We start from the raw sequence: 144,179 nt of genomic DNA on the forward strand, positions 1-144,179 counted from the left end.
ACTTTACAGACTCCTCATTGCGCAAGCACCCCAGCACATTGCTTCAGAGATTAAACACCTTTCAATGCATCATAATCGAAACACGTGGTCGCTTTTATTTGGTATCCTAAATGTGCTCACTCACAAAACTAAACCATTTGCACACTTCTTGTCTGTTGCCGCTCTCCGCCTCTGGAACAAACTGCTCCTTAATTTGCGCAAAATTCAATCCCCTGCTGCTTTTAAGAAGAATTTGAAGCATTTCCTACTATCATCCTCATAACGCTCCACACAAAATTCATCTACAAGGTCAATCTCCCCCCCCCCCCCCCCTGTCAAATAGCAAAGTTAGTTCAAAAATGGCTCTGAGCACTATGGGACTTAACTTCTGAGGTCATCAGTCCCCTAGAACTTAGAACTATTTAAACCTAACTAACCTAAGGACATCACACACATCCACGCCCGAGGAAGGATTCGAAGCTGCGACCGTGGCGGTCGCGCGGTTCCAGACTGTAGCGCCTAGAACCACTCGGCCACTCCGGCCGGCAGCAAAGTTGGTGTATCCTATCTTATTCTTTTCTCTTCTTCCTCTTCTTCTATCTCCATTATCCACGCAATCTCCTTTTCCCTTAAATTTCCTTCACTGTGTCTCATCACGTTCCTATTCTTCCCCTCCCTTCAACATGTTCCCCTCATACCCACTGGTGCTACCACTCCCATCTAAAACCTGTCTTTGTCGTAATGTCTAATTATTGAAGTACTTATCATCTACGAATATCAACTGTATGTGTATGTATTTTTCCAACTGTACCATTGCAATTGTTTATTTCACGCCTCACAAGCCAGGTGCTTGATGTGGACAATTATCTGGACGATGTCATCGTCGGTGGCTCGTCGGCGGTGGAACTCGCGGACAAACTTGATCGGTTCTTTCTGGTTTTTTCCTAGGCCAACCTGCGTTGCTGGTAGGCAAAGTATGACTTTTTTGCGTTGGAGGTCAGTTATCTCGGGTTCACGATTGATGACCGCGGCTTCCACGCCTCTAAGTAGTACATCAAGTTGATTCAAAACCGGCCTCCTCCCACGAACGTGAAGCAACGGCAATCTGTCTTCGGTCAAATCAACTATTAACGGCGTTTTATAACCCCCGTCGCCGAGATTTCAGCACCAATAACCAAGTTATTGCGCAAGGGCGTCTGTTGGGTTTGGGATACGGCGTGTGAGCAGGCTTTCACACATCTCAAGTCAGCTCTCTCCTGCCCTCATTGTCCGGCCGCCTACGATCCTTCCCTGCCCCTTATCGTTGCCGCCGATGCCTTGGACTATGGCCTGGGTACGGTCCTCTCGCAAGTGGTCGACGGCGTTGAAAGGCCGGTAGCTTTTGCATCCAAAAAATTGACCGATGCTCAAACCAAATATAGTCAAATTAAAAAAAAAAAAGCTTTGGCACTGATTTTCACCCTGACTAAATTCCACGTCGGTGTGCAGACCGACCACAAACCTTTGGTTTCTTTGTTATCCCTGGGTACTGCAGTGCCCACCCAGACAGCGCGCCGCCTCCAGCGTTGTGCGCTCTTCCTAGCGACATTCGACTTTGATATTCTCTATCGCACCTCCGAACGCCACACAAACGCTGATTTTATGTCCCAGCTACCTGCAAGGGAGGACCATGAGTTTGAAGCCTCTCCCTTCGTTTCTTTCCATGTTGACCCAGACGTGGACGCAGCTCTGGAGGCGCTCCTGTTGGATGCCAGTGCGGTGTATTTGGCCACCACTCAGAATCTGACACTGAAAGCTCTCTGGTACCAAATCGCTTCGGGTTTGCCGACCATGCCACCGTAGCGTCAGCGATACAGAGGTCCAACATTTTTAGGATCTTTGGCACAGGCTCTTTTCCCGCAGTAGTGTCGTCCTTTTGCATAGTGATTCCTACTTTCGCCGGGTGGTCATACCGTATGCGTTGCACCGCCGTGTCCTCGGCCTCCAACACAATGACCATTGGGACATCATCCTCACCAAACAGCTGGCCTACCGACACGTTTATTGGTGTGGTTTGGATAAAGATATTGCCTCCCTCGTGTCAGCCTGCACCACATGTCAGGCAGCACCCCTGTGCCTGTATTTTATGTTGCCAGATGCAGCTTCTTCGTGGGAACAGCCCATTTGGGTTTTGCAAGGCCGTTTCATGGTTCCCAGTGACTCATACTGATCGACTCCAGGTCAGGTTACCCTTATCTCTCCAACATGATGAACACCACTTCTGCTGAGACTATCGAAATTCTTTGGAGCCTTTTTGCTTCAAGGACTCCCCAAAACGATTGTTACAGATACTGGTCCACAGTTTACTTCCATCGAGTTTAAGCAATTCTGTACTGCCAATGGAATTTCCCTCATTTAGACTGCCAGTTTTCACCCTTCATCAGAAGGCTGGGCATACCATTTTGTGCAGACATTCAAGACCCAGCTCAATAAACTGTTGCGCCATCACCTGCTGGAGGAGGCCATGCTTCTTTTTTTGGATACACACTGCGCCCACCCTCATGCTGGTAAAAGTCCAGCCGAGATATTTCACAGTCGACCATTCTGTGCTCCCTTATCTGTGCCAGTTGCCGAAGCTTCTCACCCTACTGCCCACATGCTGGCACACTCCTTCCGCATCGGGCAGGAGTACTGGGCTAGGATCTTCTCTCATCCACAGGCGCGCCGGGCCCCTACGGTCATCACCAAGCTCTGCAGCTGGGTGATGGCGTCTCTCCAGTGGGCCGACGGTTCCACCACCTGCCGGCGCCTTAACCAGCTCCGCCTCCATCTCGTGGACCATGATGCCCCAGGGAACTGCCAGTTCTGACTGTCTGGGCGTGCTTATAAAGCTGGGTCCACTCTGCCTCCACCTCAGCCATTGTCTCCGCCACCAGCTGCCAGTGCTTTGTTGCCGCCTCCCACCCTTTGTGGCCACGAACCCATGGACGACGATCAGGACGCCCTTGCTCCTATGGACGTTTCTGGTGCTGTGCATTTTTCTTCCCAGGGGAAGAAATATCTTAGCAGCCCATTATTTAGAGGGCCCGCACAACCGACATGCACGACTGGTTGCCGACCTCCTTGCAGGAGCGCAGAGAGAAACATCGCCGGTGGATATAAACAATAACATGCTTTCCAAATAAACGTGGAACTACTTCGCCAGACAACATGTGACAGTGTTCCACCAATTGGAACTCATATGACGCATGTAGCACTCCACCGACCCAGCTTTATAAAGACGCCTGGACAGTCAGAACGGCATGGCTGCAGAGCAGCATACTAAGCTGCTGCCAGCCCGCCCCCTTCGGGGGAATCGAAATTCAATAAAGGGAAAAAAATCAGAACGGCAGTGTTTACCTACCACTAGGAACAGCCCCGGCCAGTACTTACCCTGGCCCTAGGATTGTATACACTAGCCGTAGCATTATAGTAGCACGTTGTGTTTTATAATTGGTAGAGTAGATTTTGGTCAGTATTTTCTTCCGTTGTCTTCTTTCCTTATCTGGTTTACCACCACAGGAGTCGTGAGGATATTCTTGTTCTTGCGTTTAAAACTTAGTGTATGCCGAGAAGGCGTTTTTCTTTAATTATAATAAACTGTGTTCAAATTGACTGTTAGTTCTTTTCTTCTGACTGCAGGACACTACATATCTTATTATCAATACTATCTACCATGCATGCATTACACAGTCCTCAGGCCAGCTACAAAAGCAGCCTTTCCGCTGGTGGAGCACGGTCGTGGCTCCGCAACCAGGAGCAGGCGGGTAGTTCAACATATGCTCAAGTGCCCACCAACTGCAGAGAATCTCAAAGCCTTACGGGTATGGAGGTCGAAGTGTCATCAAATCATTAGGGGGAGGAATGAAAGGTCGTAGCAACAGTTACTGGACATTAAAAACGTATCACTAGAACTTTACATGTATAGAAGAGTTAAGCCAGAGTTAGAGGAGTGGTCCATCCAGGTACTGCTTCTCGATGCTGCAGTGCTACAGAATGGCCGTTGAGACAGCTGTGACGTCAGAATCAACAATGATGAAGAATCAAACAGCTCCTTTTCCATGTGGGATATGGATTCTGTATAATGAATGTTCCGTGACACATCACTCCATGACGACCTGGGTCATTACTGGATTTTACTGCAACTTAATAGGTAATAAGCAGCGATATTCTCCTCTGAATTTTTGCGTAATCTGAGTGGCAAGACAGTTTCCTGAGGCGTTAAGGGAACCAATTTTCTGCCACTCTTAAAACCTGACATGGACCGTGAATGCCCAAATAGTTATCATATTGTTGACTTCACCAACTGCATAGACGGGACCTTGGAGTGGACGATCATCTGTCTAATCATCTGGATCTTAAAATCCAGAGAGCTACTTAGTCACTTCAAAAAAGATTTGGGAAGTGTCATTCCACCTTTGATAACCTGGTCCTCCTGGAAGCTATTGTACAACAGGCTCTCCTACGCAGGCGTTACCTATTAGGTACATTTTTTGATTATAATTATTGGGAAGGATTTAATAATGCTGTGTGGTTGCTTGAAAACAGTGTCTGGTTTTCTCAGAATTTATTTAATAACTGCCATGAGGCGTTACAAGTATAACCCTACATCCGAAGGTCTATGTGTTGTAACGTTTCATTCGTAAGGCTTTAACTTCATCTAACGTTGTACATCTTTGTACCTAGTCGGATGAGTAATGGTCCCATAAATTTCATGTTGTATTAAAAACCAAAATACACTGAAGCGCCGAAGAAACTAGTCTGGGTATGCATATTCAAATACAGAGATATGCTAACAGGCCGAATACGGCCCTGCTGTCGGCCTGTATAAGACAACAAGTGTTTGCACAGTTGTTAGATCGGTTACCGCTGCTCCAATGGCAGGTATCTGAATTTAAATGAGTTTGAAAGTGGTGTTATAGTCGGCGCCCATGCAATGGGACACAGCGTCTCCGAGATAGCGATAAAGTGGAGAATTTCCCGTATGACCATTCCACGGGTGTAGCCTAAATATCACGAATGGCTCTGAGCACTATGGGACTTAACATCTGAGGTCATCAATCCCCTAGAACTTAGAACTACTTAAACCTAACTAACCTAAGGACATCACACACATCCATGCCTGAGGCAGGATTCGAACCTGCGACCGTAGCGGTCGCGCGGTTCCAGACTGTAGCGCCTAGAACCGCTCGGCCACGCCGGCCTGCTAAATATCACGAATCCGGTAAAACATCAAATCTTCCTTATAGCTGCGGCCTGAAAAAGAGCCTGCCAGAAAAGACCAACGACGACTGAAGAGAATCGTCCAAGGTGACAGAAGTACAACCCTTCCACAAATTGCTGCAGATTTGAATGCTGGGCCATCAACAAGTGTAAGCGTTCCAATCATTCAACACAACATCATAGAAATGGGCTTTCGGAACCGAACACCCACTCGCGTACCCTTGATGACTGCACGGCACAAGGCTTTACTTCTCACTTGGGCCCGTCAACACCGACATTGGACCGTTGTTGACTGGAAACATGTTGCCTGGTCGGACGAGTCTCGTTTCAAATTGTATCGAGTTGATGGACATATACGGCTATAGAGACAACCTCATTAATTCATGGACCCTGCATATCAGCAGGGGACTGTTGAAGCTGGTAGATGCACTGTAATGGTGAGTGGCGTGTGCAGTTGGAGTGATATGGGACCTGTCATACGCCTAGATACGACTCTGACAGGTGGCTCGTACGTAAGCATCCTATCTGATCATCTGCATCCATTCATGTCCATTGTGGATTCCGAAGGACTTAGCAGTTCCAGGAATATGACACCGCACACGTCCAAAATTGCTACAGAGTGGTTCCAGGAACTCTCTTCTAAGTGTAATCACTTCCGCTGGCCACCAAACTCCCCATACATAAACGTTATTGAGCATATCTGGGATGCCTTGCAACGTGCTGTTCAGAAGAGATCTCAGCCCCCTCGTACTCTTACGGATTTATCGGCAGCCCTGCAGGATTCATGGTGTCACTTCCCTCCAGCACTACTTCAGGCATTAGTCGAGTCCATGCCACGTTGTGTTGCAGCACTTCTGAGTGCTCGCAGGTCCCTACGCGGTGTAAGGTACGTGTACCAGTATCTTTGGCTGTACAGTGTATATTTCTACGCTAATTTACGTAAGCAATTTGCACTGTAACAGACTTCACTTGGTCATAAATTGTCAATTTCGCATGTATATACAAACAATAACCGTTGTAAAGATTTTATACGCTGGTTTTATGATAACATTCCACTTAAATTTTTATAAGTAAGATAAGATTATTGCCCGTGTCTGGGCAAGCAATTTTTAAATATTTTACGTATTGACTCGCACTTTCGACAATTGTTTCTTTGAAAATTTAAATGTAATACTCACATTTGCCAGGAAGGTGTGGAGCGCTCTTTAAACGCGTGCATCGGCAGGGTTAAGCCACTTCGTGTGTCCAAGCCATCCTTCCAGCAGAGACGGTGGCGCTGGCCTTTCCCCTTATATGGTATTTTAACAGTTAGGGTAGAACCGTGCAACTAATGGAGCTACTTGTTATTCTGCATATTAGTAATGACAGTGTTTGACATCTACATTGAGTCTCATATATCATTATCTAAAATGGTACGTATTTCCGTATCAATAAGCGGTTTTCTTGGATATTGTTTGATTATATATGTCTCTTAAAGGAAATATGCTTTCCTGCAAAATTTGTAACATAACATCTTTACTTTTGTCTGTTTATAATAGGTCACCATATGATGGGTTAAACTCGAAATGTGTCATGACAGTCATTAAACAGATTCAGAGAAAACCAAAAACTGATTTCAAGCAACCACAGCCTTTTTAAATTCTTTCCAGTAACTACATTCATAATGGTTGCATGCCTCTACAAGAACTTTCAGTCTGATTAACAATAAGTTTTGGTATTCCATTTGAGAACATTTTTTAGTATTGCCGAGTTTTATGGTACTATTTGGAGGCATAATAATCGTGGTAAGCTCCAGGAATGGTCCTTTCCAGGACGTCTTCCTGTCTAAATACGATATTTGTTTTCTCCACGATATTTTAGGTGTCAAGTAGGTTCCGTCCTCTCTTACCGCTTTGGAGAGGAGAATGGAGTCCCTCAAGATGTTGCTTTGTAGCTGATTAAACAATTCCTGTTTACAGGATAACGTGGCAGCATGAAGTCCTGAATTTGTAGATGACGTCTCAGTCTATTGTTCCTCCTCCAACCTTACAACATGAAAAACAACAACCTATCAGTCGCAACTGCCAATGAAAGATGGGAGGAATGAGCAGAGAAGAAATGTTTCAAACTTGTAACTGAAAAATTTGAGTGTGCCCTTTTCCATCGCTCACGTTCTTTTTGTAACTTACGTAAACTAAGGATGAGGAGCCATGTTTCTAATTTTAGGCATCTTATTTGACTTTACTCGTAACTGTACCTATAGGACCAGGAAGTTGGTGCCTAAAATGATTAAATATTTTAAAATGTATTAGACATAGAACACGTTGAACGGACGAAATTCGTCTACTACCGTTTCGGGTAACCTTTGTGCGATCACATGGGAACCGCACTTTATTTTAGCTAACGACAACACGAGTGTGGAAGTGCTATTAAAGTAGATTATTTTGTTGAGTGTCCAGCCCCAGGTTTTAAGTTGAAGGCTCTAGAGTGTTTTGCAGAGTGGCTGGCAAATCCTCTTTTATTCCAGTCTTCAGTTGGCATACTTTAGTGCAGTACACTATTTGCATAATTTCAATGAATTTCTCATTTTTTATGGTGGATTTTAGTACTGAGGAAAACCACGAGTTTAGTATTCCAGGGTACACGTACTGAACTGATGAGCCATGACATTAACAGCACTGTCCACTGCCCACTGACTCAACGCCGCCACATGGTGTTGCGGGTGCGTAAAGCCCTAAGCAAAGTATGTAAGTAGAGAATTACTCAGTCGACGATATGGGCCGCAACTGGAGAAATCCACTGACATAAACGACACTGAAAAAGGGCAGATTTTTGAGGTCCGGTGCCTGAAAACGAGCATCTCGGAAATGAAGACGATAGTCAAATGGTTCAAATGGCTCTGAGCACTATGGGACTCTACTGCTGTGGACATTATTCCCCTAGAACTTAGAACTACTTAAACCTAACTAACCTAAGGACATCACACACACCCATGCCCGAGGCAGGATTCGAACCTGCGACCGCAGCAGCAGCGCGGCTCCGGACTGGAGCGCCTAGAACCGCACGGCCACCGCGGCCGGCAAGACGATTGTCAACTGTTCGCGTGCGACTGCTGTAAGCATCTGTGGGAAGTGTTTGAAAAACGGTGAAATCTTGAGCAGGTGACAAGTTGTTGACTTCCACCCTCATCACTGGGCAGGGAGGTCCGACTGGCCCACCTTATTAATTTGGGTAGTAGCCCGTATTTCTGTCGACAAAGTAAAGTGATAGAGCAAACACAAGTGTTACGGAGCACATCATTCACTACACACTGTTGAATATGTGGCACCGTAGCGAACGACACCTTCCTGTTGACCAAAAGCCGTCGTCAGTTACGACTGCAGTTGTTGCGGCATCAATGATATTGGCCCGGGGATCAGTGCAAACATGTTGTACGGTTGGGTGAACGACATTTCTTTTTACGTCAGGTCGAGGCTCGTGTCCGGATACGCCTTCATCGAGGCGAACGGCTGCTCGAAACATGCGCCATGCCACGGTTGCAGACCATCTTGAGGTGTATTGTGATATGGATGACACATCTCTTTGCTTTCGTGAGATATGTAGAAGAAATGGAAGGCGCTGTGATGGCTATGTACTACGTTAACATTACTGCTCTGCATCCCTACATGCTTGATGCACCTTCTAACAGGACAAATGTCCTTGACATGAGGTCTGAATGGGAGGTAATTTGCGGTAATTGCTTGATGAGTGAGACGTTGCGTGGTGTCACATACACCTGGAAAAGGGACTTGACGAATGAAGTCACGCATAATTGCTGCTGTGTTTCCTTCCAAAAGCTATTAAGGTGGTGGTCACAGTAATTGGGCTCATAATTGTGCGTATGTGTATACGTGTGTGCGTGTGTGTGTACACTAAAACAGAAAGTAAAATGATCTCTGAACACCTAAAAAGTTATAGAAGACGACATTCTAGTATATTTGTGGCAGGACGTTCCACTCGAAACACAAGCAAAACAATCAGAGTAAAGTTATAGTGGTTTCAGCATTATATAACAGTTTTTAAAAACGTCGTCTGCTCTTTAAAATCTGTTCTAGGTTATTATTTTAAGCCGTTGTGTGTACGTTACAGAAACCGGCTAGCATACTCGAATTAGTTACTGCGTACTTACTGCTGTGTTATTAGCGAACCGTTTCTAAATACGAGGGCTATTCGGAAAGTGAGGAACGATCGATTGTGAAATGTAAACCACTGTGAAAATCCAACAACGCTTTTGACAGACGTTTTGGGCAGTGTCTCTAGTATGCCCATCGATGGCATCAAGGTCCTCTTTTCAGTTGTGAGGGCACTGTGAGCGAGTAAAGGTACCCTTGAACAACAATGTTTCCCGCCAAGCATGAGGAGCCGCTGAGAGGCTGCGCTTCAATGTACGCAGCCCACCTAACACAACTGCAACACACTTCCTTCTTCATGGCAATTCGCAGTCCCACTCTGCAGGGGAAGTGAAGATGCTCCTGCAGCCTTTTCGATGAAAAGTGTTCGATCACACACAACACAGCCCTAATTGGCTTGTCTTCCGTATCTCTGTTCACATGAAACGCTGGATACGAAGACAACACCTGGGCGCAGGCTACGAGCTATAAACCAGCATAGAGAATTATTAGAAAGCACAGGCGGCTGCCTTCTATAACGATGCTCTTTGAAATTTGGCATAACGCTCCGACAAATGTCTAAGTCGGAGCGGCAACTATGTAGAGAAGTACCTGGAAGTTGTAGCTAAGTGTGCAAAGAAAACAGTTTTGATTTTCACTGTGGTTTCCATTACACGACCGAACGTTCCTTACTTTCCGAACAACCCTCGAACATATCGTACAAGGCACCCTTCAGTCGGTGGCCAACAATAATTTCAGCCTTTGTTAGTCACTTCCTTTACTAATCGATTCGCGTAGACTCCTAATTTTAACCAATAAATGGTGTACGTAGACACGACGCTTTTCAAGCAAAATCTGAGATAATCTCTGACTCCTCATCACTTTGTCTATTAGCAGAGACGTATAATTATCGTCACAGACGCTACAGCTTTATGTATCAAAATATACCACCGATATTTTTCGTTTTTAAGATAAAATAAATTGTCTGCTAGTTAGAAAAGTAAGTTCTATTATTCTTCATGTAAGAAGTAATTAGGGCACATAAAAATTTTCCGCTGAACTACCCTCTTACTCGCCGTTTGAGCGTCTGTCTGGATTCGGTAATCATAGTTTTACGGGCAGCAATCTAGACCTTCATCTAATCTGGCATCCTAACGTAGCCAACATGAATTTCCTATGTTGATTTTATAAATGGCTGAAAACTAGGGGAAACTACAGGCCGTTACCACGCTCCCAGCCCCCTCCCACTAAGATACCCGGACGGGGACTACTCAGCACTCAGGCGGATGAAGTTACACGACAAAACAAAACTATCAGTCTACGAATCGAAGCTTGGAATAATGGGTTCCCTAATAGGGTAGGTGGGATAGATAGAGACTTTACGAGGGCTACTAAGAAGGTGATGTCAGACCGATCGCGAAATGGAAATCACAGTGGAAATGCGGTGAAGGTTTGCATATATGTGGGGGACAGTGTCTCTAGCAGGCCCGTCGATCGTGTCTCGTCACTCTTTTCAGTTCTAAGCACGTAGTGAGTACGTAAAGATTCCTAGCAGATAGTGTCTCTCGCATAGTACGACTGTCTGTGAGAGATTTCGCCTGATTTCATGCAGTCCACACAACGTAATTGTCATGCATTTCCTTCTTCATGACAATTCTCCGCCGCATATTGCAGGTGCAGTGAGGACGCTGTTGCATTGTTTCAGATGGGAAGTGTTTCATCACCTACGAAACAGTCCGGACGCGGGTACCTATGATTTCCATCTCTTCTCACACGAACCGCTGGTTATGGGAACAACATTTTGGTACAGACAACAAGCTGCAGATCGCTACAGAGAATTGGCCGAAGGCATAGGCGGCTGCCTTCTATGATGAGGGTATTGGACAGTTAGTAAAATACTACGATAGATGTCTTAGTCGGAGAGGCGACTATGCAGAGAAGTAGCTGGACGGGGTAGATAATTGTTGAAAATAAAACATTTTTGGTTTTGTCTGTGGTTTACATTTCCCGATCGTTCGGTCCTTACTTTCCAGACAGCCCTCGCAGGGAGAATAGGACTTCTGGTCAGGTCAAAATAAGGTTACAAATACAAATCAAACAGGGGTAATAGAGGAGTACGTCTATTAACAAATAAGAAAACAGGATTACAGATGAACTTTTATCGACACGATAGTGAACACATTATCGCAGCCACGACAGACACGAAACCCACAGCCATCGATGATGAATGAATGACGACATTAAAAATATTATTCATATAGTTAACTGAGACGAAAATTTATTTGTGATGGGGAACAGGATATCAATTATAGGCGAAGGAACACAAGGAAAAACAGTCGAAGAATATAGATTGGGAGAAAGGAGTGAAAGAGGAAGCCGAATCGTATAATTCTGCTTAGGCCATAACTTAATCAGCACTAATACTTTTTATGGAAGTCATGAGAGCAGGACGCATGCTTGGAAAATTCTTGGAGTCAGTAGAAGTTTCATATTGACTATATAATTGTACGACAGATTTGTAAATCAAATCTTAAACTGCAAAATAGTTACAGAGGCAGACGTGGACACAATCCACACGTTAGTGAATATGAACTTTACTTCTTTTATTCTTATTTCATCCTAATCACCTCATATGGAGGAGGATGGTCTTTCAGGGGTACAAAATTCCGCTCTTAAGCCAAGAATAGTTTCAAACATATAACAAATGCGAAGAAACATTAGAACTGTCTATCTTTTGTAAAAAAGAATCAGCAGTGGGGAGCTAGAAAACGAAAATATGTACATATTAAAAATAAATTGCAGAATGGTCAAAGTATTCTAAGAAAAATCCGTGAGGCACTGCACTTTCACTTTAAATGTGAAGGACCAGCACTGGGAGAGAAGTTTTTCGGGAGCAGAATACGTTCCATAAGGTTGCGGAGTGTGGATAGAAGATGGGGATCTATTGCGTAAGGAAACTATGGAGTTGAAGTTAGTTGTTGGAGTGTTGGAGTCGGTAGTGGGAAGACAGAAGGTGGGAGAGATAGTGGGTGACGAGGAGTTTTGTGTGTGGATATGGTAGTCGTAAAAAGAGGGAAGGGATTGGGATTTATGGGGAGGGAAATGCAGAGAGGATAGGTGGGGAAAGAGTTATATTTGATTCAAAAGATGAATATCGGAGCGGATCTCATTGTCTGGGAGAGAAGAACTGTACTTTAAAATCAGCTTGTATAACGTAACGTGCAGCACTCTAGCTTGCAAGACAGAAAAGTGAACCAAGCTCGGATCTAATCCACGCTACAAATTAACAACCGTACTAGATGCGCTGGTCAACCTGACGGTGGTTGTTACGCTGTTTATTATGCTCGTTTAGGCCAATGTTGGGCTAGCCCCAACTTTCTCTTAAGCAAATACGACATTCAGTACTGTCACACACAGAACAAAGTTTACACAATCAACAGACAGGTGGAGCACATGACTTGCATCCCTGACAACTATTTCGACAAGAAGGACCGCCGGTCCCAAAGTTAAACAAAACAAGTATAGTAGACTTGAGTACAGGGGTCCCCGTACTAGACAGCATTAACGCTAAATGAAAGATGAGAAATACGAGATGCAAATTAAAACGAAAAGAAAACTACGAATGCGTAGTCTTGAGAGATGAAATAGCGAAGGCAGCTGAGGATGCAGTATGCAAAAAGAGAAAGTGCAGTAGATATCATTGGATAACACATGAATAATTGAATGTAACTGCCGAAAGAAGAAAATATAATTCAGCAAACGAAGCAGGTAAAGGAGAGATATGAGACGGACAAGAAGAGTAAAATGGCAAAGTAGAAACGGCTAGATGAGAAATGCATGGACGTAGAAGCTTGCAGAATTAGGAGAAAGGTACACGCTGCCTATATGAAAATTAAAATGATATTTGGACCAATGAGAATATGAAGATGTAAGGTGTCAAGTCACCTGAAATCTAAGAAGGGAAAGCTAAAAGGTGGGATATATAGACTGGCTACACAAGAGAAACGAACTTTTAGGCAGTTTTATGGTATGAAAGGGGAGTCAGATTATGATAAGTTGTGAGATATAATACAGTGAGAATTATTCATAGCGCACAGAAAGAGCTAAGCAGATGCAAGGCCGAAGGAGCATGTGACTGAGTTTTCGACTTCACATGATAGATACAAGAGAGAGGCAAAATACTATCAGATTCCAAGAAGAATGTAATAACGCTAGTTTCAAAGAAGGTAGTTGCTGACAGGTGTGAATATTGCCGAACTGTCAGTTTAGTAAGTCATGTCTGCAAAACTCTTAGTACGAATTACATACAGAAGAATGGAAGAACTGGTAGCAACCGACCTCGAGGAAGATCGGGTTCGACACCTGAGAAATACAGAAACACGAGAGGCTGTACCACCCCTATGCCTTACCGTAGGTGATAGGTTAAAGAAAGGTAAACCTACATTTATAGCAAGTGTAGATTTAGAAAAAAACTTGTAACAATATTGATTCTTTGCTGTTTTCCCCAATACAGGGAACTACATGTTTTTTACGATTGGTACAGAAACAGAATCGCACTAATGAGAGTCGCAGGACATGAAAGAGAAGTCGCAGCTGAGACGGGAGTGAGACAGTATTGTAGCCTATCCGCCATGTTATTTCAAAATGGCTCAAATGAGTCTAAGCACTATGGGACGTGACTTCTGAGGTCATCATTCCCCTAGATCTTAGAACTAATTAAACCTAACTAGCCTAAGGACATCACACACATCCATGCCCGAGGCAGGATTCGAACCTGCGACCGTAGCAGTCGCGCGATTCCAGGCTGTAGCGCCTAGTATCGCTCGGCCATCCCGGCCGGCCCATGTTATTTAATTTGAACAATGAGCAAGCCGTATATTAGATCAAGAAGAAATTTGGAGTGGGAATTAAAGTTCAAGGAGAATAAACAAGAAAACTGAGGTGAAATTTGTAATTCTATCAGAGGAAGCAAGGGACTTGGAAGAGCATTTAAATAGAATGAGTAGTGTCTTCGAAAGACATTATACGCGTGAGATGAACAACAACAAAAGTAAACCGAGAGTAATGAAATGGGATCGAATTAAGTCAGGTGATGAGTAGGATTGTGAACTGAGACACCAAAAGTAGTGGAGTTTTAAAATTTAAACGGCAAAATAACAGACGATGGCTGAAGATGAGGGAATACAAAATGCAGACTGTCTACAGCAAGAAAATTATTTCTGAAGAAGAGGAATCTGATAACATCTAATATCAATTTAAGTGTTCTGAAGTGTATCCTGAAGGTGTTCGTCCGGAGAGTAGCTTTTTATGGAAATGAAACGTGGAAAATTAGCAGTTCAGATAAGACAAGAACAGAAAATTTGGAAATGTGGTGCTACAGTAGAATGCTGAAGATTAGATGGGTGGATCGAGTAACTAATGTGCAAGTACTGAATCGACTTCGAGAAGACAGAATGCACGGCACAACTTGACTAATACGATATGTCCTATCAATCGATCCCTCCTGAGGCATGAAGATACCGTCAGTTTGGTAATGAAGGGAAGTGCGCGGGGTAAAACTTGTGTAGGGAGACCATGGGATGAAAACAGTAACCTGTTTAAATGGAGGTAGACTGCAGAAGTTACTCAGTGATGAAAGCGCTTGAACAAGATAGAGTAGCATGGAGAGCTGCATCAAACCTATCCTCGGACTGCAAATCGTGAAAAACTACAAACAAAGCCACACACGTTTCACGAAAACTTCCAGTACAGGCACTAAGGACTTTGCCGTCGTACGTCCAATTCCAAATCTTCATCATTATCACCATCAATACTTGCAGTGAGGTAACCTTGTAAGTGATTCATTGGGAATCGGGTTTTCCAGCTGCCTTGGTATGTTATCTACCTTACTTTACTATGTGTTGACACAAAATGCTTCACTGAATAATTTAGAGTCCAGTGACTGAGTCACCCTGCATTTTCGCTCCCTATATATGTCGGAACGAGGTTATTAACAAGCACTCTGGTAGTGCCACCCACAGGGCATTATTTATACACTATTTTTCATCCGCATGTATTGCAGATACAGATTACCATAACAACATTAACAGAGCTCCAATAATACTATTCATTATTCCGGCATCGATGTATGATGCATTTGCTTGACAAATGCAAAGCAACCCCCGTCGCCCGTCCCCCTTCGACTGTATGCGGAACCCTCCTTCTTCATCAATAAAAATGATTGCTAACTCTTCCGTATCTAACAATCGCGATGAATTTTAATTTCGTTTATACCTTCTCCGAAACAACACGTAAAGTATTACTATTAAAAGTATTTTATCGTCCCTAAATATTAATCACAGAAGTGATTCATGTTAACGAATTACTCCAAAGAAATTGAATATCTTGTAGAAGAACACATGATTTGTGGTTTCGACAATGGTATTAAATGTATTAGACCGTGAAATTCCATGGCTACGGGTCTGTAAGAATTCACTCATTTCGTATGAAAGTTCTACGGACGTAGATACTAAATATTTCAGATAAATATTTTTCATGAATGTATTACATTTACCAGGACATTCTATCAGAGTGAAAGAACAAGTTCCCATTACCTGTCAGTCCAAGACAGAAACAGAAGATAGAAGAAGACTTGAGGTTTAATGTCCCGTTGACGTCGATATCATTAAAGACAGTGACTTCTTAGTTGCATATTAATTTCATATGGAATCAACTGTGGTCTCTTTCAGAATAATAGCATTATTAGCCTCAAACAATTCACGGGAACCACGTCATTTTATTGCATTTGCATTTTGCGCCGTGATACGGTTTATTACCAATAGTTGGAAATGGCTCAATACAGATTTTCTGAGAGTCTAGTGACCTACCGTTAGACTATACGTGCAGTCATAGTCTCCCTTCCATGTTGTTGTCGTTGTTGGTGTTGTTGTGGTATTCAGTCCAAAGACTGGTTTCATGTAGCTCTCCTTGCTACTACATCTTGTGCAAACCTGTTCTACTCTGAACAATTACTGCAACCAACATCCTTCTACACTCCTGGAAATTGAAATAAGAACACCGTGAATTCATTGTCCCAGGAAGGGGAAACTTTATTGACACATTCCTGGGGTCAGATACATCACATGATCACACTCACAGAACCACAGGCACATAGACACAGGCAACAGAGCATGCACAATTGCGGCACTAGTACAGTGTATATCCACCTTTCGCAGCAATGCAGGCTGCTATTCTCACATGGAGACGATCGTAGAGATGCTGGATGTAGTCCTGTGGAACGGCTTGCCATGCCATTTCCACCTGGCGCCTCAGTTGGACCAGCGTTCGTGCTGGATGTGCAGACCGCGTGAGACGACGCTTCATCCAGTCCCAAACGTGCTCAATGGGGGACAGATCCGGAGATCTTGTTGGCCAGGGTAGTTGACTTACACCTTCTAGAGCACGTTGGGTGGCACGGGATACATGCGGACGTGCATTGTCCTGTTGGAACAGCAAGTTCCCTTGCCGGTCTAGGAATGGTAGAACGATGGGTTCGATGACGGTTTGGATGTACCGTGCACTATTCAGTGTCCCCTCGACGATCACCAGTGGTGTACGGCCAGTGTAGGAGATCGCTCCCCACACGATGATGCCGGGTGTTGGCCCTGTGTGCCTCGGTCGTATGCAGTCCTGATTGTGGCGCTCACCTGCACGGCGCCAAACACGCATACGACCATCATTGGCACCAAGGCAGAAGCAACTCTCATCGCTGAAGACGACACGTCTCCATTCGTCCCTCCATTCATGCCTGTCGCGACACCACTGGAGGCGGGCTGCACGATGTTAGGGCGTGAGCGGAAGACGGCCTAACGGTGTGCGGGACCGTAGCCCAGCTTCATGGAGACGGTTGCGAATGGTCCTCGCCGATACCCCAGGAGCAACAGTGTCCCTAATTTGCTGGGAAGTGGCGGTGTGGTCCCCTACGGCACTGCGTAGGATCCTACGGTCTTGGCGTGCATCCGTGCGTCGCTGCGGTCCGGTCCCAGGTCGACGGGCACGTGCACCTTCCGCCGACCACTGGCGACAACATCGATGTACTGTGGAGACCTCACGCCCCACGTGTTGAGCAATTCGGCGGTACGTCCACCCGGCCTCCCGCATGCCCACTATACGCCCTCGCTCAAAGTCCGTCAACTGCACATACGGTTCACGTCCACGCTGTCGCGGCATGCTACCAGTGTCAAAGACTGCGATGGATCTCCGTATGCCACGGCAAACTGGCTGACACTGACGGCGGCGGTGCACAAATGCTGCGCAGCTAGCGTCATTCGACGGCCAACTCCACGGTTCCTGGTGTGTCCGCTGTGCCGTGCGTGTGATCATTGCTTGTACAGCCCTCTCGCAGTGTCCGGAGCAAGTATGGTGGGTCTGACACACCGGTGTCAATGTGTTCTTTTTTCCATTTCCAGGAGTGTAAATCTTCTAACTGTATTTACCTCTGGATTTCCCTCTGCAATATTGTCCCCTCGTCTTTCCACATACGCACACACACTCTCGTCCTGTACTAAACTGGCGATCCCTTGATATACCAGAATATGTCCTATCAACCGATCCGTTCTTTTAGTGCCGCTCGGGGTAGCCCCGCGGTCTGGGTGCCTTGTCATGGTTCTCACGGCTCCCTCTGTCGGAGGTTCGAGTCCTCCCTCTGGTATGGGTGTGTGTGTTGTCCTTAACGTAAGTTACTTTAAGTTATATTAAGTACTGTGGGAGATTAGGGATCGATGACCTCAGCAGTTTGGTCCCATAGAACTTACCACAAATTTCCAAAATTTCCTTCTTCTAGTCAGGTTGTGCCACAAACTTCTTTTCTTCCCAGTTTTTTCCTGTGCCTCCTCATTAGTTGTGTGATCTATCCATATAATCTTCATCATTCCTCCGCAGCACCACATTCCAAAAATTTCTATTCTCTTCTTGTCTAAACTGTTTATCGTCCATGTTTCGTTTACGTACATGACTACACTTTATACAAATATTTTCAGAAAAATTTTTTTTGACACATAAATATGTTAACACACTTCTCTTCTTCAGAAATGTTTTTCTGACCATGCCAGTCTACGTTTTATATCCTCTCTACTTCGGCCATCGTCAGTTATTTTGCTGCCCAAATAGCAAAACTCATCTACTACTTTAAATATCTTATTTTCTTATCTAATTCTTTCAGTATCGCCTGTTTTAGTTCGACTACATTCCATTATCCTATCCCTGTTTTGCTTTTTTTGATGTTCATTATATATCCTCATTTCAAGACCCTGTCCATTCAGCTAAACTGCTCTTCCAAGTCTTTTGCTGTCTCTGAGAGAATTACGATGAGATCGGAAAACCTAAGAGCTTTTATTTCTTCTGCCTGGACTTCTATTCCTACTACAGCTGTTTATTTGGTTTGCTTTACTGCCTTCTCAATGGTCAGATTGAATAACATCAAGGATAGACTACAACCATGTCTCACTCTCTTCTCAACCACTGCTTCACTTTCATGACCCTCGACTCTTATAACTGCCATCTGGTTCCTGTGTAAGTTGTAAATAGCCGTTCGCTCCTTGTATTTTGAATCTGCTACCTTCATAATTTCAAAGAGAGTGTTCCATTCAACATTGTCAAAATCTTTCTGCGAGTCTACGAATGCTATAAATGTAGGTTTGGCTTTATTTAACCTATCTTGTAAACAAAATCGTGGTGTACACGTTGTCCCGCGGCTTCTTACATTTCTCTGGAATCGAACCTGATGTTCCTCGAAGTCGGCTTCTACAATTTTTCCGTGTTCTTTAAGGAATTCGTGTTAGTATTTTGCAACCATGACTTATTAAACTAATAGTTCGGTAATATTAGCAACTATCAGTACCTGCTTTCTTTTGAGTGGAAATTATTATATTTTTCTTGAGGGTATATGGCCGGTCACATTTATCTTTCACGCTAGATGGAGGAGTTTTGTCATGGCTGACACTCCCGAGTATATCAGTATTTCTGATGGAATATCGTATACTCTCAGGGCGTTCTTATGACTTATGTACCTGAAAGCTCTGTCAAATTCTTCTTGCAGTATCGTATCTCCCATCTCATCTTCATCTACGTCCTCTTCCACTTCTATAATATTGCCCTCAAGTACATCTCTCTTTTTATAGACCCTCTACATACTCCTTCACTTTTCAGCTTTCCCTTATTTGTTCAGGACTGGTTTTACATCTGAGCTCTTGATATTATGAAAGCTGCTGCTCTTTTCTCTAATAGTCTCTTCTGTTTTCCTGTAGGCTGCATCTAATTTTCCCCTTGTGATGTATGCTTCTAAATCCTTACATTTATCCACTTAGCCATTTTGCACCTCCTGTCAATGACGGATTTTAGAACTTTGTATTACCTTTCACCTGCTTCATTTACTGCATTTTTACATTTTCTCCTTTCATCAATTAAAGCCAATTGTTCCAGTGTTATCCAGCGATTTCTGCTAGGCCTTGTGTTTTTATCTCTTTGTTCCTCTGCTGCCTTCGCTATTTCATTTCTCAAGCCCACCCATTCGTCTTCTACTACATTCCTTTCCCCTGTTCTTGTCAATTGTTGTCTAATGCTCCGTCTGAAATCTCTGATTCCGCCAACTTATCCAGGTCCCATTTCCTTAATTTCGTTTTTTTTTTGTGTTTTTGTTTTGTTTTTTCTTTCTTTCTCTTTTTTCTGCTGTTTCTTCAGCTTCAATCTACAGTTCATAACCAGTAAATTGTAGTCAGAGTCCTCCATATCCGCCCCTGGAAATTTCTTACACATTAAAATCCGGTTCCTAAACCTCTGTCTTCCTATTACATAACCAATCAGAAATCTTCTGATGTTCTATTGTTTCATGATTCTTAAAGCCATGATTAGCGATGATGAAAGTACGTTCTGTGCAAAACTCTATGAGGCTGCTTCCTCTTTCATTTCTTTCCCCCAATCCATATTCATCTACTGTACTTCATTCTCTTCCTTTTCCTACGCCGGCCGGAGTGGCCGAGCGGTTCTAGGCACTACAGTCTGGAACCGCGCGACCGCTACGGTCGCAGGTTCGAATCCTGCCTCGGGCATGGATGTGTGTGATTTCCTTAGGTTAGTTAGGTTTAAGTAGTTCTAAGTTCTAGGGGACTGATGACCTCAGAAGTTGAGTCCCATAGTGCTCAGAGCCATTTGAACCATTTGAACCTTTTCCTACTAGGGAATTTAAGTCCGCATTACTATTAAATTTTCGTCTCCATTAACTACCTGAATAATTTCTTTTATTTCGTCACACATTTCTTGAATCTCTTCATCATCTGCGGAGCTAGTTGGCATATAAACTTGTACTACGGTCATTGGTGTGGGCTAAATGTCTGTCTTAGCTGCAATAGTGCGTTCACCATGCTGTTCATGGTACCTTACCCTCATTCCCATGTTCTTATTTGTTAGTAAACCTACTCCTGCATTATCCCTTTTTGATTTTGTAGTTATAATCCTGTATTTGCCTCACCAGAAGTCCTATGCCTCCTACCATCAAACTTCAATAATTCCCACGATATCTAACTTTAACCGATCCACTTCCCTTTTTAACTTTTTTTTTACCTACCAGCCTGATTAAGGGATCTAACATTCCACGATCCAATCCGAAGAATCGCTGTCTTCTTTCTCCTTACGACGAAACCCTCCTGAACAGTTCCCGCCAGGAGATCCGAATGGGGAACTGTTTCACGCCTGAAATATTATACCCAAAAGGATGCCATTATATTTTAACCACACAGTACAGCTGCATGTCTTGATGAAAAATTAAGGCTGTACTTTCCCCTTACTTTAAGCTGTTCGCAGTACAAGCACAGCAAGCAGTTTTAATTGATGTTACCAGGCCAGATCAGTCAATCATCCAGACTGTTTCCCCTACAACTACCGAAACGATGGCTTTCTCTCTTCAGGAACCAGACGTTTGTCTGACCTCTCAACAGAAACAGATACCCCCCCGTTGTGGTTATACCTCCGGTACGGATATCTGTATCACTGAGGTACCTAAGCCTCCTCACCAACGGCAACGTCCATGGTCCATGGAGGGGCTTTCTTCCATATACACATCAGTTCATCAGTCTGTGTGTCCTTTGTGAGATCCGACACGGAAGCTGCTGTTAGCCCGAATTTCATACTTTGTTTGCCCTGTAATATCTCTCTTGCGGTGGTTGTTTTTCCGTTGAACGAAACAGTACCAGCTCCATTCGCAACAGAAAACTCAAAACATTACATTTTAACGATCTGCGACTCTGTACCTCAGGTTAAGTAAGATACGAAGGAAGACACTAGACTCTTTCTCCTTTCTACACTACAAAAAGAATGTTTCTCGTCCCCTCATTTCTTTCATTACTCAATGAACCGTACATATACACCCCTGGAAATGGAAATAAGAACACCGTGAATTCATTATCCCAGGAAGGGGAAACTTTATTGACACATTCCTGGGGTCAGATACATCACATGATCACACTGACAGGACCACAGGCACACAGACACAGGCAACAGAGCATGCACAATGTCGGCACTAGTACAGTGTATATCCACCTTTCGCAGCAATGCAGGCTGCTATTCTCCCATGGAGACGATCGTAGAGATGCTGGATGTAGTCCTGTGGAACGGCTTGCCATGCCATTTCCACCTGGCGCCTCAGTTGGACCAGCGTTCGTGCTGGACGTGCAGACCGCGTGAGACGACGCTTCATCCAGTCCCAAACATGCTCAATGGAGGACAGATCCGGAGATCTTGCTGGCCAGGGTAGTTGACTTACACCTTCTAGAGCACGTTGGGTGGCACGGGATACATGCGGACGTGCATTGTCCTGTTGGAACAGCAAGTACCCTTGCCGGTCTAGGAATGGTAGAACGATGGGTCCGATGACGGTTTGGATGTACCGTGCACTATTCAGTGTCCCCTCGACGATCACCAGTGGTGTACGGCCAGTGTAGGAGATCGCTCCCCACACCATGATGCCGGGTGTTGGCCCGGTGTGCCTCGGTCGTATGCAGTCCTGATTGTGGCGCTCACCTGCACGGCGCTAAACACGTATACGACCATCATTGGCACCAAGGCAGAAGCGACTCTCATCGCTGAAGACGACACGTCTCCATTCGTCCCTCCATTCACGCCTGTCGCGACACCACTGGAGGCGGGCTGCACGATGTTGGGGCGTGAGCGGAAGACGGCCTAACGGTGTGCGGGACCGTAGCCCAGCTTCATGGAGACGGTTGCGAATGGTCCTCGCCGATACCCCAGGAGCAACTGTGTCCCTAATTTGCTGGGAAGTGGCGGTGCGGTCCCCTACGGCACTGCGTAGGATCCTACGGTCTTGGCGTGCATCTGTGCGTCGCTGCGGTCCGGTCCCAGGTAGACGGGCACGTGCACCTTCCGCCGACCACTGGCGACAACATCGATGTACTGTGGAGACCTCACGCCCCACGTGTTGAGCAATTCGGCGGTAAGTCCACCCGGCCTCCCGCATGCCCACTATACGCCCACACTCAAAGTCCGTCAACTGCACATACGGTTCACGTCCACGCTGTCGCGGCATGCTACCAGTGTTAAAGACTGCGGTGGAGCTCCGTATGCCACGGCAAACTGGCTGACACTGACGGCGGCGGTGCACAAATGCTGCGCAGCTAGCGCCATTCGACGGCCAACACCGCGGTTCCTGGTGTGTCCGCTGTGCCGTGCGTGTGATCATTGTTTGTACAGCCCTCTCGCAGTGTCTGGAGCAAGTATGGTGGGTCTGACACACCGGTGTCAATGTGTTCTTTTTTCCATTTCCAGGAGTGTATTTTTCACGCTTCGCTGGCATTTACAGTTTCAGGAATGTTATTTCCTCTCGGAATGTTCTAGTTAATTGCAAATATATTACTTCAAAATTTATCTTAGTTTGCCTCAATAAAACATTTAAAAACAATTTTCATACAAATTATACAGGCCCATCTACCGATCAATACTGAGTTTTATACCCTCGTGCATATCAAAAAACAAAGTAAAGAATACCTCGTTAGCCTATTCTCCTACAATTTATCTGCATATTTGGCATCAGAGATATAAAATGTTCATAACTCTAAAATTTGTTGTAGGCACATCTTGGCTTTGTCATCAAATGGACAGCTGATAATAAGCTGTCCAATGCTACATAAACGTTTTGTTTGAAGCATTAGATAAAAAAAGCATGAAGTAACTTAGAACTAAGAATATATTTATACTAATAGTACTTGGGTGTGCTGAAAAGCAACGACACAGAATTTTTTATATGAAACCTCATAAGAATTTTGAATAAAACAAATTATTTAACATTCTACATCTTTTTCCTTCATATCTACATATTTATGTCTCAACATAGTCACCCTGGCGACCATCACATTTCTCCCAAAGAGAGACGAGTTTGTTGATACCGGCCTTGTAGAATATCCGACTTTCTGGACAGAACTACAGCCTCAACTCTGTTTTCATCGCTCCATCTCTATCAAATTGAAAGCCTCGAAGGTGTTCTCTAAGTTTTGGAAAAAGATGAAAATGGGATGTAATCGAGTCGGAGCTATTTGGAGAATGATTGATGACAATGATGACAATGAACCCCCATTTCTGAATACAAAGGAGAAATTGTAACCATTACTTCAATCGTATAAAATTTACCACCTCGTAAAATTTAGATATTCTTCAAATTATAACGGAACAGTCTGAAAATCTTAGAAGCCATTCTTGATATCTTTCGCATTAACTTCTGTGAACGAAGAGGTAACTTACTGACTGTCCCTCAGTTCGTTTGGACAAATTCTGATAAGTTTAATTATATCGATGGAAATGAGACTTTAATGTGACGTTTCAATGACCAACGACAAGTGCCAGTATCGCGATCAGATACTTCGTGACATCGTAGGTGGAGGAAAAATAGAGCTTGCGACAGAACTCGTTTAAAGAGATTTTTTCTGGATGGAAGTTACCGAAAACTAGATGCACAGTTTAAACAGGGCAGGGAAACTGGATGTATATTATCCAAGAAAACCACGTTACCATTCTGCTGAATTGCTTACCTGAATCGATAGTATAGTATATATCGATATCTTCCATGAGCAACCGGATATCGCCGAAGAAAGTTCGAAGAATATGGACAGGCAGAAGATCGCTGCAGCTGCAGCTGTGAGTTCATTTTGAGCCATCCTGTGATGACGCCGCATATGTATGATTTATACGCACTTAAATAAAAGCGCAGATATAGACTGCAATATATCATTTAAGAACCAATGCAGTGGCGGAGTTTGCGAACGATCTGAAGCGAGCGCTGCCGCGAAGCAGTTGCCGGCAATTCACAGAAATCCAAACAGACTGCGCTGTGCACTCCCCATAATCATTTTTATTGCCGTTATCCGTCAGCCTCCCGCAGCGTTGTTTTTTTCTCTCTTTTTGCCTCCAGTGTCTTCAGAATGGCTGCGAGGGTCCAGTCAGCAGGCCGGTAGCGGATTATATCGAGACACCGCCGCCGCCGTCGGAGAGAATAGATGGCGGCAAGACTGCGCCTAAAAACTCGCAAGCGCAGGGGGAGCGCGAGACAGAGACAGCACATTCAAAACATTGCGCTGCAGCCGCATCCATCATGCTGCGTCACGCCGACGCGGAAACGCACTTTATTGTTGCGTGCGATTGAATGGCGGCTTCCATCACGCCGGGAACACGCCGACATCTTCCGCTCGGTTACTCAGCACGCAGTCCCGCTCCTTAGGCCACCGCAGCGACTGAACGCTGTTTCCTCCCATCTCGCCCACGTATGTATGTAAATAGTCTGCGTTTCTTACGAAGTGATTGCAATTTCAGCTGCAACACTTAGATCAGGCGAGCAAAGGAAAGGAGGTTACGGGTGCAAATCCAGGATAAACAAAGAAATAAAAACACCTCCAAATTTGGCGTCCTGAAAGACATGAATCAACATCAGCATCTGCATACCACAAATCACCTTGCGGTATGTGTCACAGTGTACTTAAAGTACCGGTAAAGTCTCAGTATCTTCTTTCGTAAGCATGGATAGCAACTGCGGGTAAGGACTATCCTATTAGATCAAAGTTATGTGATTTTCCCGTCGTGAGTTTCGCAACAAGTGTGTCGGAGTAAGTGATAAGCTGCTTCATTGTTCTCGGAGTATGCTTACCGAGCAACGCGACGCAGTGGTGAGGCAATCAACTCGTATTGGGGAGAACAGTGTTCCCAGTACGTGTCAGGCTATCAAATTAAGGTTTCCGGTGGTTTCCATACATCTCTCAACGAGATGCCGTGATAGTTCCTTTGAAAAGAATACGGTCCGTTCTGTTCACTACCCGTCCCCCGATTCAAGCTTGTTCTCCTCCTCTAATGATGTCGTCATTACCAGTATTATTTTGAAATATGCGTTCCAGAACTTCCTATTATAGCACTCTGTGATACGCAATGCCTTTTCTCCTAGTTTCTTGCAGTGAGGTTGCATGAGGCTTCCCGTAACCCTCTAACGCTTAATAAAGTAAACCAAATGAGACGTGCTGCTTTTCATTGGATTTTCTCTACATCATTTATTGATCCTCAATAATTTGTCTAACATGGATTTTGTAAGTCACGTTCTTGATGAATGAATTACTTACTTTGCTTTCCGCGTCCGAGAAAGAACACTCTGCAGCTTTTATAGCCTTATCTTTACGTATGAATATTTAGAGTGTGCATGTTTGTGGCGCAAAACTCGAAAAGTATTCGGTCAACTGACTTGAAATTTTGACGCAAAGTTTATCCAGAATACATGCGTGTTTGTATGTCCTATAGCGTATCTAGCATATTCGGTCAAAAAGTACGCCAGAGGTGAAGTGAGTTGCGATAGAGCCTGCCGCAGGCAGGTAAAGGTGTTCTGCATTGCAAAGCAAAACTCAGCCGACATGCGTTGTGAAGCAGAGCCAACTCGGCGTGTATATCAACATCTGATGCTGCAATACGCTGGCAGGGGGGACAGAAGCCTTTCCTCACATGCCACCATGGAAGTGTTCAGAGTAAACGCCTTAAGCCCTAAACGAACATAGCCATGAGCGTATAAGTACTCAGCCACTTGTGTAGGAAAATATTCTCGTCTCAGTATCACAAGCCTGTGACACCAAGAGTGACATCTGGAAATGCAGTATGGGGTCTACCTCAGGATGGGGCAGCCTGCCCTGAGCTATGAGAGCAGCCGCCACCAGAGAAAAGACCCACCCGCTTGCTGGAGGGATGTCACTGATGCCTCCACAGTGCTCCTAGCTGCGCTTCCACACTGTCATCAGGGTGGGAGCCAGAAACGTCACTGACAGAGGCATTCGAGTGACGCAGTGCTCAGCCCCACTCTTCAGCAATGTCGGACGTCTGTTGTTTTGAATGAGAGGCAACTGGACACCTCCACCAACCTGTTACTGAGATACTGTGGCCAAGGCAGGAACAGAGGAGTTAATTAAACAACTCTACTGTCGTTCTGACACCTCATTTCACTATCCATGGCTGCCAATCCATGTATCATCTAACAGCAGCCACGCAAATGCCATATGGTATATGAATACGTGTATAATATAGAAATGGGATAAGATGATTACAAAAATCTCATGTCCCTTTGTTCAAAACCTTTAATCTCCAGAAGTTCATGAACGGCAGTTTTCAAATTTTGACACGATGTTTCATGCAAATACGTGTGTATTTTTATAAATTTATTTTTAATACATACAATATGTAAATCAATGTGTAACATATAAAGGGGAAACGTTGTTACTACAAACACCCACCCACCCACCTACCCACCCACACACCCACACCCACACACACACACACCCACACACAGATATATATATATATATATATATATATATATATATATATATGTTCTGGGAGAGTTCCAATCACCGTATAACCACAAGGATTTATGTTATTCCGTTATTTTCGTAAATTGCACAGTTAAGTGGCGGCAAGTCTCTTTCAAGATAATCACGTCTGACGCTTTCTTCGTTCTTCTCAAACTAAATCAATACTCAATTTTTAATCGAAGTATTAAGGTTGCGTGGATCTACAACAGGTAGATAAACTGAGTACATGTTACAACTTCATGAAAATAACTGGTCCGCTACCCCTGCTGAAACCGATTCACATATATCCTAGTGTTGCTGTCACTTTCGTTTTCTCCGTATTGCTTTCACGTCGACAGCGTTCTTCTGAACCGTAAACAAGAAAAACTTTTGGTTACCCCCTTCCCCTCTTCCCACTACCCGACTCTATCGGACTGTAGTGGTGTACTGAATATAGGGATTGAAATTAACGAAAATAGACCGGAACATTGTTCTCAGCTGATTGGACTTGAATGGGATATCGACAACTGTTATCCGTTAATGATATTTCCCAGAGATGGCGTTTTCGTTCTTTTTTTTTTTTCATCCACGATGGGGGATTCTATCGTATCGTTTTCAGTTCATATCTTCTCTAGCCAGTGAACCAATCTTCTAGGGTCATAGCATACACATAGATAAACGAAATCAGATCCTGTAATTGATTAATATCGATAGTCAAGCGGAATAATCTTCTCCATCAGACGCTCTATGAAACCTGCAAAAATTCCCACATAAAACTAAGGTAACTGACTTCAGATATCTTTTAAATTCACTTTGTATTTCCTGTCTTCTTCTTATCTTCTGTTGGTTTGTGATGATGCCAGTTTCCGCATGAAGTTACGATCTCTGGGTCAGAATCCGCAAAAATTGATTACGCCTTTCAAAGCAGGCAATTCTTGAACCGCAAGCAGCCATCGACAGCGTTTTAGTGCATCATTAGATGAGGGGAATGTGAAGGGCTGACGCTGTTGGTTGAGTTCAAACACAGCGCCAGTGAAGCGAAAATGGAAGCATCAAAGGCGTCGTTGCGAGAAGTATTTCATTTAAGCTGCAGTCAGACCAGGCATTATGAGCAAGCCATCTCCCTCATAGAAACCATTCTTCCCTTCTTCTGCTCTGGAGTCGAAGCGTTTGCTACCCTCGCTGTAAAACTGTCGGTATTTCACGAACAATTTTAGAGATTTTGGAGGAGGGAGGAGGACCGTCTTATTGCTTCCAAATGCAAATTAGATTTTATAAACTGACTGATGAAACATATCAGCTTCAGTAGTTGTCTACACTACTAGAAGATTCTATAGTTTTAGAGTCAGAATATCTATTGGTGTTTTACGGCTAAAAAGAAATTTCCTACCGAATATGTATAAGTGTGTTACATTAAAGACTGTTAAATATTATTTTATTATTTGTGACAACACAGAAGAAGAGAGCAGTTGCTCTTTACTATTCTCAGCAACTTCAGCAGAACAACACGGTGACGTGGCACACGTGGAAAAAGATGAAATGCTATCTACACTGATAATAGGCAATATAAATCCATACGATAAGGCCTCTGAAGGCCCAACGGTACTGGCCTACAGCCGTGTCGTCCTCAACTTAAAGACTTCGTCGGAAACAGACAGTACAGCGGACAGGTAAATCGAGCAGTGAGGCGTAGTAGTAAAGGTATTCGGCAGAATCATGGTCCGTTTGACTTCCGAGCAGTGTTATATCAGTAGTAAGGGCATTCAGCAGGAACAGAGTTCAAGTTGACATCAGAACAGTGTTATTTGGTTGCTCCGTGGAATCCTGATGTGACGTAAGACACGTGACTCAGTTTTAAAAATAATTTGTAGCCATATATATATCTTCTAGCAGCTTTACCACATGATTCGGTAGTATAAAATTTAGTAAGCGAATTAATGTCATGGTTCAGCGTCCTTGAGCTAACTTTCTTACTTTTTCCTTAAGGTGGTAGCCACAGGTTAGATTTTTAAATATTTTTATAGCAGTTATTTTAATACCATTACGTGAGTGAAATATGGTAAAAATGACAAATATATGGACTAGAATTACAAAGCTGAGTGGCCGTCGGTTATTGGCTACAGATTATTAATGCTTCACTAGAAAGGGCAATCAGTTTTCTTAGTCATTATTTTGTCCAGTGCATGCTGTGGGGCATTTTCTACCCCCAAAGGCTAACTTCTTACATCTAGGAGCTATGATTACTGACTCTGTTAATTAATAAGATTTAACACGTTACTACCTCTTAATATAACAGAGTCCTCGTAGATTGACTTAGACGATTCCCTCGGAATGAATGAAACTGTACCTCTCCTTCAGCAAATCCTTCCAGTTGTTACTCATCACTGATATACGAGTTACAGATGTATAGTGAATTTATTTCCGTTTGCCCCAAATCAGTGGACTTACTAAAGACGGTATTTCGAAGAGAACTACTGGACTTCGAAATACCGGACAAACGGTCGGCAGTTCACCCTGCAGATTAAATCCGCTGATTAGCTTTATTTTTAATCAAAAAATATCTTTAGTTAGCCAACTGATTTAGGGCAAACGGAAATAAATTCACTATACGTCTGTATCTCGTATATCAGAAGATCAGAATGATGAGTAATAACTGGAAGGATTTGCAGAAGGAGAACTACTCAGGCGGTTCTCCACTCTCTTTCAGGCAAATTCTGGTCTGGTCCCCAATCTCCACTTCAGAAAATATGATACAAAAGCAGTGATAATTCTATCTCAAAGAGAACAAAGTTTACTTGATTCTTAGACACGCGGTGCACTTGGTTCCCTCCGCAGATTTACTAACAACTGTGGTGATTGACATCCGACCACAAATTTAAAATTAAAATAAATTTGCCAACTCGGGAAGAAAGTGAACCAGTGCGAGCTTAGATACGTTAGGAAAGAGAAAGATTCAATTTCTCAGTAAAATTATTTTCTACTTACAATTACTTTGATTTTTCGTTCGAGATGGTTAATAAATCTGATATCAGATATGAGAAAAAAACACTAAGTTATTGCTAAAAGCTGGTATTCTCGCCAAATATGTTCAGATAGTCGCCATTAAAGTAAGACCAATCGCCTTCCACATCCATAACATTCTTTCCTTACAAAAACAAAAACCAAAAAAATAAAAATAAACACCGTCCGAACACGCCTTGAAGGCCCAATGGTACCGACCGGCCGCCTTGTCATCCTCAGTTTATAGGCGTCATCGGATGCGGTCATGGTTGGGCTGCCTTCTTACAAAAGCAATCACCCCTAGACATACATCATCAGCAATATGGGTAAATTACACCTTTCCCACGTTCGAGTTATGTAATGTTGTACATAATATAATACTGAATTTTTTCCTATGTCCCACATACGCACTCTTACTCATTCTCATTTATTCACACAACATCATAATAAACAGATACTATTTTTTCTGAATTTTTATACTACGAAATGAAGAATAATTAAAGTTTTGAAAATAAAAATCCGTATTTATTGATTTGATATATTGGGAACTCTGTGAATGATTTCAAATTGTAACAAATGACAAACAGTAATCGTTCCTAACTGACTTTTTCACCCTGAGTGTCGGTTGGGTGGATTTTAGGTGATTTTCTGAATCTCCGAAACTATCATATGTACAGCTTTGAAATTTAGAGGACATGTTCTCCTGAATAACAAAAAGTAGTATACCAAGTTTGAAAATAATCGGTTAATATTTAATATGTTTTATTTAGATTCGAAGGGGGTATGAATATATGGTCGTTCAAAGTGACACAGTCCGCAGCTCGTGGTCGTGCGGTAGCGTTCTCGCTTCCCGCGCCCGGGTTCCCAGGTTCGATTCCCAGTGGGGTCAGGGATTTTCTCTGCCTCGTGATGACTGGGTGTTGTGTGCTGTCCTTAGATTAGTTAGGTTTAAGTAGTTCTAAGTTCTAGGGGACTGATGACCATAGATGTTAAGTCCCATAGTGCTCAGAGCCATTTGAACCAAAGTGACACAGAAGTCTGTTGTCACGATGGCTAGTAGCGAGATATGTACTATGAGTCATGGCTAAGACACAAGTTTGCAGCCTCCTGTACGTTCACTGGGCTCCGCGTCTAGGTATCTTACTGCAATAATGTTTACAACATTCGTCACAATACGAATGTTGAAAATTAGGTAGGCTGATAAGGTAAGGAATGAGGAAGTTCTGCGGAGAATAGGAGAGGAAAGGCAAATGTGGAAACACGGCAACGAGAAGGGACCGGATGATAGGACATCTATTAAGACATCAGGGAATGACTTCCATTGTACTAATGGTTCTAGAGGGAGCTGTAAAGAGCAAAAACTGCAGAGGAAGACAGAGATTGAAATACATTCAGCAAATAATTGAGGGAGTAGATTGCAAGCGCTGCTTTGAGATGAAGTTTGTATAGGAGAGGAATAACATCATCCCCTAAGTGACAACGCGGACGTGAGTGAGTGTTGAGTAATCGTGGCAGACGGTCACTGAAGAGAAAAGTGATGAAAAATAAGAGGACGACAACTGAAAATGTCTCTGCAGAACCTAGAACTTTGTGTGTGTCTATAGCTGTGGAAGAAAGCCATTTGGTCGGATGTGTCTCGTTTTACACTGTTTCCAATTTCTAGGCGAATTCATGTTCCAAGAGAGAAACACGGCGGGGGTTCGATGATGATTCAGGCAGTAACACCATGGTGCTCTACTTCTCCCATGGTTACTCTGCAGGTCGCATTACTGCCAAGGAGTATGCGATCATTTTGGCTGTTCTGGCAAATCCCATGTAAAATTTTTGTTCCCCAGTGGCAGTGTCGTTTCCCATGACGATAGAGCTCCTTGTTACACAGTTGTATTGTCCTGGACTCGTTTTGTGAGCATCAGGATATATTTTCGCATCTACTCTGGGCACCACAGCCACAATATCTTAATATTATTGAGCCTTTGTGGTCTGCTTTGGAGAAAAGGGTGCGTGCGTTTTTCTATCCACCTCCATCACCGTTATCAGAACTTACCACTCTTTTGCAGGAAGAATAGTATGAGTTCATTGAAAACCATCCACGACCTGTATTTATCGTTTCCGAGACAAATGGAAGCCGTTTTGAGTTATAATGGTTTTCCTGCTCCTTCTTAGCCATGAAATTATGTTGTGGTTTTCGTGTTTCCGTAATTTTGTTCACCCTCTGTAAGAGAAGGGGCAACATTTGGTAACCCAAAATGTTGAAAGAAACATTTTAGATCACGATAACGAGAATGAGTGGTCCCAAGCCGTGCTACGAAAAAAAAATCACGGAATCAACTGAGGCCTGAACTACAGCCTGCATACGCTGAGACTGAAGCGCATCATTGAACCGACACGTAGACGATGTATTGCATCGTTTGAAGGGAGGTATAACTGTAACTCGTCGGACTGTGCTACGTGATACTACTGAACTACTGTCCATTTTTTGTGTTGTTTGGACTATTGAAGATATGTAAGCCTATGCCTCGCTATGAACAATAGCCTGTTGTGAGGTACTAGTCTCCAAATGGCAGTTGTACGCATAAACATATACCGAGACACAGTCTCTCTCCATCAGATGGGCAAAATCACTACCCCCAATGGAGTGACTTGGCGCCAAAAATTACAGACTCCCACGGAACGTTCTCTGATGTCACCGTCTGATTTTAAGTAACGACACTAATCTTTAACACGGGCGTGGGAAACAGAAGAGCTCTAAAAATACACCGGCTGTGCAGGCAGCACAGTGTCGCGCACCCAGCTGCTCAGGTTATATCAGACTCCGAGCGGAAACGTTTTGCAAGCCGAGCAGATACTGTTCTCTCAAAACAAGATCATCTGAAGGCAGGCCTGCAAACAAAAATTAATTAAAAATTAAAAATTTTCACCTAGAGCAGTTCACAAGATTTCCAACGAGCTAGTAACGTTACAACTGTGCTGATGAAACGGATTATCTATCCGTAACACCTAATTTGAAGCAGCTATATTCTCACACTGTTGGTAAGTTATGGTCTACAAAGTATCTACCTGCGTTTCGTGCTAAGAACACTCGACAAAACGATTCCGATTCAAGTATCTGTTGCAGATGTTTCTGGCTATGATACACCTATTTTATTTTATAATTTATAAAAAGTATGAAATCACATACAGTAAATAAGGAACCTATAATACTGTATCCTTATTTTCGAAACTACTGAGACACATTCTACAGTATTCGTCAGAATTACACATGATTAGACGTGTTTAATGTTTAAATATTCCGAAATAGACCACAGTATATGTTAGTACTCAGGGTATAAGGTTTTAGATATCACAGAGAGGCACCGAAAAGCAATCAGGTAAACGCAAAGAAGCCCGTTAGCCCACCAGTACGAAACTAGTTATATTTCGAAATTTAGTATCACATAACAACAATCTGGTACCAAGTAAACTAACATTTCACGTAAGGACAGAGGTAATCTCGTTAATCCATTATGGTTGTTGCTGGTTGTCTTATAAGGCAGTTCATTAAAACTTTCTTTATTTGCGTAATTGAGGTACACATCTAATCGAGAATAAAGAAAATTAAACAAACATGAAGGAAAGTAACATGTGTATATATCAAGAGCATAACGTTAGAAAAATATCTAGGTATGAGTTTAAACCGTCTCTTGCTTCTACCGGGAACCTCAGGCGTATGAGTGAAACACCGTCCGTGGTCATCGGAAAGAAGGAAGAAAGGCAGACAGGACTTGAAATCCGGTCGGCGCTGATGTCATTAACGTAGGAGCACAAGCGTTGATAGAAGAATAACATGCTGTGTCCTTTGGAAGCCGGTCCGGCATCTGAGCCTAGCTACTGCCGGAAGTTAGCCCAGTATCTAAACTACTGACTGTGTACTTTCCGTCTGTCGGGGCCCGCCATCACACAGTTAAAAATTTAAACTAAGACAACACAAAGGTTGATAAATTTTGAAATCTGCCTCACACGTTCCATGATATATATCAACCTCCCACAGAATGAAGGGAACCAAATCCCTCCCTGTTAATGACACTCTACGAATTGGAGTGTTTTAATGACAGGGGTTCTCATATTTTTTCGTTCTAGTCCCCTTTCTGAAATATAAATTATTTCTCGGACCTCTCCCCATGTTTCTTTCCTTCCTGAATACTTCTCATAGTCGATATGGAAATGGCCCATGATTTCTACGTACTTCAAATTTTTACAACTGTCAGTTACCACAATAATAATAACAACAAAAATTATTAGTAGGTGTCCTTAGAGCCCATAAGATTTAATTTTCTTTATTTATAATACATCTGTATTATTCAAAAGTGGTGAAACTCAACAATCACAACTAGTTTATAAAGAACCAGAGCTGCGTGTGCCGTTATTGAAGCTAAGGAAATATGTGCATGTTTTTTTTTACGAATTAGTTCAATAATTAGTTGGTTAAAGTTTAATTTTTCTTACACAATGACGGAAAAAACTGCAGCATCAATAAACTGTTGTCCAATATAAACGAAAGTTGGTTGGTGCTTTTATACATCTGAAAGAAGATGTCTATTCAAATTTCATGCCAGTTGCATGAGAGTGACGCTAGTAGCGCCACTATATGTATGAAAATCAGATTTGCTTTAAATACACGTTGTAGTGGTCGTGAGCGTTAATCACCTTTGAGATTGGACGTCGTGAGTTGATGTTAGACAATGTCTTTAAGCCGACAAAGCCGCCATTATCAGCACGTCACCGAATATGAACGAGATCGTGTAATAGTGTTACGAGAAGCTGGATGTTCCTCATTCGATACTGCCGAAAGACTTGGCAGGTACGTAATCATTGTACATGGTTGCTGGCTGCGGTGGTCACGAGAATGTACACTCCTAAGAAGACCGGGCACCAGATGGCCATGTGGTACTATCGAGAGAGAAGACTGTCGAGTTCAGCGTATAGCTGTGGCGCATCGCACTGCACCAGTGACACAACGAGCTGTTACAAATCAGTTACTTCAAAGACAGCTGCGAGCCACCCGCCCTGTAACGTACGTTCCACCAAGCCCAAACCACCGCCATTTGGGATTTCAGAGGTGTCAAGCGAGAGCTCTTTGGAGGGCAGAGCGGAGGCCTGTTGTGTTTTTTGATTAATGCTGGTTCTGTCTCGGTGACAGTGATGTTCATGTGTTGCTTAGAAGGAGGCCAGATGTCAGCCTGCAACCAACCTGTCTGTGTGCTAGACGTATTGCACATACACCTGGGGCTATCGTCAGACGTGCGATTTCGTGTAACAGCAGGAACATTCTCGTAGATATCTCACGCATCCTGGCAGTAAAATTTTACGTCAGTTGTTAGATTCGACCTGTTCTGCTTCCATTCTTGGACAGCATACCAGAGGGTGTTTCCAACATGATAACGTTCGCCACATACCGCTGCTGTAACCTAACATCTTCTACAGAGTGTCTACATGTTGCCTCAGTCTGCTTCATCACCAGATCTGCCTCTAATCGAGGACATATGCGACATCATCGGACGATAACTCCTGCGTCATCCACAGACAGCTTTAACCGTTCATGTATTGACCGACGAAGTACAACAGGCATGTAACTCCATCCCACAAACTAGCACCCGGCACGTAAACAACACAATGGATGTGCGTTTGCGTGATTGCATTCAACATTCTGACAGCTACACTGGTTGCTAATGTATTATCATGCGCAAAGTATCCGAACGATCGGAACTGCGTTTCGCCTGATTTTTATACAACAAAAATAACGTAATTGTCTTTCGGGTCCCATGTTCTCTTTTCGGTACAGTCGTCTTACTACACAAAATGGTTACTATAAGAGGCCACATGAGATAACTGCTTTGTATGGCTGTCAATCCAGATGCAAATTAATACCACGATAATGCAAATGTGAAAAAACATATTATCAGAGATGACTGACACTACACTTGTAAACTCAAATTTATTACAGTGAATGACATGTCATAAAGCCAATTTCAGCTTGAAATTACAGTACGACATTTGGCACTGGACTGGGACTCGGGATTCCAATCCATCAGCTACTGTTCCTGTTAGCTAATCATGAAAACTGTTAAATATGGTTTCAATCACAAGTAACAAAGTTCGGTTATGGAGGCATGGCTTAGCCACAGCCTGGGGGATGTTTCCAGAATGAGAATTTCCGCTCTGCAGCGGAGTGTGCGCTGATATGAAACTTCCTGGCAGATTAAAACTGTGTGCCGCACCAAGACTCGAACTCGGGACCTTTGCCTTTCACGGGCAAGTGGTCTACCACTGAGAGCATTTGCCCGCGAAAGGCAAAGGTTCCAAGTTCAAGCCTCGATCCGGCACACAGTTTGAATCTGCCAGAAAGTTTCATATCAGCGCACACTCCACTGCAGAGTGAAAATCTCATTCTACATTGTTTGTGTCTGCTGTTGATACAGAAGAGGAAGGTGCTATAGATTTCAGAGACGAAGATTCTACAGACGAATGGATACCGAGTAACGAAGATGCTGTTACTTCAGATGCTGAAAATGCTACTGGTGCTTTTAATGACAGTGAAATTGAAAGAGAGCCAAGTGATAATAGTAGCGATGGAAATGATGGAGCTGACGAAAACAGTGAAGCGATTCTGTCTTCTGCAGGCATTCTACGCGATAAAGATGGAACTAAATGGCATACGGAAAATCTTGGGACAAGAAAGTTGCTGAAATATAATATTTTGCGGTAAAATGCTGATCCAATACGTACAACAAACGTCTTTCTATAAGCGACACCTTCATGAGTATATTGAGAGATGGAATGTATGACATAATAGTATGTGAAATCAACAGGAAGGCAAGTGAGGAATTCGCAAACAATAACATCAATTCTGAAGGAGCAGCGAAAGTGTGAAAGACATTGACAACTGAAGAATTTGATGCATATCTTGGTACACTGAATACAGCTGAAGTAAGATTCTCTAACACTGAGCACAAAAAGGAAATGTGGGAAACAATTGGTTTCCCATTGTATCGTGCAACCTTATAGCTCAACAGGTTTTGGCGTACAAACAGATTAATAAGATTTGACGATGTGAACACCAGGGCTGAGCGTTTGAAAAGTGACAAATCAGCTGCAATATCTGACATATTTGAAATGCTGGCAGGTGTAAAGCTGTGAGGAGGGGGCGTGAGTCGTGCTTGGGTAGCACAGTTGGTAGAACACTTGCCCGCAAAAGGCAAAAGTCCCGAGTTCCAGTCTCGGTCGGGCACACAGTTTAAATCTGCCAGGAAGTTTCATATCAGCGCACACTCCGCTGCAGAGTGGAAATTCTCATTCTGGAAAGTTTGTTTATGTTTAAATTTGAAATGACATGCCATGAAGTTTTCTGTTGGATGCGGATTCGAACCCAGCACTTAACAGGATTGTTAACTAAGAGCAGTCAAATGTTAGAAATAGAAATTTTCCACCAATAGCGAGATGAATGAAGTGTTATAACGAGACGAACAAGTTTTGTCTTATCGGGATTCGAATCCAGGACCTATCATCGTTGCCTTCTAGTCACGAAAAGACGTTAAAAATCGGTTTATTTCACCAGTAGCGAGATGTGCATATGTCTGAACTGGAAATAATATGACATTATGTTCTGTTATGACTGTTAGTCGAACTCTGAACATATCATAGTTGTTGACTACACACGGAGACGCGTTAACTGTCGCATTCTTTTTCACCATTAAGTAGGAGTGGCATATTTGAACCTGAGATAATATGATGAAACGTTCTGTGTCTCACTAGAAGTCGAAACCGGCAACAGTAGTTACTGTTGAAAATGATGGAGAGTTGTTAAAAATCGTGATTATTTGTCACCTGTAGTTTGGTGTGCACGTGCTACACCTTGACATTATGCAATGGGAACATCTGTGCCAGATACATAACTAGAATCATTCCAACAGACGACCAACATACACAGAGCATTGGCTGCTGAGTGTATCGTATAGAAGGATACTCCACACTTTCACAGGATTCCAATTCGCTGAAGGTTGAGTGCAACCTGTTCGAAATATTCATTTAATTCTTCACCCACATCGATATTTAGTAGCTGCCTTGCCTATTCACTGCGTGCTTTTGACTTTTTATCTGAAAGAGTTGATGAAACGTCATCTTCCACGGCCCGAACTGTAAACACCTTCAAATTTCTGCAATATTATACCATGGCTTTTAGATGTATTAAAATATTCAGTGTCCTACGGGTTTTATTCAAAATAGCAATGTATCGTCCCCATTTCCGGAGGACACAACAATCAAGGCTCGAAGTATGACCACCACGGCGAACGTGACTCCAGGCAGGTACGAATCCCTGTTTCGATCCCAGACATGCGCCTTTCGTGGAAATCCTGAGGACTTTGGACTCTTGGGGAAACAATGAAATGGTGGAGCAGCATCGTTTCAAAGAGGCGAAAGGAGTGATGTGAGTTCAAATCCCATTCCAGCACCAACATTTTCAACATCTCAAGTTCAAACAAAATAAGAAATAAGTGTCCCGTGACATTACATGTCCAATGGCTCATTAAAAAAAAAAAAACTCACGTATAAGGAAGATATCGTCTGACAATCACAGCCTAGAGTCACCTCCGCCTCAGTCATTACCAAGCCTACGCCTACTCTCCTCCAGAAGGTAGCAAATGGACATTACGTTTAATGTGGATACGGAACGACGGTGCACTCCTGAATTTGGTCAACCGACGTTACAGTACGTTAAGAGCGTCTGCTTGTGCTTGTTGAAAATTCCTGCCTGATCTGTGAATCGAACCCAGACCTTAGGGATACATAGCTAGAATCATTCCAACCGACGACCAACATACACAGAGCATTGGCTGCTGAGTGTATCGTATAGAAGGATCCTCCACACTGTCACAGAATTCCAATTCGTTGGAGGTTGACTGTAACCTGTTCGAAATATTCATTTAATTATTCATCCATATCTACATTTTCTAGCTGCCTTGCCTACCTACTCCGTGTTTTTGACTTGATTTTGTAATCAGTGAAACAAAATCACGTAACAACAAGCCGGCCGGTGTGACCGTGCGGTTCTAAGCGCAGCAGTCCGGAACCGCGCGACTGCTACGGTCGCAGGTTCGAATCCTGCCTCGGGCATGGATGTGTGTGATAACGTTAGGTTAGTTAGGTTTAAGTAGTTCTACGTTCTAGGGGACTGATGACCTCAGATGTTAAGTCCTATAGTGCTCAGAGCCATTTGAACCATTTTTGAACTGACAACACGGTAGTATGTGGAATTTTATGCTGGAGTTCTCTGCTGATGTATATACATATTTATGGTCTACTGATAAATGTGGCGCAGTACAAAAGCAAAAGCCAGATATCGATCACACTCTGAATTTTATGTTTTTAAAACCACATTTCGTCTCGTGCAAATGAGTAGGTAATGGCGTAGTGACATTTCCCTATGCAACATATTATATAAAGTGTATTGATGTATTTAATCAACTAGGTCAAAATTTGTCTGAAAAACAGGACAAGTGCGAGTACGACTCGCTCTCTGAGGTTTCGGTACAAACGTAATTATGTTTATAGATAATAATAATAATAATAGCTTGTGGCTCAGTGCCAAGGTGCAAGTCTTTCTTTGGACGCCACTTCGGCTACTTTTGTGCCCCTAATCTACTCCAGTTGTCCAAGAGGGGAAAGGGGACCTTCAGTTTAACTTAGAATCCAAACCGTGTGTTGTTTTTGGTGACTCTTCACATTACTGAGATGATGAAGTTTGGTTTGAGAGCGCTCAACTGCGCGGTCGTCAGCGCCCGTACAAAGTCCCCAAGTTTTACACAGTCCAAATTGTACTCGATCCAACCTAGCCACCCTCACGAATGATGATGATGATGATGATGAAATGATGAGGAAAACACAAACACCCAGTCCCCGGGCAGAGAATATCCCCAACCCAGACTGGAATTTCGCATCGTTGAGAGATGAAATCTAGGTTACAACGAATGAGTGTGTTTGTGATTATCAAAACATGTGATATGTATGGCTGTGTCACACACTGAAATCGACCGTGATTTCAGGGTTCTGGTAGTGAGTAAATTGCGATCTGTCTGCCTGATTGCTAGACTGTGAGATTTTTGCATTTCTTTCGTGGCCACGATCGATTCACAGGTGCCGCCGCCAAGTCTCACCTACGCCACAAACATCTCGCCAGCTGCAAGTTACATCACCGAACGAAGCAAACAGGGTAACGTACTGCCGCTCCAGCATTATCAGGGCTTCAGATCTCAATCGCCACTTGCTCTCAGCTGCCCCTATGTAGAGGAACTTCAGTAGATTTGATCAATCAAAGTCCGCTCAGCGTCAGATCAATTCAGATTGTGTTACCCACATTTTTAGGGCCAGATTACTTGACTCACACCACTAGTTAAACTGTCTCTGCCACCCAGGGTCCTTTTCCAGTGTAGTCTTATATCACCTGGAAGTTGTTTACGGTATTCAATCAATAACTTGTTTAGCATAATTTATGTCTGCTGTCAGAAAAAAAATAGATGTTGTTAGAACACTAAAATTATGCAAACATTCTCAATCTTTTAAATAGTCCCACCAGGGTTGCCTTTCAAGGTGTAACAGCGTAAAGGAGAGTTCAGACATCTGCGCCGTCAGCAGGCCTATGAGCGGCTCTAGCATTACTGCATAAAAGTACGTGGATAAGGGCAGCCTTCCCGGACTACCGTTGGATCGGTATCGAACGCCCACTGACATGGACCATGGAACACGCGCTGCTAAAGAGCAGCCGAAGGACGTTGACAAAATGCTAGGGAAGCCCATCTATTCTAAGATAGTTTATAGAAATGCATGGTTCACCCTATGAAACGCGCTGTCAAAATCTACGGCTACTATTGCTGCACGAAGTTTGCACGCCTCTGCCAGCGCAATCACGTCACGACAGTCCCCAGTGGCTGTCTGGACGCTAAGTATGCCACCTAGTGTAGTTTTCTCGGTTGAGAGGACACGTGGTAAGAGGGGCCTGCCGCATGCCCCCGATTTTCGCACAGTAATCTTGTAATCAGTTTTTAACAAGGTGGTAGGGCAGCAGTGGGTAGTGTCGGTTTATGAACGGGAACAATAATGCTCTCGAAAAAAGGTGGCGGTATCGCAGCTACAGATGTGATCAGTTCATCATTCATCTCCGTCTATCGTGCAGACATGAGATCACAAAAGGTACAATAAAATCCTGTATGGAGCCTGCCGATGCCTAACGAACTGCACAGCGCAAACCTGAAGATATCAATAGTGACCTTCTCGTAGGAGAAAGTTTCCATTAAAGTAGCCCCCCCTCAATCGTGAGGGCGTGTGGAAAGTCCACGGCAACAGGATTGAAGTTCAGGACGGCCCCATCATCGGTAGGTGACCCGCTCCCCACGCTGAGCTACGAGTTTGGTAACTAAGTTTTATCTGCAGTGTCTGCTATCGTGCCCAGTATGATGTAGGGATGAATTTTCCCGCCTTACATCAGGTCTGCAGGCAAGCACCATAACCTCCTGTAGTTTCTGGCGAGTAATCGCCAGTAGCTTCGCACTTTTGGTGAAGGTGTTTCGCCATCAACGTCTCGTGGGGCGCTGAAGTAGAAGTGCGTAGTGTGCCTGTGCCATGCGGCCACCTTCCTGCAGTAGGTGATGAATGTGCGAAGGAGCATCGGTCCACCAGTGTACCATTGATGCGTAGGATCGGAGACTACGTTTACACTTCGTCAACATCTCAGTGATACGTTGGGTACAATCATGAGCCAGAAGATGTAGAATGTTGAGTTTCCATGGGGGCCGACCACTCCTAACTTCCCGTTGGGGAAAGAACAGTGTACACATTTACGCACAGTGGTCAGAGGACACCAAATGCCTGAGATCTACATCGAACTCCACATCAACCTGCCCACGAGGGACATAAATGCGGTGAAACCGATTTGTCCAACGGCTCGTGTAACGTGAATCCAGTTTGTCTGCGATTTGTACCTCCCAGATGTCCACTGACATTCAATGTCGCTACACGGTATGTTCGAAGCTGCGCATTACCATGCTGAGGGGCCACAGGTCGCTGTTGTGAAGATACGAGGGCACCTGGTGGCAAGCGCTGCCGGCGCCCCTTACACGTCGCAGAAGTGGTGCAGACTCCTATACCGGGTATGCTCTTTCTTTAAAATCCTCGCTCCACGCCAGCGGTGACTCCGTCGCCGTTGTATCCATATGCTGAACGCCAGCCCACACCCCCAAATCGTGTGGTATCGTTCCTTTTCAGGTAGGGTTTTCAGAGGTGGGAACATTCCGTTTTTCGATGAGAAAACCAGTGATGGCCGCCGTTCCACAAACGCACTGACGACGCCATCGTCCACGATCTCACATGCTGACATGGAAGAAGAGTCCCGTTCCGACCTTGTATGGCACCTCCTTTTGCGTCATTTAGGGGAGCGTTGTCTACGCAATGGTCCATCCGTATCCAAAGACCGGAGGGAGTCGCGCCGGTCGTGCAGGAAGGCCGCTGTCGGGACGACCAAAGAACCGACCCAAGCGTCACATTTGATATCAGCCCCGGCCATGGGCGTAGCCGGAGCAACAACCGGATCTGAGGACATGGCGGAAGTCGCATCGTAAGCCCCCTCGTCCACTACCGGTTCAGGAAGGATTGGAAAGCTATCCATCAGCTGTTCATGTGATTCAGAGAGCCGCCAGGCGGCCGGCGGCGACTTAAGCGCCGTCGCATATGTGGCCGAAAGTATCGTAGACGACGAGGTAAGTACCACTCGTCCACTTGGTAGCTGCGTTATCCGTCGTTGCAGACGTTCAGATCTGATGTGACCCTCTTTTCCACGCCCCGTAAAAGTACATTGCTGTCCGTCGTACGTGATTACGCCCCGAAATCCGTTTATGGTAGGTAAGACGAAACAGTCCAGCGCAGACCAGTTGTGATCTGTTGCATTCAGTTAAGAACAGGGTACGTGCTAAAGTGGACCCAGCGTTCTGCCTTATGAGCATAAGCAGCGCTGTATAGTTGGAAGCCGCTATGATGTTCTTTACAGGCACCTCGAATGGCAATTCAATAAGTGAACAGTTTTAATGCTTAACCTACATGTCTGACTTCGACCACACTAAAGTTACCGTTAGCTTGACGGAAACGGAGTCCCTGTTCGATTGGTTGGCTGGTTGACTTGGGGAACAGGACCAAACAACGAGGTCATCGGTCCCATAGGATTAGGGAAGGATGGGGAAGGAAATCGGTCCTGCTCTTCGAAAGGAACCGTCCCAGCATTTGCCTAAAGCGATTTAGGAAAATCACGGGAAAGTAAATCGTGATGGCCAGACGCGGATTTGAATCGCCGTTCTCCCGAACGCGAGTCCAGAGCGCTAACCACTGCGCCACCTCGCTCGGTGTCCCTCTTCGGTCGCGTCTGAAATGCGCTCGCGCGCAGCGTCATTCATCATTTGAACATAAACTGTGCTACTGAGTATCTAGAGGTGAATGCCCAGAAGGTCATATTACGGTATCTACGTGCCCTCACGAAGGAAACATTCTAAATCTAAGACTTTCGGTCATGCATATTCCGCACAAAATTTGAAACGTAATGTCGATTTCTTGAACCATGATAACAGTCCGCGAAACCCTCGAGCAGGCTAAGTCGCAATGTAAGCAAACACGAGCTAACACACTTCACAGGCGGAAGTACAGCACGTTCTCTCCGGGCGGCCGCTAAACCCACATTGTGTACCCAGCTAGCGAGCCAGTACTGCTAGGACCATACTCTCACTCCATTAACAGATATTATTTGTAATGTTAAATACCAAATTAGTAACAGATTTTGTGTGGAATAGCCTTCCGGGCATCAAATAATAAACTTGAAACCTCACTATTACGCCTTATGTAAAAATCATTCAATAGCCTTCCGGGCATCAAATAATAAACTTGACACCGCACTATTACGCCTTATGTAAAAATCATTCAGATTATTTATTGGAAATTATAACAAAATACCTAGTGATTTTAGTAGGACAGTTCCGAAACTCAGCAGGAAGTAAACCAATGATCACGAAGTTTCCAAACGTGTCCTACAATTTTCCCAATTCTTCATTAGATTAGCGACAGGCAGAATACGTCCGCTCACCCGACATGCTAAGCTGGCTAGCAGTGGGAAGTTCGTCTTTCGAAGATGCGGTGACGCCTGCTGCTATCGCGTCAGTTGGCAGCCGAAGTATATGAAGTGTAGACCAATGATTTCCATCTAAAGCATCGGTAGTCGAGACTCACTGATTGTAACTGAAACATAATAAATAAAGAGCAGAGGGAATTATTTATACAGTCTTAGTCTTCAGTAGCTGTCATAGTTATTTTTGTTTTTTATGGCTTATGGGTACTGGAAACATGAAGCTTATTCACTGGGAGTGATTCGCAGTTTAACATCACTTGACAATGTTTGCATTACAAGTAACAACATTCTTTTTAATATTAGTCACTTAAAGAAGTTTCCCTTAAGAATGCTTTCATGCCGGCCGGGGTGGCCGAGCGGTTCTAGGCGCTACAGTCTGGAACCGCGCGACCTCTACGGCCGCAGGTTCGAATCCTGCCTCGGGCATGGATGTGTGTGATGTCCTTAGTTTAGTTAGGTTTAATTAGTTCTAAGTTCTAGGGGACTGATGACCTTAGAAGTTGAGTCCCATAGTGCTCAGAGCCAATGCTTTCATTGGAACCACTTGTAACATATAATAATACAAGTGAAAATACAACGTAACACAGATTGTGAAACACGAACATCCACAAATACATTTCATGAGGTCCGAATAACACACAGTTTCAAATCAAAAAAAGTAAACAGTGCAAGGGCAGCTTTCGCAATGACCAAACAACAGGACTAAGAAACGTTGAAGAGAATGAAACAAGTGAATGAGTACAGAGCAAGTTCCATATGTTAGATAATGGGAGAGACTATATTACTCATGATTAACTTACTTCATATGGATACTGCCGTGTTCAATATTGTAACGAAATTGTAATGGAAATATACACTGTACAAACACAAATGAATAGCAACTTACTATGGTAACCTTATAACAAAAGTCTTCTTTTATAAAATAAAGTACCCATAACACAAACGTCCTCAAATCGTCATGGATTAGCAAGATATTATGCACATTTGGACTAAAAACCGCCTGTGACTATGTGCAGTCCATGGTCATAATGAGGTAGCGTTACTGGACTACCAGAAAATATGGAGATGTAGCAGTGTGGGTAAACAAAAATGTAGAATTACTTTTAAGTTGAATGAAAAGTAGAAGAAATTTTTACCTCATAATCTGTGTATGATTTCTTTCTACCTTGCTCCGACCTTGAAGTATATAGCTTTGTCCAGATATTACTTCTGTGGTTTCCTTCGAGTATTGGTGATATAATTTTAGGCATGTTTGCTATAGGCCTCTGGAAGTGGACACCGACATGTGCCTTCTTCTCTCATACGTCAATTCGTGGGGTATGAGTGACGTGATCCCGTGTAGTGATTCTATATGTTGTAATCTTCCGTACTAAACTTCTGCTTGATGTACTGTGAACTATGTATATATAAGTGTACACTTAAAAACTAATCAGACTTGGATGGCTAGGGGCAGGTGAAATTAAGAACTATTACTTTTGCAAGATGTGCAAGGTGAGTCTATACATTCTCAAGTAGAATTTTTTTGGAGATGCCCATGGTGCACAGATATCTTTGAAGTACAATTCTTGTTGGTGAACATGGTGCACAAGTATTTCATTTTTATGAAGTATATATTTACAAGTGTACAAAGTATACATTTCTCACACACATGGTGTGCATAAATAAGTAAATTAATACATATTTACATCACACACAGATACAAACACATATTCACAGTTATTTACCCAATGAGAAAAGGGTCATACTACTCTGCAACATTTACACTTCGTGTTATTTTCCCCATCTCACTCAATCAAAGTCCTCTGACCACCACAACTCTCTCAAGTGAATAGTGTGAGTACAGTAGAGTTTCCTTCCCATAATCACAAATGGTCCTTTTATAGTCATGCAGCAAAAGGCTGACTGTAGGTTACAACACAGCGTGCACCTCATGTTCACTTCATCGAGTACTGTTCTGCTGCACCATATGATGTGCTTGCGGGAAGCACGCGAACACTACTCTACAGACACTACAAACAGTCTTCAACAGAGGAAGCTCTCGATGCCACAGAATGCATACCCTTAGCCTACCTCTGGTTCGCACATTCTAATGTGTGACAAACTCCCAATCTGTGACTCAATTGCCTCGTCCTTTAATAGGCCAATAACCTTCTTGTTCTGTGGATCCAAACCATAAGGATTATAGGGCATGTATGAAGACGTGTTGAAATCTTCACCTTGGCACCTCATTACTTCATATGGATCGCAGTTCTTCACCCAATAGATAAAGATCTCTGTGTCCATATAAAATAACTTAGAATCAGCGAAATGAGGTTTGGCAAACTCATAATGAAAGTGGTACACATGAAATTTGGATAGGCCTAATATGCACAGCCCAGTACAGATAGGTTTTGTGAACTCTACTGCAACCCTCTCAATCTCCGCAGCAACAAAGTTCTCACTGAATATTGTGACTCATTTAAAATTTGGTCTATCAATACACTTCCTTGTGCCACAACACCCAATCCATTTCGGTTCTGATCCAAATTTCACTGTGTTCCCTCCAATTCTCCATTGTTGGGCCAAAAATTAAATTATTCATTAATTTTAAAAAAATCTTTCTCAAAGTCACTATTCGGAGAAGCTCTCTATTTGGCAGTTAAATTAACATACTCCTTAAGTCAGCAGGACTGCTCAAAGGAAATAGCATGCGCGATTCTGACCAGCCTCATCCCCAACCTGAGACACTGCTGGAGGTGACGATAGCGAATAATGTCTCTGCTTGTTCCCGAAGATTGTCAATAATTTTGGGATATAGTCTCCTCACAGAAATAGTTGCTCTGGTCACAGTAGCAAACCAGCGTGCGCGTCATGCAAACTAATAGGGTACTTAAATTCTGCCTCCACCACACACCCCAAATCAAAATCAGCCGCCATAACCTTGACTTTTCCACCTAATCCCCCCTATTCTTCTTAAGGATCCATCGAAACTCGACAGATGGCAGTGATTGTTGCATGGAATGCTTATACAGTTTTCTGACATCCAAGTACATGATGTAATTTGATTCAAGGGATGTGTTGAACCTCTCACTCGTAAGAGGATTATCTGCCTTGGCATGCCTATGGACACATTACAAAGACCCCCAATGGATTGCTCACTCAAAGAAGAGAAGCATGTCAGCACCTGTCAATAGTTCGATTATGTACTTCGTTTCCTGGAGCGTAGCTTCCCAATACAGCCCAGGTACTGTGTAATAAAAGGCAGGATACAGGAAATATGTGGCCATGTGTGGACTCCAGAATTTCTCAAAAACATCTGCGAACAAGTGCACGTCTGTGTCCATGTAAAGCTGTGCATACTCTCCTAAAGTGGAGATGAAGAATTCCCGCCAGACATTCACAGCATGCTCATACTTTGCAGCCGTTATCGAATCGCCTGTTAGGTTGCTGGAGAAAGCTGTTACGTCAGGTACCCTAGTTTTGTTGAGTTTGCCATACTTTCCAGATTGATGTATTGGAAAACACTCTTCCTAGCCCCAAGTTAAAACTTTTCCTTACCAGGAAATGAAGCTCGAATAATGTGCATATCTTTCCAAGGCAGTGTTTCAACAAGTTTATGGAACGACGCCTGCATAAAACGTACTGAGTCAAAGAAGCGGACCATAATTATTCGTGTCATTTGTTCAGAGATTGAAATATATTTCTCAACACTCTCAGGTGGAGCACCGACCTGATCCTTCTCCACATCGAAATCAAAAAAGTGTTCAAAAAGAAAGTGAGCATCATACCCGCATAAATTATGAAAGGAAATGGGTACATGTTGAGGTAATTGACACTTCAAGTTGTATGTGTTATAGGTGACAAATGGTTCAAACGGCTCTGAGCACTATGCGACTTAACGTCTGAGGTCATCAGTCGCCTAGAACTTACAACTAATTAAATCTAACTAACCTAAGGACATCACACACACCCATGGGCTAGGCAGGATTAGAACCTGTGACCGTAGCGGTCACTCGGCTCCAGACTGTAGCGCATAGAACCGCACGGCCACTCCGGCCGGCTGCAGGTGACATCCTGGAACTCCCCTATAAGATGAAAGTGGTCCCTACGAGAAGTTTCCCCTTTTCTATCTTCAAGGCAGTCAACTGCCTTCATGTAATAATCTTCATTTTCCATCGATTCGATCATGGGAATGTTGTCGCTGTAAGGCTTATCAACCTTCTATGAAAGTTTTTCAAGCTCAGTTAGAAGCCAAACGACAAGATTACCCCCCACATATGATTTTTATTGGTTTAGACTCTCATCCTAACATGACGCAACTTAGTAAATGTATATGGCAACATATGCTACCTGTTTTTCTGTGAAAGGAGCTGTGAAGCTGCAGGGTCACTTTCGCAATGGGTCACAGGAATGCGGAGGCATTCGAAGTCAGCATACACCACAAAAACACATCGCTCCTGATGGTGAGCTCCTTAAATTCCCTGAATATCTTTTCCTCAGAAGGTATAATCACATGTACCAGGTTCTCAGAAGCACAGTCTATTAGATGCATTGCTAATAACTGTCTGAGGAAAAGGCACTGAGACTCCTTAAGCAAAATATACTGTTTAACACTGTGTATACTCAGTTGTAATGAAAAGAGTTGTGACATGTCCGTGATCAAAACATAATGATGTCTGTGTCCATTGGAGAACAGCGGCATGTTCACTTGTATGTTACGTTCAACAGCAAAGTTTGAGAACTGGAGGGATCCAACAACTATATGTTTCTGACACTTGTTCTGCTTATGTAACTTGTGTTTCGTCTGGCCAAAAAAATCAGCCGAATATCTGGTATTCTGCACCTCAAATTTAAGTACGTCTTATACCTTGATGGGCAACTTGACATCATCAAAGTTATAATTCTTATGAATATCGAAGTGCCTACAGTATCGACATGTACACTGTGGACCTTTCGTATAATTTTTCTCGCAGGCCAGGATTGATCATGCACAACCAGCCTAGCCGGTTTTATTTTCGAAATTAATGTATGCCTTCTTATTAGCTACATCCTTAGGAAGCGTGGTATACCTTAACCTCCATTTACTGGATCATTGACATCCATATTAGTGTCAATGTGTAGTATTCAGCTAAGTACTTTAGCTGACTCACCACTAACTTCCGTATTGGAAAACATGTCCAGGATACCAGTCAAGGTGGACTCAGGAAACCATTAGGCAACTGATGTTCTTCATGATATTAACACATATTGCCCCCAAAGATAGTGATGGCTTGTCTCTTCAATGCCAGAAGTCTATTGCGGGGGGGGGGGGGGGGGTCGACAGTTCAATGCACAGCACTGTGATGCATTTATGGGTGGATACTGCAGATCATTAGCAACAATGAGGAGCATCATTTCCAGAAGAGGAAGGCACCCTTTGAGAATCCCTACAGTTTCACGATACCATCCTGTTCGATTCTCAATCCTAGTGAACGAGATTCACTCCTCAAAAGCGTCCACAATTACCAAGTACTCTAATTACAGTATGCTGTTACAAATCTGATGTTCTTCACTAAAAGGACTGGGGACGGAACTGCCACTATCAATTATTGTACTGTTACTATAACTACAGCTAGTTGATGATGCTGCTGCTGCTGTCTGCAGTGATAAAGACGATTATGTGGAGGAGCAGTTCAGGCGAGAACATGGGAGAGGGGAGGTAGTGCATTGCCCCAGTGTGAGAAGCCACGGTGCAGCTGTGGAGATTGTTGTTGCCTCAACATTGAGCCAGTTGACAGAGGGAGAGTGGCTCACGGATGGCAGGGCAGAACTGGTGCAGGGGCGGTGTCAGTGGAGGTGGATGCAGTTGTAGCTGCTGTGGCTTTCCGCAAAGTGATGAATGGCATCCTACACGCTTGAGTGTGCCACACAGGTCTGGTGATTTCAGTGGTTTCTTCGCTCCCCTGTACCTGCATCACAGTGTAACGTGGTGAGACGCCTGTTGGAAGAAGAATAACGAAAAAAATTGGCACAACAACGTTCTAGACAGTGCTAGCTGCTGCTGCTGATGCAAGGTAAGAACACTGATTATCTGCCAGCAGCGTGACTGTCTATAAAAATTACCTGTATTGCGCTGGCTCCTTGACACATCCCTCAAGTCATTGGGAATTAACTACAGCTTCTCCTCACTGCAATGCAACTCCCTCTCAATCTGCTCCATCCATTCTGACATGTCGTCATTGTCATCCAAACCACAGTGGATCCATCAATGTAGCTCACTGAAATCGGCTACTAATATAATAAAAACGTACACACACGCAAAAGTAACAAACTTTTTTAGAATACACGCTTTCACGGTAGTTGTGATGGGGAAGGTATCACAACCCTTGTCCCTCCCTCATTCTCCTCCTTGCAATCATCTAGACAACAAAGAATTTGTCTCAGACAACTACATATTATATATGCACACTGCACTGCTATCAAATTTTAGAAAGAATTTTTTTAAACAATACGTCTCAGAAACTTATCACTTATACACACATCAGTATGAAGAAGAAAATATGTACTTACAATGCCGATGCTGCTGCGGCTGCCATTTCTGCCTCTCAGCTTCCAGTGGATCCAGTATTTCATGTATATATGCTGAAACAGTAAAAAGAAGACATGTGTTCAGTACCACAAAATTCTTAGTGGAACAATTATGAGAAAAGAACTTTACAGGTATCGACTGCAATATGTGCTTGCCTGGTAATTCTCCACCCCTTGGGACATTTGGAGGTGGCACTGTTGCTGGCTAAATGTTTCACCTTGTAATGTAAACAGGTAGCATACAACTAAACAAACGAAGACTGGGAACACTGATAAACATACAGTCAATATGATGCAGCTGTGGATTGCCACACAATAGGGACAAATGTGGAGGGTGTAGGTCCTTATATGGGTTCTCTGATTCAGCATTAGCTAATAGGAACACAGTATTCTGAAGAGGGTTGAAACATATTGGTTCACATGGGTGTTAACACAAGCAGGAAGCAACTACTTGAGAGAGAGAGAGAGACAGGAAGTAATTCTGCAGTTTTCCGATTAAAGGAATTCCACCACCTGATGCTTTGTTTGAGACTGTGTGAAGAAAGTGAGGCCCCTTCTGTAGGTAGGCACATGTATCCACTTGGACTGGTACAGGAGCATGTGGCTCCTGGTGGAGGCATGTAGTGTGGCCTGTGAGAGGGGTTTCTCTGTGGCAGGCTGTGCAGCCCCCAACAGTTGGTTTCTCTCTATTCAGTCAGCTTAAAGAACAGGCACCTTGCATATGAGTAGTATTGCTGTAGTTCCAATGGCTGCAGCATAGTGGCGCTAGTAGCACACGATAGTGCATGCAATCTCGCAATGCACCCCTAGCCCACAGGCTTCCACAGTAAATGGGTCTGTCAGTTCTTCCACAGCGTGTAGGGCCTCTTGCAGTCTTTCCACATGAGATCGGTATTTAGTATTATTTCTAACACTGTGTAGATGTGAGGACTAGTTTTGTGATACTGAAGTGGTATTTAGTATCAAAATGTGTAATTAGGACATTGGGTGGTCTAAACTTCACAGCATACAGATGAGCATGCTCCTCGCTCCACCTGATACATAGCAATGCCTAGCCAGCAGATAGACAAGAAAGCACAGTCCATGCCCCCCTCCCCCGTGGTTGACATATGCAGGGTGACCCAGAACGGCAGCTAATATATCCCACTTTATTCCAGTCCTTGGTGCTTCCAGTTATTATATCACAGGAAGTAGGGGTGGGGATGCTCTAACCAAGTGAGGGAGGGTAGAGGATGAGCTCTGTCTCCTGAAAACTGGTTAAATAAAGAATATGCATACTGAACTGAACAATATATTATTACAGCAATTGACTGACTTGAATTTCAGGTCATGAGATCCTTCCACGCCAACAGCTCAGCACAGAATGAGTCTTTTTCCTGCCAATTTCCAGATGGGAGGTGGGAGGTGGGAGGTGGGATGTGGAGGAAGGGTGGAAGGGCTGAGGAATTTCCCAGAAAGGGGAAAAGAACTGAACTACTGAGGGAGACAAAGAGAAATGCCCATTTTTCCAAATCAGTCAGGGGATAGGGAGGAGGAGGGTTGAGGGTTTCTCAGAAGGATGAATTATCTCCAGGGGATCATAAATCAAACACCAGTGGTTCACAAATCAGTTGTACAGGTCATAAACCACTTACCTGAAATGTAGATTAAGAGATGAGGGAGCAATATAATTTACCCCTGAATGTATACTTGCCCCTGGATGTATGAAACTGGCACAAATAAAATGCACCAGATATCTCCTTGCTCCACTACTCATATGTTAATATTACATCTTTGAATACACATGTATCTCTTTTCCCCTTAGACAGTTCCTTTAACATCATTTCAACTGAACACTCCCAAGAACATTCACAAATTTATTGATCCTCTTTACTATTGACAACATTTTAAATTTACTGCTCCTTCTTACTTCAAAATATTAATTCAACTTTAATGATATAAGCTTAATTATTTAATTATGAAGTGACATTATATTCTTTTAAAACTCTTCCTTCCACATTCAGATTTGCATAATGACAGTTAAATCAGAACTTCCTTTCTGTTGCTTACAATTTTTCAAACTCGTCCTTTCATTTATGAATGTACATCATCACAATTACATACATGCTACAGTCCTGTTCTCGTTTTATTTTAGATCTCAGGTGAGGTTTTAAGCGCTCATATGTCATTGGTCAGTTAGTTTCATATGGTTATTTATAACCACATGCACTACTGGTTAACCGACTTACTATTATATGTATGATTGTAATTGCTTATTTCTATAAACCCAAATATACAGTGGCTTCCCTATGCAGTCCACAACCCTAGCCTTCTTCTTTTATCCTCATTTTCTACCTTTCCATTGAACGAATGACATTTACCATCATTCCTTCACAATCCACTTTATGAATTCTTCATCTACTTTCCTGTACTTCCTCTACATTGTGGCAATCACTTATCTGAAACATCAGCAAATTTACAATACATTTGTCAACTCATTCCTGAAAATTACAACAAATTGTTCTCATATGTTACACATTATTTTTTTTAGTGGTTCAATTTTACCTTGTATTTTTTCTTGCACTTGTCACTGTTGATATTGTTTGACATTCTGAGAGAAAAATGTGTGACATGGAAAAAAAACCAAATTTTGAGGCAATTGGAAAAGCTGACCGAACACTTGTCGTTTGTAGCTCACTCATTCACCTCACGAAAACTTTTTATAAGACCGAGCTGTGAATTACAAAATGTACCAGAAAACAGAGTAAACAATTTCACGACTTTTTGCGCCATTCTTATCAGAGAAAAGATCATAATTGTCTCTGTGTGTACAGAAGGCCAGAAATCTATTGCAATACGTCTCTGTAAATAAGCTTCCAAGACTTGTCGCCCTGCGCATACATGTAGACATAGCTAAGTAGCCAGCGTTTGCCCTGGTATGTACTTACTCCAATCTTCTATTAGTCCTCATTCCCCCTCTCTCTGTCCACCTCCTCCATCCCCTGTCTGTGTCGAATCTCGACTTGCGCCTCTCTCTGTCTATCTCTTCCTCTGTCCTCTCTCTGTCCATCTCTTCCTGTCCTCTCTCTGCCCATTTCTTCCTGTGTCCTCTGTCTGTCCATCTCTTCCTCTGTCCTCTCTCTTTCCTCATCTCTTCCGCCCTGTCCCTGTACATCTCCTCGTCTTTCCTTTCTCTGTCCATCCTCTTCGCTCCCTGGTCATGACTTCTTCTTCCCTTTCCCTGTCCCTCTACTGTTCCCCCCACCCCCACCCCAATCTGTGTGAAGTTCCTTCTTCCCACTCGCTGTCTGTCCATCTCCCCATTCCACCTTCTCTCTCTATATTATCACCCCGCAAACAATAGGAGGCGGTTGCACCTAACCACCACAGTATTTCTATCCAGTCTGTAACTAACACGTCTACCAAATTTGGTTGAAATCGTTCCAGGTGTTTAGGATGAGTTTTTTAACTGCAGATTTTCCCGTGTAATCTCATGTCGAATCTATTTCACATATATTTAACGTATTTCCGCGTATCTGTTGACATATTTCAGCTGTATCTCTAGCTAATTTGGTTCTGCAGTTTCATTTTCAAGCAGCTAACTGTTGATGACAACGTATCTCCTGTCCGCAGCTCGTGGTCGTGTGGTAGCGTTCTCGCTTCCCGCGCCCAGGTTCCCGGGTTCGATTCCCGGCGGGGTCAGGGATTTTCTCTGCCTCGTGATGACTGGGTGTTGTGTGATGTCCTTAGGTTAGTTAGGTTTAAGTAGTTCTAAGTTCTAGGGGACTGATGACCATAGATGTTAAGTCCCATAGTGCTCAGAGCCAACGTATCTCCTGACCTACGTATCATAAAGCGATACAATTTGGCAGGTACGTCCGGTGGTATATGTGGCTACTGCCTGCAAAATATGTTCTGAATCAGGTAACTACTAAAGAAGCAATTTATACGCCATACATCATGCCACAGTTTTTGACGCGTCTCAGTGTTTACGACGCCGTAACTGCTGAACTATGTGTCCTACAACAATAATCTTTTCTATGGGCATTCAGGGACGTACGTGAATACCGTCTGCGAAATGTCTCTACAATACAGTTTGTGGTAATGAAGTAATAAATTTAAAAGTCACGCTTCATGCGACAGTTTTACTATATGAACATCGAAAATGTAGCAAGCGACAATTGGGAAATGTCAGCGAGAAAAAGTTGCGTAAAAGTTTGATGTTGTGTGTAACGTGTGTTGCAAGTGCTCTCATTCTCAAATACTTAATGAAAAAAGTATGGGTATTCGCACAGCGTTCGCAACACTTATTTTTCATCCTCCCCCTTTGAATGGTAGTTACATGTAACGTCTCCTGTGTGTTAGTTCAGGGTACAAGCAATATCCATTTCAAATTTCATCCAAATCCGTCCACCCATTTCAGTGTGAAGGAGTAACAAACATACTAATACACACATAAACTGCCGCATTTATAATAAACACCCGTCCCTTCTAACAGTTGTCAGGTGCTACTGGATTGCTGTTTATTCTTCATGTTTTACTGTCCCTGTTAATACATTTCTATAAACCAAATATCGCACTAGACTAATCTGGGACCGTTCTGTCGAATAGGCACGTAAAATTTTGCTTTAAAGATAATTTTGTTTGTAACCGGAAACAAAGCAACGCTTTCCGTCGACACTGGGTGGAAAACGTGATGATCACTATTTGTATGGGTTGACTCCAGGTACACAACTCAAAAACCAAACTGCAGGTATCTGTCGAAATACCAGAGAAACTGCGCCAGGAGACTCTTAGCAGAAACACCCGGTATATTAAATTATTACCTTACTCTTTCCGCCTTCCTAGGTCTTGCTATTTTCACTATTTTATCATATTTTATTTCTGTCCTTACATCAGTCTTCATCCAAATGTTCAAAAGTTCAGTTTTTTGTCCTGTCAACAGAACATGGAGATACACAAAAATATCACTACATCACACTTTTACTAAACTAGCAAATACTCTTGATAAATCAGCGTATTGTATCAATCATCCTTGCAGAACAGCGCTCCTTCATATCAGCTATCCTCAGATTCTCTTCAATGCAGCATATCTTCACATCTGATGACTTTAAAGTCTCATCATCTCTATACTATCGATGCCACATATCATTTAACTCACATACGCCTTAAGGGGCTCCGGAAAGGCTCAAAATCATGAAAGGTTCAATTTTTACTTTTTTGCGTTTTCTGAATCTGCAGACTATTACCTTTTCATTTTTTTTGAAATGTGTTCTACATGGGCGTGACCCACTGTGGCGCTGTTAAACTGCTGTCAAATGGTGTTATTATTAACGTCCGTGTTCATCAGGTACATTTTAGTGATGTGAGATAAAGTATGTGTTGTGGCTAACCTGTGATGGTTCAATATATATGGCTGGTGTGATTGTCGATTGTTTTATGTTTATTTACTCTGTCGTTATCTCGAAAATATTCGTAATTAATTCTGTTTCTTGAGTCTCTGTTTTGTTGAAGTATAATAATGAGTAAAAGTAAAGTTATTAGAAATCCTCTGAAGGCTTTTAAGAAAAGGAGAAATGTTGGAAGGCCAAAGGTATGTGTTATTACTGTAAACAATAAAGACGATAACCAAGTGAGTGAACCTAACCTCTCAAGTACACCTGCCCATAGCAGTCAAAGTGGGAAAGAAAATACTTCACAGAAGAAGCTTGGTTCAATGAGTGAAAACTATGAATGTTTTATGGGCGAATCGGATGTCAATGAAATATTTGATATGTCGGTTCTCAAAGGAATTTTTTCAAACTGTGAAAGATGTATTCATTGTAGTAAAGTTGGTCTGGAACTCTCCATAATAAAGCACGTAGGACTTGCTAGTGAAATACAACTGAAATGTGATAAGTGTTCATACATGACCACCTTTTGGAACAGTGTTGCAGTAACTGCAACTGAAGAAAATGGTAGCAAAATCTACGAACACAACAACGAGCGATGCTTGCTTTAGACAAGGAACGCCTTTGGGCTGCAGACAGGGCTGTAAAGAGTCTAGAAATACAAGCAAGAGTAAACAGGAGGAGGAACAAGAGGAAGCTGGAGGAGGAGTTTGCAGAGGATGAAGATAATCCATCCTATGGACCTGGAATGCGCTAAAAAGTTAATCCAATCTTTGCCGCTCGATTCCCAAAACTTTTATTTTCTCATACTAATTACATGTTTTCTAAGGATCTTCCAAACATATTTGTTTCAAACTTTCAGTAAATGTTACACAGTACCTTCTGCATAATTTAACATAGCCTTTTTCCAAAAAACTGTATATTTTTGAATATATAAATAAAAAATTGCAAAAAAATGTTGTGAATTTTCATTACAATTGAAAAAAAATCATCTTTAATAACTGAACTAAAATTTTGTAAAATCCCTGTGTTAAGTTGTAGTCCATATTCCAATAAATAATCTGTAAAAAGTTCAACTTCGTACCTCAAATACTTTGTGAGGAAAGATGTAATTTATAAGCGTTATTTTAACATTGCAAGTATAGGGCGTTCCGGAGCCCCTTAATCATCAAGCTCCATGCCATCTTGCTCACTGCTCCTTCACATTTGGTGAACATATAAAAGAAAAATAACCTCCACCAAACACTCACATCTACATTAACGGGGAACTACAAACAATATGAGTCACTGGGTGAACTGAGAGTTGAGTTGGTTTGCCCTGTGTGGAGGGCAGATGTTACAGATGTTACTAGGATGTAAACGGCCAGAGCATACGCCAGGGCGCTTATATACAGGGGGAGAGTAGAAACCAAGACAAGTGAATACAATGATTTTCGAATATTTGTGAGGCATAATTAGGGATACTTTTAGCCTCCGAAGAGATTTTTTTTTTTTTTTTTTTGTAAAGATACGGTTTTAGAATTTAGTAGTACATTCATGTCACTGCAGCATTAATTTCTTTGTTGGAGGTACGCTTTGGAAGACCGTACCCATGGCAACTGGTAGTAGTAACAGAGTTTTGTCCCAGAATCTAGGTACGCGATGTACACTCCTTGCAGTGGTGAACCGGTAATCACGGATATGGAGGGTTCTCAGCGTCTTGTCTGATGGCGTGTGCCTTACCTTTCCAGCACTCTACCTCCAGGATAAAGGGTGGTGAGAGGCAGTAAAACCAAGAATTGAAAATACGATGTTGGAAGGAAGCAACATTGCAAGAGGCATTAGACAAGGTTATCGCCTCTCCGCTTCGTTGTTCTACTTATAGCTGGAACATATTATTTCGATATTCTTAGATGGAAAAGGAGGAGGTGGGAAAAGAAGAGATTTTTTAAGATTTGCTGATTACGTGGTATTAGAGGCAGAAACTGAACAATGTCTAAATAAAATTCTAAAAGACCCGAATGAAGTGGAATACGGGATGAGAATCAGTACAGCAAAACCAAAGAGTATGGTGATCTGCACAGGAAGGTGAGTGGCAGATATTAAAATAAACCAAGTAGTTATTAGCGAAGTAAGTGCATTTAAGTACGAGGGGCATTCAATAAGCAATTCAACACATTTTTTGCCTGAGAACAGGTTGGTTTTAAAAGGGTTCTAATAGGTTATATTATTCCCATTCTTCTGCCTACAAAACCCTATTTCTCAACATAATCTCCGTTGAGTGCGAGGGCTTCGGCAAGCCCCTATCCCCGAATGGGCCAAACAGACAGAAGTTGGAAGGTGTGAAATCCGAGCTGTAAGGAAGGTGAGGAAGAAGAGTCCAATGAAGCTTTGTGAGCTCCTCTTGGGTGTGCAGATTTGTGTGAGGCCTTGCTTTGTCGTGGAGGAGGAGAAACTGGTTTGCTTTTTTGTGGCGACGAACACACCGAAGTCGTTTCTTTAATTTCCTGAGGGTAGCACAATACACTTCCGAGTTGATCGTTGCATCATGAAGGAGGGTAACATACAGAATAATCCTTCCAGACACCAAGCAGGCAGCCGTCATTACTTTACCGCGTGCAGCTTTGAACTTTTTCTTCGGAGAGGAGGCGGTGTGATGACACTACATGAGTGCTGTTTTGTTTACAGTTCGAAGTGATGAACCTGAGTTTCATCGTCTGTGACGATGTTTGACAATAAATTGTCACGATGAGCCCTGTAACGCGCAAAAAAATTTCGGACTGATGGTCCTCTGTTACGCTGCAAGGAAAGCAGCGGGCACGTTTCTTTAAGTACCCTAACTTGTGGACGAGTGTGGCAGCACTACCACCGGAGACATACAGCTGAGCAGCGAGGTGTTTGTTTGCAATCCGTTGATCACCTCGAATGAGTGTGTCTACACGTTCCAACTCTGCAGGAATCACAGATGTGTGCTGCCGTCCGGCACAAATAACATCAGACAGGTTTTCGCGACATCGATGTGATGATGACAGACGCCTCGACCAGTGACTCACAGTGCCTTTGTCACTGTCATATCTCCGTAGACATTCTATGAGCGTCTATGAATATCTAAGATGCTCTGGTTTTCCGCCAAAAGAAACATGACATCTCTCTTCTTCGAATGCACCTCCTTCCGCATTTTTTCAGCCAAAATTGGCCTAGGAAAAATGTTTTGCATTGCTTATCGAACACCCCTCCTTTCTTGGATGTACGATCAGCGCAGAATTGAGATGTCATCAGGTGGTGAAAATTCGACTTGGTATAAGAAAGGAGTCTTTCAGTAGAAAGAGGAGATTATTAAGTGACGAATTAGATACAGATGTGACGAAAAGACTTGGCAAGTATTTTGTCTGGAGTGTAGCAACCTACGAAGCCGAAATAGGGACACAGACGATAGCATGAAACAGGGGTAGAAGCATTTGAAGCATAGATGTAGAGGATAACGGAGACGATAAGCTGGATGGAAAGAGTGAGTAACGAAAGGGTTTTCGAGAGAGTTGGTAAGAAGAGAAGACTGCTGCAGGTTATAAGACAAAGCAAGAAAAACTGGTTCGGACACTCATTGAGAAGGCAGTGCTCGGTAACAGAGGCTTTGGAGGAGTTGTTTCTCGTTGGAGAGTGAGAAAAATGAGGAGATACAAGATAACTGACGACACCAAGGAAAGCTTAAATTACAATGACCTGAAGAGGATGGCAGAAGACAGGAGAGCGTGAAGAGCTACGATGCGGAAAATTGCCTTAGGGCAGACCACTAACGCACTAATGATGATGACATTACTCACCTAGGCGACAAGAGCGTTCTAACCCTAGATCAGCAAATATCTTTGATACTGTTTCGACTGAGTGTCTATTATTAGGGTCATTCAAAAAGAAACGAGCTGGGGGCTGTAAAATGAAAGCCGCTGAGAGTATCTTAATGCCATTGCTTAAGGAAGATGGTGTGGTCCCTGTAAGAGCACTGAGGCTCCAAAATCGCCACTGGCGTTACATGGGCACACACCCACGTGTGGACAAAGGGAGTACCTGCAGTCGGCTAGCCCGCCTGGTTAGCCGCGTGGTCTAACACCCTGCTTCCCGAGCGGGAAGGCATGCTGGTCCCCAGCACAAATCCGCCCGGAGGATTAGTGTCGAGGTTCGGTGTGCCAGCCAGCCCGTGGATGGTTTTTAAGGCAGTTTTCCATCTGCTTCGGTGAATGCGAGCTGGTTCCCCTTATTCCGCCTCAGTTATACTATGTCGGCGATTGCTGCGCAAACACTGTCTCCACGTACGCATACACCATAACTACTCTACCACGCAAACATCTGGGGTTACGCGCATCTGGTATGAGACGTTCAGGGAGGGGGGAGGGGGGGTAAGGGGGTGGTTTCCACTGGGGTTTTGAAGTAATGAGGGCTACGGCGGGACGAGGCCTCTCCGTCGTTTCTAGGTCTCCAGTTCAATGCACAATACACACACCTGCACGCGTCGACTGTCCAGTGCTCTGATTCATGCTGAAAACAAAAAAAAATGGAGGATTCAGAGGAAGATCAAATGAGCGTAGTGCGTTTCCTGGCAGCGGAAGGAGTGTAGCGAACAGAAATTCATAAAAGAATGTCTCCGATGTATGAAGAGCTCTGCGTGTCCGTAGCAAGGGTGAAGGCGTGGCACAAGTGATTCACGCAAGGACGAATGTCACTGGCCGATGACGGAGATCTGGATCACCGCAACGATATTGTTGTCCAGCAGGTGTATGCCCTCATTATTGAAGACCAGCGAGTTCCTGTGGCAGTCATTGCCCAGTGTGCTCCCTGCCGCCGTTGGATAAGCAGGTGCCAGCAGCAAGTCGTATACTTCTAGCTTACTTATTTGTTACCTAGTTTAATTCTTAATTTCTTTGCGTGTTTTTGGGTACTTGCATTGTTTAATTCATAATTTTCGGGCGTATTATAGTATTTGAGAGTTATAGCATCGCACTTTAGTAGTGTAAATTCACGTAGTCTCCTTCTGCCGCCGAGCAGTGTGTCAGCAGTGCGCAAGTAGCAGCATTACTGCATTTACTAGGCAACGTTGTATTTTAATAACCGTTTAAATTTTGTGTCGAATTGTTTCTGCTCTGTACATTAGTTCAGACGTTCTTTGCACAACAGTTTTTAGCATGGAAAGGGACTGTGACTGCTGTTTTCGGATGCGGGCTGAGTTGGCATCCCTTCGCTCCCAGCTTCAGGCAGTGTTGGCTTCGGTCACGCAGCTTGAGGCTGTTGCCAATGGGCGTCACTGTTGAGGCCCAGATGGGGGTTTGTCGAGGACGGCCAGCTCGTTCCACTCATCCCCCGATCGGATTACGGCTGTGGCTGCCCGGGATACTGCTCACATTGTGGCTGCCCCTCACCTGTGGTAGGGTGGGAGGTCGTCTTGAGGTGTGGCAGGGGGCGAAAGACATTCTGGAGGGCTGAACGGAAGGCCTCTCCAGTTCGTCTGACGAACCAGTTTCAGGCTCTGTCTCAGGCTGATACTGATCTTCAGCCTGAAATGGCTGCTTGTCCTGTTCCAGAGGTTGCCTGTCAGTCTGCAAGATCCGGGTGGTCGCAGAGGGTTGGCTTACTGGAAGTTGGGAGCTCCAACGTCAGGCGCGTAATGGGGCCCCTTAGGGATATGGCAGCAAGAGAGGGGAAGAAAACCAATGTGCACTCCGTGTGCATACCGGGGGGAGTCATTGCTGATGTGGAAAGGGTCCTTCCCGATGCCATGAAGGGTACAGGGTGCAGCCATCTGCAGGTGGTCGCTCATGTCGGCACCAATGATGTGGACTGATAACCATAGATGTTAAGTCCCATAGTGCTCAGAGCCATTTGAACCAATGATGTGTGTCGCTACGGATCGGAGGAAATCCTCTCTGGCTTCCGGCGGTGAAGACTGCCAGTCTCGCTAGCGGGATGAAAGCAGAGCTCACCATCTGCAGCGTCGTCGACAGGGCTGACTGTGGACCTTTGGTACAGAGCCGAGTGGAGGGTCTGAATCAGAGGCTGAGACGGTTCTGCGACCGTGTGGGCTGCACATTCATCGACTTGCGCCATAGGGTGGTGGGGTTTCGTGTTCCGCTGGATAGGTCAGGAGTCCACTACACACAGCAGGAGGATACACGGATAGCAGGGGTTATGTGGCCTGGACTGGGCGGTTTTCTAGGTTAGATGGCCTCAAAGGGTGCAGGGCAAAGTCAGGACATGCGGGGACTAAGCAGCAATCGGTATTGCAATTGTAAACTGTCGAAGTTGCATTGCTAAAGTACCGGAACTTCAAGCGCTGATAGAAAGCACTGAAGCTGAAATCGTTATAGGTACGTAAAGCTGGCTGAAGCCAGAGATGAAGTCTGCCTAAATTTTTACAAAGGCACAGACGGTGTTTAGAAAGGATAGATTGCATGCAACCGGTGGTGGCGTGTTTGTCGCTGTTAGCAGTAGTTTATCCTGTAGCGAAATAGAAGTGGATAGGTCCTGTGAATTATTATGGGTGGAGGTTACACTCAACAACCGAGCTAGGTTAATAGTTGGCTCCTTTTACCGACCTCCCAACTCAGCAGCATTAGTGGCAGAACAACTGAGAGAAAATCTGGAATACATTTCACATAAATTTTCTCAGCATGTTATAGTCTTAGGTGGAGATTTGAATTTACCAGATATAGACTGGGACACTCAGATGTTTAGGTCGGGCGTTAGGGACAGAGCATCAAGTGACATTATACTGAGTGCACTATCCGAAAATTACCTCGAGCAATCAAACAGAGAACCGACTCGTGGAGATAACATCTTGGACTTACTGATAACAAACAGACCCGAAGTTATCCACTCTGTAGGCGCAGAACAGGGAATCAGTGATCATAAGGCCGTTGCAGCATCCCTGAATATGGAAGTAAATAGGAATACAAAAAAAAGGGAGGAAGATTTATCTGTTTAGCAAGAGTAATAGAAGGCAGATTTCAGACTACCTAACAGATCGAAACGAATATTTCTGTTCCGACACTGACAATGTTGAGTGTTTATGGAAAAAGTTCATGGCAATCGTAAAATGCGTTTTAGACAGATACGTGCCGAGTAAAACTGTGAGGGACGGGAAAAACTCACCGTGGTTCAACAACAAAGTTAGGAAACTACTGCGAAAGCAAAGAGAGCTTCACTGCAAGTTTAAACGCAGCCAAAACCTCTCAGACAAACAGAAGCTAAACGATGTCAAAGTTAGCGTAAGGAGGGCTATGCGTGAAGCGTTCAGTGAATTCGAAAGTTAAATTCTATATACCGACTTGACAGAAAATCCTAGGAAGTTCTGGTCTTACGTTAAATCAGTAAGTGGCTCGAAACAGCATATCCAGAGACTCCGGGGTGATGATGGCATAGAAACAGAGGATGACACGCATAATGCTGAAATACTAAACACCTTTTTCCAAAGCTGTTTCACAGAGGAAAACCGCACTGCAGTTCCTTCTCTAAATCCTCGCACAAACGAAAAAATGGCTGACATCGAAATAAGTCTCCAAGGAATAGAAAAGCAACTGGAATCACTCAACAGAGGAAAGTCCTCTGGATCTGACGGGATACCAATTCGATTCTACACAGAGTACGCGAAAGAGCTTGCCCCCCTTCTAACAGCCGTGTACCGCAAGTCTCTAGAGGAACGGAAGGTTCCAAATGATTGAAAAAGAGCACAGGTAGTCGCAGTATTCAAAAAGGGTCGTCGAGCACATGCGCAAAACTATAGACCTATATCTCTGACGTCGATCTGTTGTAGATTTTAGTACATGTTTTTTGCTCGAGTATCATGTCGTTTCTGGAAACCCAGAATCTACTCTGTAGGAATCAACATGGATTCCGGAAACAGCGATCGTGTGAGACCCAACTCGCTTTATTTGTTCATGAGACCCAGAAAATATTAGATACAGGATCCCAGGTAGATGCTATTTTCCTTGACTTCCGGAAGGCGTTCGATACAGTTCTGCACTGTCGCCTGATAAACAAAGTAAGAGCCTACAGAATATCAGACCAGCTGTGTGGCTGGATGGAAGACTTTTTAGCAAACAGAACACAGCCTGCTGTTCTCAATGGAGAGACGTCTACAGATGTTAAGGTAACCTCTGGCGTGCCACAGGGGATGTTATAGGACCATTGCTTTTCACAATATATATAAATGACCTAGTAGATAGTGTCGGAAGTTCCATGCGGCTTTTCGCGGATGATGTTGTAGTATACAGAGAAGTTGCAGCATTAGAAAATTGTAGCGAAATGCAGGAAGATCTGCAGCGGATAGGCACTTGGTGCAGGGAGTGGCAGCAGACCCTTAACATAGACAAATGTAGTGTATTGCGAATACATAGAAAGAAGGATCCTTTATTGTATGATTATATGATTGCGGAACCAACACTGGTAGCAGTTACTTCTGTAAAATATCTGAGAGTATGCGTGCGGAACGATTTGAAGTGGAATGATCATATAAAATTAATTGTTGGTAAGGCGGGTACCGGGTTGAGATTCGTTGTGAGAGTCCTTAGAAAATGTAGTCCATCAACAGAGGAGGTGGGTTACAAAACACTTATTCGACCTATACTTGAGTATTGCTCATCAGCGTGGGATCCGTACCAGGTCGGCTTGACGGAGGAGATAGAGAAGATCCAAAGAAGAGCGGCGCGTTTCGTCACAGGGTTATTTGTTAAGCGTGATAGCGTTACGGAGACGTTTAGCAAACTCAAGTGGCAGACTCTGCAAGAAAGGTGCTCTGCATCTCGGTATAGCTTGCTGTCCAGGTTTCGAGAGGATGCGTTTCTGGATGAGGTATCGAATATATCGCTTCTCCCTACTTATACCTCCCGAGGAGATCACGAATGTAAAATTAGAGAGATTCGAGCGCGCACGGAGGCTTTCCGGTAGTCGTTCTTCCCGCGAACCATACGCGACTGGAACAGGAAAGGGAGGTAATGACAGTGGCACGTAAAGTGCCCTCCGCCACACACCGTTGGGTGGCTTGCGGAGTATAAATGTAGATGTAGATGTAGATGTAGACCGAATTGATCTTCGGAAATGCAACAGACATTAAGTCCACTACGTACACTTGAGCCATTCTTCTATTAATTTCCTTTCCCCGCACTCCTTCCACTATAAATGAATGTACTGCCCGTTTCTGCTTTTCATTTGGAGCCTCCATTTCTGTTTTTTCAGCACGACTGAGTGCAGTGAATGATCGACGCACTTACATGCTCATTCTGTCGTCACACACGTGCACCGATTTCCCTCTATCGTCGAGTTTGAGATCTGTTACGGGGAGTATACTTTATACTGAAGGCAGTGGCATTGCAATACCTTCACAGTTTTTTAATTTTACAGCCTCCAGTTCGTTTCTTTTGTCTGACATCAATAAATAACTTAAGAATTAAGATATCATGAAACAATTGTGAACCACCAGCAGCTACAACGAAGAAAAGCATTTAACATTTTGCAATCATTAATATGTATGTAAAATTTAGTGTAGTGTCAGAGGTGACCGAAAGAAATGTTTATCAGATTTTAAATAGTACAAAATAAATATTCCTTAATGTAATTTCGTTAAATATCAAGTGCCAGCTATTTGGCTGAGATGAGCACCATGAAGCTCCTCCTTCATGGTAAGAAGTAAAAGTATTGAAAAAAATGTTTACAGAAAAAGTTGTTTGTACGAGGGTTGTTCGGAAAGTAAGGAACGATCGGTCGCGAAAAGGAAACCACAGTGAAAATCGAAACTGTTTTCTTTGCACATTTTGCTACACCTTCCAGGCCCTTCTCTACATAGTCGCCGCTCCGACTTAGACATCTGTCGGAGCGTTATACCAAATTTGCAACACCATCGTCATGAAGGCGGCCGCCTGTGCTTTCCGATCATTCTCTACACTCGTCTATAGAGCGTAGCCTGTTGTCTTCGTATCCAGCGTTTCATGTGAACGAGCCAATTAGGGCTGTGGTGTGGGTGATCGAACACTTCCCATCGAAAAGGCTGCAGGAGCGTCCTCACTGACCCTGCAGAGTACGGCTGAGAATTGACATGAAGAAGGAAGTGCGTGGCAGTTGCGTTAGGTGTGCTGCATTCATCAAGGCGAAGCTTCTCAGTGGGCCCTCCTACTTGGCGGGAGACATTGTTGTTCTAGGCACCTTTACTCGCTCACAGTGTGCTCACAACTGAAAAGAGTGTCTTGATACGATCTACGGGCGTGCTAGAGACACTGCCCAAAACGTATGTGAAAAGCCTCGTCGGATTTTCACAGTGGTTTCCAATTCTCGACCGATCGTTTCTCACTTTCCGAATAGCCCTCGTATTTATCGCCCACTGTATTTTTCAGGTTACTGTTTCTTCCAGAAAATTACCAATTATAACTTCGATGGAGTTTGGAACCGTAGAGGGAAGATGCTCGGAGACGATACTTCAGCAGGTAAGCTCCGCTACTTAGAGTACTGACCACGAAACATACAATTCCTGACTGTAAACCTGATCCGATACAGACCTTAAATTTCAAGATGTTTCATAGCGATCATATGTTGTGAAACTAATTGCACTGCAAACAGCATGAATAATTTTAAAAGAATTACTTCGAACTATTTAAGTATAATGTATATAGCGCGTGGTGTATTAAATGAATACTTTTAAAAATCAGACTAAAAAATTCATTTATCGATAACAAAAGAATAGTACCCGTGTTTTATCAGATGCCGTCTGAGAGAGAGACGGACAGGTTTACTGGGATTTCCGTCCCACTAGCAAAATATACAGAATATCTTGGGTTAGGTGTCTGTGCTCCGTGAAGCCCGAGGCACCGCAGGATAGCGCAATAGGAGCGAACGTAGCAGTGGAGACGTCGCTCTCCGTTTGCTTTTACTGCAGGCAGCTATGGCTATAAAAGGAGGAACACGCAGCGGATAGAAGGGAAACGGGCTCAAGAGGCGGACCCTATTGGGAAGAAATGATCCCGTCCGATATTCTGCACACAAGCAACGCAAGATCAGCTTTCAGCCTGGCCGGCTCTAAAGCCGCTGCGAAAAGCAGCAGGCGGTGAAAGGGTCGCGCCGCAGCATTCCAATCGCCTTGCGCGTTCCTAATTCGTTCCTGTCTTCCTCTGCATTTTTCTGCACCTTCACTTCCACTCTCATCTGCTCCAGTATATGTGACAGTGTCTGTGAGTGTGAAAATAACAAAAATAATAACATTATGCAGAAAAGAGATGAAAACTAATATACCTGGACACTGGATTGAAGTAAGCTCTTACAACTGGGAGACGATCCTGTAATATCAATAGGAACTTTCATTTACACAACCTGGAATGTATTTGTGCAGTTCTGCAGAGCAGAATCTGTGGCGCCTTGTCTTTCCATTGCACACTAAGGTTAAGCTGAAAACAACAGTAAGCTCATTCTATTAATGATAATGTTACGTGGCTTTTCTGGGCATTAGTCATTATTCTGAGACAAATGGAACATTGACAGACCGATTTTATTGGTGAGTATTTGTTCATTTCGCTACGAGGTGATGTGCAGCCGGTGTATCAGCTTCAGGTGTCTCCCAGCTGCCGTGCTGTGGGCAACGGTAAGACACTGGGCTCGAATCCAGACGGAAAGTGGTTCAAATATCTCTCGAGCTTTCCAGGTTAAAGTTTTCTGTGGTCCCCTAACTCGCATCGGTAGGAGCAGAATACTTCCTTTGAGATGGAGACCATCAGTTTCCTTCCTAGCCTTCCCTCCTCACAGCTTGTGCTCCATCTCTAATGAATTTGTCATCGCCGGGACTTAAAGCCCTATTCTTGCGTCTTCTCTTTCAAGATGTGCCTGTGAGACATCACCTCTGGGAGGCGGAGGTATTTTCCAGTAACAACTATGATCTTCATAGCCCGCCCGGTTATCCGTGCGGTCTAACGCACGGCTTCCCGGATTGGGAAGGAGCGCCTGGTCAACTGCACGGATTCGCACGACGGACTTGTGTCGAAGTCCTGTGAGCTGGCCAGTCTGTGGATGGTTTTTAGGCGGTTTTCCATCTGCCTCGTCGAATGCAGGCTGGTTTCCCTTATTCCGCCTCAGCTACATGATGTCGGCGATTGCTGCGCAAACGAGTTCTCCACCTACACGTACACCACCATTACTCTACCATGCTAACATAGGGGTTCCATTCGTCCGCTGTGAGACGTTCTCTGTGGGACGGGGACGGGGGGGGGGGGGGGAGTGAGGGTTCACTGTTGAAGTCGTCGTGGGGTTGTGGGCCACTGCGCCTGCGGCGAGGACGGAGCCTCTCCGTCGTTTCTAGGCCCCCACTTAACATACAATACAATACAATGATCTTCATTGCTTCAGATCGTGACCAAAGCCATGAACGGCCTTCCAGCACAAGCTGAAGTGCCTGACATCAAGTTTAGCAGAAAAGTCCTCTGCAGCAGAAACATATTTATTCGTTTTCTGACTAGCTTAGAGCTGTGCAGATTTCTGTCAGGGTGTGTTGTTACTTGTTACTGACTAGCTGGAATTCTTTAACCCACCTCTCTAATTATTTGTTAGCAAGTTATGTTGCTCTCGAGCTACATGCTCTTTTAGCCCATAAGGAATGCGCATTCTTGCAAAACATGTTCCTTTGAAAACATTTTTTTATACCTCTGATACATCTCCCCTCATACACAAACAGTTTATATTGTTTGGTTGTTAAGTTGACGAAATCGGGACAATTGTTGGGAATCTAGTCGTTTGTCTAGTGCTACTGTGTCTAAAATTGCCACAGAGTGTAGGGTTTACGCTGAATCTTGAAACCTTATGTTAAGAACGCAGTTGAGCATGAATCTAGCCTTCCTGGTGGATACCAGCAGCCAGTTAAGAGAATGTGTTGTTTAAATATCAGGATGACATAGAACTGACTGTCGAACGTAGTGTGTGCCTAGAGAATACAGTTCTAACAAAAAATAATGATCAGAAGAGTATAATCATAACATTCGTTTCAGAGCAGTTATTGGAACGAATCTTAATGTAGCTTGAGGTGCTCCAAGGAGAAGAAGTAAAATAATAGATATCTGTCTACTAATGGAAGCACGGAAATCGGATGTAAATGTACGCCGTCCCAAGTCGTGGTTGTATGTAGAGAATACTATGGGAAGCTCCTTCCAGACGGAACACTTGGTGAAGGCTTTGTCACATCATGGTTTGCTGTTGACCATAAGGTCAGAATTGAGAGAAAAGTGATTGATATTATCTGTGAATCCGTTTGAAATAACGGTGACTTAAAATGCTCCATAATGATAATTACAATCAGCTGCTTTTAATATTATCTAGATATTGTGACTTTATGAGTCCAAAGTATTTAGAACACCATACATTCCTCTGTCATCTGTCAAGGAATTAAAATAGTATTTTTGTGAGAAACAGGACACATTTCTCAGGAAAACCATTAATGTTTTCTATGGAACGATACAATCAGTTAAGGTGCTTCTACTGTGAAGGATGGCTTCGCAATATACTATGCGGATCTTCTTGTTGTTCGGTCAACCCCTGTAAGTTGACTCTTTGCAAGTCATTCCCCATTACTTCTTGTAAATTTCATTCATGTCCTCTTATATTAAATCTTATAGCCCACCGAGTGCAAATGATTTTGTGCAAGTTATAATCTTTCCTTCTCCTCTTGTCATCGTTGTAAAAAAATTGGTGATGGCTATAAAAAGAACGTTCTAGTCTAACTGGAAGTATGTTGTTAAATTCTACCTTTCTCGGCAGGCAGATCGGTTACTTGTTACGCTAGTGATATAGTAGTTTCTTATGTAGTGTCACAAAGAAGTTCTGGAAGTCCTTCATAGATTCTGCCTCATAGTTCTTTCCATGAACCATAATGTGACGAATTACTTTGTCTAAAACTAATTTTATGTGTTTATATTATTTCCTTCCACGCTGAGTGATTATTTTTGGGATGCATCTGCATTTCCAAAGTTGTTCCTAAGATGTAGTATTTACATCTACATCCACATTTATACTCCGCAAGCCACCCAACGGTGTGTGGCGGAGGGCACTTTACGTGCCTCTGTCATTACCTCCCTTTCCTGTTCCAGTCGCGTATGGTTCGCGGGAAGAACGACTGACTGAAATCCTCCGTGCGCGCTCTAATCTCTCTAATTTTACATTCGTGATCTCCTCGGGAGGTATAAGTAGGGGGAAGCAATATATTCGATACCTCATCCAGAAACGCACCCTCTCGAAACCTGGCGAGCAAGTTACACCGCGATGCAGAGCGCCTCTCTTGCAGAGTCTGCCACTTGAGTTTATTAAACATCTCCGTAACGCTATCACGGTTACCAAATAACCCTGTGACGAAACGCGCCGCTCTTCTTTGGATCTTCTCTATCTCCTCCGTCAACCCGATCTGCTACGGATCCCACACTGATGAACAATACTCAAGTATAGGTCGAACGAGTGTTTTGTAAGCCACCTCCTTTGTTGATGGACTACAGTTTCTAAGGACTCTCCCAATGAATCTCAACCAGGTACCCGCCTTACCAACAATTAATTTTATATGATCATTCCACTTCAAATCGTTCCGCACGCATACTCTCAGATATTTTACAGAAGTAACTGCTACCAGTGTTTTTTCCGCTATCATATAACCATACAATAAAGGATCCTTCTTTCTATGTATTCGCAATACATTACATTTGTCTATGTTAAGGGTCAGTTGCCACTCCCTGCACCAAGTGCCTATCCGCTGCAGATCTTCCTGCATTTCGCTACAATTTTCTAATGCTGCAACTTCTCTGTATACTACAGCATCATCTTCGAAAAGCCGCATGGAACTTCCGACACTATCTACAAGGTCATTTATACATATTGTGAAAAGCAATGGTCCTATAACACTCCCCTGTGGCACGCCAGAAGTTACTTTAACGTCTGTAGACGTCTCTCCATTGAGAACAACATGCTGTGTTCTGTTTGCTAAAAACTCTTCAATCCAGCCACACAGCTGGTCTGATATTCCGTAGGCTCTTACTTTGTTTATCAGGCGACAGTGCGGAACTGTATCGAACGCCTTCCGGAGATCAAGAAACATAGGATCTACCTGAGAGCCTGTATCTAATATTTTCTGGGTCTCATGAACAAATAAAGCGAGTTGGGTCTCACACGATCGCTGTTTCCGGAATCCATGTTGATTCCTACAGAGTAGATTCTGGGTTTCCAAAAACGACATGATACTCGAGCAAAAAACATGTTCTAAAATTCTACAACAGATCGACGTCAGAGATATAGGTCTACAGTTTTGCGCATCTGCTCGACGACCCTTCTTGAAGACTGGGACTACCTGTGCTCTTTTCCAATCATTTGGAACCTTCCATTCCTCTAGAGACTTGCGGTACACGGCTGTTAGAAGGGGGGAAGTTCTTTCGCGTACTCTGTGTAGAATCGAATTGGTATCCCGTCAGGTCCAGAGGACTTTCCTCTGTTGGGTGATTCCAGTTGCTTTTCTATTCCTTGGACACTTATTTCGATTTACCTAAAGAAGGAAATAATTTTTTTGGATGGTGTTGTCCTTGTATGAATTTGACATCGACTACATAAAAGTAAACACACACCTAACAAGATGGAGCAGTGATTAAGGCGATAGGTTAATTGGTGGACATGGCGTACATCTGACAGCCTTCCTTTGGATTTTCCATTGTTTTCCCGAAACTACCTCCAAGCGAATGCTAAGTTGACTTCGTAAACAAGTCTATGGTTAATTTTTTACCGCATTTTTCTCTATTTCGATCTTGCGCTCTACCTGTAACAACCACAACTACGATTGGGAGGTAATTTCTGATCTTCCTTCCTTTTCGAGCGAAACTAATATGGCAATACAAATGAGTTATCATAGTATAAAATATAAAAGAGCAAACCGTCAGGCGTTGTTTGGAAAACTGTATAGTTTTTCTTCTCTCCATAAACACTGAAAAGTCCTGGATGTAAAACACAGTTTTTCTTAAAGTAAGGTAATGTGATTGCATAAATTCATGGAAATGCAAAGCATTTCCATACTTTGTGGCGTCCCTTTATTCCTCAGGGAGAGTGACCTGTTGAACTTATCTTCAATTATACTCGGAGTGCGTCCGATCAAATCTCTGCTGGGCAATAATGAATCAACTTACTCGTAGCATCTGTCTCTTTTTATCTGCAGTTTTCTCTTTCCTTTCTCAAACATGTGACTGGGATGGCCTCAAATAGCATCACTTTACATACATCAATATTACATCTCTGTGCTTCTATCACAGTTCCTATAACACTATTAAAATTCAGCATTCACAAGTTTGTTTACAAATTTCCCTTTGCTCGTTCCTGTTCACAAAATTTTAGTACTTAACTAGTCCTTCTCATTTTAACACCATTTCAACTATGATCTTATTTAATTACAGAGTGACTTTACAGTCTTTCAGATTTCTTCCTTTCATGTTTAAACTTACATAATGACAAATCTGAACCTCGTTTCTGTTATTCAAGATTTTTCGAACTCGTTCTTTCGTTCATGAATCTTCATGAAGACACGTACCTTAGCGCTTCATTCCAGTTTTTACTTTAGCTGGAAACTCAGGTGAGGTTTGTAAGGTTCCATATGTCATTGGTTTGTTAGTTTCATGTGGTTATTTATGTGCAAAGGCACCACTGGTCATCCCAGAGAAGTCTACTGATACCTAATGGACAACCATTACCTACACTCTCGCAACTGCTAAGTTTCGTAAACCAATATCTGCTGTAGACACTCTATACATTCTACAACCTTTCTAGCTCACTCATCTTCTTTTATCCTCATTTTCTACCTTTCACCTGATAAGTTACATTTTACATTCTTCCATCATATTCCAACTTAAGATTTTTTACCTCTGTGTAAAAAATTGTTCAAATGGGTCTGAGCACTATGGGACTTAACTTCTGAGGTCATCAGTCCCTTAGAACTTAGAACTACTTAAACCTAACTAACCTAAGGACGTCACACACATCCATGCCCGAGGCAGGATTCGAATCTGCGGCCGTAGCGGTCGCGCAGTTCCAGACTGTAGAGTCTAGAACCGCTCGGCCAACACGGCCGGCCCGCTGTGCATATTATTTGACTTTTCGCAATAGTTCTTGGTTAGTCCACATTTGCTTGATGATCCATTACTATCTTATTCTTTTTGCCTTTCGAGGTTGTGTTAAGTTCATTCTTTCATCATTTTTTATTTATTTCCTTTTGCCATTGTCTTCCTGCAGAAGTTCAGCTATTTGTCCTGTCAACAGTAAGTAGACATACACAGAAATTACTGCGTTATACTTTCATTAAACTAGCAAAATGTCATGTACATCGAAATACCGTTTTAATCATCATTTATATCGTTCTAACACAGCAAACCTTCATGCCTGCTATCCTCAAACTCTCATCTCAGTGCCACGTAACATCTCAATCACATAAACCCATATCATCAAGCTCCATTCCTTGTTTAGTGCCCCTTGATATCTGTTGAATATATAAAAAAATAGCATGCTGCATGTTTGTTGCTTGTATTATAATTTGCCTCGGTATTGGATGTGGTAGCTTCGACAGACAGATTTCAGCTGCTTCTGACATCTCATATGGTCCATATAAGACTTGGTGTCTGTCTACTGTCTCCTTGATATATCGTCTTTTGTCCTGCTATCTCGATTATGTATAATGTTCCATCATTGCTACCCCCTATTTTACTTGATCCACTCCTATTTAGAAACAGTTTTCATCGAGTAATGCACATTTGAGCTCTTCGTACATCTTACACTCTCATCCTAGCAGGTGCCCCTTCTCTGGAGTGTGCACAGACAATATTAATCTTTAAAACATGTAGACACAATCTCAGTAATGCTACTCGGAACTGCTCGATCCAAATCTTCCGTAACCATGGAATATTTCTGCACTGACACAAACTCTTTCTCATCACTTCTCCGTCTACGTCGCACAACAAATTTCTAACGACAGTAGTCAAGTTTACAGGCGGTGAAGAAGGCGACAGTACTCTCCTTAGGTGACGAAACCTGTAAATTATTTGTCCTAACTCCTCATCTTCTACGTTTTTCTCTACCTCGCTTGTGTTCATCCGGTTCTCTTTCGTTTCTGCTCGAAATTCCACTGCTGTCTTTTTCTTTCATTAACGTTCCTTTGTTCCTTCACTTAAAATAATCTTACATTTCCTGGAATAAGATTAATGTTTTTTCAAACCTCGGTATACACAAAATTTAAAATTTTGAGGGCACGCATTTTATATGTATCTTGTGCTAATTACACAAACGAGTAATTTAAAATTACACAGCTTTTGTAGTCACGATTCTGATTGTGTGTTTCACTCTTTTAAAAATTTTCATTGTTCATTTCTGAATCGAGGGACAAAGTTTCCAAGCTTCTTCAAAGACCATTAAATGCAAAGATAGAAAATACTATTTTCTTAACATACATTTTGAGATGGATTTTGTTGTGGGTTGGCAGGAGTGCCAACACCGGTTTTGAGAGGAAGCCGAAAGGCACGCGTTTTAGCTCACGCAGGCTGGCGTGAGGTCTGGAACAGGACAAGGAAATTAGACTTTAGCAAAAAACGTACGTAGCTGCTGGAATACTTAACTTTAATCCATAAATGATGAACATCGCTCTTGAGGGTACATTATTCATAATCTCAATAGTAACTCGTAATGGCGCCTTGCTAGGTCGTAGCAAATGACGTAGCTGAAGGCTATGCTAACTATCGTCTCGGCAAATGAGAGCGTATTTTGTCAGTGAACCATCGCTAGCAAAGTCGGTGGTACCACTGGAGCGAGTCTAGGAAGTCTCTCTAGACCTGCCGTGTGGCGGCGCTCGGTCTGCAATCACTGATAGTGGCGACACGCGGGTCCGACGTATACTAACGGACCGCGGCCGATTTAAAGGCTACCACCTAGCAAGTGTGGTGTCTGGCGGTGACACCACAGATTTTTTCTCCATTTATTCTTTTCCTTTAATATTAATTACAAAGAAAGCTACTTCATTGTTCATTTTTCACAGAAATGCAATAATGTACTACGGTATACCACCTTAGTGTCATACTTTTCCATATATCTTTGACAAGCAGAAGTGGAGAATAACAACAAATGCTATTGTAATACAGCATCAAATACTGGCTGCAGTAATACTAAACTGGATATGTATTGATCACTTTTAACCGTTTCCTTACAAATTCACCTGCTTCTTCTGGTACGTTAAAAAGTCTCGTAACTTTTAAGATATACGTTTTATTTCTGTGACGACCATGTTCCTCCTTCCCAAGGTGACTGCTGTCCTCACTTCCTGGATGAATTTCCTGGATTTCCATATTTCACCCTCGAAAACACTTCCATTGTAGTTCTCCAATGTTAACGACAATACTGCTTTCGTAGACTTTTCATAAGTTGTCACTCTCAAAACAGTTATTTTTTAAGGCATTTTAGATAGTAGGGCTTTTAGCGCACTAAACGTGACATCCTTTGCTTCCAAATCCTGATTTCGTATCTTGACGGTTCCATGTGGTTCCAGCACTTTATAATATGCAGTCAGTGAAAGAATCTCTTCCTATTCCTGGTAATCTTTCTCTACTGTACCAAACACTCTGTCAGGATTATAGCTGTGATAACGAATAGGGAAATAGTGTACATCAAAGAGTCCCGCATTTTCTTGGCCTTTGACTTCAAATGTCTCTGCTCCTCACGCAATTTCTGCTTCGTCTATGATTGTAATCGTCTTCTGAAATTTTCTCATTATTCTGTGCCGGTCTTCGTTTGCTCTATAGTACACCTTCCATTATGTGGTGCCTCAGCTCCATGTCTCACCGAAATGTACATGTAATCTCTTTAGCTGTGCCGTCATATGTAACCCACTATCTACGATTCCTGAATTAACTGATACTTCTCTTTCTACTTCGCTCTTTCTCTCTACATGCTCTTGTGAATTTCGACATGCCCTAAAAAAAATCTCGAATTTCCATACTCCTGATTACAATGAACTCGGTTTCTCATTTGAGACTAATGTAATCTGCCAAGAACGAATTTAACAGTAACTGAAACCAATAAACGAATGCCTTGCAAGCTTGGAGAAAGGACCTGGAATGGTAATTCAGGGTAACCCGTATCTGAACAAAACATTTAAATTCACAGTGGTTATACCTTCTTTCGTGCAGGTAATTACATAGAAGACAGAAATACTGAAGAAAGATATGAATGTCATATTGCCTTAGTTGAAATCATGTCGAATTTCTAACTGCAAATACGTCTTTTAAATGAAGATGGAATTACTGAACACAGTTACATGAACTTCATCATCCTTACTGTTTGCTTCACTATTGGGGCTGTGTTCCACCATAGTTATAACCTGCGGATGAGGGCGGCAGTGGCAGCTAAATCAGTCATTGGTTGGTACCATAACTTGTCTACGCCTGTATGTAAGATCAACCCCAGACAGGTGAGAACCTTTCGTTCCAGACAAACAGAAGTTAAGGTGGAGTCTCAAAGTAGCCTAAAGATGTAGATGAAGTCGAAGTGAAGCGACGATCTACAGAGCGCTTCGAAGAAGTGTGTCTTTTTTGGCATTATTTAATTATGATAGGTTACATACTGATTCTTGTGAGTGCTGATCAGTAAGATGGTATCAATTTCAGGTGGTTAACCATATAAGAAGACTGTAGTTTTGGGGCTCCTAAACGTGTGTAGTTTACACCTTCTCTCCGCCTTCCTTCCTGTACTGGCCAATATGGTAGCACACGCGATCTTCCTTCTCTCAACCCTACATTTATTTGAACCTATAAAAGATTTCTTTGTTTCTTTGAACATTCACTCCGTTTGGCATCACTCAGTCAGGTGTTGGCATCTCACGCACTACCAAGAAGTATCAACTTTCAGTTCATGTTCCACTTTCTAAGATGCTACCTCAACAGCCCATGTTTTTTGCCGAAGCTTGACTTTCCGCTGTTTCCTTCTATAAAAGCAGTTCTTCCTGTGCTCTAGCCATTAGCCGGCATCCATTCCTAGGATACGGCTTGTTAAAAACAAGCTTTTTGTCCTGAACTTTCCTGAGATGAAATCTGCATTGTCTGGCGGCAGACGCATGGTGCTAACTGTTCCAGTCCAGCTTTTCCCTTACTACCGCTGAACAAATAACTTCTCTTGCTGATTTCACCTGCCTTGCGTTTCCCTGCACACAATGCGGCAAGTGGTGCTCCTGTGAATAATGCTGGGGTGAATTCCATGGGTATTATGGTCTGCACCATGTCCCTTGCTCTCATTGGCACTCAGCTTTCTTTCAGAGCATCTTCTCATTTAGGTACGCGTAAAATTTAGAGTACGAAATCAATACCTAAGCATTTATTTGTTGCCAGTAGCTAGTACGAAGTCACACATCCTTATACAGTGGAGATTAATGTATTTTAATTTAATATAACTATCTCTAATGGGTTTTACACAAGTTACCTGGACAGTTTGGTTAAAATGGTCTCTTAAGAACACCATAAATTCAAGAATGATACTCTATATGAATTTGTTTGTCTCTTCTGTATTATAATCTGCCTAGATCAATGTTCGTTAATATTCCATGTAGTAATAAAAGTTCTAGAGAAAATAGTATCAGAGAGCTGTTTGCTTGATACAGTGTACATATTTCAAAATGAATGATCTCACATCTCATAAACAGCAGATGGAGACAAATGATTTTCCACAGTATGTTACAGCACGTTTCATTTAACTTAAAAACAGTGCTGCATACTAACACACCAACGATTTCTAAGTGTAATTTTCGTCTGATAATTATGTGCTCTATAAAAATGGAGTTATATAATATGACAGTTTCAGTTATGTCAACCAGTGAACGTTTTGGTGGGATTATAATATTTTGGAAAGAGCATGTCCCGTTGTCTTTTATACATGGCGGTAATATAAATACAGGGCTTCTGGTCCATTTGCTAAGTTAAGCTGATGTCCAGTTTCTGATGCTGCAATTGGTCACTACTAAAGCAAATTGAGGAATTGTCCACTGGTTGGCATTGCTGTAGGTGGCCATCTTTCTCCGTTAGTTGCACCATGTTGAGAAGTATCCACAAGGCCTGAATTGCATGAAGTGGCACCGGGTTCAAAAGCATCTGAACAACCTGATTTTCGTGATGGCGTCATGTTCAAAAGTATGGAGATAACAGGAAGTGCCTAAATTGGTGTTACACTGTTATTTCCACATTTAAAATGTCTGTATTATTTATCAAAAATTCATAAATTTCAGCAGCAAGTATATATATATATATATATATATATATATATATATATATATATATATATATATATATATATATACTCCTGGAAATGGAAAAAAGAACACATTGACACCGGTGTGTCAGACCCACCATACTTGCTCCGGACAATGCGAGAGGGCTGTACAAGCAAAGATCACACGCACGGCACAGCGGACACACCAGGAACCGCGGTGTTGGCCGTCGAATGGCGCTAGCGGCGCAGCATTTGTGCACCGCCGCCGTCAGTGTCAGCCAGTTTGCCGTGGCATACGGAGCTCCATCGCAGTCTTTAACACTGGTAGCATGCCGCGACAGCGTGGACGTGAACCGTATGTGCAGTTGACGGACTTTGAGCGAGGGCGTATAGTGGGCATGCGGGAGGCCGGGTGGACGTACCGCCGAATTGCTCAACACGTGGGGCGTGAGATCTCCACAGTACATCGATGTTGTCGCCAGTGGTCGGCGGAAGGTGCACGTGCCCGTCGACCTGGGACCGGACCGCAGCGACGCACGGATGCACGCCAAGACCGTAGGATCCTACGCAGTGCCGTAGGGGACCGCACCGCCACTTCCCAGCAAATTAGGGACACTGTTGCTCCTGGGGTATCGGCGAGGACCATTCGCAACCGTCTCCATGAAGCTGGGCTACGGTCCCGCACACCGTTAGGCCGTCTTTCACTCACGCCCCAACGTCGTGCAGCCCGCCTCCAGTGGTGTCGCGACAGGCGTGAATGGAGGGACGAATGGAGACGTGTCGTCTTCAGCGATGAGAGTCGCTTCTGCCTTGGTGCCAATGATGGTCGTATGCGTGTTTGGCGCCGTGCAGGTGAGCGCCACAATCAGGACTGCATACGACCGAGGCACACAGGGCCAACACCCGGCATCATGGTGTGGGGAGTGATCTCCTACACTGGCCGTACACCACTGGTGATCGTCGAGGGGACACTGAATAGTGCACGGTACATCCAAACCGTCATCGAACCCATCGTTCTACCATTCCTAGACCGGCAAGGGAACTTGCTGTTCCAACAGGACAATGCACGTCCGCATGTATCCCGTGCCACCCAACGTGCTCTAGAAGGTGTACATCAACTACCCTGGCCAGCAAGATCTCCGGATCTGTCCCCCATTGAGCATGTTTGGGACTGGATGAATCGTCGTCTCACGCGGTCTGCACGTCCAGCACGAACGCTGGTCCAACTGAGGCGCCAGGTGGAATGGCATGGCAAGCCGTTCCACAGGACTACATCCAGCATCTCTACGATCGTCTCCATGGGAGAATAGCAGCCTGCATTGCTGCGAAAGGTGGATATACACTGTACTAGTGTCGACATTGTGCATGCTCTGTTGCCTGTGTCTATGTGCCTGTGGTTCTGTCAGTGTGATCATGTGATGTATCAGTCCCCAGGAATGTGTCAATAAAGTTTCCCCTTCCTGGGACAATGAATTCACGGTGTTCTTATTTCAATTTCCAGGAGTGTATATATATATATATATATATATATATATATATATATATATATCACACACACACACACACACACACGCACGCACACGCACACACCCAGGTGTGGACATGTCGCTACTAGCAAATCAAGGTGGTCGTCGACTGAACAGCCAATTAGCGAAGGCATCCTCGGTTGGACCAACTGTAGTGCTGTCAAGATGAGGCCGCCTGTAGTAATTGAGTGAGTCAGAAGCTATGTAGCTATACTAATCATGATGTCGACAGTCTTTGATTATTAAACGTGGCTGCTATTCCCCTTCTTTCGAAACTTAGCCAAAGTTGTTACATACGACAAAATTTCCAAAAAGACGTGCCTGAGTCAATCAGTAGCAGGCCTTGTGTGACTATCTTTGTGCCAATATATGGCCAGTTGACAGCAATGTCTCACTGAGTTACTTTGAGTGGCAACGAATCATGAACTGACATGCGAATCTTTGAAAGGGTTAATTTTTAGATTTAAGCACTCGTGGTGGAACCCCTGGACTTAGTGGGGGCAGATCTGTGGGGAACCACACGCTTCTTTAAATGGTGAGATCGCCCAATTGTCTTGTGCGCAAAGAATGCATTACTACTGTTATTTCTCCCTTAATTTACAACAAATCATTGAACTTCAGTATCTGTTACACCTGCTGTGTAATCAATCATTTTATTGATGGTTCGCGTGAACATAAACTCAGTAAATGGAAAATATTTTAGCTTCGTGGCCTTATGTATGAGGATAGCCAGTCAACATTTCATCATCTGTTCTTGTATAAACCTGGAAGCAAGTCTTAATTTTGTCAGTAGCTTCATGTCAAGCACTATCTTCGAATGTTGTAAAACATGTTACTGAATTGTTGTCTTCCTTCGTGAAAATGAAGGTGATGTGAATGAATAGTGGCAATAATTCTTTTGTTTCCCCTTGCACCGATATTTCATGAAATACATACGGCCTTACCACTTCATATCTCTAGCGTTTGTGAACTTTCATATTAACATTGTGGGACTTAACATCTGAGGTCATCAGTCCCCTAGACTTAGAACTACTTAAACCTAACTAACCTAAGTACATCACACACATCCATGGCATAGCAGCAGCGCGGTTCCGGACTGAAGCGCCTAGAACCGCTCGGTCACAGCGGCCGGCATTTATAGTGTTAGAGCTACTTACAGGGTCCACGTTGTATGACACCCTTGTTAGTAAAATGTTATCGACAAAGTACAAGAAAGTCAAAACTGATTTCGTCCACCTGTGAAGTTTATTTATGTCAAAACTTACCATCTATCCCAGGCCTTTCATAAGCCTACAACACGTGGTGCTACGCGTATGACCATATTTTTTATCCAGAAGTCTTGAATTAGTCGCTCTATAACTATGTCTTCTGATCACAGAGTAAATCGACGAGCATTTTATCCAGTGACCACATGTAGCACATTTCTTTTAATTACATTTGATTCATCTCTCATCAAGTTTGGATTCAGTATGGTTATATACTGCAGTCAGGGGCCTGTCTCTTTTGGTTTGATTTTCGATATATTCATATAGGTTTGCTCGTTACACAAATTCCACCTCTATGGCATTGAAAAAATAATTGCTATTAGCGAGAATCTAGTTACATTAACGTTTTCAGTGATGTATATTTTCAGGGTCTAACCACTCCGATATGCTGTAGACTGAGAGTAACAACACAAGGTGAGATAGCTGAATGAAATAGAACTTTAATGATTCTCCTTTGTGAAAAGTTTATATTCAGGAATAAGCAAAGTCAGATGTGTAGCAATTGGGCTTAAACCTACAAGTATTCTCTACAAAGCTAATCACAGTTACCTTACGGAGCCGTTACTGAACCACTCTTGAATTGTAGAAGGGGTCGAGGGGTCGAAAACGGAAATTTGCTCTTCAGATGGTCGAAGTCATGAGAGACAAATAACACGGTCATACAAATTTTTAGCAATACAGCCAATATTCTACTGACCATACACCAATAAGCAATTGAACTGAAAACAGCAGAAATCTGAATAGAAAACCTGCCTGTTCAGTAAGAATCACTTAGTCCAGGACCGGGCACCGTGTGCCAAACTTCGTACGTGCATGGTGTGCTTGCGCTATGCGCGGGCCAATGCCCAGCTTGTCTCGGTACGGAGTAGTACTACTTGCCATTTTTCGGTCAGCACCATTCTCTTCAGTTCGGCAGAATCGTGATACTAGCGCTGTTTACCCTTCACTATTTGTTCGTGGTATGAAGGATGTTCCCAGGCCCATATACTGTTTGCACAGCAAGAGTCAATGTAGCATTCTGTCGTCAGAAGCCTATAAAAATGAATAGCAATGACAGAAGAGAGGGATGAGAATTCTCAATGTACAGGGTGATTATAATTAAACTTTCAGAATGCTGTAGAAATAATACCACTGGTCAGAATGACGTCAAATTGCAACGGAATATTATCGGAGAAGGGGGGAAAAACTACCGCAGAAGAAAAAAAAATAGTGTGAAAATTGATATCAATAGATGACGCTGTGTGTGTCATAATACATGAATGAAAACACCTGTCTTGCGCACGACCCATTGAAATTGGAATACATATGCCGGGTATATGGCTTTTCCTCCTTTCGCATCTGCGACGTTCGCCTGACTGTCTCAATGCAGGATCACGCTCTGCTTAAAGCGGTATTATAAGATTGATGACTGTGCACACGTCGCTCTGCAGAAGTTCCGGACACTGAAGGGTTTGAAAGAAGGCATTGGTCCGATGACTGCTGTGGGTCTGTAGAAAATGATTCGGAAATTCGAAAAAGAAGTGTTCTTTTGGTGTGCAACCTGGTAGAGGGAGGAAACGAATTGATTCGTCGTCAGTGGAAGCAGTGGCCACAACAGTGCACGAGGAGACGGGTGCTGGTGTACAGACGAGTAGTGCATGGAGAATTGCCTGAACATCGGACATATCCGTGAGCTCGGTGCGAAAATCCTACGAAATATCGTTCTTTGCTATCCAATCAAGATTACCCATGTGAACGAGTTGCTTCCTGTTGACCTGCCAGCTTTAGAATTTCTTGCTCGCATAAGAGTGGACAATGAATGGCCGAGGAAGATTTAGTGGAGAGACGAAACCCACTTCCATCTGACAGGAAATGTCAATATACAGAATTATCGAATACGGGCAACGGAAAATCCACACGCAAATCAACCAATACCACTTCATCCTAAAAAGGTCACTGTGTGGTCCATGGTTACGGTATCATTTATCATAGGGCCGACAGCCGATCAGTTCCAGTCATTCCGCCAGGAAGGATGAACACAGCTCGTGTTGTCTGTAGTTCAACCACGCCTAGACGGTGAATACCGTGGTTCGATCGCTTCTTCACTGTTGCTTTGTGCCAGGACGGGTTGTCAACTAGGGGAGTGTCCAGGCGTCTCGGAGTGACCCAAAGCGATGTTGTTCCCATATGGAAGAGATACAGAGAGACAGGAACTGTCGATGACATGAATCGTTGAGGTTGCCCAAAGGCTACTACTGCAGTGGATGGCCGCTGCCTACCGATTATGGCTTGGAGGAACCCTGACAGCAACGCCACCTTGTTGAATAATGCCTTTCGTGCAGCCACAGGACGTCGTGTTACGACCCGAACTATGCACAGTATGCTGCATGATGCGCAACTTCTCTCCCAACGTACATGGAGAGGCCCATCTCTCAACCACGACACCATGCACCACGGTACAGGTGGACACAACAACATGCCGAATAAACCGCTCAGGACTGACATCACGTTCTCTTCACCGATGCGTGTCGCACATGCCTTCAACCAGACAATCAAGGGAGACGTGTTTGGAGGCAACACGGTCAGGCTGGACGCCTTAGACACATTATCCAGCGAATCCAGCAAGGTGGACGTTCCCTGCTATTTTGGAGTGGCATTATGTGGGGCGGACGTACGCCGCTGGTGGTCAGGGAAGGCGCCGTAACGGCTGTACAATAGGTCAATGCCACCTTCCGACCGATAGTGCAACTATATCGGCAGCATTCGTCTTCATGTACGACAATTCACGCCCCCATCGGCAACATCTTGTGAATGACTTCCTTCAGGATAACGACATCGCTCGACTAGAGTGGCTAGCATGTTCTCCAGACATGAACCCTAACGAACATGCCAGGGATAGATTGACAAGGGCTGTTTATGGACGACGTGACCCACCAACCACTCTGAGGGATCTGCGCTGAATAGCCGTTGAGGAGTGAGACAATCGGGACCAACAGTGCCTCACTGAGTCTGAACGAAGTCTTGTAATAAGGCTACGAGAAGCTGGATGTTGTTCTGCGATACTGACTTTACTCCCTGTAGCGTCAATACCGCTGACCCCCAGAAGTTGCCATTTACGTCAAACGACAGCTAATGGAAGGCAGAGTGGAAGTCTAGTGTTTTCTTACAGTCTGCCTCAATGCCAGTGATGGCCATGTGTTTCTTAGAAGAAGGCCTGCAGCCAACCTGTCTGAACTAGATACACTGGACATACCCCTTGAGCTGTTTTCTGAGGTTCGATTTAGTATGACAGCAGCGACCCTTTCGTGATTATCCCACGCAACCTGACTGCAAATTAGTACGTTAGTTAGCTGAATGGGCCTGTTGTGCTTCCATTCATTAGCAGCATTCCAGGGGATGTTTTCCAACAGGATAACGTTCGCCCTCATATCGCCACTGTAACCCAACACGTTCTACAAAGAGTCGACATGTTTCCTTGCCCTGCTCGATCTCCAGATCTGTCGCCAATCGATCACATGTGGGACAGCAGACGACAATGCCAGTGTCATCCACAAACAGTATTAACTGTCCCTGTACTGACCGACCATTAGCAACAGACATGGAATTGCATCCCACAAACTGACATCCAGCACCTGTGCGACACAATGCATACGTGATTGCATGCCTGCATTCAACATACTGACGGTTAAACCGGTTATTAAAGAACCAGCATTTCATATTTACATTGGCTTATGTCTCGCTTATATTGATCTGTGATGTTGCAATGTTATTCACTTACATATATTACCTAGACAGACGTATGCTCCAAATTTAATTGCTCTACATTAATTATTTTTTGGTTCTGAAATTTTTTTCCCGTCAGTGTAGGTACGCGTTTAGGATTACAGTTTTCAAGCTAAGTATCACCGCAAGAGAGTATACAACCTGCAGAGCAGTGTTACAGAGCTGCTTTGTTGCGCTCGTCATTACTAAATTGAGATAAATCGTGGTAATTCAGTCAAGGATTGGTACTGAAGTCAAGGTTATTGGCCATATACACTAGTGAGTCAATTCATTATAACCACTTGATTAATAGCTTGCTAGTCCATCTCTGGGATCCAATGCAGCAGCGATTATGTGTGGTACAGATTCTACAAATTCTTAGAGTGTTTCTGGACATACGTGGCAACTAATGTCCTTTCACAGATCACGCAGTCCCCATAATTTACAAGACTGTGGTTTGAGAGTGCGGAGTTGGCACTCAATAGCGTGACAGACGTTTTCCATCAGGTTCACTTCATGTGCATTTGGTTGTGAAGACATCAACATCAGTTCACAATCATGTGCTTTCAAAAACTTTAGCATGTTTCTGGCCTGATGACAGACAGTTATCCTTCTTCGAGATGCCTTTTAGATCGGAAAGACATCAAGAATAAAGAGATTAGTTTTGTTTACGTGTATGTTCTGGCCCACCTTGTTAACAGTTGTGACGAAGCCGCACTCGCTTTATCTAAGATGTCAAGTCCTGTCCCTTGTTCTTGCTTTCCCTCCTCCTGGAACCTCACTCACCTCTCTCCTCTGCATCCCTTTCCAGCCAATCACAACGTAGGATTTAAATGAGATACACACACACACAAACACACACACTAATTCATCCAAAAATTATGTAAAGGGTGTAACTTGCAGTATGTCAGTCTTGTATAGGATGCACTAAAGTACCTGAACTCTAAGAATTTCCTTTTTTTATTCTTTGAATTTGTTTTGCATCATAGTCAAAGGTACTTACCTATAAAATTACATAAGGTGTATAACTTGAAGTATTTTTCGCCATGATCAAAAGTATCCCAACGCTCTGAGTCTATTTCCTTTGTTCAAAAGTATTTATACAAAAAATTACAAGTATGTATCTTGCAGTATTTTCACACCTAAAGTACCAGGGTTTTTTATTTAACCTGCTGTTAAAACCACAGTAAAATTGTGGTCAAGCTTTGCGCTGGTACCCTGTGCAGTGTCTTCAGTATGCCCATCTATCGCGCCACGTCGTACTCTTCCGTTCTGAGCGAACACTGGGCATGTAAAGATGACTATAAAATACAGGCTTTTCCCAAGTGTGTAGTCCTACTGAATGGTTTTATCAGATTTCATGCAGCCCACATAAAGTAACTGTCATACGTTTCCACCTTCGTAAGAATTCTCGGCCGCACATTGCAGGGGCAATGAAGACGCCCCTGGAACGTTTCCGACGGAAAGTATTTTATCACCTACCACGCAGCCCTTACTTACTCTATCTGATTATCATCTCTTCATTCACAGGGACCGCTGGCTATGAGGTCAGTATTTAGGCACAGACAACGAACTGTAGTCCAGAGGAGGAAATCGGCAGTTGATGGGGGTATTGGAATGCTAGTACCACCCTACGGCGTTTCTTTAAGCCGGAGCGTTTACCGTGTAAAGAAGTAACCCGAAGGTGTAACTGAATGTTGTAAGTAAAACACTTCGCGACCGATCGGAGATTGAAAAAAATATCATCCTACGACCATTAAAATGAAACGGCCGAAGTTTTGGTTCTTTTGACAAGTCTTGTCTTGCTGGCATCCAGTCGGCGTAATGCGATATACACGCCACACTGCAAAACACACATTGGCAATACTGCTCAAAGTGCACCTGTCAACGAGAGTAAACAGTGTTATTCCAATATCAAAACCTCGTCTCCCAAAGTGATATCAAAGGCAGTTAAACATTATAGTGATGCACAAAATAAACTACTTTCCACACATGTAATGCTTATAATTTATCACAGTTTTTTCGCGCGTAAAATGTTAGCAAAATTACGTCAGCAACGCAAAAAAGTGCCAGGTTCAAGTTCAATAAACAGGCAGGTACACAGCTTACGGAATATGAAAACGAGTATAAAATACACTTTGTGTGAATATTTAAAAACCAGTGTTAGCTAATGCAATGTAATTAACGTATTGGTAATATGTAGTTGGTGAAGATAAGTTTTACTTTATGTAGTACTCCACAAAATTTAATCTCCCGAAATAAAACCAACTGCTGCTCTATGGTCTGTTGCACGTGTTACGAACTGATGAAAGCACTTGCAAACGTTTATAATTAACATACCACAGTGTAAGGCACAACAGAGGCTGAAATTAATAATTTTCCGCGTCTATGACGCCCGCAGCTTCATCAAGTGCAGATGAGTCTCGTTGTGGGCAGTGTTCTAGTGTTCTGTGTAGATGTGAGTGCATCATGTTGGAGCTAAGTGGACTGCGAAGTGGGCAATTAGTTGCTGCTTCCGTAACCAAGGCAGCCGAGGTGGTTGGTGTTTCAAGAGGCACCGTGTCGAATATTTATATGGCATACAAGGACAGCGGAAAAATATCATCCCCTAAGTCAGAACGCCAATGAAAGTGTTTGTTGTGTGATCGTTGCCGACGGTCGTTGAAGAGGATTGTGACCAAAAATAAGAGAACCACAGTTTCAAATGTCACCACAGATGTGAATGTCCCACTTGCGACCCTGTCAGCACCAAAATAACACGGAGGGAGCTCGAGAAACAGGGAATCGCAAGGCGAGCTGGAATCCAGAATCCTCGTCAGTGATGCAAACGTCCGTGACAGGAAAACTTGTGCCGAAGTCCTAAAACCTGAAATACGGTCCAACGGCAAATTATCATTTGGTCGGATTAGTCTTGTTTTACACTGACTGAAATTTCTGGCTGATTTTACATCCAAAGAGTTAAACATGCCGCTGGTCCGGTGATCATTTGGGTAGCCATATCGTGTTGGTCCACGGATCCTATGGTTACTCTGCAGACCGTATTACAGCCAAGGAATATGTTAACAGTCTAGCTAATCAGGTCGCTTCCACGATACAACGGTTATTCCCCAATAGGGATGCTATGTTCCAACACGACAGAGCCACTGTTCACACAACTCACATTGCCTAGAACTGGTTACGTGAGCACGAGGATGGATTGTCGCATATCCCCTGGCCACTATACTCACCAGATATCATTGTTGTTGGGTCTTTGTCACCTTACGTAGAAGAGAAGGGTGCGTGACCGCTGTTTACCTCCAACAACGTTAGCTGAACTTATCACTACTTTGGGGGAAGAATGGTATTAGGTTCCCTCGTAAACCATAAATGACCGGTATTTATACATTACGAGACGACTGTAAGCTGTTTTGAACGGCCACGGTTCTCCTACGCCGTATTACGCACGGTTAGGTGTATTTATGGTGTTTCAATACATTTTTCCACGCCCTGTATACAATATATCCTTTTGTGGTTGTGACAGCGAGGAGTTAATTTTGTAATACTATTATTGGAAAATGTACAAATTGTTTGGTTAAGCTTCACAAGAAAAAAATTAACTTTATATATCAAATCAGCATAACATTTCAACAAAAATTCTGCAAATTAAAGAAAATAAAACTAAAATGGTGAATATATTCCAGCTTCGGCAATGCATGTTATATAACTTTCGCAAATATGTTCCCAAAAATTGTCGTTCTCATTTACATCCACATCACACTCTGAAAGCCACCTATTGGTGTGTGGTGGAGGATACTTCGGGTACTACTAATTGAATGCTTCGTACCTGTTCCATCACCGAATGGCGCGTGGAAATAATGATTGTCGGTAAGCCCCTGTGCAAGTTCTAATTTCTCCAGTTTCCCCGTCGGGTTTGTTGCAAACCTCTCAGCGACGCACCACGCCTCCCTTGGAACGTCTTCTACTGGAGTTCGTTGAGCATCTCTAACGTTTTCGAGTCAGTTAAAGGATCCAGTGACGAATCGCGCCGCTCTCCGTTGGATCTCTTCCATCTCTTCTTTCTGTCCTACCTAGTAGGGATTCCAGGTGGATAATCAATATTCAAGAATTGGTTGAACAAACATCATGTAAGCCACTTCCTTCTTGGAGGTGTTACGTTTCCTTAAGATGCTTCCTATGAATCTCAGCCTGGCATCCTGCTATTTGTTTCATGTGGTCACTCAAAATAAAGTCGCTTTAGGTAGTTACTCCTAGTCATTTTACGGCAAATGCTGTTTTCAGCAGTCTGTCATCAATACTGTAGTTCTACAGTAGTGGATTTTATTTCCGATGTATGGGCAGTATGTTACATTTATTCACATTAAAGGTCAATTGCTGGAGCCTGCACCATTCAGCAATCCTCTGCAGGTCATTCTACAAATTGATACAGTATTCTGGCGTTGCTACTTAATTATTAATAGCCGTATCACCTGCGAGCCGTCTTAAAGATCTTCCGATGCTTTCTATTACATCATTTATGTAGATTGATACTCCTTAACATAACTTTACATCGGTCGATTATGTTCTTTTAAGAGGGGGCGAGATGAGCTCTATCTGTAAGGATATCTTTAATCCAGGGGCAAATCTGGTCTGATACGCGAAAAACTCTTATCCTTTTCACTAAACGGCAGTGCGGGACATTGTCAGATGGCTTCCTGACGTCAAGAAACACGGTATCAATCTGCACGCCGTTGACTACAGATCTATGAATCTAATGGAAAAACAGGGCAAGCTGAGTTTCGTAAGATATCTGATGGAGGAATCCGTGACGATTCTTATAGAGGAGACTTTAGTTCCCCAAAAACGCTGTAATTCTTGAACGTAGAACCTGTTCCATAATTCTATAACAGGTTTACGTCAACGGTATAGGCCTAGGATTATGAGCAACTATCCTACGATCCTTCCTGAAAACGGGAATGACCTGTGCTTTGTTTTCTGTTTCTTTTTCAGTCTCTAAGTAACCTTCGTTGCTCCAGTGATTTACGAGAACTTGCTGCTAGAAGGGAAGCAAGTTGTTCCTCTTAATCTCAGTAGAGTCTTACATGTATCTCATCTGGTACTGATGCCTTTCCACTACTAAGCGATTGTTCTTGCTTTTCTGTTTCCCGATCTGTTATCTCAATATTTTTTCGTACGATGACTGACTGGAGGGACCATGCTACGATCCCCCAAAGTGAATAGTTTCGGAAGACCGAATTAATTTTTTCGGCCTTCTCTCAGTTACCCTCCGTTTCGGTGCCAGTATGGTCTTGAGTGACCGAACAGAGGATATGAAACCGCTTACTGATTTTACGTAAGACTACAATCTCTTCGTCAAATGAAGCTATATGTTTCAGAGACAATTTCATGTCTCAAATATCTATGCTGTATGTATGCAGACTGAAGCGACGAATAAAAATTTGTACCAGGCAGGATCCCCCTTTCGTTCGATGCTGAGTTGCTACTCCAGTGGCGCTGCAGTGTCTCTTCAGTGCTGTTCCAGTGCAGGGGTAATACAAATTGTGGTAAGTGTTGAATAAGAATGTGGATTGAGGAGGGAGGGGTGCTAGTGTATTCCGTGCAGCTGTAAAAAGCCAGTGTTCCAGGGTAGGGTAGCGGTCAGCACATCTGCTAGTGAGCAGGAAACGCAGGATCAAATCCCGGCCTTGGTACATATTTTCTTTCGTCGTTTTATATACATAAAACCACTTAGGGTTTTTAGTCAGATCGACTGACAAAATATTGCTTTCAAAGTCACTAAACGCTTTTCTCATTGGTCTCCTTACACTCGCTTTCGCTTCGTTCTGCTCTTGTTTGTCAGATAGGTTTTGCATTCTGTTGAATCTGTGATTAAGTTCTCTTTGTTTAGGTAGCAGTTTTCTACCACGCCTGTTAAACCAGGGTGTGTCTTTAACATCCCTTAAGACCTTTCTTGGAACATACCTGTCTAAAGTATATTGAACGTTGTTTTGAATTTTTTCATTTGGGCTTCACATATTCATTATCATCACTGAATATTTGCAGGTGACAACTCAGACACTGTGCAATTTGTATTCTGTCACTCGTGCTAAGCAAACAGTTTCCCCTACTTTGCTTAACATTCTTTGTAATACCCGTAGTCATAGTTGCTGTCAGAGACTTACGATCACGGGTACCTTCCACTACGTTAACTGATTCGGTAATTTCAGGTCTGTTTGTTGCTAGCAGCTCCAAGACGTTACCTACACAAGTTGGGTCTCTAATTACAAGCTCGAAATAACTCTAGGACAAGTCATTGAGAAAAATTTCACACGAATCCCTGTCTGGCATCCCAAAATTATACGTGGCAAGCTGAAGTCATCCTGTATTACAACGGTATGACCAGGAAAGTTATTAACGGCATTCCATAAGTTGTCTTTGAAATGAACTATCACCAAATCTCCTGACGCAGGTGGTTTATTAAAGCGTCCGATTAAAATTTTGGCCGACTTTTGATGCTTAGCTTCACCCAAAATTAAATCACAAACGGAATCCATGATAACCTCACTAGATGTTTTCGAATTACTGCTGCAAGAAATACGCCGCCACCACCAGCGACTAACCTATCCTAATGATAAATACTCCATTCTGTACTTAGTATTTCATGGATGTTCACTTCCAATTTCAACCAGCTTTGTGTTCTTAATACACACATCAAAAAAGTTTAAATCACCCCGGTTTGCAAAACTCCTGAAGGTAGGCGTTGACTGTGGATGTTGTATCAGAGACACAGTCCCTTTGACTGTTCAGAGATGTAACTAAAACCGCCCAAAGATGTAAACAACCATGCATGAGCAGCGCCTATTAGGTGGAGGGGGTCCGACAGCCGATCAGTTCCAGTCATTCCACCAGGAAGGAGGTATACAGCTCGTGTTGTCTGTAGTTCAACCATGCCTAGACGGTCAGTACCGAGGTTCGATCGCTTCTTCACTGTTACTTTGTGCCCGGAAGGGCTCTCAACAAGGGAAGTGTCCACGTGTCTCGGAGTGAACAAAAGCGAGGTTGTTCGGACATGGAGGAGATACAGAGAGACAGGAACTGTCGATCGCATGCCTCACTCAGGCCGCCCAAGGGCTGCTACTACAGTGGATGACTGCTACCTACGGATTATACGAACTATAAAATATACCATTTTTAATGAAAATAGGTGGGATAGACCTACACAAGTGGACTATTGTAGCTAGATTCAGTAGGTTCTAGATAAGTGTTTGTGAGTCAGTAAAATGGGAGAGTGAGTTAACTTAAGAAAACTGAATCTAGCTACTGGTGGGTTGGCTAGCCTGTATGTGGTTTTCAGGTGCTTTCCCACATGTGACTAAGTGAATTCTGTGCCGATACTCACTCCAGCCTCAGTCACACAATTCGTTAGTATTCACAAAACGTTCGGACATTTTCACAAGAGTAACACTTCATGCAAACAGGCAGGCATAAATTTTTCCCAGGAGGGTAAAGGGGTGGCTACAAGAGCGGCATGTAGCTGTCTTCTAACATTAACCATGACAAATTCGATTATAACCATGCTGATTCCAAGTAGGTACGAGATAAACCCAAAAGAAAGAGGAGCAGAGTCTTCGTAAGGAACCACCCGAGACCACGAGATCCCTGTATCAAAAACTTAGAAAATGCTACTGATCCACTTTCGAAGTATTGTCGCTGGTGTTTAGGTACACCCTGTAAATGTCAAACAGTGTTGTCCTCCGAATGGAAAACTACCGAGTAATTGAGTTAGAGGTATCGCAGAGACAGTGCTCCTGTCACCTTGGCGAATGTTATACACTCCTGGAAATTGAAATAAGAACACCGTGAATTCATTGTCCCAGGAAGGGGAAACTTTATTGACACATTCCTGGGGTCAGATACATCACATGACCACACTGACAGAACCACAGGCACATAGACACAGGCAACAGAGCATGCACAATGTCGGCACTAGTACAGTGTACATCCACCTTTCGCAGCAATGCAGGTTGCTATCCTCCCATGGAGACGATCGTAGAGATGCTGGATGTAGTCCTGTGGAACGGCTTGCCATGCCATTTCCACCTGGCGCCTCAGTTGGACCAGCGTTCGTGCTGGACGTGCAGACCGCGTGAGACGACGCTTCATCCAGTCCCAAACATGCTCAATGGGGGACAGATCCGGAGATCTTGCTGGCCAGAGTAGTTGACTTACACCTTCTAACGCACGTTAGGTGGCACGGGATACATGCGGACGTGCATTGTCCTGTTGGAACAGCAAGTTCCCTTGCCGGTCTAGGAATGGTAGAACGATGGGTTCGATGACGGTTTGGATGTACCGTGCACTATTCAGTGTCCCCTCGGCGATCACCAGTGATGTACGGCCAGTGTAGGAGATCGCTCCCCACACCATGATGCCGGGTGTTGGCCCTGTGTGCCTCGGTCGTATGCAGTCCTGATTGTGGCGCTCACCTGCACGGCGCCAAACACGCACACGACCATCATTGGCACCAAGGCAGAAGCGACTCTCATCGCTGAAGACGACATGTCTCCATTCGTCCCTCCATTCACGCCTGTCGCGACACCACTGGAGGCGGGCTGCACGATGTTGGGGCGTGAGCGGAAGACGGCCTAACGGTGTGCGGGACCGTAGCCCAGCTTCATGGAGACGGTTGCGAATGGTCCTCGCCGATACCCCAGGAGCAACAGTGTCCCTAATTTGCTGGGAAGTGGCGGTGCGGTCCCCTACGGCACTGCGTAGGATCCTACGGTCTTGGCGTGCATCCGTGCGTCGCTGCGGTCCGGTCCCTGGTCGACGGGCACGTACACCTTCCGCCGACCACTGGCGACAACATCGATGTACTGTGGAGACCTCACGCCCCACGTGTTGAGCAATTCGGCGGTACGTCCACCCGGCCTCCCGCATGCCCACTATACGCCCTCGCTCAAAGTCCGTCAACTGCACATACGGTTCACGTCCACGCTGTCGCGGCATGCTACCAGTGTTAAAGACTGCGATGCAGCTCTGTATGCCACGGCAAACTGGCTGACACTGACGGCGGCGGTGCACAAATGCTGCGCAGCTAGCGCCATTCGACAGCCAACACCGCGGTTCCTGGTGTGTCCGCTGTGCCGTGCGTGTGATCATTGCTTGTACAGCCCTCTCGCAGTGTCCGGAGCAAGTATGATGGGTCTGACACACCGGTGTCAATGTATTCTTTTTTTCATTTCCAGGAGTGTATTTTCATGTGTCACAAAACTACAATGTCGTCAGATTTTTTATGGGCCATCGACATGGAAGTCGAAAGCTAGAATGGCCAGACGTGCGACATTAAGGGTCCACTTTCCTCAGTCAGCCTGTACTACAAGAGATTTATACGATTTTGTTTCGGAAAAGTCATTGAAGCAATTAACGCAAATTTTTTTCACATTATTTATGGATTAGCGGAAAAAATTTCTAACTTTCCGTGAAGCCATCCGATCCTAGGAGTTAAAGCTGCTCTCTCAAAAATATGGTGTGTCCATGACGGAAGGCCCGCTTTCTGAAAATCTATATCTTTGATTAAAATGTCCACCATTTCATTATTGTGTCAAATTTCAAAGAAACTGTACTATTACTCCGTGCGCAGTGTCCTATAGATTAAGAAAATTGCCTGTTTCTTTTTTTTTAAATTTCAGACAAGATTTGCAGACTGAAGGGCTTCCGTTATGGACACACCTCATTTTACACAGAGCAAATTTAGCTAATCTGATATGGAGGGCGACTTAATGATGACTAAATTTCTTTAAAAATTTGTAAATGTTGTTCAAGACTGAATAAATGATGTGTAAAAATATTGACGATGATTGCTTAATTGATTTTTCTAAAGCAAAATCGTTAAAATAGCTTATTTTACAGGCTGACAGTGAAGAATGGACAAATAACAGCTATTGTCAGCAGCTATATTGTAGACGTCCGACGCAAGGACTACCCTATGTCCTAGGTATTGCAGGCAGTGGGCTTCTCATGTGCCACCATGTTATGAGTTTAATGTGAGTAACTCGATTCGGAAAAACTTTCGCAGCCAGAGTCAACAACGTGATGATTGCAAGGATGGATACATCTGAGCAACCATACAAAATAGAAGCAGCTGCTCGGTAGGGGACCAGGAAAAACCGCTCTATACAGGGATTTCTCCTCACTGTACGTTAGGGGGCACACCGATTATAAAGGGGTAGGAACAGATAGTGTAGTTTCGCAGCGTGTAATAAGGTCATCTATTAAGTTGTGGTACATTTTAGTACATGTATCAGTATAATATGTGGATAACCATATAAAGCCCTAAACCCTCATTTGTCTTCCTGCTCGCGTTTGCCTTGTCACAAGATCAGAGCAGTCACTGAGATGTATTTCATCGTCTTTCGCAGGCGACTGGCAGCAGAAAATCGTATGTATACGACTGTCCGCCGACAGCGCTCCCACATTGTCAGAATAGTTTGAGGAGCCCCGTACGGTCGTGTGGGTTTATCTGGGGCTCCCTGCGTCAGTAGTACTGAGCACATCTGGAAAGAGATGTGCTCGACTTGGGCACAGTTCCCCCTACCTCTTGATCGCAGTTCAGTATCCATGGCTCAAGGTGGAACCCAACACTTTTAGTCTTTCATGGTGTCTGTCCTATGATCGTCATTATTAGGCCTATGGTGAAACTGCGGCCTTTCCCTGTGAGGTAAGCGTCATTAACTCAATAGTTCACGGACGTAAACTGAGACAGTTACATGTGGAGTGCGCTAAAATAAATAAATCAATTAAAAAGCAGTAACGTACCAGCCGGGCTGCCGTTGAGGAATATGTTACTATCAGTAGGGGTAATAAACAAGTAATAGGCCTACCGTTATACCAGGTGTACCGTCTTTAATGTGACTCTCAAGTGTGTATTGTCCTATCACGCAATAGAGATGGTGGACATAATTTCACATTTGTGACAGGTTTCACTTGTTAATCCACCTTGAGTTCGAATGCTAGTACCGCGTGCAAGAGATGCAAAAAGCTTCTACTTTTCAACTGTTACTGTGCATCCAGTCGTTTCACTAAAGGAAACCTGTATATCATACAGTTGGATGTAGACAATGTAACAGGATATAAATATAAGAAACTACACTGTCATCACAACTTAATTCCATGAACGACTGTGTCGTTAAATGTGTAGTGTGATGCAACGAATAGATATGTTAAACAGCTGCTAGGGTACCTACAGAGAATGGAAGTGCGGATGAATCAAAGTAGAAGGTGCAATTTTATCCTTTACTTTGTACAGTACGTTCGTGAGTTTGTTCTGCTGCTACAGAAAGCATACTTACATGCTTTTCGTCAGTATTCTGTTTCCAAAATGCTGGCACTATAATAGAGTGCATTCGTACTGTATGAAATTTTCTCAGTGATAGTAGTTCAGTTAATTATAAAACTTTGTTTAGGTATTGCACTACAAAGGTCTGATAGTAAAGTGTATCCTTGGCGTCAGTTTGCTGCATAATTCTTGAGTATATTCCAAATGCAAATATAATTAACTTCCTTGAGACAGACAAAAAATTCTATACGAATTTAGAAAGCATTGCGAAACTCATCATGCCCTCTTCTAACACAGTATACTACTAAACATGAATTACTACGTAGAAGTGGCACAAGGCGCCCTCTGCCATGCACTGTAGAGTAACTTGCGTAAGATATATCTGTAGATGTCCATGTAGACTCGTACAGTGATCAGTTTAAGTTCCTAGCCGAAATGTTTTGTGGACAGGCTTTCTCTATAACATCTCCGATTTACAGTCTCGTCGAAATTCATCTTTGTTTGCCTATTAAATACGGTTCCTAGAAAAAAATAACTTGGCGAAGACAGATATTCCACAAACGCTCTTATGGAAACTGTACTTCACTCATATCGATCAATGTAGTAACTGCTAGTTCTTCCTTACATGATGGTTAAGTCAAGCGATTTAGAGTAATCATTAGCCAATAATTTTATAACATTGTCCTAATGGAGCAAGGTAGTGCAGTGGTGAGACACTCGACTAATGTTCGGAAGACCAGTGCTTCCAATCCCTGTCTGGCCATCCAGATTTACGTTTCCCGTCAATTCTGTTAATTACTTAAGCCTAATGCCAGAAAGACTTAGTCAGTTCCTTACGCTACTCTTTGCCGGTTCACAGTTACCTGGAATTTCTATCTTTCTCTTTGTAGCTTTTTGAAAACATCCGTTAAGTAGATATATGACGATTTTTCAATGTTTATCGCAAATGGCAATCTACTGTAGCAGCGCGTGTTTTCTTTTTTCTCTACCACTTCGATACGACGACAGTGATACTATCGTGTCCCTAACAAAATTTTTACAAAATGACTATTTTCAGTGCTATAGCGTTCGTATGGCGCAGAGCTTTGTCACTTTTCCACACCAGTAAAGCAGAGCATTAACGCCATGTTTGGTACCTAGTGCGTGTCTTCATGGACTCATATCTCTTTTGTGTAGTTTTTAATTACGTTTTTACCGATCGACGTCGTGCTCTGGATTCATAATATCCAATTCTTCACTTTATCAGTAGGTGCCACTATCTTCTGTATACGCTTATCTAAAGTACATGTTATCTGCTGTTTTTTTTCACGCAAGCTGTCATTTTGTTTGATTTTTGCCGATTCCGGCCAATTTAAGTGGTGGGATATGATATGGGTATGTCCCACTTAACCTTTACTCTCCAATGTATGGTCTCAATACACAACTGGACATAGATAATGTGATGCGGCTGCATTAGAGCAACTATTGCGTCATTCGTTGAAGTAAGCACTTAGTAGTTTCCGGTTGCTTTACAACAGCGAATCATGATGAGGATTGCCTTAGCTGAAGCAGAAATTTAACTTTCAGGTGCTTTCTTCATAAAACACGAGGCGCTGCAAATATTTACAATATGAAATTGGTGGATGTTCTGTTCATCGCCATATATCATATTCGTAGCATTTTTTAGCTTAATCTCCCTTACTTAGAGAGTGTAATGCGAAAAACTATCTCACAACAAATGCTATCGTTATTTAAATTCGATAGGATTAATGCCTTATAAATATTCACAATTATGGCTGGATCTGATATAAAATTAATATATTTCGCTTTCATTTTGTACAAAATTTCTCTGAACATGTCACTTCTAATCGATATTCATTTCCAAATAATTTATACCTCTTTTAAAATACACTGACAGCCAAGCCATTTCATTTCTCTTCTTGATTGTTTGGAAAGCAATTGTTATCTTCTTACTCCGCGATAGTGCTACATCATTATACTACCCTCGTGTATAATGTTCTGCCGCGAACATAGAGCATAGATAACTAACCCAAGGATCAGGCAAAATTTCGATTTCTGCTGTCTGTCAAAATTATTCCACCTTAAAAGAAAAATGAAAACCTTTCATTAACCATATAAGAGATTTAAAACCTGGGTAGCGCTCGCAGTACGACGATAACAACACATAAGACTAGAATGAAGAGTTCACCGCTGTGTAATCTTTTCAACCAATTATAATACTTGCGTCAGAGATCAACATGCCTCATTGTAGCTGAGGCCAGGGGGCGCTATATGATCACGTTAAGGAGTTTAAACTGAGGAAAATTCCCTCCCTACGTAATTCAGTGCGTTACTGGAGCGGAATTCCTAAATGATTGTGTTCATTCCCAAGTAACAAGGAAGGAGAGAGGTTTTTTCACTCCAGAACAGACATTACTTCATCCCTGGAATGCCCATCAAGCTGAAAATGTCCCTATTTTATGCGTAATCTGCATTTGATCATATATTAGCTTTCTGTGCAAACTATTTTTGTACTCATGTTTAAGTCCTCTCGGTTTCTATTACTCAAAGAAGCATGCAAAGCTTGAATGATTCGCTGCGACTCAGTATAACTTCTTATCAGATGTTTCATGATTCTGTGTTACAGTTCTCACAAGGGTAATACGTGACACGGAAACAGTTAAATTTATTGTGGTCTCCACAGTGTTCCCTGATTCAGAAGGGAGAATAGGGCACCGAATGCGGGCTTGGATGCCCAGGTGTCACAATAATGCTGCTCAATCCACAAAGGCTCCTTCTGGAGATTTTCCGGCGATGTCTATGATGCACAGTCAAATTTAGTTCCTCGACAATCCTTTTTAATACTGTGCTTCGTGCCTTGTTGAAAAGTCATGCCTCCGAATTTTTTGTGTGAAAACTCTGAAAGCTTTTTAAATAAAACAAACTTTATTAATATTGTATCCAAGGTTCTCGGGTGTCCAGCCGGATCTGTTCGTCGAAGTTTCACGATATTTCGGCGGATAACCGTTCCGTCATCATCAGGTGGTGCTGATGGAATGATCTGTCTGCGCTGTGTCCGTGGTATTTATGTCCGAGGGGTCCCGAGTCGTACCCCGGCGGGGCGCCGCTTGGCGGGAGGGGTGGGGGAAGCTGCAGCCACGCCCGGTGGTAGGCGCAGTCCATCTCCGTCCGCCGTGGCGGAAGGATCTCGCGTCCGCTCTTGCCGTTGCTCGTTGATGGTGTTTAATAACGGTTTCCAGGCCTTGCTAAGTTGAAACCCGGTGTCCCTGTTGATGAGGTTATCTGTTACTCGAATTTCTATGGCCTCCTTGTAGATACTGTCCCAGTAGGCACTTGTGGCAGTCAGGATTTTTGTCTCTTCGAATTTCGCTGTGTGTCCGGTTTCAATGCAGTGTTCTGCTAGGGCCGAATGGCTGAGTTGGCGTATGCGGGTGTGACGTTCGTGTTCTTTGCATCGGTCCTCGACCATGCGAACTGTTTGGCCGATATAGGATTTGCCACAGCCGCACGGGATTTTGTATACGCCCGCTTTCTTCAGCCCTACGTCATCTTTTGCCGTTCCTAGTAGGTCACGAATCTTTGCTGGTGGCCGGAAGACTGTGTCAATCTTGTGTCGCCTTAACAGTCTCCCTGTTTTTGACGACACGTTGCCAGCAAACGGCAGAAAGGCCAGAGCTTGCTTTTCTTCTTCGGGTTGTTCTTCATCTCGGTTCTTGCTGCACTTCTGTTGTCGGAAGGCCCTTTGGATTTGGCGGTTGCCATACCCATTCTTGCGGAACACGGTCTCCAGGTATTTGAGCTCCGTTGTCAAGTTCTGTTCATCAGAGATCGAGTGTGCTCTATGTACCAAGGTGTTGAGCATTCGATTAAGTTGCGCCGGATGATGGCAGCTGGACGCATGTAGGTACAGGTCAGTGTGTGTGGGCTTTCGGTACACACTGTGACCCAGTGAGCCATCAGACCTACGTTCCACTAGGACTTCAAGAAAGGGTAGTTTTCCATCTTTCTCAGTCTCCATCGTGAACTGAATGTTACTATGGACCGAATTTAGATGTTGCAGAAATATCTGTAGCTGTTCCTGTCCATATGGCCAGATGACGAATGTGTCGTCCACGTAGCGAAAGAAGCATACAGGTTTCAGTTCGGCGGCTTCCAGTGCTTCCTCTTCGAAACTCTCCATGAACAGGTTGGCCACCACTGGGGAGAGCGGGCTCCCCATGGCTACTCCGTCGGTCTGCTCGTAGTATTGACCGGTGAAGACAAAGTACGTCGATGTTAACACGTGCCTGAACAGTTGTGTCAGTGCAGGCCCGAATTTCTCACTGATTAAGTGGAGAGAATCTTCCAGCGGGACACGTGTGAATAATAAGACGACATCGAAGCTGACCATGATGTCGGATTCTTGTACTGTCATCTCCTTCAGGCGACCAATGAAGTCCGTCGAGTTCCGGATATGGTGCGCACATTTCCCCACATTAGGTCTTAGCATGCCCGCTAAGTGCTGCGCCAAAAGATACGTCGGTGCCCCTATGTTGCTGACTATGGGTCGCATCCCTTCTTTGTACGTTTTTGGGAGACCATATATCCTCGGGGCTACCGCCCAACGTTGCCGAAGTCTTTTGATGTCCTTGTCCTCGAGCGCGCCGATTTTCAGAAAGGTGGCGGTGCTTTGTTGTATCTTCCTGGTCGGGTCTGTGTTGATTTTCCGATATGCTGGATCGTCTAGCAATTGCAGCATCTTCTGATCGTAGTCGCGTCTCTCAAGGATGACTTTGGCATTTCCTTTGTCGGCAGGAAGAACGACGATCGTCTTATCGTCTCTGAGGGCTCGTAGGGCTGCTCTTTCTGCTCCCGAGATGTTGCTTCTGGCTCGTTTTGCCCTTGAAACAATCCGGCATGTTTCCCTTCTGATTTCTTCTGCTTTGTCATCTGGTAAGCCACGGACTGCCTGTTCTACTGTTGAGATTATTTCATTGAACGGTAGATATGCAGGTGTCGGTGCGAAATTGAGTCCTTTTTCAAGTACAGCTGTATCTGCGTCGTCGAGTGGTTTACCCGTGAGGTTAATCACGGTCCGCCTGGTGGGCACTATCTCATGTTACGGTTTGCCAGGTAGTCGTGCAAACTTGATGATCTGCTTCTCCGTGGATTTACGGTGGGTCCAGTCTGCCTGGGCCCAGGTAACACCGTCCACCCATGCCCAAGAGTGACCTTGGAGTACGGAGGATAATCGTAGGTGAAGATGCAGCAGCTCCTTGGCGTTCTTGTCCAGTTGTAGACTGGTGTAGTGAATCCTCTCCCTGACCAGGGCCAGACTGGCTCTTCGCTTAATACGATTCGCTGCAGGCGTGCATATGTAATGCATCATTTTGGCGAAAGTAGGTATGGTGTTTTCATCCCTACACCTTAGTAAAAAGGCGAGAGAACTCAACAGACGTCCTTTCTGGTTCCGAAGCTTATCCAGTTTCTTCACCAGTTGGTATATATCCTCCCTGTAGAGGTTGGTGATATGAGATCTCAGGCTTTCCCGGCGAATGTGCTGTATCCAAGGTTCTCGGGTGTCCAGCCGGATCCGTTCGTCGAAGTTCCACGATATTTCGGCGGATAACCGTTCCGTCATCATCAGGTGGTGCTGATGGAATGATCTGTCTGCGCTGTGTCCGTGGTATTTATGTCCGCGGGGTCCCGAGTCGTACCCCGGCGGGGCGCCGCGTGGTGCGAGGGGTGGGGGAAGCTGCACCCACGCCCGGTGGTAGGCGCAGTCTATCTCCGTCCGCCGTGGCGGAAGGATTTCGCGTCCGCTAGTGCCGTTGCTCTTTGATGGTGTTTAATAACGGTTTCCAGGCCGTGCTAAGTTGAAACCCGGTGTCCCTGTTGATGAGGTTATCTGTCACTCGAATTTCTATGGCCTCCTTGTAGATACTGTCCCAGTAGGCACTTGTGGCAGTCAGGATTTTTTGCCTCTTCGAATTTCGCTGTGTGTCCGGTTTCAATGCAGTGTTCCGCTAGGGCCGAATGGCTGGGTTGGCGTATGCGGGTGTGACGTTCGTGTTCTTTGCATCGGTCCTCGATGTGCCTACTGGGACAGTATCTACACAAGTGCCTACTGGGACTTGTTTAGAGTAACAGATAACTTCATCAACAGGGACACCGGGTTTCAACTTAGCAACGCCTGATGATGGCGGAACGGTTATCCGCCGAAATATCGTGGAACTTCGACGAACGGATCCGGCTGGACACCCGAGAACCTTGGATACAGCACATTCGCCGGGAAAGCCTGATATCTTTTATTAATATTCTACATTTTGATTCTTCAGGTCCACATATTTATTTCTGGACATAGTCACCCTGGTAACGAACACATTTCTCCCAACGAGAGACCAGTTTGTTTACACCGTTACTATAGAATGTCTGACTTTGTTGATGGAACCACAACGTCACATCTGCTTGCTTCGTTTCATCACTATCAAAGTACAGTCGTCACAGGTGTTTTTTAACTTTTGGAAACAGATGAAAATCGGTTGGGGCCTAGTCGGTACTGCGTGGAGGATGATCGTGAGAGGCACCCACATGCCTTGCTCGTACTGTGGTATCAAGCAGTCAGGCCTGCAAGATGAGTGGTCTGCCAAGCGAGTGGATTCATTCTTATTTATCGAGTAACATGAACTCTAGTACTCACACTTAAGCTACAAATTATCCTCCTATATGATTAATACGCAACGGAAACGCACATCTGACTATCAGTGATTTACAGAACTCTGACTGTTCACTACGCACTGGCAATACCACATTTTCTTTTTGTCTTTTATTTAACGGCTTTTATCAACACGTGGCCACCGCACTGAATATCAATGGCGCACACATTATAAATTCGGGACATTATGACAACATACAATTCAATGGAAAAGTCCACCAATCTTTTTCTTTTCACTATCTTATTTATTCCGATAAATTCTCTAACCTAAACACACAAATTCTGCAACCTACAACAATAACACATGAGAAATTCCGCCCAGTGGGCATGGCTTTACAATGGTGAATCTCTATATTATGGTCTCGTAATGATTTTAACGCTACAGTGCACTTTCTGGATAGGACGGTGGATCTTTTATTATACCTCACACTTCGACTCTCACAATCATCATCACTAAACTTTCCTCCAGACCGAGCGGTACCGAAGGAACAAGCATAACCCACTAATCTTTTGAAACTACCTCGCTACTCTCCCATGCAAACCACACATACTCAAATTACATGACATACACCACACTACAACACGAAATACTACACAGAGAATGGTCACAACATTATCACTTTCAGCTTTCCCACTTCAATTAGTATTTATCCCAGTTTCACGCGACACTGCCCCACTTTGTAATTCTACTTTCCTACTATGAACTCTGGAGATATTTGCACGTCTTCCTGTGCAATGCAAGCCAAGTGGCGTTGCTGGATAGAAGGCCGACTCACCTTGCTTCTCTCTCAGGGTTTGAATCTAGCGTCACAAGGAATCATATCACGCAAAGTAATATTAAGAACGTATTCATCACACACGCGAGTCCTCAACTGATACCATGGACGAGTACTTCTCTTTATCTTTTGTCTCATACACAGTTTGAGACTCACACAGTACTCACCACGTGGAAGTACTCGTCTCTAATTTCAAGTCCTGCACACGCCATTTCTTAAATATTTCAACTTATGGTACACACGCTATTTCTTAAATATTTCAACTTATTGTACACACGCTAGTAATTCAGCTTAACTTAAGCACACGGAAGTATTTCAACTTATTGCTACACGTGGTTTCATTGTGACCGTTGGTCACTTCCGAAGATTACTACAATCCCATTAATATTACCTGCCTGACATTTAATTCTCCCCACAAAAGTTCCTGAAATAGAGAAATCATTATTTCAAACTACTCTCAAATATTCCACATGAATACCATGTCTCCACTCTTTCATCATTACGGAGCACAACTAAAACAGGTCTTAACAGCACAAGATCCAGCGGCAGAGTGCTGAAACATGGCCGTTCTCTAGGTCCTCTCCCATCTCTGTCGAGGTGGGGGAAGCACCTTGCTATCGTAGTGGTCAGCCACATTTCAGGCGCTCAAAGCTCAGGCAAATTTCATCTCTTTGGTCCCACCAAAGGTGGCCAAAGGATCGACTCAAAGATGATCATATATTCACATTCACTATCTGCGGTTAGCAGACGACCATACCTTCATTCATTTCACAGATCTCACCAAACTGGATGTACGGATTTACTTTGTGGGAGTGCACATGTGATCAATAAAATAAATAAATTGTCATTCTTTCCCACACTGGTATCCGGCTTCGCTGTATTAATTGAAATTGAGTTATTTTACAAAAAAAATGTGTTGTTCTGACAAAAATAATGAAGTATGTTGTACCTATGTTCAATGTCGGGCGGTACTATACCCTTTCAATCGATGACAGTGAATCCAAGGCGTCGGATTGTTGCTGATGTCGCTGAGCTCGTGTGTGGCTTGGCATTGTCATGCTAAATGAGAGGGTGCTCCATTAGTGGAAGAACTCTTCGAATTCAAATTCAAGTACAGCACGCTGTTTCTCATGCACCGACATACAGGTAGTTACAATACACACTGCCATGTTACACGCTACAATTCCGAGCCCACTAGTTTGTGTTATTTAAAAAGTTTTAAGAATTTTCACATAAAAAGTTTGGAGGGATTACTTTTCACCACGACTTCGTAATTTCGTAATGATATGTTGAGATACTTGTCAGGAAGTGTTGGTTTTCCATGTCTTGTATCCTGTACCCTCCGTTTTCAAGGAACAGTATTTGTACCTGCGATGAACACTTTTAGTTTAACGGTTTACTTCTTTTAGCCCAAGTCGAACTTCTATGTAGTTAGCATATGCTAATACACGCTTTATAGCAGCCTGCTTTCATTCAGTATCTTGAATTAACCTTTAAACCGTTTCTAGGAGTGCCACAACCAGTTTCATATCGTTTTTGGAACACATTATTGAATTATGTTACATCTATTACCGTAATACAAAATGTTTGTATTCCTGGAACATCAGTTTTGACAGATGATTTGACTTGGAAGCTTCATCACACGTCCAGTGAAAAATGTGCCCGTAGAAGATGAAGGTGCCGAATGCACAGTCAGTAATAGTTTGATGCTAAAACTTCAAGAGGAATTTAGCAAAAGTTCTGTTAAAAGAAAAGCTATTTTTGCCATGACTAGTGGCAAAAAACTCTATTTTGTAGTTACCCCATGATCTTGCTTGTGATGCAAAAATTTATAAAGTTATTTCAGTTTTTATATTGTAAATATCTGTCATCAGTAAAGTAAATAAAATGTTGATTTTCTTCCAGTATATAGATGACAGCGGTTTCCTGGAAAAGATAGAAACTGTTTGGATCATGCTGCAAACAATCAACTTATACAGCACCATGACATGACTGAATGCTACCCTCTGTTTTATAGTGCAGACGAAAGGGTGAACGGTAATTTGAACGTTCTGCCAGTGAAATACTTGTGAAGCATCCTGAAGCAAACATGATAGCTATCTGCAAAATCTGTAATAATGATGCTTGGGAGTGTTGCTTATTTTATTTTAAGTAGCAGGTCGGAGATTTCGATGTATATAATGTTGTTCTGTCAAGTTTCAGTTTGGAAACAAATTTTCAGAATCGTGTAAGAATTCCAGCTATAGTAATAATTTACACAGTTCATTCCCTTCAGGACACTGACAACATCCATGCATCATGCACTCCTAATTTTCAATATAGGAAATACGTTTCGGTAAAGTTCTGTTAATGGTTCCTCTACATGTGTAGTATGCTTAATTAATTTTAAATTTTCGTGATTACTGTATACACACACATTACACGTTCCTCAATTAGACAAAGCTTGAAAAACTCTCTAAAGTCAATAGAATATATTACTTTGAAAGACATTTCTGATACAAAATGAATCTGTTTGTACTATAAACTCTTTTGCGATTTTCTGACAGAACAGGTAGACAGTCTCTCTTATTAGTAGATATTCGACTTCCATCATCGTCATAGTAAAAAATCCGTGACATTTGTTTCCAGATACTTACCTACTGCCGGCCGGGGGTGGCCAAGCGGTTCTAGGCGCTACAGTCTGGAACCGCGCGACCGCTACGGTCGCAGGTTCGAATCCTGCCTCGGGCATGGATGTGTGTGATGTCCTCAGGTTAGTTAGGTTTAAGTAGTTCTAAGTTCTAGGGGACTGATGACCACAGCTGTTAAGTCCCATAGTGCTCAGAGCCATTTGAATCATTTTTGTGCTCAGAGCCATTTGAACCATTTGAACTTACCTACTCTGTTTCCCACTTTGTAGCTTCCTTTTGACAAAATACCGTCTTCTTTTAGTGATATCTTTGATTTCCTTAACATATATTCACTAGCTTCAAAAATTTTCTACTTTTTTTTCTCTACATGATGACGTTGCTACTAGGGTACGAATTTGCAGCTTTTCTTTTCATACACCTTTTGCTAAATTCCCCTTGAAGTTTTGGCATTAAACTATTACAGACCGTGCATTCGGCACTGACATCCTCTTCAGACACATTTTCCACTGGAACCTCAAACATTTATGATTTAATAATGTTATACTGTTGTTGATTCATCTATCTCTCCACGGACCTAAAATTAAATAAAACTGTTTCATAAACAGGAAAGGTGTAGCGGTTTCAAATTTGTAAGCCACGTAGCCTTACGACTCCAGTTTGTAGAGAGAACCCATGTTTCAAACTGGCTTCCTGGAGACAGTTTTGATCAAAAAATTCTGGAAAAATAATTTTAACTCTTTTCATCATGTACTTTCTACATAAAAGTTTCAGAAACATCAGTGATGTGATGGCAACAACACTGCGTGAATTCACGTGAAACAGTCCCAATAAAAACTTTAAACCACGTTCTTAGTCTTCACAGCAACGATCGAGGAAACGGGAAGACCAGCAGACAGTAACAACTGATCTCAGATTACCAGAATCATAAATAAGAGCATAGAATACTAAAGTAAATTACTATGAACAAATAAGAACAACTAAGCGAGACGAAAGAAAAATTTTATCAAAAATGTGGACTCAGAAATGTCGGAGAACATAGCTTTCGATAGTCTTTCAACAGAGCCATCGTCACTCCAGCCAGTATAAATATTTCTGCAACGTTTTATTTGTAACAGTGGAAAGCAAAGTATACAAAAAAGAAGGATATACTCTTAGTCGAGAAAAGGAGATGATGGCACGCTTCTTTACTCTCGTACCTGAAGTAAACGCACTGCGTCCCGGAGGAGCAAGTAGAACTTCGAAATGAGGCTGCTCGACTGCGTCAAGTTTGCCGGTGCTTAAGAGCTGGCAATGTGACAGAAGGCGAAACGTGTGGAGAGGCCGCTGCCGCTGCTGAGGGTTATTCAGTAATTCTGCGGAGACGTTTTTACTCGGGCCGGCGGCGGTCCCAGGGCATGCAAGTCTGACGACGCCCCGCCGAGCGTGAATCTCGTCACCACGCGGCCCACCGCATTAATATTTCAGCCGGTGCGCCAACGTGACATATTCGGGAATCTCTGTATCCGCATTTGGTCGGAAGCCGGCGGCCTGGGAGCGAGAAATATTCGCGAATCTCTCTCCGGCTGCCTTCCTGTCGGCAGCGCGGGCTTTCTGGCTGCGGCCGTCCCGCGGGAGCCCGGAATTGCTTGCGGAAGTTGAACACGACGAAAACACTCCGCAAAAAGATTTACTCCGTCAATATTTGTCTGGCCTTCTTTTTATTTCTCGCATAGAGTGTGACTGGAAGCAGTCCAAGAAGCAGCCTGGCCTGTTGTCCACCAGTGCACGTAGCCAGCGCAGAGCACAGCACGCACACCACCATCCTTCAGGCCAAAGGCGCCAATAAAAGCTCGCTCTCAAGTAACATCGAACTTATTTTTTTTGCCAGTTAAAAGAAAGCATCTCTCTTTCAATCCAGATGCTCATTTCTCGAAATAAAAACAACGAAAACTTCTCTCCTTTTCACATGCTCTGTGTCAGCACCTATGTGCCAATTAAGCTAACAGCAACCAAACACAGTTTCAGTGATAAGTATCAGATACAGTTATCGTTTATTAAGGCAATACTTACCTGTTGCCTAATGCAACCGGCAGTTATTGAGCTCAAAAGAGAGAGGTCTTTCTGTCTTAGGCCGGCCACAGTGGCCTGCGGTTCTAGGCGCTTCAGTCTGGAACCGCGCGACCGCAGGTTCGAATCCCGCCTCGGGCATGGATGTGTGTGATGTCCTTAGGTTAGTTAGGTTTAATTAGTTCTAAGTTCTAGGGGACTGATGACCACAGATGTTAAGTCCCATAGTGCTCAGAGCCATTTTTTTTCTTTCTGTCTTAGATTATACATGCACTAGGATGCTTCCTTGGAAAGCTCACGACTGGTTTCTTCCCCATTCCTCTCCACCTAAGCTATGACGAGATGTCTGAGAGACCTAGATGCCACTTGAACGTTAAACGCTAACTTTTTTCACACCTTATGGGTAGTCCACCGAAAATCTAGTTCCAGAAAAAAACCAAGAAACACTATGTAAGTGGGGTGGGGAGGGGGGGGTGGAGAATTTTTAATTTATTGACACCTACTATAAGTCTAATACTTTCACAATGTGTCACCTCATCGGTAGTAGCTATTTCATTCTTAATTTTTTTCTTAATTTCACTTTCTTCCCGCATATTCCTTCCGACCAGCACGTGTCTAGCTGCTATCCAGCCAACTGGTTTTGGAAAGCCATAGCGAATTAGGTCTTTCTCTGTGGATAACTATCCACCGTGGAGCCATAAAGTAGCGGATGTTACAAGGACTGATAATGCCAACAACTTATTGAAATTCTTGTTTGTTCGTATTGAGGAAAACTTAAACTGGAAGAAACGTATTAATGAATTACTCGAAAAACTGTCCGCCCCCGTTAGCTGAGTCGTCAGCGCGGCGAAATGCCACGATACGGTGCCCTGGTTCGATTCTCGACTGGACGGGAGATTTTCTCCATTCAGGGACTGGGTGTTATGTTGTCCTCATCATCATTTCATCCCCATCTCCGACGCGCAATTCGCCCAATGTGGCATCGAATACAATAAGTACTTGCCCTCGGCGGCCGAACGTCCCCGAATGGGAGATTCCCGGCCCACAATGCCGTACGCTCATTTCCATTTCCACTCCAAAAATTAAGTTCAGCCAGTTTTGCTCTTCGTATAATTGCTACACTAGGAAACAAATGAATGATTATCATAACACATTTTGTATATTTCCACTCAATAAGGTATTAGGGAATAATTTTCTGGGATAATTTATCACTTAGAAAAAGAAAATGTTGATCACTCAGAGCGATTAGTAAGAACATTATGTGGTGTTCACAAACAGTCATCCAATATATATATATATATATATTCGCCAATGATATTCGTCATAAATAATCCACATTGTGAAGAAAATAGTGATTTCCGTACAAACCACACTGTGATTTCCATAACTGCGACACTAAAGAAACAATCTTCGCCAACCATTACTACAGTTGTGCCGGCCGGTGTGGCCGTGCGGTTCTAGGCGCTTCAGTCTGGAACCGCGTGACCGCTACGGTCGCAGGTTCGAATCCTGCTTCGGGCATGGATGTGTGTGCTGTCCTTAGGTTAGTTAGGTTTAAGTAGTTCTAAGTTCTAGGGGACTGATGACCACAGATGTTAAGTCCCATAGTGCTCAGAGCCATTTGAACCATTTGAACTACAGTTGTCTGTCACTCAGAAACGAGTTCAGTATACATCAACAAAACTCTTTGATAATTGGCCCGATAACATTTAGTGACTAACAGATAGAAATCTAAACTAAGATCATTTATTCTGGGCTACTCCTTTTATCCCATAGACGAATTTTTATTTAGAAACTGGTAGCCCGTGTTGTTGTGGTCTTCAGTGCTGAGAGTGGTTTGATGCCTCTTCATCTCCCAGTACCTACTGAAACCTACATCCTTCTGTATCTGTTTAGTGTATTCATCTCTTGGTCCCCTTCTACAATTTTTGCCCTCCACAGTGCCTTCCAATTCTAAATTGGTGATCCCTTGATGCATCAGAAGCGATCCCTTCTTCTAGTCAAATTGTGCCACAAACTTCTCTTCTCTCCAATCCTATTCAATACCTCCTCATTAGTTATGTGATCAACCCATCTGATCTTCAGCATTCTTCTGTAGCACCACATTTCGAAAGCTTCTATTCTCTTCTTGTCCAAACTAGATATTGTCCATGTTTCAGTTCCATACATGACTACACTCCATACCAATACTTACAGAAACGACTTCCTGACACTTAAATCTACACTCGATGTTAAAAAATTTCTCTTCTTCAGAAACGCTTTCCTTGCCGTTGCCAGTCTATATTTTATGTCCTCTCTACTTCGATCCCCTCTACTTCGACCATCATCAGTTATTTTGCTACCTAAATAGCAAAACTCTTTCACTGCATTAAGTGTCTCATTTCCTAATTCCCTCAGCACCACCCGACTTAATTCGACTACATTCCATTATCATCGTTTTGCTTTTGTTGATGTTCATCTTATATCCTCCTTTCAAGATACTGTCCATTCCGTTCAACTGCTCTTCCAATTCCTCAACTGTCTCTGACAGAATTACAATGTCATCGGCAAACCTCAAAGTCTTAATTTCTTCTCCATGGATTTTAATACCTACTCCGAATTTTTCTTTTGTTTCATTCACTGCTTGCCCAATATACAGATTGAATAACATCGGGGAGAGGCTACAACCCTGTCTCACTCCCTTCCCAACCACTGCTTCCCTTTCATGTCCCTCGACTCTTATAACTGCCATCTGGTTTCTGTACAAATTGTAAATAGCCTCTCGCTCTCTGTATTTTACCCCTGCCACCTTCAGAATTTGAAAGAGAGTATTCCAGTCAACATTGTCAAAAGCTTTCTCTAAGTTTACAAGTGCTGGAAACGTTTGTTTGCCTTTCCTTGATCTAGCTTCTAAGATAAGTCGTGGGGTCAGCATTGCCTCACGTGTTGCAATATTTCTGCGGAATCCAAACTGATCTTCGCCCGAGGTCGCCTTCTACTAGTTTCTCCATTCATCTGTAAAGAATTCGCGTTAGTATCTTGCAGCTGTGACTTATTAAACTGATTGCTCGTTAATTTTCACATCTGTCAGCACCTGCTTTTGTTGGGATTGGAATTATTATATTCTTCTTGAAGTCTGAGGGTATTTCGCCTGTCTCATACATCATTCTCACCAGATGGTAGAGTTTTGTCAGGACTGGCTCTCCCAAGGCCGTCAGTAGTTCTAATGGAATGTTGTCTACTCCCGGGGCCTTGTTGCGACTCAGGTCCTTCAGTGCTCTGTCAAACTCTTCCCGCAGTATCGTATCTCCTATTTCATCTTCATCTACATCCTCTTACACTTCCATAATATTGTCCTCAAGTACATCGCCCTTGTATAGACCCTCTATATACTCCTTTCACCTTTCTACTTTCCCTTCTTTGCTTAGAACTGGGTTTCTATCTGAGCTCTTGATATTCATACAAGTGGTTCTCTTTTCTCCAAAGGTCTCTTTAATTTTCCTGTAGGCAGTATCTATCTTATCCCTAGTGAGATAAGCCTCTACATCCTTACATTTGTCCTCTAGCCATCCCTGCATAGCCATTTTGCACTTCCTGTCCATCTCATTTTTGAGACGTTTGTATTCCTTTCTGCCTGCTTCATTTACTGCATTTTTATATTTTCTCCTTTCATCAGTTAAATTCAGTATTTCTTCTGTTACCCAAGGATTTCTACTAGCCCTCGTCTTTTTACCTACTAGATCCTCTGCTGGCTTCACTACTTCATCTCTCAAAGCTACTCATTCTTCTTCTACTGTATTTCTTTCCCCCATTCCTGTCAATTGTTCCCTTATGCTCTCCCTGAAACTCTGTACAACCTCTGGTTTAGTCAGTTTATCCCGGTCCCATCTCCTTAAATTCCCACTTTTTTGCAGTTTCTTCAGTTTTAATCTACAGTTCATAACCTATAGATTGTGGTCAGAGTCTACATCTGCACCTGGAAATGTCTTACAATTTTAAACTTGGTTCCTAAATCTCTGTCTTACCATTATGTAATCTATCTGAAACCTGTCAATATCTCCAGGCTTCTTCCATGTATACAACCTTCTTTTATGATTCTTGAACCAAGTGTGAGTTATGATTAAGTTGTGCTCTGTGCAAAGTTCTACCAGGCGGCTTCCTCTTTCATTTCGTAGCCCCAATCCATATTCACCTACTGTGTTTCCTTCTCTCCATTTTCCTACTACCGAATTCCAGTCACCCATGACTATTAAATTTTCGTCTCTCTTCACTATCTGAATAATTTCTTTTATTTCATCCTACATTTCTTCAATTTCTTCGTCATCTGCAGAGCTAGTTGGCACATAAACTTGTACTACTGTAGTAGTCGTGGGCTTAGTGTCTATCTTGGTCACAGTAAGGCATTCACTATGCTTTTTGTAGTAGCTTACCCGTACTCCTATTTTTTTATTCATTTTTTAACCAACTCCTGCATTACCCCTATTTGATTTTGTATTTATAACCCTCCTGCCACCGAACTTCACTGATTCCTACTATATCTAACTTTAACCTATCCATTCCCCTTTTTAAAGTTCTAACCTACCTGCTCGATTAAGGGATCTGACATTCCACGCTCCGATCCGTAGAACGCCAGTTTTCTTTCTCCTAATAACGACGTCCTCCCGAGTAGTCCCCGCCCGGAGATTCGAATGCGCACTATTTTACCTCCGGAATATTTCACCCAAGAGGACGAATGGTTCAAATGGCTCTGAGCACTATGGGACTCAACATCTTAGGTCATAAGTCCCCTAGAACTTAGAACTAGTTAAACCTAACTAACCTAAGGACATCACACACACCCATGCCCGAGGCAGGATTCGAACCTGCGACCGTAGCAGTCCCGTGGTTCCGGACTGCAGCGCCAGAACCGCGCGGCCACCGCGGCCGGCCCCAAGAGGACGCCATCATCATTTAACTATACAGTAAAGCTGCGTGCCCTCGGGAAAAACTACGGCAGTAGTTTCCTCTTGCTTTCAGCCGTTCGCTGTACCAGCACAGCAAGGCCGTTTTGGTTAGTGTTACAAGGCCAGATCAGTCAATCATCCAGACTGTTGCCCCTGCAATTACTGAAAAGGCTGCTGCCCCTCTTCAGGAACCACACGTTTGTCTGGCCTCTCAACAGATACCCCTCCGTTGTGGTTGCACCTACTGTACGGCGGTCTGTGTCGCTGAGGCACGTAAGCCTCCCCACCAACGCAAGGTCCATGGTTCTTAGGTGGAGGGGGTGGTAGTCCGTAAAAGAACTAATTTTTAGGTGTAGTCGTGTGAGTGTAGCTGGAAAACAATAGGTTTATTAATTTTAAAACTAATCATGTTTATATGTTTACATATTGCCTCATTCGACATTATTTCGATAAAATATCGTTCAAATACTCTTCAGAACTTGTCACAAATTAACTAACTAATTAATAAGGGAAGATTAAAGTTTGACAATTCGTCGACTTCGAGGTCATCGGACACGGAGCACTAACTCGAATTTCGGAAGAACAGGTGACGAAACTGACCGTCTTCTTTTCAAAGGGACAATCTCAGTATTTACGTTTAGCGATTTAGAGAAACTACGGAAGGCCTGAATCCGAATGGCAGGACGGGGATTCGACATGCCGTCCTACAGAATGCGGTTGTCGTCTCTCAGCCACTGCATCACCTCTCATGGTCATTGTTACGGAGTGTACCTTCACTAGCTATAGGCCTAGCCGCTGCATCGGCTTTACTCACCACCTTATTGAACGTACGAAACGGATAGTCATAGATAATGTTGCGTCGTACTTCTTATTACTATCAACGTTGTGAAAATAAGTACACTTCATCAACTAGCACGGCATTGTACATTTCTTGACCTACAAGACTGTTCTGCCTCTGGTTAAAATTGTCACCTCGCAATGTTTCTCCTGTGCCGTCCGTCAGAGACTCCACCTCACAGATATTCACTGTGGCAAACTTAGTGGCGTCCAACAATGAATACATTTTCTTCTTGTGACGTGCTGTATATACTTCGCAGACAGCAGTATTTTCCGTAAATGGCACATTTAGTACTTTTGTGTACATACTGAACACGAAGTAAGTGTTGTCACCATAATAAAACGTAAAGGTAACAACTAATGAAATTGTCTCACATTATTGGGTAAAACACTAGCCAACAGTAAAAATACTTCAATTCTCCCTTAAAAGATATTACAACATTGTCTTGTAGTTATGTAATCTCTACCATTGGATGTAGATTAAGCGATACATAAATATGGTAGTGCATGCTGTGGTATGAGAGCTATTGCTGGAAATACGCTCAATTATGTATGGAGGCTATAGACTGAGATAGTTTTAGAGATACAACTTCGTAAAATGTCTGTGAGAATTATGTAAATTATGTCGTTTTCTGAAGCAAGGATAGTGGAGATACCAGAGTAATTCAAATGAAAATATGATGTTGAGCCGATGGAACAAGTTGAGGAACAACTGTCACCAGCTGAGGCACCGAACTTTTTCGCTTCAAATTAATTTTTGATCTGTTAAAGACATTTGTAAGCTGTTTCCACCTAGACGATGAATCATGAAACAGCTTACTTTCTCGTAACAACAAATTTCATTCAGAAGATTCTATTACATTACATTACCAGTAAAAACCATTCCTTTCCGTGCATCAGATGTTTTCATGGATATCTGTACAATTTTTTTTTCATTGTGTGAGGTATAAAACGGTTAACTGTCTCATGTAAATTCCGGCTGAGTGACTTTGCGGCGGTATAAAAGTTTCTTTGTTAGAAACATACTATAGACGTTTCCAAATTCTAAAGCACATCTATCACATTGCGTCTTAACCCGGCGGCGTATGTTTTCTTCGTGAGCGCCCTAATTTTTTGGGTGGTGGGTCATTTAACGGTCACAATAGTTATAAGATCTTCAAAGGCGTTATATCACTCAATTTGTCTTATTGGTATCTAATGTTCTCCCGCCAAAATGGAAAAGACCTCCATTAAAATTAATAAAGGTGGCGTCTATGTTTCGGTTATTAATAAAACTGCTGTTTCATGAGCGACTGCTCACTGTTCGTCTAGGTGAAAACAGATTACATACAGCTTTAACGGATGAAATTAATGCGAGGTAATAAAGTTAGTGTGTAGGAAAAAGAACCCCAATACGATGGTACCAATATAACAGGGAAATTGCTGAATTCACCCATCATATATTATCCTCTCTTACCACTGATATACCCTCAAACCCAGTTTCAGAGTAGCTTTTGTGCCAGAGAAGAGGACAAGAGGTGCAGAAAATGCTAGAATTGATTCAGAAATTTTCAGATTTTGCCACGATAACGTTGTTAATTAGCCTCCAGCCATTCAAAGCTGATGTGGTTCAATCGCACCTTGTAACTAAACTTTCGGTCAGGTAGGTATATCCATCAGCAGCGATGTAGACCAAACAGTGTTTTTCTTTTTTCATCATGCCAAGAAGCTATAAAATACATATATGTGGTCTTTCTAATGCTTTCGTTAAAAGCAAAAATCGTAATGAATAGTGCAGAAGCACGATACCACGTTAGATTACACATATCACTTGAATCGATTCAAAGAGGCTTCAGCAACATTACAACAAAAATCTAAATTTATGAAAGGGAGTAATATATTCAATTATTGGAATCTCTTGATGTGGTTGTATGATCCCGACAATTCTGGTGGCTGACAGTGCACGATATGAAAGAATGCACGGTCCGGCAGGACAGAGGACGAAGAAGAGTATGTGTGTGCCAAGATACCTCTGATGAGAGTTGTGAGTGTATATTATAAGTTTTACGATGGTACAGTGTAAGGTAGGAATTAGAAGGGGTTACGACAATAAGGATTTATTGAGGAGAAAACGGGTTAGAGACGACATATAGCTTTACTGAATATTAGATATCTTTGTGGATATATCTGCGGGAGTTACAGTTAATCGGGATGAAGAGTATTTGAGGTGAAGCGGGTGCTCGATGTGTAGGAGGTGATTCCAGTTCTATGAGAATTGGAGGGACGTCATGTTCTGTTGTGGGAAGTATACGATCTATACAGACTGAATTACGTTTACTGATGTAGGATACTTGTGAATAAGGATGGATGAATTTGGAAGTGAAGGTGGAGGGTATGGAGAGCACATACGTTCAACGAAACATAGCACACTGGTAGCGCTAAATAAGCGAAAATGAGGATTTTCAGATTAATATCTTATAGATATTATGTTTCTATTTTTTTGCGGGCATCTGTAGGATAGTTAGTAGGTAGCAGCTACAAGGTTACGTTGCTGATCACAAACAGACCTGGATAGTTTAGTGGATAAGTGTACTCGAAGTAATATTTTGGATGGCAGCACATACTTGACAGCGTTACTAAATTCAGAAATATCGTTCAATTGGATACGAGTATGATCTTCCAGTATTCGAGCGTGATTTCCTGTGTTTATGAGACCCACAAACGATGCCTCATCGTGATGCTAAACATTTGCTATCCCTTCCTGTTCTACAGCGTACCTCAACATCAGGTGTATGAGAAATCTTCTGCACGATATGCCTATGAATCCTTCCAGTGTGATACATGTTGAGCACATCCTTAAAAGCGTGCCCAAGATCAAGAGTCACATTGCCTCTTGGCCAAGCCAGTACACAGATATTATGCATTTCTCACCCATCGAACTGTCTCGCAGTTCGCTGATGTGTTCCAGAAGGTCAACGATAATTTTCGTTAAGAACATAACACAGAAAATATCAGATAGCAAAGAGCTAATAACGAAAATACGAGAAGAGAATTTCATGGAAATTCGGATTTAGATAATTATAATTTAGATAATGCTGACTTTGAGTTTTCGTACCTCTGTACGAGCTGAGGTCTAGAACTAATTATTTCATATTTCCTGCTTGAAGGTATGTGTAGCTGCATTCTGATCATATCAGACTGCAAATCCCAATAATTCCGTAAAGTAATGCCGTAATACAAAGGGCAATCAGAAATTGTTTCGTTTGAGGAAATTACTGCACCGTATACGCTATGTAGCGCGACTCCGATGCGTGTATATACACACCGACATGTAGGTAAGCAATCAGTGTGACATTCGTGTCTTTGCGATGTTCGTGCGGTTAATAAGGGAATGTGAGCTATTGCGAAGTTATTACCAAATGCGTTCAAACAGAGCTAACTTGCTGAAAGTGCTGTTATTCTTTTCTAAGCCGCCGAAGGATAAACACTGTCAGAAATCCATCGGAGAATGAAGATTGTGTGTGGGGCAGCATGTCTGCCGAAAACCACCTTTGTGGACGGGTGCACAAAGTTCCGTGCGACTTGCGGTGCTACTGCTTCATGGTAACTTACGGTCCGCTATCGTTAAAGTCGTAACGCGGAAGTTAGGCCAAATGAAGTGGAAGACACCTCAGCACCCGCCCTGTAATCCCTACCTCCGACGATGAAACTCACGCCCATCCCTTAAAAAAGGCCTTGAAGGGCTGACGATTCCTGTAGGACGAGGATGTGCAGCAGACGGTGACAGAAGGTCTTCTTCACGCAGCAGGACACCGTGTTTTACCAAACGGGTATCTTCAAATGGCTCTGAGCACTATGGGACTTAACGGGCTCCGGAAAGGCTCAAAATCATGAAAAGTTCAATTTTTACTTTTTTGCGTTTTCTGAATCTGCAGACTATTACCTTTTAATAGATATATAATTTATTCAATTCCGAAGACTACAACTATTTTTAAATTTTTTTGAAATGTGTTCTACATGGGCGTGACCCACTGTGGCGCTGTTAAACTGCTGTCAAATGGTGTTATTATTAACGTCCGTGTTCATCAGTTACATTTTAGTGATGTGAGATAAAGTATGTGTTGTGGCTAACCTGTGATGGTTCAATATATATCGCTGGTGTGATTGTCGATTGTTTCATGTTTATTTACTCTGTCGTTATCTCGAAAATATTCGTAATTAATTCTGTTTCTTGAGTCTCTGTTTTGTTGAAGTATAATAATGAGTAAAAGTAAAGTTATTAGAAATCCTCTGAAGGCTTTTAAGAAAAGGAGAAATGTTGGAAAGCCAAAGGTATGTGTTATTACTGTAAACAATAAAGACGATAACCAAGTGAGTGAACCTAACCTCTCAAGTACACCTGCCCATAGCAGTCAAAGTGGGAAAGAAAATACTTCACAGAAGAAGCTTGGTTCAATGAGTGAAAACTATGAATGTTTTATGGGCGAATCGGATGTGAATGAAATATTTGATATGTCGGCTCTCAAAGGAATTTTTTCAAACTGTGTAAGATGTATTCATTGTAGTGAAGTTGGTCTGGAACTCCCCATAATAAAGCACGTAGGACTTGCTAGTGAAATACAACTGAAATGTGATAAGTGTTCATACATGACCACCTTTTGGAACAGTGTTGCAGTAACTGCAACTGAAGAAAATGGCAGCAAAATCTACGAACACAACAACGAGCGATGCTTGCTTTAGACAAGGAACGCCTTCGGACTGCAGACAGGGCTGTAAAGAGTCTAGAAACACAAGCAAGAGTAAACAGGAGGAGGAACAAGAGGAAGCTGGAGGAGGAGTTTGCAGAGGATGAAGATAATCTATCCTATGGACCTGGAATGCACTAAAAAGTTAATCCAATCTTTGTCGCTCGATTCCCAAAACTTTTATTTTCTCATACTAATTACATGTTTTCTAAGGATCTTCCAAACATATTTGTTTCAAACTTTCAGTAAATGTTACACAGTACCTTCTGCATAATTTAACATAGCCTTTTTCCAAAAAACTGTATATTTTTGAATATATAAATAAAAAATTGCTAAAAAATGTTCTGAATTTTCATTACAATTGAAAAAAAATCATCTTTAATAACTGAACAAAAATTTTGTAAAATCCCTGTTTTAAGTTGTAGCCCATATTCCAATAAATAATCTGTAAAAAGTTCAACTTCCTACCTCAAATACTTTGTGAGGAAAGATGTAATTTATAAGCGTTATTTTAACATTGCAAGTATAGGGCGTTCCGGAACCTCTTAACATCTATAATCATCAGTCCCCTAGAACTTAGAACTACTTAAACCTAACTAACCTAAGGACATCACACAAGACCCAGTCATCACGACGGGTATCTTCAAGCGCCTGCTGATGTGCTCCCGGTAATTTTGTCTGATTAGCATAACGATTCTGGATTGTACGTCCTTCGAACGTAAATTTTTTGATCACCTCCTATACAACATCTGATGTGCTGAAAATCAAATCTGACTACGTATAAAACTTATTAGAAGGTTGTTGATCAAATCAGCAGCTAAACTGAAGCGGGTGCGAAGATAACTAATTAAGAAATGCATTATGCGATTATGAAATTGACATTAATAAATGATGGTTCAGAGATCATTCAGACACTCTGATACTTACTAACTACCTGTAAAATATTGGGTGTTAGTTTACAATTGTAGAATGAAATCAAGAACAAGTTAAATTTTTAAGGCGGATATAAAGTCCAGGTAGTTGTTGTTGTTGTGTTATTCAATTCGAAGACTTGGTTGATGCAGCCCTCCGCGCTACTCTGTGCAAGCCGTTTCATCTCCGGATAACTTCTGTAACTTACATACTTTCGAACCTGCTTACTGCGTTCACCTCTTGGTCTCCCTCTACGATTTTTACCACCAAATACTTCCGTCCAGTACTAAACTGGTGAGCCTTTGCTGTCTCAGAATGTGTCCAATCAATCGATCTCTTCTTTTAGTCAAGTTATACCACTAATTTTTTTTCTTCCCAATTCTGTTCAGTATAACCTCATTGCTTACATGATCTACCAATCTAATCTTCAGCTTTCTTATGTAGTACCACGATCCAAAAGCATCTATTCTCTTCTTGTCTCAACTGCTTATCGTCCACATTTCACCTCCTTTCATGGTTACCAACCAGACAAATACCTCCACAAAACGAGTCCGGCCACCTTGATTTAGATTTTGAGTGATTTCCCTAAGTCGCTCCAGTCATATGCCGGGATGGTTCCTTTGAAATGACACGGCCGACCTCCTTCCCCATCCTTCCCTAATCCGACGGGACCGATGACCTCGCTGTTTGGTCCACTTCCCAAAATCAACGAACCAACCAATCTTCAAAAACGACTTCCTAGCACTTAAATATATATTCTGTGTTAACAAACTTCTAGTCTTCAGAAGCGCTTTTCCTGCCATTGCCAGTCTACATTTTATATCCTCTCAATTTCAGCTATGACCAGTTAATTCGCTGCTCAAATATCAAAACTCATCTCCTACTGTCGGTGTTTATTTTCCTAATCGGATGCCCTCGGCGTCATCTGATGCAATTGGACTACATTCCATTCCCATTGTTTTACTTTTTCTAATGTTTATCTTATTGTTGTTGTTGTTGTTGTGGTCTTCAGTCCTGAGACTGGTTTGATGCAGCTCTCCATGCTACTCTATCCTGTGCAAGCTTTTTCATCTCCCAGTACCTACTGCAACCTACATCCTTATGAATCTGCTTAGTGTATTCATCTCTTGGTCTCCCTCTACGATTTTTACCCTCCACGCTGCCCTCCAATACTAAATTGGTGATCCCTTGATGCCTCAGAACATGTCCTACCAACCGATCCCTTCTTCTGGTCAAGTTGTGCCACAAACTTCTCTTCTCCCCAATCCTATTCAATACTTCCTCATTAGTTATGTGATCTACCCATCTAATCTTCAGCATTCTTCTGTAGCACCACATTTCGAAAGCTTCTATTCTCTTCTTGTCCAAACTATTTATCGTCCATGTTTCACATCCATACATGGCTACACTCCATACGAATACTTTCAGAAATGACTTTCTGACACTTAAATCAATACTGGATGTTAACAAATTTCTCTTCTTCAGAAACGCTTTCCTTGCCATTGCCAGCCTACATTTTATATCCTCTCTACTTCGAACGTCATCAGTTATTTTGCTCCCCAAATAGCAAAACTTCTTTACTACTTTAAGTGCCTCATTTCCTAATCTAATTCCCTCAGCATCACCCGACTTAATTAGACTACATTCCATTATCCTTGTTTTGCTTTTGTTGATGTTCATCTTATATCCTCCTTTCAAGATACTGTCCATTCCATTCAACTGCTCTTCCAAGTCCTTTGCTGTCTCTGACAGAATTACAATGTCATCGGCGAACCTCAAAGTTTTTATTTCTTCTCCATGAATTTTAATACCTACTCCGAATTTTTCTTTTGTTTCCTTTACTGCTTGCTCAATATACAGATTGAACAACATCGGAGAGAGGCTACAACCCTGTCTTACTCCCTTCCCAACCACTGCTTCCCTTTCATGTCCCTCGACTCTTATAACTGCCATCTGGTTTCTGTACAAATTGTAAATAGCCTTTCGCTCCCTGTATTTTACCCCTGCCACCTTTAGAATTTGAAAGAGAGTATTCCAGTCAACGTTGTCTTATATCCTGCTTAAAAGACACTGTCCATTCCGTTAAACTGCTCGTCCAAGTTCTTTGCTGTCTCTGACAGAAATATTCTTCGCACTCAATTTTAATCCCTTCTCCAAATTTTTCTTAGGTTTCCTTTACTGCTTGTTTAATGTACAAACTGAGTAACCCCTCTAGATAGCCGTACGTATCAGGGGAGGCGAGCCGGAAACGGATTGCTTCCGCCTGGCGAAAAAGTCGGTGAGCTGGCCAGCCTGAATGTGGTTTGTAGGCGGTTTCCCACATCTTACTGAGTGAGCACCACGCTCAGTTTCACATGAATAACACTGCATGCAGATAGTTGGGGTACACATATTCCGTCCAGGAGGAAGGGGGATGGGTAATTGGGTGGCCACAGGAAGGTCATCCAACCATCCTTTAAACTAACCACGCCTGAACCAAAGCCAGATATGCACCGAAGCGGGACAAAGGCTCAAGAGAAAGAAGAACATACAGATTGGCTCTGAGCACTATGGGACTTAACATCTATGGTCATCAGTCCCCTAGAACTTAGAACTACTTAAACCTAACTAATCGAAGGACATCACACAACACCCAGTCATCACGAGGCAGAGAAAATGCCCGACCCCGACGGGAATCGAACCCGGGAACCCGGGCTCGTGAAGCGAGAACGCTACCGCATGACCACGAGCTTCGGACGAACATACAGCTTGAATAAGGCTGGGTATAGGCTCAAACCCTGTCTTACACTCTTTCTAACCACTCCTTTCTTTTCATGCTCTTCAACTCTTATAACTGCTGTCTGCTTTCTGTTCAAGTTGTGTATAACCTTCCGCTCACTGTGTTTCAACCTGTCGCCCTAAGACTTTCAAAGAGTATATTCCAGTCGAGACTGTCAAAAGCTTTCTCCAAATCTGCAAAAGCTATAAACATAGGTTTGCCTTTCCTTGATCTATTTTCTAAGCTAAGTCGTAGGGTCAGTATTACCTCGCGTGTTTATAAATTTCTCCGGAATCTTCCCCGAGGTCGGTTTCTACCGGTTTTTCGAGTTTTTTGTAAATAATTCATGTTAGTATTTTACAGCCATGAATTATAAACTGGTAGTTTGGTGATATTCCGACACGTCAGCACAGTCTTTCTTTAGAATTGGATCAAGTGCATTCTTCTGGAAGTCTGGGGGTATTTTCCCTGTCTCATCGATACGGCGCACCTGGTAGAACTGGATGGCTCTCCCAAGGATATCAACCGTTGTGACATAATGTCGTCTATAACAGGGGTCTTGTTTCGACTTAAGTCTTTCAGTGCTCCATCGAATTCTTCGCGCAGTATCATATCTCCTATCTCATCTTCATCTACTTCCTCTTTCCTTTCCTACAATAGTGCCTTCAAGTTCATCTCCCTTGTACACACCCACTGTATACTTCATCCACCTTCAACTTTCCTTTCTTTGCTTAGTACTAGTTTTCCATTACAGCTCTTCGCACTCATACAGCGGCTTCTCTTTTCCAAAACAGTTTATTTACTTTTCCTGCAGGCAGTATCTGTCTTTCCCCCGGTTATATATGCCTCTAAATCCTTGTGTTTTTCCTCTAGCCATTCCTGCTTACCATTTTGTACTTGCTACCAGTCTCACTTTTTAGACGACTGTATATCCTTCCGTCTGCTTCATTTGCTTCAGTCTTATATGTTCTCCTTTCATCGATGAAATTCAGTGTCTCCTGTGGCATCTAAGGATTTCTAGTAGGCCAAGGGTCCATGGCTTAGTGGGGCCTGCGCCACACTCAGACCGTACCATCAGCTCTTACCAACAGAAATAGGACTCATCTGACCAGGCCACGGTTTTCCATTCGTCTATGGTCCGATGATCACGAGCCTAGGCGAAGCGCTGCAGGCGATGTCGTTAGCAATGGAACTCACTTCGGTCGTCTGCTGCCATAGCCCATTAACACAAAATTTCTCCGCACTGCCCGAACGAATATATTCGTCGAAAAATACCACACTGAATTCTGCGGTTATTTCACGCAGTGTTCCTTGTCTGTTAGCACTAACACCTCTACGCAAACGCGCTGCTCTCAGCCCGTTGAGTAAAGGCCGTCGGCCCTTGAGTTGTCCGTGGTGAGACGTAATGCCTGAAATGCGGCATTCTCGCACCCGCTTGATATTGTGGATCTCGGAATATTGAATTCCCTAACGATTTACGAAATATAATGTCCCATGCATCTACCTTTAACTACCATTCCGCTTCGAAGTCAGTTAATTTCCGTCGTGCTGCAACGATCACGTTGAAAAACTTTCTACATGAATCACCTCAGTACAAATGAATGCTCCGCCAATGGACTGCCCTTTTATAACTTGTGCATGCGATACTACCACCATTTGCATATGTACATATCACTATTGCATCACTTTCGTCACCTCTGTGCATGTTTGTAGAGAGTGCAGCTCAGCAGGTTTCTCACTAAAAATTTAACATGCACAAATGCACACACTTCCTTATTGTGGATGACAGTGCTCTACTGCATCGAACAGTGCACATGAAGGAGCTCTGGGAATGAGAGGATGTTCGGCGGACGGCCGGGTCTTCCCGTTATCCCGATATAAATCCCACTGTGCACGTGTGGGACGCGCTGGGGAGACGTACTACAGCACGTATATCTACGCCACCGAGGGTCCAGCGGTTGTCAAACGCGCTGACTGAAGAATAGAACAAGCATTCAAAAGAACTTATCACTAATATTGTGGCGAGCGTGGGAGCACGTTGCAGAGCTTTCACTGCCTTCTGTAGTGATCTCACACCCTACCAAGGACCATGCCTTGTCTTTTGTAATGTTCACGACAGAAGTTCAGCTCATTGCGTATTTCTTTCAGTTACCTTCTGTACTGTACTGTACTGTACTGCGCTATACTGTAGCAGTTCTTTCTATGTATGGTCCAAGTTCCATCGAGTTATGTCACCAGGCAGTGATACATTGTGCGAAAATTACTTTCGACCTTAATTGTGCACACCAGTGCACGAAAGAGCGCTGTTCCAATCAAAATGTCTGGAGAAAGGCCGTGGCAAATCGACACAACTGGAGTAAACCTTGTTGCCCAAATGGTTCAGATGACTCTGAGCACTATGGGACTTAACTTCTGAGGTCATCAGTTCCCTAGAACTTAGAACTACTTAAACCTAACTAACCTAAGGACAGCACACACATCCATGCCCGAGGCAGGATTCGAACCTGCGACCGTAGCGGTCGCACGGTTCCAGACTGTAGCGCCCAGAACCGCTCGGCCACTCCGGCCGGCACACCTTGTTGCTCTTTCTCATAACATAAATACTGCGTGACGCAAAACAATGGGTTGCAGAGACAGGAAAATCATTATAAAATACGAAATTTTCAGCAACACAACCGCACTAGAAAGTAAAACAGACTTTCCATTTTTGGACATTTAAGAAAAAAATATGTGTAGCTTGTGCTGTTTGGAATTAGAGTCTTTTATAAGTGACAATACCTAACGTTGTCTGCTACATTGAATTACATTTTCTCGTTTGTATACGACCACAATAGCTAAAAGTATCACAACCTGAGGCAAAGTTGCTGCAATAGAAATGAGGAAGATGTAACATTCTGTTACAAGGAGCGAACGAATGGTACATGTATTTAACAGAAACTACAAACACGAGTAATCGTATTGAATACGGTATAAGGCCTCTATGTATGACTAAGTTCAATAAAAACGTCTCAATTGAAAGCTGCTAAAAACTCCTGTCGAAAGCGACGAGAAACTTGTTGATGAACATATTTTGTTTGATATTTATTAACTCTGACAATTATTTATTAACGACAGACATAACGAAATTTCGTAGAAGTGATATTCAGTTTACTCGACGATCCCTCCCTCTACAAACTCTTATTGCTTTATGCTATGAGGTTTTCGTTTTACACTGACCACGGATCTGCTTACAAATATTACTTAATTTCCCCTCATGGGACTGTAAGCCAACAATATCTTCCTGAACAATAACTTTTCTGAACTGCTTTCATAAATAATGATAATAAAAATCAACAGTATCGAATGAGAGGCGTTACATGAGATACAGCATGTGTTAGACTCACAATTTAAATTAAGTGATCCTGTGTATCAATACGAGCCAATAAAAACTACTTCCTCCAGCAATGAACACGATGTAAGAATTCCAAAACTCCTTCTTTACAGCACATCTTCTACGAATAAACCGGGTAGGGGGAAAATGATTCCGATTCACACTGGCATTTCTGCCACAAACTGTGTGATGGTATACGTCAATAAACTTCATTTTACTCTGTCCTGTCACTAATCACCACAAGAATACGTAAGACCTTACCACCGCCACACCACCACTACCATCACCACTACCACTCATTGTATAGAACATGCAGTCACGCTGTAATTGAATATCTACAGTGCAATTCGAAATCATTGTTCCGTAATGTACATCATCATGTGCCCTCGCATATAAAACAAGTGACTCTGGCGCTATTGACCTTGCAGTTTTATTGGTATACTGGCTACGCAATAGACCCTTCAACCCTAACATCGATTCAGCTAAAAGTAACCTTTTGTTTTCGTCATCTCATTAACTGGAAAGAAATACATGTATTTCTTCATTCTCCTCCCACGTCGAGTTTCCACGTAGTCCACGCTGAGGTCCGTACGGGTGGACACACAAGAAAATTCTGTCACAAATGAAGTATTAAACTCTGTTTCAAATGAATCTTATGATAATCACTGAATATAAGACTTGTGTGAATAACCCAGTACCCGCGTTTCCACAAAAAACTGGGTGTTAAGTTCAAAGAAACACAATGCAAACAACGTTATGCAGCAAACACTGTCTCGGGACTATTGTTTACTCGGTAATTAGCTGCGTTCTCTGCGGGGTCTTAAAGTGAACCATACTGGGGACATTTCGCAGTTATTACGGCGGAGCTGTTCGTTTGAAGCCACGTCCTGGCGGCTACTATGCTAAAGCTGCAACCCACACTCGGGCCTGCGGTGACAATCACCGAGTCTCTTTCTCATTTTTACAGGAGCGAACTGTCACCGTTATGCTAACCACACCTCGGCTCCTACTGCTGTTCTTTAATTATGTGCTGAGGAATGACTAATTTAGTGCGTCGTTATTCCTTCATTAGAGGGAGAAATTGCTTAATTACAGCGTCGAGTCACGCGTCGCAGAACGAGGTGTCGGCTGGCGCCCCGGCAGCCAAAGGAGCAATTTGTGCTACGGTAATGCGATGAGTAAATAAAGAGCCCGCCGGCGATCGCGCAGTGCCTTTGCAGGCTAATCAGCGCCGCGGTCACATTATGCTCAGTGCTGCCTGGCCTGCCTTGTTATATTCCCGCCGTGCACTTCGCTTGCTAGTTACAAAAGTACGCTTTACCGCCGGCAAGGGCTCTTTACACCTTGTAAGCACAGCATAGGTTGCTGCGCTGCTACGAGAAGGCGCAGGATTGGGTTTCCCTCCTGTAAATGAAAATTGTTGTGAATAGCATTTAAAAATTTATCTTACTGACTGAAAATTGAGACATTACACAAGATGCACTTCATATCTTCTTTTAAAAATAAATTTGTGGTAAGGTCTTATGGGACCAAATTGCTGAGGTCATCGGTCCCTAAGCTTACACACTACTTAATCTAACTTAAAGTAACTTACGCTAAGGACAACACACACAACGATGCCCGGGGGAGGATTCGAAACTCCGACGGAGGAAGCCGCGTGAAACGTGACCAGACGCTTCAGACCGCGCGGCTACCCCGAAGGCTTCTTTCGTTTCTGACATGTCCGTCACCATGTAACACGACTACCCAAGCTATCACCCAATAAATTCCTAACTACATGGAAGCTCTATTACTTATTTTGCAGAAAAAGAACGCCTGAGAGAGACTATTCCGGCGTAAAACGAAGCGCCTGCATGTCAGTCAAGAACATCAGAGCAGAGAGGGCTGTGAGATGGCGTCAGCCAGTGTTACGTTAACCGACCCCTATCTAGGAAGACACCAAGACAGCTGCAGCCTGTAGGCGAAGTGCAGGTCCCGGTCGCCTACGGTGGACTGGAATCCGAGCAGTGACCTCTGCAGTTGACAGGATCCTAGGAAATGACTGTGGACACGTCAGAAACGCAAAAGAAACATTATTGATTCGTGATACCTTTATTCCTGCTGACAAGGGAACCTCCCCATCGCACCCCCCTCAGATTTAGTTATAAGTTGGCACAGTGGATAGGCCCTGATAAACTGAACACAGATCAATTGAGAAAACAGGAAGAAGTTGTGTGGAACTGTGAAAAATTAAGTAAAATATACAAACTGAGTAGTCCATGGGCCACATAGGCAACATCATGTACAATATGAACGCAGGAGCGCCGTGGTCCCGTGGTAGCGTGAGCAGCTGCAGAACGGGAGGTCCTTGGTTCAAGTGTTCCCTGGAGTCAAAATTTTACTTTATTTATTTTTGGGTAGTTATTATCTGTCCGTTCGTTCATTGACGTCTCTGTTCACTGTAATAAGTTTAGTGTCTGTGTTTTGCGACCGCATCGCGATTAGTAGACGAAAGGACGTGCCTCTCCAATGGGAACCGAAAACATTTAATCGCAAGGTCATAGGTCAACCGATTCCTCCACAGGAAAACACATCTGATATATTCTATACGACACTGGTGACGGCATGTGCACCACATGACGGGAATATGATGTCGACCCACCTAACTTGTACACTTGGCGATTCTTCTACCTTGCCCGATTTAGGTTTTCTTGTGGATGTGATAATCACTCCCAAAAAAGTGATGAAAACATAAGAGTTTGTCACATAAACTGAAAATAAAAAATAAAAATTTTCACTCGATCTAAGATTTGAACCAAGGACCTTTCCTTCCGCAGCTGCTCACGTTACCACGAGACCATGGCGCTCCTGCTATCTTATTGTCCTTGATGTTGGATATGTTTCCATGAACTACTCAGTTTGTATATTTTGCTTATTTTTTCACAGTTCCACACAACTTCTTCCTGTTTTCTCAATTGATCTGTGTTCAGTTTTTCAAGGCCTATCCACTGTGCCAACTTATAACTAAATCTGAAGGGGGTGCGATGGGGAGGTTCCCTTGTGAGTACAATGTGGGCCGCGTAACACAGGCTGGTTGAGCTTGGTGATATCAATGGCCTTCCCCGAGTCCTCACTGACTCAGAGCGATGACACCAGCTCCGGGCCGCACCCGTCTTGCTAGCGCAGTGCCGCGTGCTGTGACGTAGCGGTGGAATGCCCTTACTTCGGCCGCGCGTGGCTGGCGGCGCCCAGCTGGCGGACAGCAGGCCGCTGCACGTAGGAGGCTCCGGGTTGGAGTCCCGGCGCTTTCGGCATGAGAGGCGTCCTTGTAGTGCGGAGTGTACTCTATCCCACCCCGTCTTCTTCCCTGCTCCTCCTGATGGCTCGTCCGCGGTGGACGGGCGGAACGGGCTGTAGTCCCCCAGCGTCGTCGGCTCACCCGGTTGTGACGGCGGATGAACATGGCCTAGGCCCAGAACGATCTCGACGACAGCTCACTGATGTGGTCAGCATTGGCGGTGAGCGAGTCTGCCGCGATGTATGCTAATCCTGGGTTGATGATTGACAGCGGCAGCAGAGAGGACCAGAGCTGGTACTGTCCCCTCACGTCTGCTGCTGGATTGGCCGCCCTTACTGCAACATCTCCTTAATAAAGATTAACATGTCGATCACCGAGCTGAGCGCTACGCCGCGACCCAGTACACCTCTAACTGCGAGTGCCTTGTTGCTATCAAAGCTGGCGTATTTAAAGGTAGCACGAGCGACGTCCTGACGTCATGCTCGTTTGTAATGAACCCAGTCGTTCCACTTATACTGCTGATTTATCTGTCGTACTCGCCCCTTAGGTGTTCTTGTGACAGAGTTACGTGTTGTTACGGCAGACTTCCGTGAAGTTATGAAATGCAGTACAGCTGACACTATACCTCTGTCTTACACTCTACGAAAGTCTCCGTCTAACACAAACCCCCGTGCTAAGCAATTCTCTCTCGCCTGTTGTGTGTAACCAGGCCACTGCCCCTGCGTGACGACACATTCTGATACATGTGCAATCCTCTTAGCTTTTGGCTAACCTACTGTCTCTGGCTCTTGGCATAGGCTACGAAACTTTGACAACATTCCACGTTTCCAACTCTTCACTATTCCACGACACTGCAGAAGAGAACATAAGCGCCGCTCCGCCCGGTCGCAGCCGAGTTGAAGACGAGCTGTTCTACGAAGACTACAGTCACGGCTTGCAAACAGTATTGCTTCACTTGTATTAGGAGTTGTGTATAATGAAGAGATTTCTTATTTATCTGTCACCATTTGTTTGCCACACACCATAGGAAATTCTCCAAGTTACGTATAATCATTTATCTTACTGCATTAAAAATCCATTAATATGATTGTTGTCTAGCGATCCGAGGAAGTAGGTTTCTTTGGCTCCCTATGTTAGACGAGTGGGCAGGACACAGCAGAGACAAAAAGTATGTGCTCCACGGAAGTGTAATATAACTGCTGACGTTCACAAAATAAGCGCATCAGACCAAGAATTAGAGAGCCTCAGTAGATATCATGTTAATACTGTGTAAGGTAAAATCTACTTTTGATAACGAGTTTAATTTGGTGAGGAAAGGAGTCCACAGATTTATTCAGGTATCGAGGTGATTTCACTCATTAATGATTAAATCCAGTGGAGGTATCAAAGAACATTCAACTCGGTGTTCCAAATACTTACAGACTTTTTACATGGGACTAGCTCAGTATCCGGCGTTGCCCAGGTATGTATCTATTCCGACATTCTAATAGTTCCTCTCCTCCTTCTCCCTTTGTCTCCATTCCTCTCCTCCTCTCTTCTCTAAAAAAATGGTTCAAATGGCTCTGAGCACTATGGGACTTAAAATCTGAGGTCATCAGTCCCCTAGAACTTAGAACCACTTAAACCTAACTAACCCTAAGGACTTCACACACATTCATGCCCGAGGCAGGATTTGAACCTGTGATCGTAGCGGTCGCGCGGTTCCAGACTGAAGCGCCTAGAACCGCGCGGCCACTCCGTCCGGCCCATTTCCGCCTCCCTCTGTTCATCTCCTCCTCCTCCTTCTCTATCTGTTTACCTCGTAGTTCTCCTTCTCTGTGTACATTAGCACCCCAACTCCAATAGGAAGTTTCTGGTTCTTACCCTCACAGCATTCCTTTCCAGGTACTAAGTAAAATAAGTATCAAATTTGGTTGAAATCGATCAAGGAAGGTAGGAGGAGTTTTTTACTCGTGAATTTGCCTTTTTAAGCACATGTCACATACATTTAACAGAATTCACACATGTTTGTACACATATTTCACTTGTATCTCTAGCGAATGTCGCCCTGAAACTTCGTTTTCACGAGGGCCAATGTTCATATCGTCATGGTACGAAAAACGCAACCAAAACGTCACAGGACCACCTGTAGCCAGACCCACACCATCCATACACGCCAAGTTAAACGCCTCATTGGGCCGTCTTATATCATATGAAAGAAACAAAATCGTCACTCCTCGACCACACAACACGCAGCTAGTAAAAACTGTCCAGATGCTGTGTTGTGTGACCCATTAATGACGTGCAGCCTTACGTGCGATTGTGAGCTATAGTCTTTCGCGAGGTACCCGACTTTAAACGACCAATGCACAAATTTCCCTTCGTAGTTTTCACTCGGAAACTAGTTAATTGAATGAAAGCAGTAAACCAAGTCAGGTCTGAAACAGATTGTAACTGGCAAGCCGTGATACTCATCTCCGATCGCTGTCTGTTACAGTCTTTTTGGGATCACTATCTTTACGCCGTCTTGTATGGCAGCCTGCCGTACACTGTTCCTTGTATGCATGATGGGCAGTACTCTTTTGAGGGGGGGGGGGGATTTATCAGGTAGGGTTAGCAGAAATCTCATATTGTTTGACGGTGATACTGTTGTCGCAGGATGATCGAAAGGAAATAAAGAATGACGTAGACATCAATTCCACTTGAAATGTGGATAAATAAAAGATAATACGCATCGAAATTAAACATAACCCGGTGGAGTCCAATTTCACGATACATCGTTCAGTTCAGGAGCCTGTAATATCGTTGAAATGTCTACAACTCATATTAGTTCGAACGAAATCATGACTTTAGCAACAGAGAAGAAGCGTTCTTGGGAGGGTTCTAGTTACGTGTGTAACATTTATACAGGAAACCGAATACAAGGCACTAGTGCTTTAACGTTTTGGGTTCTTACAAAGTAAGCATCACAGCTGACTTCAGATGAATTAAGAAACGCATTGCCGGCATCTTAACAGGTCCGTAACGCCCATTCGAAAGTGACAGAGATGTTCAGGAAATCTTGGTGGGAAACACTGGAAGCAAGCTAACTTTGTTTTAGCTGATTAGTAAATTTGGAGAACAAGTATTTAAAGTTGGCTGTGCAACGATTCTGTTGTCTCTATAACATGTCTTAAATTGGAAAGATTTAAATAGGATAAGAGAGATTTGTTAGCCTACGAGGCATTTAGAAAGTTTTTTACCCTCGAACTGCGTGCGGGTGGAATAGCTCATTAAATCGCTAATATCGGCACGAAGTACTGCCATGCATTATACAATAGTTTCCGGAGTATAAAACTTTACGATTTCTTCACAGAACGAGTCGTTCACTGTGTAGTGATGAGTACGCTGCTTCCTGACAAAATGGAAATGTGTGCCAGTCTTAGTCACGAACCAGAACCTGGAAAGCTCTCTCACGAGGTTTCGCACCAGCGTTATTCCAATAAGGATAAGCAACGATTACGCTGTGACTAAGCCATTCTTCGCGATATACCATCTTCCAAGAGGCCAGAATGATACTCAGGAGTGTAGACGAGAAGCTTGGAATTCAGAAGAAACGTACTGCCAGTTTTGAGCCGTGAAACCAGTCGTAGCTTACAAAAGTCTGTAACAGCAAAGTTCTAATAGATCCATCACCCTTATAACACTATTCTCCACCACTTTGCAACTATTCTTGGAACTCGTAGTTGCAGATGACACACGTATTGACTGGAAACGTGTTAAATTTGCACCCTCTGCTAATATTAGTGTTTACTCAACTGATGTACATTAAAATTTTGATGCCATACAGGTCGCGTGAGACAAAACACTGACCCTAATCCAACAAAATAGATGTTATTGAATCGTCGATATGATGGTATAATTTTCTCTGTTAGGACAAAATGGCTAATCGAGAGCATGCTTGCTTTAAACAGAAAGTGTGTTTGGGTGTGGTAACCATTGATGAAAGATTCAACCGTATACGTATGGGCATCTGTGGTCACTCGCCGAAATTATGTAAGATTGGGATTAGTACGTTGAATTCAAAATTCCCACCACTATCCACACACTGCGGTTCGAGAAGCTACACCTACGACGTACCGATCTGCTGAGTACCCGCGATATCTACATATGAAAAGCTTGAGTATTCTCCGATTATTGTATCTACATCGTTATTCAAGTGCTGTAGCTTGTCTCGTTACACTGGAGGCCGTCACCGTGTCAACATACCCGTAAATACGCCGGCTTCGACATCAGAATACTTGAAGGAAACAGGTGGAAGTGCGCTACCTGGCGCCTCACTAAATAATTTTGGTAATGTCAGATGTTCGACTCAGCGCTATCCAGTTGGAACTCTTTCGATGACAGTTATTTTCTGCACCAGAAATTAGCAGATAGAATATGCTGGCGGTGTATAGCTTGTGATCGATGAATTGTTTGTAGTATGATGAGAGAAAACTTCGAACAATTTCGTAGTTTCGCGGAAAGTGAGAAAATATATTATCGATTATACTATAACGCTCATACCAGTTGGATCGTTGATGGTTAATGAATGTCCTGTCAGAATGATGAGACACAGTCCTTACTTTCCTCCGTCGTACCACATCGTGTCCATTGTGTGTTCATCTTTCAAGATAATGACAACACCCTTTCAGTTTCAGTTGCAAGAGGTGTGTGTAAAATCTTATGGGACTTAACTGCTAAGGTCATCAGTCCCTAAGCTTACACACTGCTTAAACTAAATTATCCTAAGGGCAAACACACACATCCATACCCGAGGGAGGAATCGAACCTCCACCTGGATCAGCCACACAGTCCATGACTGCAGCGCCCTAGACCGCTCGGCTAATCCCGCGCGGGTGTAAGAGGTGTTTTCGATGTATTACCAATGGTCGTCTCCTGCAGAGTGGTCCAGAGCAAGGTGCCTTCGCCACTACTCTGAGTAGGTGAGTTAAAACAACAAATAAGGAATTAATGAAAAAACCGTGCCGGTAGCCTGTAAGTTGATAAGCATATTCCTGTGTGCCGGAGGACAATCAGTTGTCAGCAGTGAGCAGTCTTGCAAGCATGAGCACAGCAACAGTGTAATAATAGCCGCCTCACTGAAAGGACAGTGTTCTCATGTTCTATTTTTGAATAAACTATCGCATTTAATCACATGTGGATGCTCAGTGTCGTGGTTCACGTTTATTTCAGCAGTAAACCTAACAATTGACTCGTGAAGTGTATCGCCCGCCACCGGCACCTCTAATCCACGACACTTTATCATTCCAGAGAATACTGCGGCCGTAAAAGTCGTCGTGAAAGAAAACAACTGTGTCGTTTTAGATGGCGTTTCAGCAGCTTCAAATTGTAGTTTTAGTTTAGCTTAATATATTACTTATGTGAGACTTTGAATATGTAGCACCCAGCTGAAAGAGAGTAACACCCTGTGTCGTCATGATAACGGAAGTGAGCCGACGTACCATGGACGTCACGATAAATTGAATATGTTCGGCTATCCTGGTCCATGAACGCTCAACCGTTGCGCACATTTCACGGAGACAGACAGGCACTGGCTGCAAGGAGTGGACATATGTGCAACATGTGATTTGTAAGTCTAAGGTGAGGTGACTCCGAGGAACACGGCCAATTTTTCAAAATTGACCGTCACACCTACCAGCTCAAATGCATCCAGCAGTTGATTCAGAACATAATTGAGATCTTCCCATGTCTTTTCCGCAGTCAGTATGTCATCCACGTAGGAAGTCATACGCTCATGCAAATACTCAGGTGTAATGGATGGTGTTTTAGCCTCTAAGAAATGCAGCAGAGGATAAAGTTAGGCTGAACGGGAAACTTTTGAATTGATAACCATTGCCGTAGCAAAGAAATACAGTGCGCGGCCCACATTCCAGCTGTAAGACTGTATACCGGTAACTGCCCCGCAAATCTGTCGATGATAGAAACTTAACACCATGGAACTGCTGCAGCAATTAATCCAGGCTTTTAGGTATGTCCATTTCTACTATGATGATTATATTTATTTGTCTTGAGTACAGCACGAGCGTCAAAGATTCTTCTCAAATTGTTCAAATGGCTCTGAGCACTATGCGACTTAACTTCTGAGGTTATCAGTCGCCTAGAACTTAGAACTAATTAAACCTAACTAACCTAAAGACATCACACACATACCATGCCCGAGGCAGGATTCGAACCTGCGAGCGTAGCAGTCACGCGGTTCCAGACTGAAGCGCCCAGAACCGCACGGCCACAACGGCCGGCAGATTCTTCTCGTTTCGGTACGACCAAAAGAGGGGAATTATACGGACTCACTACTCTGTCAGTGACACCTTGTTACAACATTTTTATTACTTCAGCTTTTACTTCTCCTTGTCTGCTAGCAGGATAGAGTAAGGTTTGACAAGAAGCTTCTGGTCGTCCCGTACTTGGAACCTTTAACAGCACGAGGCACTTAAGAAAATGGCTGTGCATGGTCGCTAAGTATGTTAGACAAGCTCGTTTGGGCCATCGCCGACGTGCCTCCCACACTTGCTTCCATCAATGCTTGGAAGACGGACAACCTACCCCACTTATGCAACTGACTAGGATCTCTAGATCCGGTCGCAATTACAATCGATCAAGGTATCTCAGGCAGCTCACATCCGAAATATCTCTCAACTCAAACCTTTATTCAACTGGGATTCCCTCTACATTTCGCGTCATGACACCTCCACCTAAATCTGTAATCGTTCTTTGGGTAATTATGAAGTCAGTCCCCAACATCACTTCATAATTCATCACGGAAACAATTAAAAAATTCCCTTAAAATCACATCTGTGGCACTTAAAGTAAACTCGAGTCAGCCATTTGTCCTCTAAACTCCTACCAAAATTCCTGCGTTCACATTCGTCTTTCGTAATGGCAAAGTGGGCCAATCTCCCGCCTCTTCGCCTTTCCAAACGCAGCCTCAGTTATCAAAAATGGTTCAAATGGCTCTGACCACTATGAACTTAACATCTGAGGTCATCAGTGCCCTAGAACTTAGAACTACTTGAACCTAACTAACCTAAGGACATCACACACATCCATGCCCGAGACAGGATTAGAACCTGCGACCGTAGCAGTCGGGCGGTTCCTGATTGAAGCGCCACACCGGCCGGCTGATTATCACTGTTGTCAAGAATGTCTTACAAATACAGATTCCTAATACAATTTGTAATAACAAAGCTAACAGCTGAAATTTTATGGTTGGTGGGGTCCGGCAGCACTGCCTCTCTTGCATCTTCCAGGTCAATATAACACTCACTACATGTCCTCGTCCTGATTTGCTGTCCAATAACTCGTTCCACAGATGACAATGGTTGTAGCCATGGCGGCTGTCTGTTTTCCGGTTGATTGTTGCGGGGGTTAGCTGATCTGACCCCACCTCCTCTGGAATAGCTACTCCTTCATGATTATTATTCCGTCCGTTACAGTCCCAGCCCCAATTCCCATAATCACTCCTCTGCCAATATAACCTATTTCCACAATTCCTCCTCTATTCTCTATTATTCTTAGACCGGTTGCCATTTTTCGAGCTGTTTCGATACGGCTTGTGGCGTTTATTGTCTTTCACGCCCGCGACTGTTATCTGGCATCCACACTACGTAATGGCTTTGTGCTACATACAAATTGTTCTGTGTAAGCTCGCCAGTGTCATACTATAACTCCTGAAGTACGGATTTAAACATCTGGACTTCATTCTTATACCGACCAGCCGGAATAATGTAATGAAGGTCCGTTACAGCTCAACCCGACTGCAGTTGTTGTATAGGAATTGGCTGCACTGTAGCATGAGCTCAAAGAGCCGTTTTTGAATCGTGAACCTGGATTGGTTTAGTTTCGGAAACATTTTAATTCCATGCTTGACTCTGTGCTGAGCAGCCTCGGACCAGTACACAGAAAGACATGCATTGTAGAAGTCATGAATTGTGGCTCATATTCGTGCTACTAATCTCATTCTTGTTGTTGGTTCACTTCCCAGGAAGCCACACATAAATTCTGTTTTATAGCCGCGTGACCAAGCAGGTGGAAGTAAACACTGGAACTGTCGAGCCATGTTAGGTGATGCATTCCGTTAGACGAATTTCGAAATACTTCGAATCTATATACTGAGAGGAAGTGCTTGTAATCAAAGCCTAGCTTCTCTCACGAGGCGATATTTCGCGAATCTCTCTATTCCTCTCCTGCCTACTACAGACACCGCTGTGACCAAGTCTGAATTCGTAGTCATCCTCATGACCCGAATCCCTTTCGTCATAATCAACATGTGGATTTCTCTGTGCGCCTCACCTGTGCTCAACATTACAGCCAAGGATGATTTCTACTTGAAACACGCTCTTGCTCAGTTTATTTGTGACACCTCGATGTCTTTAATTTATTTAGTATTCGGTGCTTGCCATCTCAATAGTGTAATGTCAATTATGACGATGCGAACGTAATGACAACACCACAACCAGTCCCCGAACGGAGAAAACCTCCGACGCCGCCGGGAAACGAACCCTTCGGTTAAAAATCCGCCATGCTGACCGCGCAGCTATAAAAGTGGACAGCTGATCCTTGAACTTTACATTTTCTTCCGTATCGATTCGCTTGTCGTACTTTTCCTCTAATTTGTGGATGGCAGTACTGTTCTCCCTAACTTTATCCGTTACTGAACGAAGAATTCCTCACGTTCGCGACTATATTTTTCACTTGAGATGTGGAAATCGGTTTCTAAACTTTCACCTCATGATTTAAATTCTTCACTTACTCTTTTATGTTCCTCCCATATCGCATTTAAACGCCTTTCTACCTGTTCAAATTTTGTCCCAAACTCCGCACGGATCGCAGTCTTACTTTCAACCGCCTAGTTTTGAAATTTCCCTCCTATTTCCCCAATTAACTCCATGTCTACGTTATCGCTCTGCTCTGCATACATAACAGAATTATTCGCAGTTAACTCTTTCTTTAGCTTGCCGTCTTGTTCCGCACAGATAGGAACATTCTTGTCGCTCTTTCACCCATTTAACTTAACATTTTCCACATCCATTTTCTTCATCATATCAGTCACATCGTTCAACGTTCATTCACGGTTCGAAGCCACACTTATTGGTGAACTGTATTCGTTTACGGGTGTTTCAGCACCGTCTGCACTCGCAGTTGGAAAAAATGCCCACGTGACTCGAACTACCAGCTACAGTGAATGGAGTACATTGGCCGTACTGTTAAATTAGACATTTCCGCAGCGCCACTAAAATCCGGCTTTATCATTCACTCTTTGTTCGGCTAGCACCGGAAATAAATGCGGGTGCCCAATCAGCAATTTCGTCTCTAAGGCGACGAGATTCTTTTCGGCAACATTCGGTTCTACGCCTGAAGACTCCTCAAGCAGATTTTCGATCGGTTACGCGTATCCATTTTGGAATTCAACACGTTAACGAAATAATTCTGCTAATAAATTTCCTCGATAAATTAAACCCACAAAATAATACACAAACTCTTTACTAAATTTATCAACGGTGAAACCAGTATTCGTCACACGCAAGTCTAACACAATAAAATAATCTTCACACAAATATCCTATCTACCTATTCCCCAGCATCTAATTCCTTCCCCCCGTGCAACTTTTCGATCGGTCGGTTACGCGTATCAGCTTTGGAACTCAACATGCTAAAGAAATAATGCTAATAATAAATTTCCTTCATAAATTAAACCCCAGAATAATGCACTAACACTTTACTAAATTTAACGACGCAAAAATCAATATTCGTCACACACAATGAAACAATATTCACACATATGTCATAACACACAATATAGCGTCACATGCAATATATTAAAAAAAAGCACAGCATAAAACATTTTAAAATTCTCCAAAAGGCACTAATATACTATACACAAAAAACGTATAACAGGAATACGACTCAGTTAGCAACGCAGGTAACGACACTGTCCAACCATATTACAGAACTGTCGAGGATCTGTGGAAAAAAAAATTATATTATAACATCCTGATAATCTTACTGCTTCAACAGAAAAATCCTAGGGCGGCCGAGATCCTAGGCAAAAGGGTCGCCGTTACGAATGATCCCCACTCGTTTTCTACTACACATCCTACTCAATGGTCACATTGAAGTCTCGATTATTTATGTTTTTAAGTATATGCGTAGTGAAATCAATTAAGATTACACCGAATCCCTGGAATGTTATCTCCCTGACTAGCATTTGATCAAATTAAAAAATTATCAACACCAAATAAAATATTAAAAAACCAAACAGTCGAATCAGATGGCTCTGAGGGAGCCTGAAAAAAACTTGAATGGGTTGCACAAGTAACGTTAGGAACAGAATTTAGAAACCACTTAACACATAACAAACGGACAAAAACACATAATAACTTCAATTTCGAACAATAAAGATCAATAAAGGAATGCTTGATAATGTTCGTCTAACAGCACAGTTTTTTTTTTTCAAATTACTGTATCTTTACATGAGGGAAGACAATCGGTTTCGAAAGAGGAAGGATTCGTCTCATCCATGCGCACATACACATTCAACCCAATGGTACAAAAACAGAAATAAGTGAAAGTAAGAATAATAAGAAGACGGCTTCCCGTGTCGCGTTGCTGTCCTTCGTAGTTCATCCTGGGAACTACTGTTATACCCTAATCGATGAGGGCTAGTTACAGTACACACTTGGTACAGTGTAGCGTGAAAAGGTCAGTGCCTGCACGATCTCGGAGATAGTGTGTCCATATATAGGGCACCAACGATTGGCGACCGTCAATTGAAGGGACAGTGTACATCCAACCCAACATGCATTTTACTATCACGACGAAGATAATACTCAGTATGACGACATCTCAGATTTGTGACACGTTAAATTGTATCTATCTCCACGATAACTGCTGTGATCTTGTTCAGTAGGCCAGATATCTCATGCAATTGCTCGTAAGTGAATACATTAAGTACTTCGTTTTATTAAAGGGTCCGAGAAAATTCTGCTGTGGGAAACGCAGAAAACGAGACCTTCCTTACAACAGTTAACACCGGATATGAAATCCGAGTGCATTAACGGGCCAAAATATGAATAGAGTGATCAAGGAATGACACCATCGTTTTCATATTCGTTGAAATATCCCCGTATCTTTTGTCCTTTCTGTCTTTATTACAACGGTCATAGCTAATATTGTGTTTGAGTTGAGCGTATTAGAGGTACAAGATCGAGTCTTAAAATACGTTATGCAGATTGAGTACTAGCTTTTCTGATGGTTCTTGGTCCTATCACATGGAAAAATAATTATGGACCATAAACGTGTAACTTCTTAATTTTCTTTATGATATTTTCACGTTATAGGTTGTAGATTGTCTTAGGCATCAAACTGGCCGCTACAAGAAACTGGCTGCCGAAAGACAAACTAAATAAATTCCAGCTACTGTGGAAATAAAGTTGCTCTCATTGAAACTTGTCACATATTTCTGGTACGACGTTTTGTGCATTCAACTGCATTTAGGCATGTTACTGGACGTATCACGTGTTCCCACCTCTCGCTATGTTGCCGGAAATGTTGTGTTTGGTGGTCCAGGTGTTATGGTGTACGATGTTGCATGGGCGTACCTCCAAATCTTTGAACACGGTACAACGTTGTTGTTGCACTATGCTCCTTCCACATGTACGTATTTTCAGGGGTGCTTTCGGCCCTTACCCCGTTTTCATGGATGACAATGCACAACCACATCGAACAGCGCAGTTACAGGAGCTCTTGGAACAAGAGGATATTCGGCAAATGAACTTCTCACGACTTGAATCCCATCGAAGACGTTTGGGATGCGTTAGGGAGACGTAACTCAGCACCCCATAAGGACACAGGGATTATTGAACACAGGGCTGTGCTAGCGATATGAGTATCGTAACTCCTAAAATCACCAAAACTAAGGGAAAAATATATCTGTTCAATAAAGCAGACAAAATTCGCATGGAGCCTTTCAGAGAGACACTCTTCACTCCTCCCATATTAACAATGTAGGTGTAGACCAGATGTGGCTTGAATTCGTAAAAATAGTATCGACAGCAATTTAAAAATTCATACCAAATAAATTAATAAAACACGGAGCTGATCTCCTACGCTACACAAAACAAGTCAGAACACTGTTGTAGAAACAACGGAAAAAGCATGCCAAATTTAAGCGAACGCGAAATCCCCAAGACTGGCGATCCTTTACAGAAGCTCGAAATCTAGCGCGGACTTCAATGCGAGATGATTATAATAGTTTCCACAACAATACTTTGTCTCGTATCCTGGCAGAACATTCAAAGAGATTCTGGTTGTACGTAAAGTATGCTAGCGAAAGGACACAAATAGTACCTTCTCTGTGCGACAGCAATGGAAGTACTATCGATGACAGTGCTGCTAAAGCAGAGTTACTAAACACAGTCTTCCGAAATTCCTTCACCAAAGAAGACGAAGTAAACGTTTCAGAATTCGAACCTAGAATAGCTGCCAACATGAGTGACTTAGAAGTAGATATCGTCGGAGCAGTGAACAAACTTAAATCACTTAAAAAAACCAAGCCTTCCGGTCCAGATTGGATACCATTAGATTCTTTTCAGAGTACGTAGATGCAATAGCTCCAACGTAACAATAATATACAACTGCTCGCTCAGTGAAAGGTACGTACCCAAAGACTGGAAAGTTGGGCGGTACACACCAATATTCAAGAAAGACAATAGGAGTAATCCACAAAATTATACGCCCATATCATTAAAGTCGATTTTGGAACATATATTGTGTTCGAACATTATAAATTATTTCGAAGAGAACGGTCTATTGACGCATATTCAACACGGATTTAGAAAACTTCGTTCTTTTGAAACACAAGCTCTTTACTCACACCAAGTGTTGAGTGCTATCGACAAGGGATTACGGATTGATCACATATTTCTAGTTTTCCAGAAGGCTTTTAGCACCGTAGCTCACAAGCGTCTTCTCATCAAATTGCTTGCTTATGGAATATCGTCTCAGCTATGCGACTAGATTCGTTATTTCTGTCAGAGAGGTCACGGTTCTTAGTAATTGATGGAAAGTTGTCGAGTTAGACAAGTGATTTCTGGCGTTTCCAAATATGTATTATAGGTCCTCTGCTGTTCCTTTTCTAATAATCGATTTAGGTGGTAGTCTGAGCAAACGTCTTAGATTTTTGCAGATGATGCTATTGTTTATCGTCTAGTAAAGTCATCAGAAGAACAAAAGCAATTGTAAAATGATATAAATAAGGTATCTGTATGATGCGAAAATTGACAATAGGACCTAAATAATGATAAGTGTGAGCTCATCCACGTGAGCTCTAAAGGAAATACGTTAAACTTCGGTTACACGATAAATCAATCATATCTAAAGGTCGTAAATTCCACTAATACCTAGGAATTACAATTGCGAATAACTTACATTGGAAAGAACACACAGAAAATGTTATGGCGAAGGTGAATCGAATGCTGCATTTTATTGGAAGAACACTTACAAGAAGCAACAGGTCTACTAAAGAGAGTGCCTACACTACGCTTGTCCGTTCTCTTTTAGAGTTCTGTTGGACACTGTAGGATCCTTACCACATAGGGTCAACGGAGTACATCGAGAAAATTTAAAGAAGCGCAGCACATTTTGTATTATAGAAGAATAGGGGAAAGAGTGTCATGGACATTATACAGAATTTAGGGTGGACGTAATTAAAACAAAGGCATGTTTCGTCGCATCGAGATCTTCTCAGAAATTTCAATTGTCAACTTTCTTCTCCGAATGCGAAAACATTTTGTTGATGCCGACCAACATAGGAAGAATCGATCATCATAACAAAATACGGGCAGTCAGAACCCGCACGTAAAGACGCAGGCGTTCGGTTTTCCTGCTCACTTTTCGAGAGTAGAAAACATAGAATTAGTGTGAAGGTGGTTCGATTAACACTCTGAGAGGCACTTACGTGTGGTTTACGGAGTGGACATGTATATATAGATCCAGAAGGTGTCAATCACGCTGATGGGGGAATGGAACCCTCTACCACAAGAACTCTTTGCCGACTTCATGGCCAGAATGGAAAACGATGCAGAGCATGCATTGATGTCCGTGGTGATCACACACCCTATTAAGAACCATGTCCCGCCTTTTGTAACGTCCAGGGGATGGTCATTAATCGCGGTGGCATAAGTGCAATTTTTCAAAGATTAATTTCTCATCATAACGTTGCGTAGTCATTTCAGTTACATTCTGTACACTTATTTCTAGGTGTGGTGCAAGTTTCATCAAGCTATGTTACATGGCAGTGACACATCGTACGAAAGTTGCTTTCGACCTTAAGTTTTGCACGCCAAAGCATTAGGTGATCATAATAACGTTCGTAGAATATTTCTAAATTTTAAAGCTGTTATTTTGCAATATTCCATCGCAGCAGATAGCCGCCGAAGCATATTTTACTTCCTTTACTTCTATTTTAAGCTATCGTAAACTGAGAATGGATTTGACAATAGACAAGTGGTTTGGTATAGTACATTTTCTCACAGCGAAAGAAATTAATCACGGTTGACGGGATAAATAAGATGTGCGTTGAAATGTTTCTTTCAACAACAGGTAGCGATCTTTTATCAAGACTAAATCGCCAGAGACTTGCTAAGGTTGTATTAAGACGTAAGTTAAATTTAAAAAAAGAGAGGTGTCTTAGAGTTCCGAATTACGGTCAGAGATAGGTAATCTTCTTGTCGGCTAGCAGGTGGCATTGAATGCGGTTAAACGGAAAACACGATCAAATATTGTGCGTAATCCCTTCGGACAAATTTATAGCAGCGACAAATTGAGGTA

This window comes from Schistocerca serialis, chromosome 3 (genome assembly GCF_023864345.2).
Source record: "Schistocerca serialis cubense isolate TAMUIC-IGC-003099 chromosome 3, iqSchSeri2.2, whole genome shotgun sequence".
In the NCBI taxonomy this organism is placed as follows: Eukaryota; Metazoa; Arthropoda; class Insecta; order Orthoptera; family Acrididae; genus Schistocerca; species Schistocerca serialis.